Source organism: Haliotis cracherodii, unplaced genomic scaffold (genome assembly GCF_022045235.1).
Source record: "Haliotis cracherodii isolate W230 unplaced genomic scaffold, xgHalCrac1.p SCAF_2, whole genome shotgun sequence".
Classification (NCBI taxonomy): domain Eukaryota; kingdom Metazoa; phylum Mollusca; class Gastropoda; order Lepetellida; family Haliotidae; genus Haliotis; species Haliotis cracherodii.
Window position 1 is genome coordinate 51,157,162 of NW_027266275.1, and position 144,179 is coordinate 51,301,340.

The 144,179-nt window shown below is 40.3% G+C and overlaps 2 protein-coding genes across 3 annotated transcripts in view; both read left to right on the forward strand.

Moving 5' to 3' along the window:
- The first annotated feature begins 12,992 nt into the window (after nt 1–12,992).
- On the forward strand, nt 12,993–115,985 carry LOC139469229 (cGMP-dependent protein kinase 1-like). Of its 2 annotated transcripts, XM_071251367.1 has the most exons (18): nt 12,993–13,742; nt 47,895–48,061; nt 56,507–56,620; nt 59,096–59,201; nt 67,561–67,624; nt 69,094–69,171; nt 69,828–69,922; nt 70,276–70,344; nt 77,360–77,437; nt 79,416–79,490; nt 86,617–86,749; nt 89,468–89,607; nt 106,644–106,733; nt 107,850–107,991; nt 109,489–109,652; nt 110,200–110,385; nt 113,745–113,811; nt 115,051–115,985. In XM_071251367.1, the coding sequence occupies exons 1-18, from the start codon at nt 13,111–13,113 to the stop codon at nt 115,144–115,146; spliced, it is 2,496 nt and encodes an 831-aa protein (XP_071107468.1). In that variant the 5' UTR covers nt 12,993–13,110; the 3' UTR covers nt 115,147–115,985. The 2 variants fall into 2 exon arrangements, with proteins under 2 accessions (XP_071107468.1, XP_071107469.1); XM_071251368.1 differs by lacking the exon at nt 79,416–79,490.
- A 26,486-nt stretch (nt 115,986–142,471) lies between these two features.
- The window catches only part of LOC139468194 (meiosis regulator and mRNA stability factor 1-like), a 21,997-nt gene continuing 20,289 nt past the window's right edge, over nt 142,472–144,179 (forward strand). Inside the window, exons 1-3 of the mRNA XM_071250005.1 lie at nt 142,472–142,554; nt 143,133–143,347; nt 143,890–144,007. Of these exons, the coding sequence (XP_071106106.1) occupies nt 143,150–143,347; nt 143,890–144,007 (316 nt within the window). The 5' untranslated portion in view covers nt 142,472–142,554; nt 143,133–143,149. The remainder of the gene's footprint in view (nt 142,555–143,132; nt 143,348–143,889; nt 144,008–144,179) is intronic.

The window sequence follows — 144,179 nt, forward strand, 5'->3', positions numbered from 1 at the left end:
CAACGTTTGGCTAGTTCCCATAAAGGGGCTCCACTGTTTGACTTGTTCCCATGAAGAGGTTCCACTGTTTGACTTGTTCCCATAAAGGGGCTCCACCGTTTGACTAGTTCCCATGAAGAGGTTCCACTGTTTGACTAGTTCCCATAAAGGGGCTCAACTGTTTGATTTGTTCCCTGGGGCTACACTGTTTGACTAGTTTCCATGAAGAGGGAGCTTTACAACTGATAACTCTCTGTTTCATGGCTGACAGGAATCATCAGTTTACAGAGCGGGGACTTGAGTTCAAACTCTTCTTATGACCCACTGATGCTACAAAGAAGTCGACTGGCACCAACGACGTTCTGCAGTTATGCGATCTGCATATCATTAAGGGGCATCGTGTTATAAGACGGATGTAGCAGCACTGTGGCTCTGGAGTAGTGTGGACAACTGCCCCGCCACATACCAACGTTCTAATCCACAGATGTATATTAGTTCTACGTTATGATATGCCTCTAGTGTGCTTATACAACCCCACTACCCCTACTGATATATATATATGCCAGTGGTATCAGTGTTATAAAACAAAACCTGTTCAGGCAGACTTACAGACGACGTTGTAGGAAGTGAATATCAACCCACGCTAACGCTGCTGCTGCTGGTGTCATTTTGATCTTCACATCATCACATCAATACTGACACAAAGGTTTGAAGATGGTTTGATTTGAATGGTCAGTTCTGTGCACCAGAGAGTCTGACGATGTCCTTTACGCGTAATTAGCCTCATATGTATCCGTGTGTGCGATAACATAATCCTCTCCAGTGAGTATTAGATTACTTCATGTTCAGTTGCCTTTGTATAAACTGATACCGTGTCATGCTGCGACAGTCAGGTATTTTTATGACAGAAAATAGGGCGACTAGTTGGGCTCAGTCAAGGGTAGAGCTACCACATCAACGGGGAACTAAGGCTTTAAATAGGGTGTCTAGTTGGGCTCAGTCAAGGGTAGAGCTACCACATCAACGGGGAACTAGGGCTTTAAATAGGGTGTCTAGTTGGGCTCAGTCAAGGGTAGAGCTACCTCATTCACGGAGAACTAGGGCTTTAAATAGGGCCTCTAGTTGGGCTCAGTCAAGGGTGGAGCTACCACATCAACGGGGAACTAGGGCTTTAAATAGGGTGTCTAGTTGGGCTCAGTCAAGGGTAGAGCTACCTCATTCACGGAGAACTAGGGCTTTAAATAGGGCCTCTAGTTGGGCTCAGTCAAGGGTAGAGCTACCACATCAACGGGGAACTAGGGCTTTAAATAGGGTGTCTAGTTGGGCTCAGTCAAGGGTAGAGCTACGACATCAACGGGGAACTAGGGCTTTAAATGGGGCGACTAGTAGGGCTCAGTCAAGGGTAGAGCTACCACATCAACGAGGAACTAGGGCTTTAAATAGTGCAGAGCTGAGAAACCTCCAAAGTCGACTACTATTAACCAGAAGCTAAAACGACAGTCAAAACATTGGGAACAGCTAACGTCTCCAAAGAAAAAGGCAAAGTATGTACGATCAGCTTACAAGCTAGTGGCTTCGGTTTTGTGGGATTCCAAAGAAGTCCTACTGATGAACTCGGGAGGTCTGACCATTAATGGACAATGTTATGCTTATCTGCTTAGGCAACTGTGTGAGACACGCAAGGCTAGACTCACAAAGGGTGTCTTGTTCCACCAGCACAAGGTACCCGTGCACAAGTCCCTTATCGTCATGGCTGCAATGCATTGTACATTTAGACTGGCACGGTCAGATTTCCACCTCTTCCCAATCTTGAAGAAAGAACTGTCTAGTAAGCGTTATTCAAATGATGATGTCGTCATTTCTTGTGTGAAGGACTGTTTACACGACCAGGAGGAAGCCTTCTACACCAGTCCAATTCATGTACTCCAGCATCTTTGGCAGAAAGGCGTGGACTTCGTAAGGGATTATGTTGAAATATAGTTCCATTAACGTATCATCGTTAGGCTCAGAACTTCTCAGCCATCCCTCGGAGATGAAAAGTAGCGACCCATCTAAATCGGTTCCATACATGCGCAATTCGTTTTTCACAGTAACTCCTATCTCAACACGTGTAGATGTCTTCAGTTCGTTTATCAATATTCGCTATATCCAACCCCCTTATAAATCAAACGGTGACTGCACCATAATATATATATATATATATATTGCGTCTTGCAAAATGATCAGTAGATCAGCAACCTTTTCAGTTTGTGAATTCCAACTTTTGATAATGATTAGTACAACGTGACGTGTGTGATGGTTACGTGATGTGAAAAACGGCAGGGAAGAGAATAATGACGATGGACAATTGCAAAAGAATATTGGTTACATGTCTGTCTCTTTATCTCGAATCTCACACTCGAATCATCTCGAAACTAAAGGGTTGGCCCATTTAGGTGCCTGACGGAGGACTCTACTGTAGTTTGAACATTCCACGTTCCCCATAATCACATCGCCGAGAATATGTGTTCTGTAGGAGTGTAATATATATCAATATTGAGAAATGGTTTATCAACAATTGTTTGGGTGCCATCACTTTCTACAGAACCCCTCCCTTTGTGGGCATACAGCTGCAAGCAACGTCTGTGGCGGCCTCCAAAGCTAATGACTTCGCTTATGGCGATGCCCATATCGTCAATGGCGACCCATGTCGCCTGGTCAACAACTAGGGCCCCCAGAGACGCAATCCTAACCTCTGTGCATTTATGCGAAAATATATGGCCGCATTTACATTATTGAAATATTACTTGACCATTACCATACATTTGTTCATGATGATGCTTTCATCGAAGGTTAGGATAGAGTATTTGAAAAAATAGAACTTATTGACGTACAGAGTGTTAGTCATCATTAATTAGCGGCTGAAAAATAACAATACCAATGTGAGAGAAACATGCCCATCGCCATGGTGATGCTCCTGCTGTTTTGATGTTATAGCGAGTTTCACAGCTTGACTTCAACATGGATTTCACTAGATGATGAATACACCTGGCACTAAAGTTATGTCACATGAGAATATGCCCATGCTATTTGCCAGTCTGAACAATCTTCTCCTTAAAAAAGCATAGCTTGATGAATGCTTGAGAATATTTTGCTCAGAAACCCAATGTCCCAGGCAGTTAATACTGTAGTTGTGTGGGGCCATACCGAAACTGGCATTTGTTCATGGAAGTTTTAGTAAACATTTAAACTTATGCATTTTGGAAATAACGGCATCTTCTCACAAGCATTACGAACAATGGTAGAGAGCCTATCCGTACAATGGACTCAAAATGTGTAAGAATATATTTCACATAGAAGAACACACAAGAAAACATTTTGGTTGAAGTGAATCAAGTAATAGTATGTTCGTATCAAATATATTATATTGATGGTACATCTCAAATGTGACAGGAACGCCGTTAGATCTGTTTAATAACAGTCCGTGCCCCCTCCAATCCGCTGGCATATATCCTTCCCCTAATCCCAACCCAAACAACTCTTAGTCCAGCATCCCCCCTCCCCACAACTCCCAGTCCCAAACCACACACTCACACACCGCAACTCTCAGTCCCACACACCCCTCCCCACAACTCCCAATCCCAAACCACACACACACACACACACCGCAACTCTCAGTCCCACACACCCCTCCCCACAACTCCCAATCCCAAACCACACACTCACACACCGCAACTCTCAGTCCCACACACCCCTCCCCACAACTCCCAATCCCAAACCACACACACACACACACCGCAACTCTCAGTCCCACACACCCCTCCCCACAACTCCCAATCCCAAACCACACACTCACACACCGCAACTCTCAGTCCCACACACCCCTCCCCACAACTCCCAATCCCAAACCACACACTCACACACCGCAACTCTCAGTCCCACACACCCCTCCCCACAACTCCCAATCCCAAACCACACACACTCACACACCGCAACTCTCAGTCCCACACACCCCTCCTCCAGCCCAGCCACAACTCCCATCATGAAAGTAGTGTTGTTATTATGAAGGTAGTGCTGTTATTATGAAGGTAATGTTGATATTATGAAGGTAGTGCTGTTATTATGAAAGTAGTGTTGATATTATGAAGGTAGTGCTGTTATTATGAAGGTAATGTTGATATTATGAAGGTAGTTTTGTTATTATGAAAGTAATTTTGTTATTATGAAGGTAGTGTTGTTATCATGGAGGTAGTGTTGATATTATGAAAGTAGTGTTGTTATTATGAAGGTAGTGTTGTTATTATGGAGGTATTGTTGATATTATGAAGGTAGGGTTTTGTTATTATTAAAGTAGAGTTGTTTTGATGAAAGTAATGTTGATATTATGAAGGTAGTGTTGTTATTATGGAGGTAGTGTTGTTACTATGAAAGTAGTGTTGTTATTATGAAAGTAGTGTTGTTTTGATGAAAGTAATGTTGATATTATGAAGGTAGTGTTGTTATTATGAAGGTAGTTTTGTTATTATGAAAGTAGTGTTGTTATTATGAAGGTAGTGTTGATATTATGAAGGTAGTGTTGTTATTATGAAAGTAGTTTTGTTATTATGAAAGTAGTGTTGTTATTATGAAAGTAGTGTTGATATTATGAAGGTAATGTTGTTATTATGAAGGTAGCGTTGTTATTATGAAAGTAGTGTTGTTATTATAAAGGAAGTGTTGATATTATGAAGGTAGTGTTGTTATTATGAAGGTAGTGTTGTTATTATGAAAGTAGTGTTGTTATTATAAAGGTAGTGTTGATATTATCAAAGTAGTGTTGTTATTATGAAGGTAGTGCTGTTATTATGAAGGTAATGTTGATATTATGAAGGTAGTGCTGTTATTATGAAAGTAGTGTTGTTATTATGAAGGTAGTGCTGTTATTATGAAGGTAATGTTGATATTATGAAGGTAGTTTTGTTATTATGAAAGTAATTTTGTTATTATGAAGGTAGTGTTGTTATCATGGAGGTAGTGTTGATATTATGAAAGTAGTGTTGTTATTATGAAGGTAGTGTTGTTATTATGGAGGTATTGTTGATATTATGAAGGTAGGGTTTTGTTATTATTAAAGTAGAGTTGTTTTGATGAAAGTAATGTTGATATTATGAAGGTAGTGTTGTTATTATGGAGGTAGTGTTGTTACTATGAAAGTAGTGTTGTTATTATGAAAGTAGTGTTGTTTTGATGAAAGTAATGTTGATATTATGAAGGTAGTGTTGTTATTATGAAGGTAGTTTTGTTATTATGAAAGTAGTGTTGTTATTATGAAGGTAGTGTTGATATTATGAAGGTAGTGTTGTTATTATGAAAGTAGTTTTGTTATTATGAAAGTAGTGTTGTTATTATGAAAGTAGTGTTGATATTATGAAGGTAATGTTGTTATTATGAAGGTAGCGTTGTTATTATGAAAGTAGTGTTGTTATTATAAAGGAAGTGTTGATATTATGAAAGTAGTGTTGTTATTATGAAGGTAGTGTTGATATTATGAAGGTAGTGTTGTTATTATGAAGGTAGTTTTGTTATTATGAAAGTAGTGTTGTTATTATGAAAGTAGTGTTGATATTATGAAGGTAGTGTTGTTATTATGAAGGTAGTTTTGTTATTATGAAAGTAGTGTTGTTATTATGAAAGTAGTGTTGTTATTATAAAGGTAGTGTTGATATTATCAAAGTAGTGTTGTTATTATGAAGGTAGTGCTGTTATTATGAAGGTAATGTTGATATTATGAAGGTAGTGCTGTTATTATGAAAGTAGTGTTGTTATTATGAAGGTAGTGCTGTTATTATGAAGGTAATGTTGATATTATGAAGGTAGTTTTGTTATTATGAAAGTAATTTTGTTATTATGAAGGTAGTGTTGTTATCATGGAGGTAGTGTTGATATTATGAAAGTAGTGTTGTTATTGTGAAGGTAGTGTTGTTATTATGGAGGTATTGTTGATATTATGAAGGTAGGGTTTTGTTATTATTAAAGTAGAGTTGTTTTGATGAAAGTAATGTTGATATTATGAAGGTAGTGTTGTTATTATGGAGGTAGTGTTGTTACTATGAAAGTAGTGTTGTTATTATGAAAGTAGTGTTGTTTTGATGAAAGTAATGTTGATATTATGAAGGTAGTGTTGTTATTATGAAGGTAGTTTTGTTATTATGAAAGTAGTGTTGTTATTATGAAGGTAGTGTTGATATTATGAAGGTAGTGTTGTTATTATGAAAGTAGTTTTGTTATTATGAAAGTAGTGTTGTTATTATGAAAGTAGTGTTGATATTATGAAGGTAATGTTGTTATTATGAAGGTAGCGTTGTTATTATGAAAGTAGTGTTGTTATTATAAAGGAAGTGTTGATATTATGAAAGTAGTGTTGTTATTATGAAGGTAGTGTTGATATTATGAAGGTAGTGTTGTTATTATGAAGGTAGTTTTGTTATTATGAAAGTAGTGTTGTTATTATGAAAGTAGTGTTGATATTATGAAGGTAGTGTTGTTATTATGAAGGTAGTTTTGTTATTATGAAAGTAGTTTTGTTATTGTGAAAGTAGTGTTGTTATTATGAAGGTAGTGTTGTTATTATGAAGGTAGTTTTGTTATTATGAAAGTAGTGTTGTTACGATGCAGGTAGTGTTGTTATTATGAAAGTAGTGTTGTTATTATTATGGAGGTTGTGTTGTTATTGTGAAAGTAGTGTTGTTATTATAAAAGTAGTGTTGAAGTGATGAAGGTTTTAGCTGTCCGTTTACGTTGCGTGCTGGCTGAAACTAAAGGTACCCTTAGCCTCGGTCAGAACCATCTTCGATCATACCACAACATCGACATAAGACCAGCAACGTTTATTCATCAAAGTTGCTTGCTAAAGTTAATGTGTCATTCCTTGTGCGTCTAAATATAATTCGTATTGTGTCTGAAACATTGCCATTGCCGGTTGTCTGGGAAAATGAGTGGAGAGGTCATTGCTCGTACCAAAGGTTTCCTGGTCGATCATAGCATTCCAATTATTCGGCAATGGAGAAATATTACGTGGATATGGGACGGTTTGCTATCTCACCCGGTGTCTGCCGAAGTTAATAATGATTTATATCCGTGATAAGCTCGAGATCGTGCAGTACATATACATAGCTACCGCGGAAGGAAGAGCATCCTTTTGTACTTCAGTGAGAGTCATTGGGAGTCTGACGCTGGTTGATGTATAGGGAAGACAGTCTCGAGTGAGAGTCATTGGGAGTCTGACGCTGGTTGATGTATAGGGAAGACAGTCTCGAGTGAGAGTCATTGGGAGTCTGACGCTGGTTGATGTATAGGGAAGACAGTCTCGAGTGAGAGTCATTGGGAGTCTGACGCTGGTTGATGTATAGGGAAGACAGTCTCGAGTGAGAGTCATTGGGAGTCTGACGCTGGTTGATGTATAGGGAAGACAGTCTCGAGTGAGAGTCATTGGGCGTCTGACGCTGGTTGATGTATAGGGAAGACAGTCTCGAGTGAGAGTCATTGGGAGTCTGACGCTGGTTGATGTATAGGGAAGACAGTCTCGAGTGAGAGTCACTGGGCGTCTGACGCTGGTTGATGTATAGGGAAGACAGTCTCGAGTGAGAGTCATTGGGAGTCTGACGCTGGTTGATGTATAGGGAGGACAGTCTCGAGTGAGAGTCATTGAGAGTCTGACGCTGGTTGATGTATAGGGAGGACAGTCTCGAGTGAGAGTCATTGGGAGTCTGACGCTGGTTGATGTATAGGGAGGACAGTCTCGAGTGAGAGACATTGGGAGTCTGACGCTGGTTGATGTATAGGGAGGACAGTCTCGAGTGAGAGACACAGGGAGTCTGACGCTGATTGCTGTATAGGGAGGACAGTCTCGAGTGAGAGTCATTGGGAGTCTGACGCTGGTTGCTGTATAGGGAGGACAGTCTCGACTGAGAGTCATTGGGAGTCTGACGCTGGTTGATGTATAGGGAGGACAGTCTCGAGTGAGAGTCATTGGGAGTCTGACGCTGGTTGATGTATAGGGAGGACAGTCTCGAGTGAGAGACATTGGGAGTCTGACGCTGGTTGATGTATAGGGAGGACAGTCTCGAGTGAGAGACATAGGGAGTCTGACGCTGATTGCTGTATAGGGAGGACAGTCTCGAGTGAGAGTCATTGGGAGTCTGACGCTGGTTCATGTATAGGGAGGACAGTCTCGAGTGAGAGTCATAGGGCGTCTGACGCTGGTTGATGTATAGGGGGGACAGTCTCGAGTGAGAGACATAGGGAGTCTGACGCTGGTTGCTGTATAGGGAGGACAGTTTCGAGTGACAGTCACAGGTAAAATTTTGTTGGTTAACTGAGGGGATCTATAGGCAGACGCCAGCCTTAATGTTCCGGCTTCGTAATGGTCATGTATAAAGCATATTTCCCACTTACAAGTTTAGATGATTTGATACAATTTTGAAAAAAGACGTCAGATAATATCAGTTTGCGCTTGGGCGGTATATGGATATTTGATGTAGTGGCATGCATATAGAAAATACTAAACTCGCTCGAGTGTAATATTATTTAGTACTTGCCATTTTTAACTCTTTTCTAAAATTTCACTGTCGTGTGTGAATAGGCGGGTATCTACGCGATCCACAGCATAATCCAATTGAGTTTTAAAAGAATAATACGTCAAACACGTCAAACGTTGACACGTATTATTTAATACAATACAGCGGCCTACCTTTGTAAACTTTGTGATGCAGGTGTCCGTTCCACAAAGCTATCATAGAGATAAATTAAGTTATCGTAACTCCAATACGTTAACATAGACTTTGACCCGTGAAGATCCGGGGTAGAATAGGTCTTCAGGAACCCATGCTTGCTGTTAAAGACGACCATGCTTGTCGTAAGAGGCGACTAAGGACTCGCTGATTTGGTTGATGCATGTCATCGATCCCAATTGCATGGATCGATGCGAACCAGCACCACCCTTTTTATTTCGAAAACAATCTTTATTTCTGTATAAATTACCACCAAAGACAATAAATAGATCTTAATTGTGCAACCCCCCTTTTTAAAAAAGCTGTATCCGCCCATGATGTCAGTCACTGGATTGTCTGGTCCAGACACCGCGGTCATATAGCTCGAATATTGCTGAGTGCGGCGTTAAACAACAAACAGACAAACAAATAACGATAATTAAATTTTCGTTGTGTTCATGGAAATTCCTCCATTCTGATTAGCTGAATTGGTCACGTGTTATTGCATTCATTTCCCAATGTTTGAATCATGCAGTAAATGACCATGTTATTTGAAACAGCCCCCTTCTCTCGAACATATTTCTTCCGGTTCGTTACAGTCTGACTGTTGCAGTCCTTTTCGCATCTTGCCTTGACAGGTCCAATGAACATTGTTTTAATCCCACTCTCTGTTGATTGGCTACTGACTGTGTAGGCGTGTCAAGTTATGTGCATAAATTAAACGATCACCTGATTCATGTCACGCCACTGTATGTATTCCTACACCTGGAATGTTTATCAATGTCGTCATTTTTGTCTGTTTTGATATATGCAACTGTTTGGGGTTAAATTATTGTAGATAAAACATGTTTTACGTTGTCGAATTTAATTATAAACATTGACTGTATATTTTTTTCGGTTCATAGAGGTATGAATCGAAAAACCGATGTGCAAACCGAAAAAAATACACAGTCAATCCTTAATAATTTTTTAATTTGAAGTTTACACGATAAACGGCTTTCCATTGGACGAGAGAGCGGTCACATGACCGCGAAATTGACGTTCATTTAAGAATTGACCTTCACTTTGTGTGAGTTCATTGGAGTATGAACCTTCATAGAGTGAGGGCCAAACTGTATGAACGTCGGAGCTAAATGATCAGAAAGAACGCTTATGTGTGTTTTCGTGCTAGGGAATTCCTAGGGGTTTCAAATTGTGTCGTTCATACACTTATGAACGTCAATTTCGCGGTCCCGTGACCGACCTCTGGTCCAATGGAAAAGCTGTATATCGTGTAAACTTCAAATTAAAAAATTATAAGTGAATGAACGACACAATTTGACGTTCATACGTTTTTCACGAGACCGTGTTCTTGAAATGACGTAAACACTGACGGACCACATTCCTGGGGAAACCCCTGGGAATTCCCCAGCACGAAAACACACATAAGCGTTCTTTCTGATCATTTAGAACCTTTATTCTTGGTCTCAGCGTTTCAGTATACATTGAGAAATGTCAGAGAGCGTGACTGCATGATTGTTCACGAATATCCTCGCTGCGGCCTATCCTAATGAACAAACGATGAAATGCACATCTAAACTATCGTAGTGTCGACTCGATCCGTGCCTAGGCTGACATTGACCGTCTCCAGCAATCTATGAATTTACCTTAGTGTCTGTTTGACGCATCTTTATTCACCTTTCAATGATCGGCCAGTTGATCAATGATGACTAACACATGTATCCGCCACACGTTCATTAACAACTTCGGAAATCTCTCCCATCACGTTTATCGTGTCGGCCATTTTGACGTCTTGCACTTGATGTAAATGTATTACGACGCGCTGTCATTGTGACTGACTTACTGAGGTAGTTCTTTACAGACGTTTCTCATCTAATGAGGATATGATTTGAACACAAGTGCTGCTTAAGATGTTTCTGAAGAGCAAGTTGTGCATCCATACGCCCATGTCACCTCTCTTTTTGAGGAACTATTTTACTCCGCGATATAGCTGGTTGTTGTATGGCTGTCAGTGTAAACATGAAGTCACACGTACTAAATAAAATTGTGTTTAGATCTAGGCCTACATCTTTTGAGGTAAGAAATTGTGATAAAAAAATTATAAGAATTGACCTTCACTTTGTGTGAGTTCATTGGAGTATGAACCTTCATAGAGTGAGGGCCAAACATTGTATGAACGTCGTCGCAAGCTCCGACGTTCATACAGTTTGAAGGTCAATTCTTAAATAGACTTTATGTTATACTTCGTTTATCCTGCACGCAAAGTTTACAATCACGTCACAATACCCTATGACGTAATTTGTGGAATTGTGTTTAAGATCGCCCGGCAAAACAATGCCATGTGACGTCAGCATCCCTACAGGGTTGCTGGGGTCATCGAGTCTACACTAGCCCCTCTCAGTGATCTATCATCTCTACACGCAATGTCATAGAAAACCCCAGGGATGTTGGGAGTTTTCAATATTTGTTGGTGAAACTTGTTCCCTCAGTACATAAGCACGCGCTTTGGTATTACACAATGTGTAATACTGCTTATGTTTATTAAACGGGTGATCTTTTCACGGGAGAGTAGTAAATATTAGTTATACATATAAATAAAAGTTGTTGTTGTCGATGATGATGTCATAATTGCCTAGTAACACTATTATAACAGTATTCTAAGACAGTGACGATAATAAGCGCCCCGCTCTAATAAGCGCAAAGGCGATATTTGCTAATATATTGGCTAGTGAACAATCACAATTAGCACCCCTTCCAATTGATCAATGTACACAAGACTTATTTATTCGCGTATAATTATGGGGAATTTAATTCTGGAAAAATATATCTATCGTACATAAACATTTCAGGCTGTCAGCATAAACCACGAAATTTATCTTTCAACTCTGTTTTTTTTTTCACCAAAATAATATTCTATTAAGAGCTCCCTATTTCTAATTTTGAGAGCACCCTGGGCTCTTATTACGTCGAATGCGGTAAATTATATTTAATCAGAGAGATTACGAAATGCGTCAAACGGTTGTTATCGACTTCGTTTTGTCGTCACAATGACGTCAGAGGATCATTGTTTATAACGCCTGTCTCTCGACATCGCACGGTGTTACAATGCACTGGTGTCGAACATTACAAGTACCTAACACAATTCCACAACACAAGTCCACCCAACGCTATACACAATGACGTCCTTAGGGTGAGGTATACGGGCACTCGCTAAACACAATAACGTTGTCGGGCATTGTCTGGAGGGTAGGACGCATTGGTTGGTTATCAACCTTATTTCGCTATAAGAGTATCATTATATCGAAAATATACATATTATGAAGTATGTAATGGCGTCTATTATTTTATACGTGTATTCATATTTGTTCCTTTACGGTAATCGGGGATATTGACATAATCCACGGGAATGCATTTCAGTTATATCAGCTTATATAAGCGTGTCAGCTTCTGTATTAATAAATACAAACCGAAGTGATGCAGGTCTCAGACGTTAACCACTTTGGGGAAACCCGCGAGCCCGGGTATGGTGCTGACAGCCAAAACTCAAACTCAGTGCAAATCATACGATTATGCACGCCCGAGGAACACAAACAATGTATCCGCGAAAACAAGTATAACCTGTAATAATTTATATGTGAAGTAAATTGAATAGTCACATTTACAAATATGTGACCTGTCGAAAATATGAGAACTCCTCTTTATCATTCTAAAAGATGATCATTGTACACAGTATCTTCTAAAGTTATATACAGGTATACGTTCTCTATGTAACATGCACTTGATTTCACATGCTTCAGTTATTGCGCGTTTTTGCAAGGCTAACACTCTGTACAGCGTGAATTCGTGTGTCAGTGATGAATTAACAACAATCGATATGTATTATCTCATTTTGTTTAAATCGTTGGTTATCCACTATCATAACTCGCAATATAGTCGATTAAACAACGGTCTGTCATTAAGCGTTTGTATAGCGCACGCAGTTATCGTGACAGCACAGTTGTCGACACCACTTATTAATCACAGGAAATATCGCTGCTGCCATGTTTAACTATGTATATATTCTGTAATAAAAGACATTCACAGACTACGTAGTTCAACCGTAATATTGCTTATAGCAAACAGAATTCACTGGCGCTCGCGTCTGAAGCACGGAAGTTGCTGTTTTAAAATCATTAGATCGGAATCTCACTGAGTATAATCCCTATTTTCATGGTATTTACATCTTGTTATTTCCTCTATTTGCAGAGCCACCGCCCAGTATGGAGTCCTAACGGTTTTACTCAGAGTTAACGCTGAAGAAACGTTGCTATGCAACTGCTCATCAGTACCGTGGCTCTATAAGAATAGACCGTACGTGCGCCAATCGGGTGAGGATTGAGTGTGACGTCACCGACTTGTGTGTACAATGCCACCACCACTCAAAGCGTCCGTGGCCACGACTACTCCAGCCAATGCTGGCAAAGGCACGACATCGTCAGGCCGCGGAATCACCGGCGTTCAGTCGGACCGGACAGCTCACGCGGGAGGAAATACCGCATCTAAAACGCTGAACTCTTCAAGCCTAAAAGGAAGTGGGAGCCGGCCCACGGGGGTGCGAGTAAGTGCCACTACCGGCGGCGGCCCCTCCCCCAAAATTCCAGCCAAAAACATGGGGAACGGTGCCAGCGCCACACAGGTGGTCATCGATGGGGAAACCCTGGACTTGGTCAAAATCAAGTTGCTCATCCCGTCCATGAGATCGGATCTCAAAGACAAGGACGTGAAACTGGCTGTATATGAGAAGGAAATTAAGGAGAAGAATAGGGTGATAAAAGAGAAGAACTCTGAGATTCAGAAATTAAAAGAAGAAGTGCACAAACTGAAATCTGTGTTACAGTTGAAGGTGGTCAATGAGGATGGGCGTCCGGATATATTGGCGACAATTCAGGAGGGACCTGCCGCCTCGGAAACCAGGTCCAAAAAGCAAGGCGTGTCTGGGGAGAGCCCTATGGCATCTCAGGGAATTATTGAACTCAAGCACTTCGAGAAAGACTTTAGGTGAGTGTCTGTATTTTCTGTCGCGAAAACACAGCCTTAATTACAAGTTTCATCACAATCTGTCAACACCCACTTAAGAGTAACAATTTTTGCCTGCAACACCATTTTCCCGCCTCTATCTGAAGGCAGAACGGTGTACATCGAACTATAGCTTCTTACATGAGCACCAAGCATACTAGCTGTCTGTTTCACTTACGTTCAAGAATTTTTGTTTAGAAGTACTTATGCGGTTTGATGTATATATGATGGTTCCATATAACGAGTTTCAAAACATGTTTCCACCGGTAAGAACTTCCAACAGTAAGCTCTTTGGTATATATATATAGGTTATATGATAAAGGATATCTTCATTATGGTTCCATATAGTTATGGAAATGAAAGTTTCGCAGAACAAGTTTTGAAACCTGGTGGTGCCCTTACAGTTTTTGCTCTTTAAATGGCCATGCAACAACCTTCTTACCTCAACAAAAGTGTATAGGACGCTTCAAGTTCATGTCTATGTTAAAAAATGATTCTACCCCAGATTTAAAGGTTCTGTAATTTCTATAATATGTAATTTAAATTGAAAATATATGTATTTCAAACCCTAAGTTGCTTTTAGTTTCCACTCAGTTAGAGCAATGTTTTTAGAAACTGAAATAAGTACCCCTATGGTACAGATGTGAAGTACACTGAAGCTACATTATCCTGCTCTTGAAAATGACCTCCCACATCAGCTATGTTTCATCATCTCCTTCATCTTTGCATTATAGCCTGTAGTTATTCATAAAACAAGATAAAAAATTGGCCCTTCCTAAATAACATCCTGTGTCAGAAATATTGTTTGTGATGATCACTCTTTGTGTGTATCCAACTCAATGAGGGTCTTGTGATGCCCAGCATCTTGACTGAAGAACAGTCAGAATATTAACACAAGGTTGTGTTATCATGATAATAAGGAAATTATTAAAAACAGTCACGTGCACAGGGAACAATCACAGAATCATTTTCCGTATTAAAGGCCATTTTGATCATTCTTCTGGTTTATTCCAGAATCATTGAGCAATGCAGGTCAATTTCAAAGAAAATATTACCTATGAAGGTCAGGATTAGAGGGTTAGGTCTTCAGCAACCCATGCATGCCATAATACGTGACTGTGCGTGTTGTAAGAGTCGACTAACGGGGTCAGATGGTCAGGCTAGCTGACTTGGTTGATGCATGTCATTGTGTCCCAATTCCGTAGATCGCTGCTCATGATGTCAATCACTTGACTACCTGGTCCAGACTTGATTTTTTCCAGACTGCCACCATATAGCTGGAATATTGTGGAGTGTGGCATTAAACAAGAAACAAACAAACAAATCATAGAAAATATAAATTTAAGTAATTGTTTATAAACAATGCATAATTTATTGTGTCTAATGTTCAATGGATCAGTGAGGAAGTCAGAAGATACTTAGCGAGTGCTTGACAGTGATGTAGTTAACTACTTCCATAAGGTGAAGAAACTATGTTTCATCTGTAATATTTCATTTCCTTTGGAATGGAGAAAGCACTCGAGGGTGTTTTCAAAATCATTTTGAAATATTTCCCAAGACTGGATGATTGTGTAGGGTAATCCCAACAGGTCATGGCAATCTCTGGTTACGGATGCCTAGGACTTCAATCCTATTATGCAGATACTGAGGCAGATGAGGAAGAATTACTTTGGACAACCCAGCCATAGGGGAGGCACTATCAAGATGGTTGATGTTGCCCTTGGCAAGAAGGCATTAACCGCAAATACACGCAAAGTTAATTGAAAAATTTACATTTCGCAAATATAACTTGAAATATTTTTGACTGATACAAATTGGTTTCAAGAATATTTTAACTTCATATACACAGGAATTAACTGAAACCTTTGCCTTTCACCACGTTAATACCACTTGAAATATCATTGAAATATCAGCTACACAAACTGGTCATAGAAGGTATCGTTTCCATGTGCACCACCTATTTCAATCTCATTAGAATCATACCATTTACTTTGACTTCATACCTGTCTGTGGCAAGATCTGGCTAAGTCTCCATAGAAGGTCACGTTTGATGAACTTCAGCATCATCATGGATGCTTCCTAATCCTCAAGTACCTACCAGCAAAACAGAAGAAGCATCATGTCTGATTTCTGTATCTTTAAAACAAACATATACAGGCTTTTGAGAATGGAAAATAATGAAGGCTGTGCTCTCTATGCTGTTGATATTTCATGCAATGAGTGTTTCTGAAAGCCATGCCATCTTCAACTAAGAAGGTTTTCTATTGAGGGAATATTAATTATTTGTGTTCTTTGTGGGTTTCCTTTTGTTTTGATCAAATTTCTTTTTTGAGGTGGTAAAGCCAGTTATGTTTTATTTTGGCTCAAGAACCCACCCAGCCTTCATTTTGATTGGGCGACTTCTTATACATTTGGTTGAAACACACACTTCCCACTTTCAATATGTCCAAAATGTTACAAAGCAAGAATGACCAGATTGCACTGCTTTACCTTGCAACATGGCTTTCTATTGGTGATATGGTTTTTGTAACCATAATTAGATTAAGTTTCGAATGTATTACAAAACAACATTGCAGATGCAAGTTGTGTGGTTGTTTACGCAATGGACCTCTCATTTCAATGAAATTGAAAGCAATTGGATCCTGTGGCCTATACACATCAGACATGGAGAAAAGAGCAGTGTAGCACTGAAGGATACTGACTCAGATGTAGCTTCAGTGACAGGTGTGTGCTTGTGTTTGCTGAGTACTGTGTAATTCCATGGAGTTCAATAATCCTCAGTTTTGAGGTGTCTCCAGAGGCAGTGCACTTCTTCTTTCCCCTTTTCTATTCTGCCCGCAACATGTGGGCGTCTGTGGTGTGAGTAGTGCAGTGTGATGCTGCATGACAAGTCCACGGACTGTATGGAGGCTGGACCTCACATTAAATGGGTGATGCCGATCACCCCCCACAACATCTTTAGACAGCTACAGATGTTTTGTCACTTTGACCTTAACCTGCTCTGCCATTTAGTGCTTTTATGTCAGCATATTTATCTGATCATGGTCAGTTAGGTGTTTTGTTCACACACACAACAAAAAGAAAGTATAAAAATATACAAAGTACACTGAGAATGGCCGTCACTGGCCAGTGGAGTTGTCTAATGTATCTAATCATCTAATCATGGCTGTCACTTGTCAGTGATGCTGTCTAACATATCTAATCATGGCCAATACGGGACAGTTATACATTTTGTAGCCAGAGGATTGAAAGTACCAGTCAATTATTGGTTTTATATCTGTGCATCACCAATATTGGTCATTTATGGGTTTAATAGCATAACTGGGGATTGTCTACAATGGACTCTCAGGTTCCTATTGATTATAAGTGGATGCTATCTTCAGCGCCAGGACTATTAGGCCATCTATATTTTTTTTATGTGTTTCTCATCTCCAACCTCCACCAGCTGCAGCAAGAGAGCGGGTAGGTGAAATTTCAATTATAAATAAGAAAACTAGAAACTACTGTTTTTTACTAATTGTGTAACTTATTTTATGAATTTTTAAAGTTTAAAACACTTCATGGTCCTTAAATTAATTTATGAAGTAGATTGAATAAATTCGATTTGGCAGTGAATTTTTAATAAATATACCTGAAGAAAGAACCGGCTGTTTGTACAGTTTCACTCAGATTATGCCCCTTGATACGTCAGCACTGTCTTCATGGGTTTCATTAACGTTGTAAACATATACAATCTGCATCACTTGTCCCTGCCTCCCACATTAAGCTGATGTGTCCTCATGTACCTGAGATACATCTACTGTCAGTGGTCAAGGTTTTTGAGAACACTCATTAACGTTATTTTGTTAGTCGTTCAGTCACTATCTAGACTACGTTTGTATGGGTTCTGGGTTAGGAAAGGTCCCCAGCAACCTATGCTGGTCATAAGAGAAGACCAAATGGATCGGTAATCAGGCTCAGTGACTTGGTTGATTGTGTGTCATCGTCATGATCATACCCTGGTGGTGATGTCCAGAGTCATTTATTTACAGGCTTCCGTCATATAAGCTGCAATAGCTGAGTACTGCATTATGGAGAAAAAACAAATGTAAGTGAGACCCATGGCGATTCCTGCACTGATGACAGACAGACTATCAATGACTTCAAATCAGTTTTATTGTATAAAGCCACACACCGGATGCAATGAACGCAAAAGCTATGATGATGAATTGCTTTTCAGAATTGATCGATACTGAGTGAAATTTGAGAAGATTCGAGAATCTAAGTTGTAAAAGCTTCATGACTTCAAAGTACTATTGTTTGTAACACAGCTATTGCAGGGTATTTAGGTATTGGCAGTGAAGGTTAGGTGTACCTGTTATGTTAGTCACAGCAAACTGTTAACTTGACAGTGTGATATTAATACAGAAAATGTAACATGAGAAATTAGCATACAAGGAGCGTTAGCTATCATCATTCATTCTTTTTATGATCTGAATTATCATTGTATTGATGAGACATTCTGAAGAAATATGATTATTTCCGCATATCAATAACATTTCGTTCTTTGATAACAGATCTGAGTGAAATAACCTCCACCAGTCCTCTTTGCATTTGACAGCTTTAATATAAGCATTCCCATTAAAGCTGAAACATTTTATGCATGTTCTTTACTTGTTTCTAGTGGCTGCAATTTGTTTCAGTTTATTGGAAATAAAACCAGAAGTATATTTTTTCCATAATGAAATGAATAGAAATTCAATCAGAAAGTTTCCACATTTTCAATACTTTTAGAGCCGAGGAGTCCAACAATCCAACCACCATGAACCCCCTGGATGCCACAGGAACATATATGTCCTTCCTCCACAACCCTCACTTTGAAGTCGAATAACATTCAAAATACACCACCCCTACAAATACACTTCACAGTTTTGAATAAGGTGGGAAATTCCCTGTTCTGTGATATCATCCACTGGCATTTTAGGCCACGCAAAAGTACTGAAAATGACCTCTGAAAAATAGGTCCATCATAAATGTCGCCATTTTTCACACATAACTAAATCACCACTACAGCATTATTTACAGCATGTTTTGAAATCTAAATTTCGGATATTTACTCGTTGAAATGAATTTCAAAAATAGCATATTAGTGATCACGGGTATCTGTCTTTTATCAAATCACCAATGATCATTCGAAAACGTCTCCGATAACCCTATAATCATTTCGAATGTTTTGGAAACATGTTACGCAAACACGAACGCCGAAGTGAACTTTCCGCCATATTGGATAGAGTTTACAAAATCACGTTTCAGGTACACCGGTTATGAGATGCCTGTAACATCTCATAAATTTCAATCCTTGAATTCCTCATACATTTTAGAATCAAATGACCAATGGTCTTTGTCACCAAAACAAAGTGGCATGATGAAATAATCAAGCAAAATAAGTTAGGTGTGAAAACAAACGCTCTGCTCAAAAAACTGCACTTGTAAACAAAGCAAAATTCAGATTTTACACAGTGTAGCATTTTCTCCTATTTTGAGCTTACCATTCATCTATTCGTTCAAGATATTGGCTCAGCATTTTCAAAATATGCATGAGAAGAGAGTTGTAGGAAGAATTAGGGAATTTAAAATAGATACATTCCCATGATTTGATATTTTCAACAGAAATTGTCAAAGTTACCTTCCTGTGTGACGCCATGACTGACGCAAAATCATGCACAACAATGGTATTTATCGGAATTTCTGACTAGCTTTGTTAGTTTCAATGAAAATTAGAACAACAAATTACAGTACATAGATTGTCAGAATGTTTCTGATTACTTACATGTCACATTTATGTATATACGATCCCTGAATCAACGAAAGTCCCCTCGTAAAATCCTGCGTGCTAATGACAGTGAACACCCCATTTTGTAAAAGTCGGTCACCGGTTGTGATGTCATACGTCAACATTGTTGTACATATTTGGTAATTTCTTTGAGGTGAAGGTCCTTGAATGAGAGTGCACATGATCATTGTATCATGCTGTTTACAGTTTCAGTTATGATGTAGATTTTTCATATCTTTTATACATTTTTTCACACAATAATTTTCACTTTTGATATTTGTCAATGTTCAAAATGATAACATACGTAAATATGGGCCAGAACATGTATGAACGAACCTTTGATAATCTCCTGTTTGTTTGAACATTGTTTACATAACAATTGATAGGTTTATAGTGACGAATATGATATTTCTTTCCTTCGTCAAGGTGTTACAAGATGAAGCGTAAATGTAACTGCAGCATGTACATATTTCTTGGGATGTGTAATAGTCAATATTATAAGTTCATATAACCAATGTCCATGAATAGCCGTTTCATTTTATTGTATAACTAAAACTGAATATATTACTTAAACAATATGGATAATATTTTTCGTTAAAATACATGCACACATTTCTGAAAGAATTGTCTTGGTCTATGAATTGTTTTTTATGTCGTTTGATACACAGAACAGTGATATCCAACAATTCGCCAGGTTCGCGTTTGTCACAAACAATTTACAAATTTATTCCTCTCGTTTTGCATTATATAATCAATGGGTTCATTATTTTTTCAATATTGTGATCAAAGGATATTAAACTGTTTACTTTTTTTCTCGAGGAATTGTATAAAGTATAAAAACAAAACCCATGCCAGGTACCTCGTTGGTTCAAGCTTATACGAATATCCTGATATTCTATACCAATAGAGCTTTCTTCGCATCTTTTATTGTGTAGTTCTGAGACGAGATGAAGAGAAATAATAACATAATAATGAACAAATATATGTCCAATCTTGAATATAATTTTGGTTGTTTTGAAATATTCTTTTGGGTATTTCATTACGTAAATTGATGCCAAACAGGTGCGTGTCTTGTCCAATTAAGATACACGATAAACTATCTAATTGTTTATATATTCAAGACATTATTTACTTGGTGGAAGCAGTCATTTTATTTTGTGTTGAAAAAACGTCAAATTCCGTTTTGCACGCCAAGATTTTCCATACTATGAACGAAAATTAGGGGAGATATATATTAAACAAAATAGCAGTGTTGTCTTTCTCTGACATTAACAAAGACATAAAGCCATGACGTCAAATAGAATGGTGTTATTTTGGGGGCATTTCATTACATTTGATGATAAGGCTAGTGTTCCATTAATAATTGAGCAACATTAGTCAAATTACACTTACACATTCAGGAGAATGTTGGACTAAGTTATAGGTTAGATAGGGCCATCCATTTCTCTAAAACCGTATATGACCGCAGATAAGCAGACCCCGTAGATAAACCGAGACCATGTAGTAAATAAGCCGAGACCGTGTATTAACTTGACCATTGCAATACGAAAGAAAATTATATGACCCCCAGATAAGCCGAACCAGGAAGTGAAGGCAAAACACACTGAGAAGTCGGACGGCAAGACCTGTGTCGGTACTCGCAGATATTCAATAATATAAGATGAAAAACGTTGTAATTATATTGAAAAAGTCATTATTATTTCTAATAAAGATTTAACAAACCACTCATCCACTTTCATAATGTGGGAAGATGTCTTTTTTAATCTCATAATGATCGTTTAATGTTGCCATCAACAACGAAGCGCCATTTTGTGAATCGGTGTATATTGAATCTTTTTTTATGAAGTATGATTTCATCATTTTTTATGTTGTTGTTTTTTTATAACTAAACGTATACAGTTTTTTCAATAACAATATTTGTGTTGGAATAGTTTGGTTCCTCGTGAACAATACACCACGAGAATATATTGTCCTTAACCACAGCTAATTCTCACTGAGAGACCTGAGTTACAATAAACTAGTGCTTAGCATAGCAGAGTTATAAAAAAATCGTCACTTAGTACTTTTATTGTGTAAGATAAAAGGCGGAAAAATGTACTGTTTTTCAAAGCAGAATAAATTTTCGGACAACATTTAGAAGTGTCTTTTTTAAAACCGGTTTAATATTTGCAAATAAATTTACACCATCAAATAGGAAATTTAATATTCTCCACCTCTGCATAATTTTATAGCTAGAGGTAGATCCAGTGCTGCGTGAGCGCAATTCTCGCACAACCTTCACTTTTCCGATCTGAGGAAAATTTTTGTCAGGAAAAAAAACTCGGCATCCAGAGGGTTAAGTGATTGTTGTTTCTGACAGACAACCCGGGTTCAGGGGTTAGTAGGGAGGGACAGAAGGAGACATTTTAGGAATTAAAGATCCATTTAAAGTTGAGAAAATTTAGAAATAAAAAAACAACTTGAAAGCCAGAGGCACAGGATATTTTGATTCCCAATCGGTGAAGCCAGGCCAGTGTTCCATGAGTAACTCCCATTGGGATTCTGAGGCAGAAAAGGTTCTGAGTTTCATGTGTGTTGTTAAAATCAAATGAAAAGAAGATTGGGTGGTCACCAGATGACTGTGTGTCTTCATACCCAGACAGTGTGGATCGTTGTTCAAGCTGCTTGCTACTCTCTACCACTCCAGGCGATGTGATGGGCATATTGCTCACTGCAATATGAAATGTATTTGCTCACTCAGACAGGAATAATTAAAATGATTCAGAATCTTTTAAGCATGTTTGAGATATGATGGAGGTTTACCAATAGTCTCTCTCCCAGACCCTAGAAAAGGAGCCCAACTCAAGTCTAGAATGATTTGGCAAGTCTTGATTGACTCAGCTCAAGTTCTGAAATTAAGGAGTGTTCTGGGTTCCATTTGGCTTTTGTTATTTTTATTTTATAGATAAATATTTGTAAATACGATAACTTTATTTCTGACTAAGTGTTAGTCTAGGCTACCCCAAACAATTTTTATTTAGTCTTCTTACAGCCATGATTCCCCTCTGAATAGTGTGGAGTCATAACTTGCTGTCTCCTATGGTTGGAAGGCCGTGAACCCAATCTCAAGTAGCCCATGGTCATCTTGTTGCAGAGCCAGAGGTCTTCAATAAACAAATTAATCAGTGATGAGGATGGGTCACATGACCGGAGATGATGAATGTGAAGAGTGTGTAATCACACTTATTTGGTAGTCTTGTGTACCCAGAACGTCATGATGAAGTGTCGGAAGTGAGTCCAAGTGCCGGAATTGAGTCTAAGTGTCGGAAGTGAGTCCAAGTGTTGGAAAACAACTCTAGAATGTATCAGAGGGCAACAACCACATTGTCACCCTGGCTGATTACAAGCTGTCTGAACAATATTTCAGTTATATCACAGTGTGACAGGTTAATGTGGGAGGAATAATATAAACCAAATGATCTCCTGTATTGTGCATAGAAAGATGATGGGAAGAGTTGATCCCTTAGCCATACCAGGATCCACACATGTGTTCACTTCCATTATAATGATCTTTACCCTGTATTTTATTGTGCTTGTGGGTTTAATCAAATTGTAAACGTGTTACTTTACTCCTTGGGTAGGCTGACATGCTGTGACATAATTGAAGTACTGTTTGACCTGGTGTTAACCCTATGTCACTAATACAGGATGACAAAAGACAGGTCAGCCGACTTGCCTGACAGTCAGACCACATCAGTATTAATTACTGGGAATATTTTCCTTCTTAGTGCTCCATGTTTGCGTGATCTGTGATCCCTTGACTCAATAATAAACAAACTGCCAAGCCTCGTGACTAGCAGCAACCAAAGAACGTAGGGTCACCATTTCTGTAGATAGACCTGCTGATACAGATAGTCTTACATAGGAATTACAACATGTCCAGTTCATCTTGTTATAGTTAAGACTAATGTTAATGCTTTCTAGAGGTGACTTTCACTGATGACAGAACCAATAAGTAGGATCCAAGAGGCTTCTGCGCCTCAATTTAACAAAGACTCCAGTTTTGAAAAAAATAATGATTTGTTACCCGTTGGCCTGCCAAGGGCACCCAGTCTGGGTAAATCGTAGATAAATCCCTGGTCAGACAAAATCAAATGAAATATGTATAGATATTTATTATATCTCAGATTGAAGAGAATTTCCTGCTCAGTCGTTGTGTCCATGCATATATGTTCCAAGTGATGTATTGTTGGGTTGTAATGGGGCTACATGTAGGGGTTCAGTAAAGTGTGATGGAACAAGGATGTAACAATACCCTGCCTTCAGTAAGATTGGTCATACTTGCAATGTTTCAATATATTTTGTACTTGCAACAAATATTTAATCAAAATTGACTAAAGGTCTGCTAAGTTTTAAGGTTGTCTGAAACTATTTTGTCTTTTGTCTGGGGATCTGAGGTAACAAGTTGGGCAATTTGCGCATTGATTTTTCACCTCCTTGGTGATCATGATAAATTGTGAAACACTTGGGGAAGATGTTGAATAATGATGTACCTGTTGGAGGATCATTGTTTACAGTACTGATAGATGGAAAGCTGTCATCTCTACCATGGGTAAACAACTAAACATTGGACTAAGTGAGTTTAAATTTAAGTAAATGCGAAAAAAAACTTTCCATATTCATAAGAAATCGATTCCGACTGTTTGTGAATCACTATCAAAAGGTGAGCGTATCCTGCGCCTCTTTTGGCACCCGTCACAAACACATGCGAAGGCAATTCAGTTTTTCACCTGAAAAAAACATGGGAACAGATGGTACAAGTCAAAAGAAAGCCACCTTGGCAGTATTTCAGGTATATCATGATTAATGAAGAATCAGAACAACATTCAGACATGCTCTATAATAAAGCAGTTAAACTCACTCTAAGTATATTTCACTAAAGTGCCGGTTCAATAGATATAATGTTAGATAGTCTGACCCCCCCGTCTGATCCCACCATCTGACCCCTCTGTCTGATCCCACAATCTGACCCCTCTGTCTGATCCCACCATCTGACCCCCTTTTGACCCCTCCATCTGACCCCCCGTCTGATCCCACCATCTGACCCCTCTGTCTGATCCCACCATGTGACCCCATCTGACCCCCCGTCTGATCCCACCATCTGACCCCCCGTCTGATCCCACCATCTGACCCCCCGTCTGATCCCACCATCTGACCCCTCTGTCTGATCCCACCATGTGACCCCCATCTGACCCCCATCTGATCCCACCATCTGACCCCTCCGTCTGATCCCACCATCTGACCCCCCCGTCTGATCCCACCATCTGACCCCCGTCTGATCCCACCATCTGCCCCCTCTGTCTGATCCCACCATCTGCCCCCTCTGTCTGATCCCACCATCTGACCCCTCTGTCTGATCCCACCATCTGCCCCCTCCGTCTGATCCCACCATCTGACCCCCCGTCTGACCCCTCTGATCCCACCATCTGCCCCCTCTGTCTGATCCCACCATCTGCCCCCTCTGATCCCACCATCTGATCCCCCGTTTAACCCTTCCTTCTGATCCCACCATCTGCCCCCTCCGTCTGATCCTACCATCTGACCCCTCTGTCTGATCCCACCATCTGCCCCCTCTGTCTGATCCCACCATCTGACCCCTCTGTCTGATCCCACCATCTGCCCCCTCCGTCTGATCCCACCATCTGACCCCCCGTCTGACCCCTCTGATCCCACCATCTGCCCCCTCTGTCTGATCCCACCATCTGCCCCCTCTGTCTGATCCCACCATCTGACCCCCCGTTTAACCCTTCCGTCTGATCCCACCATCTGCCCCCTCCGTCTGATCCCACCATCTGACCCCTCTGTCTGATCCCACCATCTGACCCCCCGTCTGACCCCTCTGATCCCACCATCTGCCCCCTCCGTCTGATCCCACCATATGCCCCCTCCGTCTGATCCCACCATCTGCCCCCTCCATCTGATCCCACCAACTGACCCCCCGTCTGACCCCTCTGATCCCACCATCTGCCCCCTCTGTCTGATCCCACCATCTGCCCCCTCTGTCTGATCCCACCATCTGCCCCCTCTGTCTGATCCCACCATCTGACCCCCCGTTTAACCCTTCCGTCTGATCCCACCATCTGCCCCCTCCGTCTGATCCCACCATCTGACCCCTCTGTCTGATCCCACCATCTGCCCCCCATCTGACCCCTCTGATCCCACCATCTGACCCCCGCCTGATCCCACCATCTGACCCCTCTCTGATCCCACCATTTGACCCCCCATCTGATCCCACCATCTGCCCCTCCGTCTGATCCCACCATCTGACCCATCTGACCCCCCGTCTGATCCCACCATCTGACCCCCCAATCCCACCATCTGACCCCCCATCTGAACCCACCATTTGACCCCTCTGTCTGATCCCACCATCTGACCCCCCGTCTGATCCACCATCTGACCCCCCATCTGACCCCACCATCTGACCCCTCTGTCTGATCCCACCATCTGCCCCCTCCATCTGATCCCACCATCTGACCCCTCTGTCTGATCCCACCATCTGACCCCCCGTCTGACCCCTCTGTCTGATCCCACCATGTGACCCCCCGACCCCACCATCTGCCCCCTCTGTCTGATCTCACCATCTGACCCCTCTGTCTGATCCCACCATCTGACCCCTCTGTCTGATCCCACATCTGACCCCCCGTCTGACCCCTCTGTCTGATCCCACCATCTGACCCCTCTGTCTGATCCCACCATCTGACCCCTCTCTGATCCCACCATCTGACCCCCCATCTGATCCCACCATCTGCCCCCTCAGTCTGATCCCACCTTCTGACCCTTCTGTCTGATCCCACCATCTGACCCCCCGTCTGATCCCACCATCTGACCCTTCTGTCTGATCCCACCATCTGACCCCCATCTGACCCCACCATCTGACCCCTCTCTCTGATCCCACCATCTCTCCTCCATCTGACCCCACCATCTCCCACAGGACGAGGGGGGCACTACCAAGTTCTGACTAAAGGGGGTACCTTAGCCAGGTAGAACAAAAGACAACTAGTTCAATATACACAGATTTATTCACATGACCCTCATATATATAGGTAGCTAACAAATATATACAATAACAGTGAACAAACAATATACTTTCCAGTGACCAAGCATGTTCCTAGGAAGGCGAGAGCAAAGTCTGTAGACACTTCTTCCCGGACCGATATGTATACTAACCTACATGTATATGTGTTATACATATCACAACAAGCTGAAGTTTTGGGGGGACCACCCATTTTTATGGATTAACATTTATATGAATAAGTAAGGATAGAATTTATGGATGAACAACCTTTTTATTACAATTAAGAGAGACATTTCAGTGTAAGTTCTAACACCATTATCAAGCAAGTGATTTACGGAGTATGGTTGACAAGTATATTTTCAGGTAGGAGGCAATGTTTATACAGGAGAGTAGATATTAGATGTAGTTTTACTGGAGTGGAGAAGCCTGTTATGTACACAAAAGTGTAGTAAAGACAATTATCAGCGAAGTCAGTAACATAAACAAAAGGGTTAAGCCGGTAATATAAACATCATGATTATGGCTGATTGGGGTCTTTGATGAGTTGATAAGCTGTGTATTTGCATAAAATACGCAATAGATAAACTGAAATACTCCAACAAATCAAACCAAGTGTATCAAATACACAAGAAAAACTATAAATATGCTATTGAAATTAAATTAATGTGTATATTACAGCTATTAGATAAAACGATTGCGTATACTACCACTGTTAGATAAAATGATTATGTATCAACCAATCGCGAAATTCACTTATGACAGTAACATTTGGAAAAGCTTGTGTGACAAAAATACTGATAGATGACAATTGAAAAGCACATCGTTCCTAGTCAATGTACATGTAGTTTCTTAAACAGTTGCTGGTTGGAGTTAAAAAAAATAATGCCTTTCTTACAATGCTAGGTTTTGCAAACAAAAACAGCTTCCCAGAGAGGGAGCCGCACGCAGACGCAAACGGAATTATGAATATTCACATAGTTCTAAATGATTTTCAGGGATTGTTATGAAACAGGTTTTCAAGTTAAAAGACCCAAATGTCAAGAAACAGGTGGGTAAAAAAGATGGAATACCCTCTAAAAGATATGCAATCAAAATCAAACCCCTAGGTGAAATACCAAAAAAACCAAAGCTTATCTTTAGCTCTGTAACAGTTAAGTTAGGCAACTAAATCTGTGCATGTTGGATAGTCAGTGTTGGATAGTTAATGTTGGATAGTCAGCGTTCGATAGTCAATGTTGGATAGTCAATATTGGATAGTCAATGCTGGATAGTCAATGCTGGATAGTCAAAGCACCAGTGATGGTATATGTTGGACAGTCAGTATAAGAGTTAAGTTAGACATCAATATCTGTGTACATGTTGGAGAGTCAATTTTAAGGTTAAATTAGGCACAAATATGGGTATATGTTAGAGAGTCAATATGACTGTACATTTTGGCCCCAGTTGTGGTATAATTCCCGTAGACAGTAAAATGGTGCACATGAGTACCAGAGATTCACCTTGGACATGTTGGAAGCATTTTAGTTCAGTGCTGGGACACACTGGTTTTCTACTCGCTTTACAGGAAAATACCTGTCGGTAAGTGGGGAAAAAAGCAGGAAAAAAAGCAGTTCCTTCTTTTGTTTAGTTTTCAGCTCCATTACAGGTCAGCTGGTATAAAAAATAATAAAGAAGGTTTAATGTGGGAGGTGAATCTGCAACACAGGTGTTGCTTTGTAAAAGCAAACCTGGTGAATCACATGGGTGTACTGTTGTGCATCTATGCATCCTTTTTTTCCATTTCAACAAAATTTACAGTTAGCGGATCTCATCTTCCTGAGGCAAAGGAGTTATCTTATTATAAAAGTAAAGTTTTCACCCTTGCCGAACAAGGTTGGAATTATGGAGTTGTATTTTGGCTAAACTAACGAGTCCATACAATACCCCATCAAAATTGCTTAACAAAATCAACATTTGGTTCATAAACAACATGGCAACTGGCATGCAGATACCGTTCAATTGCAGGGTTTGCTGAGCAAGTGTACTGTCAACTGGGCATGGACAGATGTTTTCCAAATCTTTTCATATTTACGAACAAGGTGCTCATGTGATTTGATGGTGCTCATTTTATCACAATAAAGATCTTGATTATCGACCAGATCGTATTTACTTGGCTCTGCCATTTTGTTTGAAGCAAATTCAAGTGATAAGAGAGGTAAAATCTGATTGATCTATAGGAGGGACATGGAAGGGACATAACTTGTAATCGCAACTGGTGGTGCTGCTATCGATTACAGCCTTGTTCGGCAAGGGTGGAAACTGGACCTATATAGTCAGTTAACTACCTTGCCTGAAGGAGTAGAAGATGACAGATCTGTAAAGCAAGTAAAACAAAATGTGGCCTTAATTATTCTTACAAGGGGGAAAATGAATAGTTTGCAGTTTTTCAGTTTGCTAGCAGCACTTCCTTCACATGTTCCCTTGGTTCTGTGCACCGAAGTAACAGAGGGAATTAGGCTTTGAGAAATACAACCATGACTCGCATGACACTGGAGGGGTTAATGTTATTAATCCTGAATTGAATTGTATTTATGTGTGACAGTTGATCAAATTGTTGAGTTACAAGTGACAGTTGGCTGTTGAATCTTAAATAGAACAACTCTCACTTTGACATGTTGGACTGACACACAGACCTTCATATACTACGGGCAGAAGCATCAGCAGGAAATCTCACTTCAGATTCCACAGGAGGCATTATTGACAGAGTATTGGCAGGCTGTTGTAATTGTCCAGATTTGTCCAGAACATCCACACCTAGGTGATAGTGCTAATGCCATTACCAGTTAGCAGGGTAAATCTAGCCAATCCCAAACAGTAAATATTGATGTTGATTTTCTTGTGGTATGATCAATAGTCCAGCAAAAAGGAGGTTTCTGTACTTGCTAACTGTGATATATGAGCTGTTGTAGAACACATGGACACAGTGTGTCACCTGTAGGAGTAGAACACATGGACACAGTGTGTCACCTGTAGGAGTAGAACACATGGACACAGTGTGTCACCTGTAGGAGTAGAACACATGGACACAGAGTGTCACCTGTAGAAGTAGAACACATGGACTCAGTGTGTCACCTGTAGGAGTGGAACACATGGACTCAGTGTGTCACCTGTAGGAGTAGAACACATGGACACAGTGTGTCACCTGTAGAAGTAGAACACATGGACTCAGTGTGTCACCTGTAGGAGTGGAACACATGGACTCAGTGTGTCACCTGTAGAAGTAGAACACATGGACTCAGTGTGTCACCTGTAGGAGTAGAACACATGGACACAGTGTGTCACCTGTAGAAGTAGAACACATGGACACAGTGTGTCACCTGTAGAAGTAGAACACATGGACTCAGTGTGTCACCTGTAGAAGTAGAACACATGGACACAGTGTGTCACCTGTAGGAGTAGAACACATGGACACAGTGTGTCACCTGTAGAAGTAGAACACATGGACACAGTGTGTCACCTGTAGGAGTAGAACACATGGACTCAGTGTGTCACCTGTAGGAGTAGAACACATGGACACAGAGTGTCACCTGTAGAAGTAGAACACATGGACACAGTGTGTCACCTGTAGAAGTAGAACACATGGACTCAGTGTGTTACCTGTAGGAGTGGAACACATGGACTCAGTGTGTCACCTGTAGAAGTAGAACACATGGACTCAGTGTGTCACCTGTAGGAGTAGAACACATGGACACAGTGTGTCACCTGTAGAAGTAGAACACATGGACACAGTGTGTCACCTGTAGGAGTAGAACACATGGACACAGTGTGTCACCTGTAGAAGTAGAACACATGGACACAGTGTGTCACCTGTAGAAGTAGAACACATGGACACAGTGTGTCACCTGTAGGAGTGGAACACATGGACTCAGTGTGTCACCTGTAGGAGTAGAACACATGGACACAGTGTGTCACCTGTAGAAGTAGAACACATGGACACAGTGTGTCACCTGTAGAAGTAGAACACATGGACTCAGTGTGTCACCTGTAGGAGTAGAACACATGGACACAGTGTGTCACCTGTAGGAGTGGAACACATGGACACAGTGTGTCACCTGTAGGAGTAGAACACATGGACACAGTGTGTCACCTGTAGAAGTAGAACACATGGACTCAGTGTGTCACCTGTAGAAGTAGAACACATGGACACAGTGTGTCACCTGTAGGAGTAGAACACATGGACACAGTGTGTCACCTGTAGGAGTAGAACACATGGACACAGTGTGTCACCTGTAGGAGTAGAACACATGGACTCAGTGTGTCACCTGTAGGAGTGGAACACATGGACTCAGTGTGTCACCTGTAGAAGTAGAACACATGGACACAGTGTGTCACCTGTAGAAGTAGAACACATGGACACAGTGTGTCACCTGTAGAAGTAGAACACATGGACACAGTGTGTCACCTGTAGGAGTAGAACACATGGACTCAGTGTGTCACCTGTAGGAGTGGAACACATGGACTCAGTGTGTCACCTGTAGGAGTAGAACACATGGACACAGTGTGTCACCTGTAGAAGTAGAACACATGGACACAGTGTGTCACCTGTAGGAGTGTGCCTTAATGCCGAGTGCCAGACAGGGTAACAACAAGTACCATCTTCTCACATCTTTTGGTATGATGAGACCGGGGATCGAACCTGGACCTTCCGCTCTCCGGGTGGACACTCTACCACTAGACCATGGAGGTGGTCTATGGTGCTCAGGATTGGAGGATTGTTTGGGTTTATTTCAGCAAATGAGCAAAACCAATGTGTATTCATGTCTGCTTATTTTCATGGATCTGTAATGAATAATTATTTCCAGGATTTCTAAACGATCTACCAAAGGTCCATTAATGTGAGCATGATGGTGTCTTGTGGCCATCAGCGGTTTCCGCAGCCCATCTTCCGAAATTATTGTATAATTATTTTCCAAACAAAATAGGTTTGACAGTTTGTCCTGAAAGTAAGGTTGTTAGGTATTACTGGTATATCGGTAGATTGAGGTTCATTCTTTCCGCAACATGTATCACAATTTCAGTTTTCCATGCTCCATATTTCGGGTGATTTCAAATAGGGATTTTTAACATGTTTTTAAAATCATTATACTTGCCAAATGCCTTCACTTCCCAGGAGCGAGCATCCAGGGCCCCAAGATGGCTGCGTATTTATTGAATGAGTAAACATTATGTTGTACCAGCATCTTCTTTTGTTCCATTTATGAACTTCAATACTTCAATGTATCAGATGGCTTCTGAATTAAATATTTAGAATTATACAATATATCATGATATGTATCGCAATACGATCTTGTGCATTGCAAAATATTGTGATACATTTTAAACTTTCAATACCCATCCCTATCATTAAGAGAATTCAGGTTACTTCAAAGATTTAAAATTGAAACTTGATACGTTGGTGTGTTTTACTGCCTTAAGAATTGATTAAAAAAGGACATGTAGAAATGTTAGTTCTTTGGAACATAAATGTCCAAAGAGATCATAAGAAGTTCTCCAAATAATGTCAAACTGCCCTTGACCTTTTTGTGTCTCCGTCAAGAAATAATTTGTGACAAAGCATTCCCCTATTGCTCCATTATGCTACAGGCAGGATGTACTATGTTATAGTTTATATACGAGAGGTAAATGGGCTCCTGCTAGAGCGTTCTGCATGTTCAGGAACAGATGGATCAGCAGTATAAAGTGGGAGCTGAAGGAGTTTAAAGCCACACTCATGGATTATAACCGTGACAGTGGCTGATTTGTGCACTGGCACATTGTCTTGGGGGGGAAGCACACCTTTTCTCAGCTTTCCATGTCTCTGCGTCTTAATTCATCATGTAATTGCTTAAAAAGTGCTAGATTATTACGAGATATGTCGTGCCTGGTGGGTTTTTGATCAGATGTCAGAAGCTTTGAAACCCAAAGAGCTGATACTTTCTTCATTGCCAAATTTTCTGTGATGATGGAATGTAATCTCTCCTGGGAAATGCCTACTGAACTAACAATGTGATGCTCAGTCATTCAATGGTCGGTCATCGCCATATTCTGGATTGTCTGGATCATTTCTGGTGTTGTTGAAATGACAGGCTCTTCAAGACGGGATCCTCTCCAAGGCTCTCCCTTCATTGTTTAAACTCTGCTTTCTCCCCATTTTACAGTGGCATAAGAAGGGACATTCTTCCTTAGTATCGTACTCATATCTTCATGAATAGCTTTTGGTCTTAAGCCCTTTTTCTGCAAGTGCATGATCACTGCAGGTTCCTCAAGTTCATCCATTTTCCAAAAGTTTCCGACCTATGCTTATTTTACTGACTTGTCACAGTGAACCAGTTTGCTCCTTTGACTCCAGTTCTCTTGTGTATAAGATGCACTGTCCACAACAAACGATTTCACTATTGTAATTCCTTCTATATGAAGCACAGAACTTATCAATGAACCCTCATATCTACACTTGTATGTATTGATTGCTTTACTCTCTGGAGTCAATTCGCTGTGATACGGGGGTATGTGATGTGTATACCTCAGGAATGTGTAATAGTTGTATGAGAGGAAATACACACTATATCATGAGGACTTGTGGATATCTGTAATATTGGATGAAAATACTCTAAATACACACTATATCATGAGGACTTGTGGCTTTCTGTAATATTGGATGAAAATACTCTAAATACACACTATATCATGAGGACTTGTTGCTATCTGTAATATTGGATGAAAATACTCTAAATACACACTATATCATGAGGACTTGTTGCTATTTGTATCAAGCTTCAGTCGCAGGAAAATACACAGTACAAAAAATACCCTGAGGATTGGTTCTTTTTGTGACAGGCGACTACTTGGAGAGATGAGACACCAGTGAGCAGAGATCAGTAGAAAGTGCTTCATGAATAGTTCATGATGTGTCTGGTATCTTTAGATCTTTCGGGGATCTGTCACACAAAGAAAGGGGCAACTTAAAAAGTTTTAATTTGCCATGTTTAGTTTTATCTTGATGAATTCCAAATTGTTTGTTGAGAATATATGTTGATGAAAAAAATATAAGTTAATATTTCTGTAGTTTTCACTCATTTCAAAAGACAGACTGAGACATCTGCACTAGAGAGACATGCTCAGTAGGTCCCTGAAAATGTCCACTGCTGGCCAGAGCTCGGAACACCCTCTGTGTGATAGTGTCGGTTATATTTACTTGGGAAGTGCTTCTTCCATCCCTGTGTTATGTTAAAACCCGCCATGAAGACTGCTATGATCAACCAACTGTTTATTTTCTGGCTAGAAGAATAGTTTCGCCATTGCTCTTGCCCCAAAGTATGTTTAAGTAACTGTGGGATGTGGGTAAAGATGGAATTTAGACTACACATACAGCAACTTCATGCAGTGTCTAAAGATCAGTACAACACAAAACCTCTAAATTGTATGTATGAGGTTAATGAATGGTTTCATTAGCTCATGAGTACACATTGTATGCAGTGAAACCATGATTTCAGAGAGACGTAATCTGTGTGAAGTCGACGCACAAAATCCAGATTAACAAGATGCACTGTGTTTGTTCTGTAGAAATAAGAACATTTTAGATCTTTTTGTTTTCTACTTTATAATTCTTGTGAGTTGATGTACCAACTACCATACTGACAAGTTTTTATCATGACAACCCCATTAGTTTGTTTAACGCCACACTCAGCAATATTACATCTTTATGACGGCGGTCTGTAAATAATCAAGTCTGGACCAGGCAATCCAGTGATTGACATCATGAGCATCGATCCACGCAATTGGGATACGATGACATGCATCAACCAAGTCAGCGAGCCTGACCATCCAATCCTGTTAGTCGCCTCTTATGACAAGCCTAGTCACCTTTCACAGTTTTCTGGCTCTTGACATTTAGACCCAGAACAATAATGGTGTTTTATTGTTTTGTCAACCAAGAATTTATTTAGTTATGCTATTGTATGGTAGGTCAGGCAATTCCTGGATTGTAGAGCCTTATGTTGCTGGTTCCCTAAGAGCTCCTGGTGCAATGCAAGCCCTTAACAGTGATCTAGGACCTCATTTCGTTAACAACCTGATACTTCTGTTGAGTCAGCAGATTTATGTTAACGCTCTACCAGAAACTGAGGCAATTTGCATGGCCAAACTATTTTTTCAATTCTGACAGTTTGCATGGAGGGTTACCAATCTGGCTAGACTAACAACTACTATTTGACAGTCGTGGTATGGAGTTGTGGTTGGCAATTCCATTGCCAAACTTTTCCTGTGCGCTGCTGAATGGCTGGTGATTCACACAGGCTTATAATGCCATTGCTGATGCCGATTGCCTGCACTTTCAGCTGGTAACAACATTACATTAAGTCTTGGTCACAATACTTCACTTGATAAGCTGGTAAAGTGGCAAGAAAAGAAGGTAGGTTTGCAAATGTAACTAGGGAAGTCAGGATATCGGGGAGAAACAGCTGAATGGGCCCACCAACATCATCTGCCTCAACTTCACCGCAATTGCTAGGTGAAATTCACTTACATTTTGGGGTGGTAATAACCTGAATGTAAAATTTGACATTGGCTTTTCTTAGATGTTTGACTGTCTGGAATGGTCAGGTGAACTGTTAAAAATCATTGGAAGGTCACGACCCTAGCTGTCCAATCTTCAGAACAGTATGGAGCTTGTTATCTTTCCCAGAAGGCCACACATGTTTACAAACACGATTTGATTACAGTGGATGAATTGATTTTTCCAAGATATTATCCATAACTCTGCCTGTTAAAACAAAGAGGATAGCTTCCGTGGGGGTTATCAGGGAAATAGGTTCTGCTGGTGGCATGAAGCAGACACTCTCAATGCAAGATTTCCATTGATGACATTGAGAAACCTCGGTGGTTCCTGATAGTGGTAAATTTGTGGCTTCTGGTGAATGGTGGTTTGGAAATCCTTCAGTTTTGTCAATTCTTTCAAATGTATTACATTTCAAGCTGCCTGTTGACATTTTCTGCGATAGTTTTTAACATTTAATGATGCCCTCAATTTTGAGGTTGTAGCATTAAGTTAACGATGTGGATCCCTTAACTGTCATGCTTGTTTTGAAACACTGGAATATAATTTCAATATCTAATATTATTAAGAAAGCCACAGGGTCACAAGTGGCCTTGTTATCCAAGGAGCTGCAATTCACTATGAAGTGTTTATTTGCCCTTGGGCATGCCAGAAACCTAAGATCTTGAGTTCGAATCCTTGATTCACCCTATATATGTGTCGGCACCTCACCCGTGCTCCTAAGTTTCACCAAAGTGGTAAACGTTTAACACCTCACATCATGCTCACAAGCTGTGATATGACTACAATAACTCTATAAAAGACAACTCATTCAATTAAAAAAAGAAACTTTTATTTGAAACTGATTTAATGAAGGCCATTGTGGACGAAAACAAGTAGTGGCCCTTCCTATCTTTTTTTAATTTTTTTTTTTTATGAGCAGCATTTTGTTTGATGAAACAATATTCTCCATCAGCTGAGTGAGTATGTATCAAAGCATTGAACAGCATTTCAACAGGAATGTACACACTTACGCAGACCGTATACGTTTGATAGCATGAGGCATGTTTGCCTTATATCACACTGAGTCATACTTGTATCTTGTTCTCACTTTAAGGGTAGCTTAGGCAGGTAGGACAAGAGCTGATTGGTACAATATGCACAGATTGTTTTACATGAACATCATATATATAGGAAGTTAACAAATACATATACAACAAGACTTGCTCGGTCCCTGGGAAGTCTATGTATGGTTACCATGCATTGTTGCATATATTTGTTAGCTACCTATATATATGATAACAAATAACTCAACCCAAAATAGCACGAGAATCTGTTTTTTACTGAGAAAGTGTTAACCCAATATTAACATTTGTTACATTGACCACTTTCTAAATGGCATTGTGTGTTCATATATATATGATGTTCATTAAAATATATCTGTGGTTTGGGGAACAAGGAGTGGAGTTAATTGAAGAATGAATCTACACACATATAACACTGTGATGAGTGGCATGGAAGAGATGATGGCCTCCATTGAGCAGGGTGGTGAGTGGCATGGAAGGGATGATGGCCTCCATTGAGCAGGGTGGTGAGTGGCATGGAAGGGATGATGGCCTCCATTGAGCAGGGTGGTGAGTGGCATGGAATAGATGATGGCCTCCATTGAGCAGGATGGTGAGTGGCATGGAAGGGATGATGGCCTCCATTGAGCAGGGTGGTGAGCGGCATGGAAGGGATGATGGCCTCCATTGAGCAGGGTGGTGAGTGGCATGGAAGAGTACAGGGAGCAACAGAGAATTCCTGTATGGACTCAGGGGGCAACAGAGAATTCCTGTATGGACTCAGGGAGCAACAGGGAATCCCTGTATGGGCTCAGGGGACAACAGGGAATCCCTGTATGGATTGAGGGGCAACAAGGAATCCCTGTATGGGCGCAGGGGGCAACAGGGAATCCCTGTATGGACTCAGGGGCAACAGGGAATCCCTGTATGGGCTCAGGGGGCAACAGGGAATCCCTGTATGGACTCAGGGGGCAACAGGGAATCCCTGTATGGACTCAGGGGGCAACAGGGAATCCCTGTATGGAATCAGGGGGCAACAGGGAATCCCTGTATGGACTCAGGGAGCAACGGGGGATCCCTGTATTTGCAAATACTAAATAGTGAACTGTTATTTAGTGGATGCATCGGTAGATGAGGATGTACCTTATATTTTACCATTTTCTGCATCAATAAAACAAACAAAACAGTCAGAAAAACCTAAAACCTAACACATTCCTGCTGCTCATGTATACAGTGGTTAATCATACGGAAGCGGTACTTTCTTGTCAGGTCCCATTTTAATCTAAAAATAGCTATATATCATTCTGATATACGTCTAACTCAGATTTTGAGGTAACAGTGTTATTTTTGTATAAAATACTATGTCATTCAATACACCTTCTGTGGAACACATTCCCATGATGTGTTACTATTTAGTGAATTGTGATGCCCATATTGCCGACCCGGGCAGGATTTGAACGGGACGTAGAGGTCGTGGGCAGTGAATAGATCATGGTGGGAAATGTACAACTACAGGCTGTGATTACAGTCAGATGAGAGAGATTTCCAGCTACAGCAGTATGCCATGATCTGATTGGCAGACCCACATCAACTCAGAACACTCCCCACGATTGACAAAGTATCGGCAACCTAGGCTGCATTGCTATTGACTGGACACAAAGCAATTCCACAATCTGTGTTTGAAGTAGAGCTATTGCTCGTGTGTAAGCCCTAATCTAATTACGGAAAGTTCGAGAAGGGACACAAATGGTGAAGTCAACATCATGATCAGTGTGACTGGAATCAAAGATTGGTAAGAATAGGTGCTCCGGACAGTCGTTGGCATAGGAATGAAATACAGGATGTCCGATAAAGAGTGGGCCTTATGTTTGTTTGATTGTAAGAATCTGCTGCTGTACATTAGTAGCCTGGTGTAATGGCGTCTCACATTGACCATTGGTAGCCTGGTGCAACAGTGTCTCTTATTGACCATTGGTAGCCAGGTGTAACAGTGTCTCATATTGACCATTGGTAGCCTGGTGCAACAGTGTCTTCCATTGACCATTGGGAGTCTGGTGTAACAGTGTCTCTTATTGACCATTGGGAGCCTGGTGCAACAGTGTCTCCCATTGGCCATTGGGAGCCTGGTGCAACAGTGTCTCCCATTGACCATTGATAGCCTGGTGTAACAGTGTCTCTTATTGACCATTGGTAGCCTGGTGTAACAGTGTCTCACATTGACCATTGGTAGCCTGGTGTAACAGTGTCTCTTATTGACCATTGGTAGCCTGGTGTAAAAGTGTCTCACATTGACCATTGGGAGCCTGGTGTAACAGTGTCTCACATTGACCATTGGTAGCCTGGTGTAACAGTGTCTCACATTGACCATTGGTAGCCTGGTGTAACAGTGTCTCTTATTGACCATTGGTAGCCTGGTGTAAAAGTGTCTCACATTGACCATTGGGAGCCTGGTGTAAAAGTGTCTCACATTGACCATTGGTAGCCTGGTGTAACAGTGTCTCACATTGACCATTGGTAGCCTGGTGTAACAGTGTCTCTTATTGACCATTGGGAGCCTGGTGCAACAGTGTCTCTTATTGACCATGTGTAGCCTGGTGTAACAGTGTCTCACATTGACCATTGGTAGCCTGGTGCAACAGTGTCTCATATTGACCATTGGTAGCCTGGTGTAAAAGTGTCTCATATTGACCATTGGGAGCCTGGTGTAACAGTGTCTCACATTGACCATTGGGAGCCTGGTGTAACAGTGTCTCACATTGACCATTGGGAGCCTGGTGCAACAGTGTCTCATATTGACCATGTGTAGCCTGGTGAAACAATGTCTCTTATTGATCATTGGTAGCCTGGTGTAACAGTGTCTCACATTGACCATGTGTAGCCTGGTGAAACAGTGTCTCTTATTGACCATTGGGAGCCTGGTGTAACAGTGTCTCATATTGACCATTGGTAGCTTGGTGTAACAGTGTCTCACATTGACCATTGGTAGCCTGGTACAACAGTGTCTCACATTGACCATTGGTAGCCTGGTACAACAGTGTCACACATTGACCATTGGTAGCCTGGTGTGACAGTGTCTCACATTGACCCTTCTCTCTGAGGCTTCAGAGACTAGTCTGTCATTTGATCAGGGCTGCTGAGATGTAGTAGCTCCTCTGTCCTTGAATTAGGGCTACTAAGAAAGTAGAGAATTCACCGTCATTTAATAGTGGCTACTGAGAATTAGACATTCTGTCATTTGTATAACCTCTGTCAGTGGTCCAACATAGCCACCCTCATTCAGTGGTCCATCACAGCAACCCTCAGTCAGTGGTCCAACATAGCCAACCTCTGTCTGTGGTCCACAGCCACCCTCAGTCAGTGGTCCGTCTCAGTCACCGTCCGTCAGTGGTCCATCACAGCCACCTTCCATCAGTGGTCCAACACAGCCACCCTCTGTCACTGGTCCATTACAGTCACCCTTCATCAGTGGTCCACAACCACCCTCAGTCAGTGGTCCATCTCAGTCACTCTTCATCAGTGGTCCATCACAGCCACCCTAAGTAAGTGGTCCATTTCAGTCACCCAGTCAGTGGTCCATCACAGTCACCCTCAGTCAGTGGTCCATCTCAGTCACCCAGTCAGTGGTCCATCACAGTCACCTTCAGTCAGTGGTCCATCTCAGTCACCCAGTCAGTGGTCCATCACAGCCACCCTCTAACAGTGATCAGCTGATCAGCCTTGATCGTTTCTATTGGTCAATCAGTTAGTATCTTATCTTGACTCAAGGATTTCAAATGTTTAAACAACATAGAATAATTGATTTATTGGATAATGGCTTTCTTTTCTGGTAATCCTGAATCCTTTAAATTTACCATTCCCCATTTTTCAGAGCCATGTTTACTTAATGAGGAAAAGGTGTTCCATTTGGCCAATGTTAAATTGAGTCTTTCCCCACAGCAAAGAAAGTCATGTTTTGCCATTAGAAAAAGGGGATTCTGGTTGTTTTGAAGGGTCTTGAATCAAATTAATAGTAAACAATGTTAAGAGAAACTAATTTTTTAAATAAAACAAGTCAAATATGAGGGATATTGGCTTGACAATATCTGTCAGCTGGTCACAATGACCAATTCAGTTAAAGAGCAATGTGTCCGATTGACAGCTGTGACGAGCAACAGTGTTGGGCACCACTTATTTGCTCCATACATGGGGGTGAGTGAAGGACTGTGTCCTTAGTGCAGCAGGGGGCACGCTCAATGATGTGGACCTTACTTGGCCGGGATGAATTTCTTTCACCTAACTCCTGATTTGTGCAGGCAAAATGAATGGGTGTTGAGTTGGATGAATGACTCTTGAAACTTGACTGAATGGTTGGAAAGAGATTTTTGCTCTCCCTGTCTGACCTTCATAATAGACAGTAAAGAGTGGTATGGAATCATCGCTGAATTAAGCCCACACTTGATCAATCTTGCCTAATAGAGTCCATCTATCTTGTGAAAGCTGTAATAATAATGTCATTCAGCGAGGATGGCAAAATAACGTTTCCCATCATACTTTCTATCAAGGTCAATGATTTCCTCATTGTGGGCCTGGTGATGTGGCTGGTGACAGCATTATTGCCAGCAGTGTGTTCAGTAGTGACTGGTGCTAGACTGTAAGCAACATGCCAGACGGTGGGAAGCCCGCTGCTGTCGGAGTCATCACTTTAACAAACGTGGCGGAAAATAACTGGCAAAAACCTATTGAAGCTTGTTAGCCATTTATGGCGGAAAAGAAAGCTGAAAGCATGCACTTGGTCAGTCTAGAAGCTGTCAGAAAGACGTCTTGAGAGGTTCCTCTGTATTATGCATGTTATCAGAAATTTTCATTAATGCAACTAATTGTCATTTTCCTATTTATAAAACTGAAATTTGAAGTCTGCTGTCTGATGAAGACTTCCACTTGTGCTTTAGGGAGGCTATGCAATGATGACGCAAGACATGAGATGACCTATAGCAAGTCTACCTTCTTATATGGGAGAGAAACATCAAGCAAACACCTCTGAAGGGAAATGTTGGAATTTTTGAAATCCGTAGTGCATAGAACATCTATGATTTTTCTAAATCTGTTCCCTCTCTGTATTTATGGAAGAAAAGTAACTTAAAACAATAAAATGTGAAATTTCTTCTTCAGTGCAGCATGGTTTAAACACTGCATGGCTATTGATTCCAGGAACATTACATGCATTGTTGTGTTTGAAGTAGGTATTCCCCTTGCACCTGATAGAGCGGTCATTACTGATGGCTTCCCTCATCAGGGAGAACCCAGGGGACATGTTTGCTGGAGTGGTGCTCTCTACACTCACAGCGGCTGTAGAGCAGGGAGAATGGAAACGTTGAGAAAAGGAATGAAACAATCCTTTTATAATGAACACATTCCATTTTGTGGTTCCGTGTACCCATTTCTGGATTGTTCCCAAAGGCTTCTCCAGTCTGTGTCATAGTGGGTCAGAGTACTGGCTAGACTGTGGATACTGTAAATCAGGAAACTAATGCGTCACCAAATTAATGCAAGCATCGACCCTTGGCCTAAGATGCGTCATGAAATTAATGAGAGTATCTTGACTTTGAACTTTTAAGACTAATCAGCAAATGATAACACTAAGACTGTACACCTAGAATTCAGTGATATTGTATGGAGTGATAGCTTCAACTCCTTGACATAAGAATCTTGCATCCATGAAATCAAAAGCAGAAAATTCCAAATTAGGCATATTCAAATGAGATAGGTCTGGTGACTGACAAATAGTGTACAAATTCCAAGATTCCAAGAGTTGTCACGTGAGTTAGCACAATGCTGTGAAGATATAGGAGCTGTGTTTGGTATTCATCATGACGCTCTTAGTGTAGTGGACTGGTTCACTATGTGGGTGAGCAGTGTTTTGGCTTCTTATTATGTGATGATTGGACAGGGTTACCAAGAACACAGACTCCAACATAGATGGTTGGCAACTGATGAACTTGAGTAAACAAACTGACGGCACTTGACACAGATCTTGGTGATAAGCACTGTCTAAATCAGTGCTCAATTACATTCTTTATTGTGAATGTTCTTTTGTGTGTCCGAACCTGACATGACAATAATATAATAAAAGTGTCTCTTAAGAATGCAAGCAACCCACATTTTTCAATTTAATTTCTTGCTCGCATTACTTTCATCATTTACAGTACTCCAGACCAGTACCATTATCATTTGAAGACACTGCACACTCTTAGTGTCCCTGCACACTCTTAGTGGCCCTGCACACTCTTAGTGGCCCTGCACAGTGATGAAACGGGTGTATGACCCAATGGTGCAGGGTCCAGGGTTCAATCCCGGCCACATCATACCAAAAGATGTTAAAAGATAGTACTTGTTGTTGCCCTGCCTGGCTCTCGGCATTAAGGGGCTAAAACAAGGACTGTGGGCTCGGATTCAGTATTCTGTGTCTGAGTAGGGTATTCATGTTAAACTGTGGCATGGTACCTCAGTGAGCTAGCACAATACAATCAGCAGTAGTCTGGACTAGCACAAGCAGCCACATGCATGAGAATAGACACGATGGTTTGTTGCTTGTGGGTGCCTGTGTCCAGCAACTCGTTTCAATATATCAAATCTTTTCATTCCATGTAAGATGTCACTATATTGTAACCATGCACTTCAAAATTCCCTGTATTTTAGTGCTGAGGATATTGTAAGTGTCTTAATTAAATCATATCATTTATAAATCATATTTTTTTAAACAACAATACCTTGTGGCAATGTGTTCTTATAGCTAGCTTCATGGACACACCTTAACATGATCGAGTGCCCTGTGGCCCACTTGGAAATAAACCTAGTTCTATCCTGCTAAGGATCACAAGACTGGATATTGCAGTACACCAAATTCAAATATTTGACATTTGATGTTAATGTGATGTCGTACTCTTACACTTTGTTACAGTCATTTTCACTACAAATTAAGAATGTTTCTGGTATAATTTTCATCATCTTAAAAGAGTTTTAAAACATGGGATGGAAGTGCTTCACCTTTTGAATGTTCTTGTGTATCTAGTAATATATGTTTTTCAGAGTAAAGGGGCTGTGGGGTAGTCTTATGGTTAAAGCATTCATTCGTCATAACAAAGACCCAGGTTTGAGTCCCCACTTGGGTACAATGTGTGAAGCCCATTTCTGGTGCACCCCGCTGTGATATTGCTGGAATATTGCTAAAAGTGGTGTAAAACCATACTCACTCACGCACCTGCCCAAAATTCTTTTGGCAGTCACAGGTTTCAGTTTGGAGCATGGATTCCCTATTCGATTATGACAAATGTAGTTTGAAAACTTGCTTCATTTACCATTTATCCCCTAACCTAATAGCATGCAGCCCATACTAACTCTCATTCATCACACTCACTGAGCAGCAAAACAAGCAATCAAATCAAATCAGTGAGTGGCAGAAATTTCCAACCATATATATTTCAGGTGGCAAATCAGATTACAAGGTGGCCTGTTTGCCATTTGCTGCCAGTAATATCAATCTCTGTATATTATGTCAATGATCCCGCACTAATTGAAATCCCCCGAACAGCCTGCTCCCTCCGTCTCCATCAGTCATAGCTCATAACACCACCATCCCTGTACCAGCCAGGTTATAAGACAGATTCTCACACACAGATATGATTCTAGGAGACAGTGCAGGTAGGTGTTGACACACTCACTCCACTGGGTCCTGGGACACTCACAGTGGTGACCTAACCATATTCTGCAAATATATGTCAAATGGTAATCAATTCTGCAAATATTAGGAAGTGTAACAATTTCCAGAAGCAAATTGACTCCCAGTCCCCTGCCTTATTGATACTGAGTATGATGTCCAGGCTTAGAGGGAACTGCAGGAATATGTCCGGGGATTCAGAGGTTGCTCCTAGCTCATCTCAGCTTTTCATTTTTGTGTGGCACACAGATTGCTGGATATTTACATAATTGCCAGTTCATGGTTATAGTTCATGGTTGGCTGTGGTTAGCCTTGTTGGTAAAGAAAGTCAATAAGGAAAGCCCAAAGGCGTGGAAAAATAAAGTGGTAACGTTAGTCTCGTTGTGGGATAAGTAGTGCTTGGAATGAGCTTACCTCATTGCTTACCTTTAGACGAAAGTCTCTGGACCAATTTGTCATATTTGTGTGATGCCATTTCTTCATGTCCTGAGTCATGATCTGGCTAGAATATGGCCAAAACAATAATACATTTATGCACACTCGCTCAGTCAGGCATCTTGAAATGGTTTATTTTTGGACTTGGCTACAGCATAAGTTAAAACAGGTTGTCTGTACCTTTTTACAATACTTGAAAATGTTAGTAATAAAAATATAAATAGTAAATAATCATTAACTCAAAAAGCCATGTCTTCTTAAATTTTGAGATCGCTGAAAAAAATTAGTTTAACATTATATTTGTATGTATGCATTTTGAGTTTTGTAAAAGCACCCCATAAACAAAGTTATCGAGAAAAGAAGCTAAAGATGAAACTGTGTGAGTGTCATGACCCTCCCAACAGTGTGTATCCTGTGTGTGATGACACTCCCAACAGTGTGTATCCTGTGTGTCATGACACTCCCAACAGTGTGTATACTGTGTGTGATGACACTCCCAACAGTGTGTATCCTGTGTCTTGACACTCCCAACAGTGTGTATACTGTGTGTGATGACACTCCCAACAGTGTGTATCCTGTGTCTTGACACTCCCAACAGTGTGTATCTTGTGTGTGATGACACTCCCAACAGTGTGTATCCTGTGTCTTGACACTCCCAACAGTGTGTATCCTGTGTGTGATGACACTCCCAACAGTGTGTATCCTGTGTGTGATGACACTCCCAACAGTGTGTATCCTGTGTGTGATGACACTCCCAACAGTGTGTATCCTGTGTGTGATGACACTCCCAACAGTGTGTATCCTGTGTCTTGACACTCCCAACAGTGTGTATCTTGTGTGTGATGACTCTCCCAACAGTGTGTATCCTGTGTCTTGACACTCCCAACAGTGTGTATCCTGTGTGTGATGACACTCACAACAGTGTGTATCCTGTGTGTGATGACACTCCCAACAGTGTGTATCCTGTGTGTGATGACACTCCCAACAGTGTGTATCCTGTGTGTGATGACACTCCCGACAGTGTGTATCCTGTGTGTCATGACACTCCCAACAGTGTGTATCCTGTGTGTGATGACACTCCCAACAGTGTGTATCCTGTGTGTCGTGACACTCCCGACAGTGTGTATCCTGTGTGTCATGACACTCCCGACAGTGTGTATCCTGTGTGTCATGACACTCCCAACAGTGTGTATCCTGTGTGTCATGACACTCCCAACAGTGTGTATCCTGTGTGTCATGACACTCCCAACAGTGTGTATGCTGTGTATGATGTCAAAATGTCTTCATGCTACATGATTCAGCTGGGATAGTGCGGAAGTCAGGGTACCACTCACCATGCTCACTTTTGTAAATTGTAATGTTCGTCGTAGTGATAGGAATCTGTGTTAGACTTCTGAGACTTATTTATAAAGTCACTTGTATAATGAATTGGACAGACTCTGGTCTTTGACCCGGGAATGGAGATCCTCAGTGGCCCAGAAATACCTCCCTCCAGCTGTCCAGGACTGGAACCAACCAGATGTGAGCAGGAACTGTGAGAATATTTGTACAGAATTGATTCAATGTCCGACTTTCCCTTCTAAATCCAAGTAGACATCAATTAGGTTGTGTTATGCTCCTGAGGTCTTCTCCACCTCACCCACTCTCCCCTTCCCCTGGCCCCCATTCAGTCCATCACAGAGTCCACAGGTGCCGCTACCTAGTTGGGGAGCATTGATCTGTGGCACTCAGTTACACATTGGCAACACGAGCAAGACTTGGTCGCTGATAATCACCTTAATGATGTGAGGAAACACTGCTCTGGCTAACCATTAGAAGAAAAAGTACATTTTTTAATCACTGTTGGTGTGACTTTAGTTAAACCAGTGTATAAAATTCTCCATAATTTCAGTCTAACAACTGAACTGGCAAAGTTACCAGAACAGATATAATGTTGCCAGTCCAGAATTCTCTAGGCTAACAAACAAAACTAACAAAAGGGTTAGTATAAGAATAGTACTGTTTAATGTTAGTTCTCAGAAAATAACAATGAATTGGTGGATTGTCAAGTTAGCAACTTTAACCCCCACCCATTGGACATGCAACTTTTCAAAACTGATGGTCCGTCAGCAAACTAGACCGGCTCAGACTGTCATGCAGACGAATATCATAAACACTGGTTAAACGCGGAAGAAATATTATTTACTGCATCCATCTCGTTGATACCTAAACATTTCAAGTTAAAATGGAAGAACTTTTTGAGATTGATGTGTATTCAAGAGGTCTAAACATGTGGTTGTCAAGGTCACATGTCAGCAGTGGCTGTACGTCTGACCACTGTTCCGGGTCATAGTTAGGCTTCATGGACAGTCAAGTTATAGATAGGATCCTGACTCCCACATCACTTGTGCCATTGCCACCACTTGAACCACCATACTACATACCCGACCATTTCTGTTTACCTTGCCACCATCCTCGTCCAATGATGCCCTAATCACTCCTTCCTTCCTGCCCTCTTGCAATCCCATCTTGGGAAGGTAGTTTATCTCAGACAGGGGGCTCTCCACAAAGGATTCAAACAGAATACAAGTCTTTGATCATCCACAGCTAATTTCTCCCTTCATTAGCTGCCACCGCACGACACACAGGTCTCACCACTCTAACCTTCACCAACTTCATATGCACATATTTGGAATGAATAAACGGATAAATCAGAAGTCATCTCAACCTTCACAAGTGTTGTATCCTTCTCATTCCTAGCCGCATCAACATCCAACCCGGCACTAATACAACTGGATCTAAGTTTGGAAACATTTATGACTTTATGATCAAAATGTGGCAGGTCTATGATAGGGTTTAATTACAATTAGCCTGTTGTTGAATGACATTGAAGATGATAGCTGGCTGCCCTAATGGGCAATGTTTATCAGCATCACTTGTGACAAGAACATCAATTCTGGGGTGGAAGAAGCAGCAAAGTTGAAGCTTTCATCCCAGCTTGGTTAAGATGCACATCTCAAAATAGTTGTCAAAAGTCAATATCACATGAAACAAGGGTGTGTTGTGTCTCTGGCCTGGAGGACAACCCTCTCTGCCATCAATTGCTTCTCAATGGCATCTAGATTGAGGAAGCTGTGATCAGTCGTCTACAGGTCAGACTCGGAGATTACTGTCACAACACAGTTAATGATTACATAGCCAGCCAAACTATAAAGGGAGTTATAAAAAAACATGTATTTATCTGCCATTGGATTTCAAAAGAAGTCATTTTAAAAGGAAGCATGAAGTAGTTTGTATGTTTCAGGTGAACTATGAATAGCAGAGCAGGTCAGGAATGCATTAATGACTTTGTTGATTGGGCACCCCCAAGTCAATCATGGCAAAATTGTTTGATTTTCCTTGTTTTTTATCTACCAGCAAGTGACACATTCAAAAGAAATCAGAGCTACATTGGACTACGGTAATTGGTCTGATGTTGTCAATAAGAACCTTTTTGTAGTTTATCATTGTGAAAAATAGAACTAATGTCACTGTTTCTCTTGCTTGCAGATCAAAGCAGCTTATCAAAGATGCTATTCTTGACAACGATTTTCTCAAGAATCTGGATGCAACGCAAGTTCGAGAAATCGTTGATTGTATGTACGAGAAGAAAATATGTCGGGGTCAGCACATCATACAAGAAGGGGAATCAGGGCAGCATGTGTATGTCTCTGCAGGTCAGTCCAACAGTTGAATGGGGAGGAGACAAGAGCTAGTTGACCCAGGGGTCGCTATATCATTGGCAATGTCATGCATGAATAGAGGTTTTACAACTGATCCAACCATCGCATCCAACCAAGGATCCTTCTCTTTTCATTAATACCTACTGTGGTCATTTTAGTCAAAGCAAAATTACAGTAAAGCACCCCGAAAATTAGGTATATTGTTAATATCAATATTTTGTACATTTTACCAAATCACCATTCATGTTGTTTTTTGTATTTTTAAAATTTAAAACATGATATATTTCCTCAAAGAATGCAATTAAAAAATATAAGTGATCACATAAGTACAGATTTTCGGTGAACGATTTTTATGACCAGATATGACAGCATTAACAGGATTGAATTGTACTGTTTTGTGAACATGGTAATTCCAGTGTTTAACCACTCATAGTAAAGTCTTTGCATGAGCAAAACAAAATATTCAAAACTCCTTGTAGCATGTGTTATGTGGAACCCCTGTACATAGCTGTATACCTTGGAAAAAAGGTGTGCACTTTACTGAAGGAAATACAGTACATGGAGAAGGGGGGTAACTTTGACTAGCCAGACAGGCCATCTACATGACATTTCAGCAAGCCCTTCATAATTTTAATTACCGGGTACGCATGGGCCAGCAGTTAAATCGACCTTTGTCAACTTCTTTATAATTAAATATCCCTGGCACTTAGCTTGTGCACAAATAGCAATACAACAACATTCATGTCATGGGTGGAAATGCTATTTTGGCAGCATGGGTCTTTGCTACTACATGTTTGGCCATACACTATTTGAAAGGTCTAACTAATCCTATTGTTTATAAATATGAAAGTTTTATGTATTACATTATTTAAATAATTCATTAACATCTTAATAAAGTTTGTTTTAAATAAAAAATAATGTAAGCTAAAACATTCATAACGTCCAGATTAAGGACCAATGAAGCGAAAATTTAATGATTTTCGGCAAATATAAGATATCATAAAATCAACTTACCTATTTCTCATTTATTTTCATTTGTTAGCGTAGTCGGAACATTATTTTATAAAGAATTACAAATAATGTCTGTCATCACCAATTTTCTTATGATATTGGCTGTCCACTCACTAACATGAGGAAATACCTCCGTTTTCAAAGCTTCGCATGAGTAGCACATATGTCGAAGGCTGCCATGTCAGTAGACATTAAAAAAACTTATATTGTTTCACCAACATTGTCTGCTACAAGGTTCGTGACTGGTCAAATTTAAGCAAGTGACCTAAGGCAGCCAATCAAATTACAGCAAAGGTAATTTTCAGACTTTGGCGAAAGGTTTGGGTTAATTCATGTTATTCTGAACGTTTTAAGTATGAAATCGCGATCTATATTAAAAAATATGGAACTTTATGGATGCATAGTGCTAGGTTACGAGCTGTGACAAAGATTTCTTATGCATATATTTTGGCATTAAAGACATCGTGTCTGAGCCGAGAAATCAAGGCGACGAAAGCTGAGATGTCATATGATTTACGATTACACGCGATCGCACGGAAAGATGGAAATGATAACTTAGATGTCAGTTTTGAAACTTTTAGATATATTTTGGTTGATTTTATTACTTTGTATAATATATTCAAAGATTTGCTTGAAACGTCTTTATTTTGCTGTTTGATATGTTCGATGAGGACCCTTTGTCGAAGCGTGTCCGAGAAATTTATTTTCAATAACATTGCGGGAAATAGTGTCCAATGAATAAAGTTTTAATCTGTAGATAAAAAATGGTATAATCAAATGGAATACGTATTTCAGACATTGTGATATGATAGATTTAATAAATGAATGATATGACAAGTAGGTTAATAAAATTATAAACTATTTTGATGTGACTTGGTCGGTCTAGCCTGCGGTGTGGCTCGTGGCTTCTTGACCGGCCAACAGTGTTGAAAGAGTTAAACTGGTCACCACTGCTGTTTTTAGTTCACAAGCTTTGATGGTATTATAGAAGCATCCCAGCGAGAAATCTCAGAGTGACTTCCCTTTGCTTTACGCTCGACGAGGAAATAAAATCTTTTTTTGTTTGAACTTTTTGACCAAAAGATCGTCAGTAATAAAAAAAAGTGTAATTTTCTTTTTTTTTTTTTTTTTAACATTTGGACTTTGAAAGAGCGGCGCATCTGTAAACCAAAAAATTAAAAAAGTGTCCCCTTTTTTTGTTTGATGGTCCATAAACCTCATTTCATGACAATCAGAAATTGCGAATTGGAAACTTAATTGTCAATGAAAGTTGGCAAGAAGGCAAGGTTTGCGGCCATCTGAAGTGAGGGGAACTGCCTTGTGTCAGTAGGTGCCTCCAGGCCTACGGTAGAACAACTACATATTCTAACTTGACAGCCAAAAATAGGTGTTTTCAAATGTTACGCACAAAACTTACTGATAGTGAAGGTGCAGTTTGTTACATCCCTTGGTCAGGTTGAACATAATGCATGATTGACAGAACACAGATACGACAGCCATATTTAAAAAGTGATTTATAGCTATTACTTGGACATTTATTCACTAAACGTAATGAAAGTTGGTAAATGTGTAGTTAGTAGTGGGGATGAACATATATGTTCCGGGTAGTTTTGCAATATTTTATGTTTTGGCTTTGTTTGACCATGGTCTTAAATTCTCCCAAAATGTCCATTTGCCTCTGGAAACTTTTTCTCCTCTGTAATTGGCTGATTGAGAGAGCAGATCTTTGAATATATGTGTGTATGTGTTAGAAATTATTTGGATGTCAGTGCTGACAGCAAGTTTTGTTTGATATCTGTCCTTTGTGTTTTAAACTGTTGACTTCATATCCAGGTGAGCTACAGTGCATAGTTTACAGACAGGACATTTTATGTTTTCTAACATTTCTGTCCAAGTTGAATTTGATTTTATGAACTCTTGTAAAATGAGGTCTGATGGAGTGTCAGCAGACATAAGCTGTAAAAATTATCTGTGGTACCTACTCCCCTTTAGCTTACAAAAATAACTGCTTGTGTTGTGAGTTGAATCTTCGCTTCCCCTGAAAGCAACCACTTGATGCATAAATGGTGGTGAGGATGAGAGTGTTATGTGATGCCTGTAACCGAGCACCAGCTAAGAGTGTAAGTGATGCCTTGTGTGTGACGGTATCTCACGGCCACTGCTGCAGACCCATCACACCACCTTGTTCACAGACACCACATCAGTGTGACAGGAATTGATTGTACGGTAACTGAACCTATTTCCTGTTGTGTCCACAAGTGCTTCCTCTAAACATTGGTGTCCATGTATTCTTGTCAAGTGTTTCGTTGTGAGGACTGTCATCACTCTCCATCATTCATACCTCCAGCCACTGGATTGTCCAAGCAATAACCATTCGATACGCTATGATTAGTTTCAACAATTTGTGCAGGCCTTTCAGGTTTTATGTGAGAAGGTGTCACTGCCTGTTTGCTGCTTCATTAACAAGGCTATTCCCATCAGATATTGTCTGGCAGTCTACGTCCAGTCATAAAGTCACAGTGCTTTGTGATTGGTGCTGTCTTCTGTGCTACTGATTAATGAGCAAGCTGGCAGTGATGATTAAACTGTTGTATTGATCAAAGGGGAATAGAAGGGTTGGATAATTAGTATGAATCGTGATAAATACTTCAGATACAATAGCTTCACCTTTCAGTGGCACAGGACACAATATCGGTCTGTTTATTACAGGAGGAATCCCATAGCAACCTCAGTGATTCAACAGTGTGCAACAGCCAGTTCTACCCACTTGAACAGGCTTGTAGGGATCATTAGATTTATTTCAGTCCACTACAGAAATTGCTATTACTTTCAGTGCTTTTTTGGTTTAGGAGAAAATTAGCTATCCTCACAAAATATATCCCAACAACCTTTGTGCAACAACCAGCTACAGGTAGCCTCTCTCTGATGGTCACAAGGATTGGTGTACATGGAGAGTTGTCTGAAACCTCAGATGATAATCTCCTTCACTTTGTGGATCCTCCTACCCAGCAGTGCTGGTCAGTACTCACGGCTGTTCCCATTGAAGGCTGTATGATAACTTTTCAGTCTTATCTATAATCAATATCTTTCTTTAATGGTACCAACAGTCTTAACCATGGGCAGTACATTCCACTGAAAGTGCCAGTGGTTTTAACCTTGCCCAATACCATCTCTCACTCCCCAAGACAGTTTCCACAGGGACTTCTCTATGTTATTCCTGAATCAATATCCTGTTAATTGAGTGTCACAGAGCGTATATGCTTGGGCATTTTATTGCCTAACTATAGGCAGAAGTGAGCATCTATTGGTTGTTCGTCCACACAACTCAAGCTCAGTTTCATCAAGATTCCTGCCAAACACTTTTTTGTGGTCATATAAGCCTGTTTATTTCGCCCCAATAACAACAGTTCATCATTAAACCTGGACTTCTGTGATGTGAAGAGGTAAATGCTACAAGAGCGAACCCTGTAGCAGGCTTTACGATCTGTTCAAACAATAAATGACAATGACTGAAACCGAGCTGATTGTCAGGTTTGAAGAGCAATCAGTTTTATAGAACAAACATGAACGTGTGGGTTCAGCAGAGCTCGCTTTAAGATGGTGTCCACCAAGGCAGCTGAGGCCGTCACAGGAAGTGAAAATACATTCATTGTGGTGAACGAGTGCCAGCCTGTCTTGTGTTGGACCCACTTGTATTATTTCCATGAATGGATGAGATGTGTTAAGGGCTGTTTTGACCACTGATGTTGACAGATTTCATAGTTTGGGAAAAAATTGGTATGCAACTTTTCAAAAATGTGCCAATGGCGGAAAAGTAGCTTTTTATCTTTAACTTGTAAAGTTTAGACCATCTAAAGAATCAGCTTGAGTCAAGGATTTGCTCTTGTTTGAAAATGCTCTTCAGGTCTTTTCCACACATTATGGTCATACCATTGTACTTGAAGGTCCATGCTTGTCATAAGAGGCGACTAACAGGATCAGAGGGTCAGGCTCCCTGACTTAGTCATCATGTCCAAATTACGTGGATCCATGCTGGTGATGTCAATCTCTGGATTGTCTGGTCCAGACTTGATTATTTACAGACTACCATCATATAGCTGAATATTGCTGCGTGTGGCTATAACAACAAACCACCACCAGCAACTATATGTTCATATAAGTGTAAGATACAAAAATGGCAACTCGTTTTTTACATTTCTCCAGATATAGAATTTGACTGTTTTGTGGGTCAAAAATTGTGCCTTTTCATTTGGGCATCCTAGGTGTATATACTGAAGGAGTAGCACATAGAGTAAGCATTTTTTACACAAACTGTGTGAAATCTGACATGCAGTTTCACTTGTCAAAGCCAACTAAGTGGGACATCATGTGGTCACAATGGCTCACTGTGTGTCTAAGTAGTAGTAGTAGTAATAATAATAATAATAATAATAATTACAAGAGTTTGCCACTAACATGGCTATATCCCCCGCCCCTTTTGCAGAATTTATGACATAATTAAATCTAAACAAACCCTAACCTTTTTTACCCGAGGTGGAACTTGTCATGGAAATTGTAAAAAAAAGAAGAGTTTAGAACCTAAGTCCATCTTGTTGCCATGGAAATGTAAAAAATAAATATTTCTAAAATCTCTAAATAGCGAAAGGTTCAGCATGTACTTAATGGACCTGCAAAGTTTAATGAAAATATTTTGAACGGTTTCTGAGTTAAGCTCCGGAAACGAAACGTGACGTATGGACGTACGGACAGAGCCCATTTCTATATTGTATATTATTATTATAATAATAATAATAACGCTTGTATTTATATAGCTCATAAAGGGCACACAAATTTGTCTTCAGTGCACTTAGCATTGATAGTGTTTGTTAAAAAGGTGGGTTTTGAGTGGGCTTTAGAGCAGGGATTAAAGGAGATCATATTACATTATCTGAAAGAGAGTTCTTTCACCAAACGTGGTGTTCTGATTTTCGGAATAGAAAATAGTTTCCGTTGTTGAGATCGGAGAGTTCTTTGTAGAGGGGTAAGAGTAGAGTGATACGAGTTCAGTGAGATATTTTTATCTATCGGGCAATGTTGTTGCCTTCCTACCTTAATGGCTTTAATTTTCACTCCAATCACTGGATATACCTGTATGATTCGTGATTAGCAATGAAATAACAGGTACTGAGTGGCTCTAATTTCAACATTGTGTTCTGTAAAGGGACAGATATGAAATAACCTGAAGCCTGTTGTGCATGAAAGGCATCCATCACTCTCAGTGTGTTGAACCTGACGTAGTACACAGGGTGAAGAGAGTCAGTCATGATGTGCCAGGATCTTTGGCCTTACGTGATGGAACCAAACAAACCCAATACTGTTTGTGTTGTGAAGGTAGCATGGAAGCAGACGCCCCAAGCATTGTCGATCCCAAGATGACCTTGGAGTATATGGGGCTTTAAACCCTTCATTAGAACCTGTGTTGGGAGGGAATGTTTCATTGGGATGCCCGAGGGCCAGAGTTGTGTACCAGCTGATTCAGCAGCTGATCCAGAACCTCTAGTTACCCTGAGGATGTATACGTCTGCTCACACCGTCCATTAGCACAGTGTATACAACCACAGCTTCAGGAAGACACCACTGAAAAGGACAGGAGAGCATAGCATGTGTGTTCCTCACAACAGAACATTTGATACATTTCAGTGTACAAAATATACCAATCCATCCAAATTGAAAACAATATCATGAGCTGTAGATTTATGGTGATTTTGATTTGAATTTTAAAGGGTATATGGTGGTTTTATAAGAGCACATTTCTACTGAGATGTTCTTGTTCTGGAGAAGAAAGAAACTTGTTGTTAACATGTCCAATGTATGTTATAGCCTTAACCTGCCATGCCTGGGGACCATCTCTTAACAGAGAATAGGGTACCGTTGTACAAAGCGATCTTAGTGCTAAGGTGATCGTAACTCCCATACCTTAACATAGACTTACGTCAGTCGTAGCGCTAAGGTTCTTTTTTATTTCTGCACAAAGTTTGTTATTCATTCGTATCTGTCTGAAGGAATGTTTATTTTCTCCAACACTGCACCTGCTACAGCTACAGGAGTGGCCAGTCTCTACTGTGAGTTGTGCCCACACATAACTAGCCAATATTTCTTTACAAGTCCTAAGAATAAGACTTGTGTTGCTTCAAGAAAAAAGGCTGATAACTCCAATAGAGCTAGCAGTGCTTTGTGTTTCATGCCGAAGGGAAGTGATTACTGACTGGCTGTGGCATTGACTTCTGAGGGGAAGGGCCATCTCAGTCATTCACAGTCACCGTCAAATGGAGTTTTTATGTCAATAATCAATTCTCAGATTATGGCAAAAATGGTTTTATTACTTGAGCCAAGAGGGAATTGATTCTGGGCGTTTTGTTTAATGGACTAAGGCCCACTGTCGACAGCTCCTAAGTTGGAGAAATAAACAGGCTGATTTCATATGTAATCAGTCAGGGGAGTTGGTAGAAACATTTTGTCTTTAGAACTACCTGTTAAATTGTCAGTGCTCAATAAAAAAAATATTGAAATGTTTATTGATACTGCCAATTGATGAGGATTTCAAACAAATAAATGGAGGTTAACATGGAGGCATGACTTGATTGTTACATATTCTAGCATGGCTATGTCTCCACACAATTTATTTTGTTAAATTGAAAGTATCACAAATAATATCTCATGCTGTCAGGCTTGCTGACTTGGTTGTCATTGTATCCCAACTGCGTGGATCGATGCTCATGTTATCAATCACTAGATTGTCTGATCCAGACTTGATCTACAGACCACCGTCATATAGTGCGGCGTTAAACAACAAACAATACAAAATGTTTTAGTTATGATCCCAAATTGTAGTGTGTACCTGAAATATGATAAGAAAGATTTTAAGTTTGGTGTCTAGAACAGGAAAATCTGATCTCAATTAAACACTAAAGATAACTTTAATAAATGTTGATAATGATAGTAATGTCTGCAGACATGAAGACTCGTGCAAAATGTATTGTTACTTAGGCCTGAGATTTCTTTTTCAGGTCAGTAAGGTAAAAACAGAAGTGGTTGTTCGGGTAGACTGGTTATTTAAAGCATTCGCTGTCACGCTGAAGACCCTGGTTCGATTCCCTGCATGCATACATTGTGTGAAGCCCTTTTCTGGGGTCCCCACTGTGATGTTGCTGGAATGTTGCTAAGAGCGGCATAAAACGTTAACCATGCTTACTGAAATAGAACTTACTAAAGGAGGTTAGGATTAATATGCTTTTCATCCAATACAATATTTGTTATGTTCTTGCGATTCATCTGTTCATTAAGGGTAGCCAAGTGGTAAAAGTGAAGAGCAAGGTTTGATTCTTATGTCCCCTCTGTGATATTGCTGGAATAAAGACATGCTCACCCACTCACTCACTTGTTGTCCAGAGGGAGAGCTGGAGGTTCAGAAGGAGGGGCAGACGCTGGGCAGGATGACGCCGGGACGGGCATTCGGAGAGCTTGCCATCCTCTACAACTGTACCAGGACCGCTTCTGTCAAGGGTAAGTCAGCACAACTGTACCTGGACCGCTTCTGTCAAAGGTAAGTCAGCACAACTGTACCTGGACCGCTTCTGTCATGGGTAAGTCAGCACAACTGTACCTGGACCGCTTCTGTCAAGGTTAAGTCAGCACAACTGTGCCAGGACCGCTTCTGTCAAGGGTAAGTCAGCACAACTGTACCTGGACCGCTTCTGTCATGGGTAAGTCAGCACAACTGTACCTGGACCGCTTCTGTCAAGGTTAAGTCAGCACAACTGTGCCAGGACCGCTGCTGTCAAGGGTAAGTCAGCACAACTGTACCTGGACCGCTTCTGTCAAGGGTAAGTCAGCACAACTGTACCAGGACCGCTTCTGTCATGGGTAAGTCAGCACAACTGTGCCAGGACCGCTTACGTCAAGGGTAAGTCAGCACAACTGTACCAGGACAGCTTCTGTCAAGGGTAAGTCAGCACAACTGTACCAGGACCGCTTCTGTCAAGGGTAAGTCAGCACAACTGTACCTGGACCGCTTCTGTCAAGGGTAAGTCAGCACAACTGTACCTGGACCGCTTCTGTCATGGGTAAGTCAGCACAACTGTACCTGGACCGCTTCTGTCAAGGTTAAGTCAGCACAACTGTGCCAGGACCGCTTCTGTCAAGGGTAAGTCAGCACAACTGTACCTGGACCGCTTCTGTCAAGGGTAAGTCAGCACCCCTACTGGGTGGGAATGGCATCAACCTGTGCTCAAGTGGAGTCCTTGAGAAGACTCCCTGTGGAAGCAGGGCCTTGCTTTAGCTAGATGCTGGTTGAGGTTGATATAAAAAACAACATTTATCAATTATGATTTCTCATGAGAATTTTAAAACATCTACTGCATTCCCAAACAACATATCTCCCCGACCATGCCAGCCATTACTGAACAACATATCTTACCCACCATGCCTGCCATTACTGAACAACATATCTCACCCACCATGCCTGCCATTACTGAACAACATATCTCACCCACCATGCCTGCCATTACTGAACAACATATCTCACCCACCATGCCTGCCATTACTGAACAACATCTCACCCACCATGCCTGCCATTACTGAACAACATGGTCATGACAAACCCAGTGTAGTTATTTAAGAAATGACTTCAATACTTTTTGTTTATGGAGGTATAAACATATAAGCCAGTGTGCAAACTGTATAAATCGACTTAGCGGATTTACACAAAGTATGCACACTAGATTGTTACATTTATATATCTAAAAAACGCTAAAATATTGAAGTCAATTCTTATAAATAAATATAATCAACAATAATTACTTTACACACAGCTGCTTATTTAAAGATAAGTACACACAAAGCTGTAGACAACAGTAAGAAATCAGTGACATTATGCAGCACAATAAGTCAACACAAGACCCTCCCATTATATTATCAACCAATTAGGAGACAGTATTTTCTAAGTGGACGTGGCCTCTTTTTATATGGAAACATAAATGCATAAAATATTGCTTGGTTAGTCAATCAAATGCCACGGAATTGCTTGCAATTTATTTGTAGTGAACTGTTCCCAACTAGTCCCAACTGCTAATGTGGAAATATCATGTAGGATGTGAGTACTGTGAGCCAAACCCATGTAACTGGGAATAGTGCCAACCACCATCATTCAGGAATCCAAAACATTGTTTTTCACTACAAACACTTCTTTAGCTCTAATCTGTCCCCAATGTGACCAATCAATATTCATACCAGTCAGGAGTCAGCTTTGTTAATATCCACCTGATTGACACTTGAACATCGACCTGATCGACGCTCTGAACACCCAACTGATTAATACTCTGAACACACCTGATTGACGCTCTGAACACACACCTGATTGACGCTCTGAACACTCACCTGATTGACACTTTGAACACAGCTGAAGGACTCTCTGAACACCCACCTGATTGACACTCTGAACATTCACCTGATTGACTCTCTGAACACACACCTGATTGACTGTCTGAACACTCACCTGATTGACGCTCTGAACACACACCTGATGACGCTCTGAACACACACCTGATTGACGCTCTGAACACACACCTGATTGACACTCTGAACACACACCTGATTGACTCTCTGAACACACACCTGATAGACTCTCTGAACACACACCTGATTGACACTCTGAACACTCACCTGATTGACTCTCTGAACACACACCTGAATCACACTCTGAACACACACCTGATTGACTCTCTGAACACACACCTGATTGAGCTGAACACACCAGATTGACGCTCTGAACACACCCCTGATTGACTCTCTGAACACACACCTGATTGACGCTTTGAACACTCACCTGATTGACACTTTGAACACAGCTGAAGGACTCTCTGAACACCCACCTGATAGACACTCTGAACACACACCTGATTGACTCTCTGAACACACACCTGATTGACGCTCTGAACACACACCTGATAAACTCTCTGAACTCTGATGTATATGTTACAGCGGTGGTTGATGTGAAGGTGTGGGTGCTGGATCGCCGGATCTTCCAGGCTATCATGATGAAGACTGGACTTCAGCGACGAGAAGAGAGCACCAGGTTCCTCAGAAGGTTGGTGCCCTTACTGAACCCTACAGCGGCATGTGTCTGCCCAGTTTGCATATTGTATCACATCATTTACTGCCATTAACCGGGACAACAGGAGTTCTTATGCTCCATCATACTTTTCCATTGGATTCCAACAGAAACCAAACGAGAAACCAATGGATGGTATTTGTCTCTTGTCCAACTAGCTATTCTCAATAAAGGAAACACTTCTGTAAGCTACTGGGCATTAAAACACATGCAACAGCATGCAATACAACATTTATACCTCTGCTCCTGCATATTTCTCTTGTTATGTTGGGGATGACATCACGTCCTTGTGTGGTTGGTTCTGTTGTTCTGAAATTCAGTCCATATTGAAGTGACTTTGGGTTCTTGTGTGATGTCATAGGGAGGGTTTCAGGTGGGCACAGTTGCCATTGAGTAAAGATAGTGATTGATTTTTGTGACCACCACCATGAAGCAAACTCGGATCTGGGATCATCACACCCTTTTATACTTCAATCATCAGTCACGCTATCAAACACTGATTGTCAACTAGAGGCAAAATTACATCACCAGTCACCATGATGGTATAAATCCTTCACTCAATTAGTCATTTACTGAATGTTGTATCAGTACTGACTTGGATTGAAAATAGCAAAGAGGTAGGAGGAATCGTATTGATACAGTAATCAGACAAATTGTTTTGCATCAATATTTACCCTTCTACTTCCCAGTGACTAGACTATATGTGGTGTTGATATTTGCATCACAAGGCAGTGTGACCATGTGTATGCTGTGAGATGACGTGTGTGCTGGAGCTCATGAAGCCAGTATTGTGGTGTGCTGATTGCAGTGACCATCTTCTTGGCTGCAACCATGGCAGTAATGAGAGCCATCTCCACCAGCCATCTCACAACAATGAAGAAGCAGAACAAAGTGTGCATTGTGGTGTCCGAGGACGACTAATTGCCATGTTTCATGTTCGGGGTGGACTGTCCCTGTGGACAAATGCCAGAAGGCAGTCAGCTCGCACACTTGCTGCAACACCAATTAGTGGACTCTACATCAGACACAGATATTTTATAGCAACCATGTAGGAACTAGATATTGAATCTGGTATCATGTAGAGAGGGGCTTGGTGTCTTGTAGAGAGAGGTGCTTGGTGTCATGTAGAGAGAGGTGCTTGGTGTCATGTAGAGAGAGGTGCTTGGTGTCATGTAGAGAGAGGTGCTTGGTGTCATGTAGAGAGATGCTTGGTGTCATGTAGAGAGAGGTGCTTGGTGTCATGTAGAGAGAGGTGCTTGGTGTCATGTAGAGAGAGGTGCTTGGTGTCATGTTGAGAGAGGTGCTTGGTGTCATGTAGAGAGAGGTGCTTGGTGTCATGTAGAGAGAGGTGCTTGGTGTCATGTAGAGAGGTGCTTGGTGTCATGTAGAGAGAGGTGCTTGGTGTCATGTAGAGAGAGGTGCTTGGTGTCATGTTGAGAGAGGTGCTTGGTGTCATGTAGAGAGAGGTGCTTGGTGTCATGTTGAGAGAGGTGCTTGGTGTCATGTAGAGAGAGGTGCTTGGTGTCATGTAGAGAGAGGTGTTTGGTGTCATGTAGAAAGGTGTTTGGTGTCATGTAGAGAGAGGTGCTTGGTGTCATGTAGAGACAGGTGCTAGGTGTCATGTAGAAAGAAGGGCTTGGTGTCTTGTAGACAGAGGTGCTTGGTGTCATGTAGAGAGGTGCTTGGTGTCTTGTAGAGAGAGGTGCTTGGTGTCATGTAGAGAGGTGCTTGGTGTCATGTAGAGAGAGGTGCTTGGTGTCATGTAGAGAGAGGTGCTTGGTGTCATGTAGAGAGGTGTTTGGTGTCATGTAGAGAGAGGTGCTTGGTGTCATGTAGGCAGAGGTGCTAGGTGTCATGTAGAAAGAAGGGCTTGGTGTCTTGTAGACAGAGGTGCTTGGTGTCATGTAGAGAGGTGCTTGGTGTCTTGTAGAGAGAGGTGCTTGGTGTCATGTAGAGAGGGGCTTGGTGTCATGTAGAGAGAGGTGCTTGGTGTCATGTAGAGAGAGGTGCTTGGTGTCATGTAGAGAGGTGTTTGGTGTCATGTAGAGAGAGGTGCTTGGTGTCATGTAGAGAGAGGTGCTAGGTGTCATGTAGAAAGAAGGGCTTGGTGTCTTGTAGACAGAGGTGCTTGGTGTCATGTAAAGAGGTGCTTGGTGTCTTGTAGAGAGAGGTGCTTGGTGTCATGTAGAGAGGGGCTTGGTGTCATGTAGAGAGAGGTGCTTGGTGTCATGTAGAGAGGGGCTTGGTGTCATGTAGAGATAGGTGCTTGGTGTCATGTAGAGAGAGGGGCTTGGTGTCATGTAGAGAGAGGGGCTTGGTGTCATGTAGAGAGGGGCTTGGTGTCATGTAGAGAGGGGCTTGGTGTCTTGTAGAGAGAGATGCTTGGTGTCATGTAGAGAGAGGTGCTTGGTGTCATGTAGAGAGGGGCCACATGTCATATGAAGAGGGGGCAGCTTGTTGTCATGGAGAGAGGGGCTTGTTGTCATGGAGAGAGTGGCTTGGTGTCATGTAGAGAGGGGCCACATGTCATATAAAGAGGGGGCAGTTTGTTCTCATGGAGAGAGGGGCTTGTTGTCATGGAGAGAGTGGCTTGGTGTAGTGTAGAGAGGTTTTTGTTGTCATGGAGAGAGGGGCTTGGTGTCATGTAGAGAGGTGTTTGTTGTCATGGAGAGAGGGGCTTGTTGTCATGTAGAGAGGGGCCACATGTCATATAAAGAGGGGCAGCTTGTTATGGAGAGAGGTGCTTGTTGTCATGTAGAGAGGTGCTTGGTGTCATGTAGAGAGAGGTGCTTGGTGTCATGTAGAGAGAGGTGCTTGGTGTCATGTTGAGAGAGGTGCTTGGTGTCATGTAGAGAGAGGTGCTTGGTGTCATGTAGAGAGAGGTGCTTGGTGTCATGTAGAGAGGTGCTTGGTGTCATTAAGAGAGAGGTGCTTGGTGTCATGTAGAGAGAGGTGCTTGGTGTCATGTAGAGAGGTGCTTGGTGTCATGTAGAGAGAGGTGCTTGGTGTCATGTAGAGAGAGGTGCTTGGTGTCATGTAGAGAGAGGTGCTTGGTGTCATGTAGAGAGATGTTTGGTGTCATGTAGAGAGAGGTGCTTGGTGTCATGTAGAGAGAGGTGCTAGGTGTCATGTAGAAAGAAGGGCTTGGTGTCTTGTAGACAGAGGTGCTTGGTGTCATGTAGAGAGGTGCTTGGTGTCTTGTAGAGAGAGGTGCTTGGTGTCATGTAGAGAGGTGCTTGGTGTCATGTAGAGAGAGGTGCTTGGTGTCATGTAGAGAGAGGTGCTTGGTGTCATGTAGAGAGAGGTGCTTGGTGTCATGTAGAGAGGTGTTTGGTGTCATGTAGAGAGAGGTGCTTGGTGTCATGTAGAGAGAGGTGCTTGGTGTCATGTAGAAAGAAGGGCTTGGTGTCTTGTAGACAGAGGTGCTTGGTGTCATGTAGAGAGGTGCTTGGTGTCTTGTAGAGAGAGGTGCTTGGTGTCATGTAGAGAGGTGCTTGGTGTCATGTAGAGAGAGGTGCTTGGTGTCATGTAGAGAGGGGCTTGGTGTCATGTAGAGGGAGGTGCTTGGTGTCATGTAGAGAGAGGGGCTTGGTGTCATGTAGAGATAGGTGCTTGGTGTCATGTAGAGAGAGGGGCTTGGTGTCATGTAGAGAGAGGGGCTTGGTGTCATGTAGAGAGGGGCTTGGTGTCATGTAGAGAGGGGCTTGGTGTCTTGTAGAGAGAGATGCTTGGTGTCATGTAGAGAGAGGTGCTTGGTGTCATGTAGAGAGGGGCCACATGTCATATGAAGAGGGGGCAGCTTGTTGTCATGGAGAGAGGGGCTTGGTGTCATGTAGAGAGGGGCCACATGTCATATATAGAGGGGGCAGCTTGTTCTCATGGAGAGAGGGGCTTGTTGTCATGGAGAGAGTGGCTTGGTGTCGTGTAGAGAGGTTTTTCTTGTCATGGAGAGAGGGGCTTGGTGTCATGTAGAGAGGTGTTTGTTGTCATGGAGAGAGGGGCTTGTTGTCATGTAGAGAGGGGCCACATGTCATATAAAGAGGGGCAGCTTGTTATGGAGAGAGGGGCTTGTTGTCATGGAGAGAGTGGCTTGGTGTCGTGTAGAGAGGTTTTTGTTGTCATGGAGAGAGGGGCTTGTTGTCATGTAGAGAGGGGACACATGTCATATAAAGAGGGGCAGCTTGTTATGGAGAGAGGGGCTTGTTGTCATGGAGAGAGTAGCTTGATGTCATGTAGAGAGGTGTTTGTTGTCATGGAGAGTGGGGATTGGTGTCATGGAGAGAGTGGCTTGATGTCATGTAGAGAGGTGTTTGTTGTCATGGAGAGAGGGGCTTGGTGTCATGTAGAGAGGGGCCACATGTCAAGTGTCATGTAAAGAAGGGGCTTGGTGTCTTGTAGAGGGGCTTGGTGTCATGTAGAGGGGCTTGGTGTCTTGTAGAGGGGCTTGGTGTCATGTAGCGAGGCGCTTGGTGTCATGTAGAGAGAGGGGCTTAGTGTCATGTAGAGAAAGGGGCTTGGTGTCATGTAGAGAGAGGGGCTTGGTGTCTTGTAGAGAAGGGCTTGGTGTCATGTAGAGAGAGGGGCTTGGTGTCTTGTAGAGAAGGGCATGGTGTCATGTAGAGAGAGGCTTGGTGTGGTGTAGAGGGGGGCTTGGTGTCACGTAGAGAGAGGCTTGGTGTCATGTAGAGAGAGAGAGGCTTGGTGTCATGTAGAGGGAGGCTTGGTGTCATGTAGAGAGAGGCTTGGTGTGGTGTAGAGGGGGGCTTGGTATCATGTAGAGAGAGAGAGAGATGCTTAGTGTCATGTAGAGAGAGGCGTGGTGTCATGTAGAGAGAGGGGCCTGGTGTCTTGTAGAGAGGGGCTTGGTGTCATGTAGAGAGAGGCTTGGTGTCGTGTAGAGGGGGGCTTGGTGTCATGTAGAGAAGGTCTAGAGGTACTGAACCTGGCGTTGTGTGGAGAGAGGCTGTTGAGGTCAGACCAGTTGTGTAGTGGGGAGGTGGCCCAGCTCTTGATGCCTTGTAGCAGATGCCTATGTCAGACTAAGGAGTGGTAGTCTAGTGAGCAGCTCCAGCACACAGATAATCACCACACAACTTTCCGAGCTCTCCATCCTTTTGCTCTACTCTCTACACAGATAGTTCACATGAATAAGCATCAACAAGTGAATATTGATTTGTCTATAATCAGTTTTATAGAGGATCCCTTTCATAGAAATACAGTGCATGAATACGTGAAATTGTTTTATGGATTACAACTTCATTTATTCTTTATAACAATGTTTCGAGCAGCTTCTTGCAGCTTCATCAGGTGAATATTGAGAAAGCGCATGGAGTTAATATACATACGTGAGGGTATGTTTGTACAAGGTAGGATTAATGTACAGAGGCAACAATATAGTGACAAAGTCAATGAGATTAACAGGAAAGAAGCCAATCAAGTACAGTGAATGTTTCCTGATGGGGCTGGGTGAATAACAAGGTGTGGACTATGGTAACACCATTTGTGGTTTAAGATATTAAAGCACAGTAGAGTACACGCTGGGTAGGCAGATGCCTCTGTTAATGGTCGGCTTGTATGTCTGGATTTCAATAAATTCTTGAAGTTTCCTCTTTTTCCAGTGACCAATCTTGGTTTGTTGCCAGGAAATATGTTAGTCAGGATTTTTGTTGAGATGTTCTGAAATGTCAGATTTCATGTCAGATTTTTCAACACAGGTCTATTATTCTGGTGCTATTGGGAGTCACTACACAGTCACTGTACTTAATTGGTTCTCTCCTGTTAATCTCCTTGGCATCGAGATTATTGTTATCTTTGTGCATTAATCCTGCCTTGTGAAAGCATATCATCATGTATATATATTAGCTCAATGCGCTTTTCCAGTATTCACCTGATGAAGGGGCTAAAAATGTCTCTGAAATATCGTTACAAGAAGAAAAGAAGATGCTTCCATAAAAAACATGTCATTTATTCATGTTCTAAATGGCTGTCAAAGGCTTAATTCAGTGCATATTCAAATCCAACGTCACAAGGCAGCAGTTGACAGTGTGTAAACCTGTGGCATGTGAGGTGTCTATGAGGCACATGAGGCTGAGGCTTGAAGTGCTGTGCCTCCTGGCATGCACTGTGGTGACTGACACCCTTGCCTGACCGTTTGTCAGCAGCCATCACAGATATTAATGTGATTCCATAGCCTGGCCTCACACTGTGTGGCCTGGAATCAGAAAATGGAAGTCTTTAATGAAATGTAGTATTTCATTACATTGTGAAGCACTTGCCGTGTGCTGTAATTATAGCTTGACATTCGGAGCGGGATCGGCTCAGGCATCACTGAATTGACTCTACTTGGACGTGAAGAGTGAATCAAACAATTGACGCTGCCACTAGTGCCTGACCACATAACTTTGTTAGCCCACGGTGGCTGGCCAGGGAGGATTACCAACTTTCTGACATTAATACTGCAGCACTTGGAGTCACAAAGACACTAATTCAACAAATCAACCATATCGCATCCCGTTCTATTGGTGGGAGAGGAGATAAGTCTACATGTGTCTCCCTGACATGATAACTGATGTGTGCCTTATGTTAAACCTCTCAGTAATAGAATGCATTTGAGTGTCAGGTTATAGTTTCAGTAATACAATGCATGTGTGTCAGGTCCTGGTCTGTATGTGGTGCTTCGGTACTGCTGAGATTCCTATCTATTTTAGAAATAAAGGATGAGTGGGAGTTATTTATCATACACATAAAACACTGCAAGGAGAATAAACCATGAGGGACGCAGCCTTTTTATGGATGTTGATAAAATGTACAATGGCTCTCCCTTGGGTACACTGTGGCTCTCCCTTTATGACATTGGGGCTCTCCCTTGATGACATTGGGGCTCTCCCTTGATGACATTGTGGCTGTCCCTTGGGGATGCTGTGGATCTCCCTTGATGACATTGTGGCTCTTCCTTGATGACATTGTGGCTCTTCCTTGATGACATTGGGGCTCTTCCTTGATGACATTGTGGCTCTCCCTTGTTGACATTTTGGCTCTTCCTTGATGACATTGTGGCTCTCCCTTGGGGACACTGTGGCTCTCCCTTGATGACATTGGGGCTCTCCCTTGTTGACATTGTGGCTCTTCCTTGATGACATTGTGGCTCTTCCTTGATGACATTGTGGATCTCCCTTGATGACAATGGGGCTCTTCCTTGTTGACATTGTGGCTCTTCCTTGTTGACATTGGGGCTCTCCCTTGATCCCATTGTGGCTCTCCTTTGATGACACTGTGGCTCTCCCTTGTTGACATTGGGGCTCTCCCTTGATGACACTGTGGCTCTCCCTTGTTGACATTGTGGCTCTTCCTTGATGACACTGTGGCTCTCCCTTGTTGACATTGGGGCTCTCCCTTGATCCCATTGTGGCTCTCCCTTGTTGACATTGAGGCACTCCCTTTGGGACAGTGTGGCTCTCCCTTTGGGATACTGTGGCTCTCCCTATGGGACACTGTGGCTTTCCCTTTGGGAGACAGTGTGGCACTCTTTTTGGGAGACAGTGACTCTCCCTTTGGGACATTGAGGATATAACCGTTGGTGACAATATGTAGCACAAGTGATCACACTGTTCAGTACAAACATTCAGTGACAAAGTGTTCCTGTAGTCTTAAGGAACTGACCGTTCATCTAGCTGATGCATTTTTGTTGCCAATTGTCATTCCATTGCCCAATGAAAAAGACATATTTTCTGGTTGGGATGATATGATGGCCTTTAAAGGTTACTTTTTGCCCTCAAGGTTGGACATGTCAGCATGCGTTAGTTCCACACTCAACAGTTCTTTGTCTGCTATATAGTTTTTTTCAGCTATCCTCTCAATTGCTCATCGCAGTACTCTTGAGCTGTTAGAAAAAACTGCAACAATTTTGAGGGACAGCTCCCTTGGCCTGCAGGTCTCAAGAATCAATACAGAGCTTTTCTCCATAGCAATTGCATGTGTTATTTTCCTTCACTGTCGTGGACCCATCATAGCTCGTTTTGTGCCACAGAGTGTATGTTACTTGGGGCAGAATCGGCTGCAATTGGACTAATATGCAGCCCAAATAAAGAAAGATGGAGTATATGGTAATATAAAGAAATGCAGAGTTAGAAAAAAATAATAAAGTAAAACAATTTAATAAAGAAAGATAGAATGTCTGAAATGATGAATTATCCCATCATAAATGTTGTATTTCCGGAAACATGTTTATCTCAATTGTTGAAAGCATGATTTAAAGTAGAGCTTATCTGATCATGATCTATGTACAGTGACAATTGATATGGTGAGATACTATGTTAATGTTTTTGATTGTTTCCAGTGTGCCTTTACTGAAGAATCTGCAGGTCGACAAGCTTGCCAAAATTGCTGATGTCTTGGAGATTGTAAGTAGTTCCAGTCAATCTGGGTCAATATCAGCTTTATATCAATGCATAAGGCAAAAGCAATGTTATTTCATGTTTTACAGATCTGTCTGGCAAATTTTAGCCATTCCCACCCCTCCCTCTTTACTCAAATATTGAACAAACTATGAACACCAGAAAGATGGGTGTGTATTACACAGAAGAAAATATTGTATAGGCCCCTTTTGGGGACAAAATGTAAATTTGGTATTTGTTTTTTTTATTGTGGTACTCAACTCATATATTCCATTTTTCATAATGTTTACAATTTCTCTTTGTTGTGACCCTTGTATTCTCTCAAATAATTTTTTTATTATTATTATTATGATATTATATAATCATATGACACATGTATCCAGGTACTAGTATCTGCTCAATTGAGGTTTTATTTGTTCCCTGACCAGTGGATCCGTTTGCATTCCATTTATCATTCTCAACTCCCTGGGGTGTATACAACCTGCCTATATCGGGTACCCATTACCTGCTAGGTGAACAGAGGCACATTTGAACTAAGTCACTTGTGCAGGGTGATATCACACGTTTTCACACGTTTCGGGTGTATGTACCTTTTTGTGTTTCCACCATCTGGTCCTCTACAATCGGATGAGTGGGTTCCTTTGAGTGCACAGGGTGTATGTACTGTACACTAGGGGTAGTCACAACACTGAAAACACCTGCAAACATTGTTGGTCCCAAGGCTGATTAACAACCTGGTCACTAGCGGGATACGATCTCAGCACTTGGCGCTTGCTAGCCTGACTTTTGACCACTTACCCACTCTGGCCCATGTGCCCCAAATCCATATTTGGCTCTGTAAACCGAGGAGCTGAACTTTGGCATTTAACAGTTTCTTTCTACTAACATCCTATTTTGTTCAAACCATTAGATTTTGGTGTTTAGTCCTTAATATTGATGCAGAAAATATTTCAGTAGCAATGCTGATATCAACCTTTTTTAAGCGAATATCTCTGTTGAGCTTTAAATTTGTTGACTATATATCCAGGTGAGCTACAACATATTTTCCCTCCCGCCTTTAGGTGTTTTTAGGGTATGAAATGTGGAACACAAGTAATTAAGTTTGTCTTGACTAATATAGCTCAGATAACAGTTTAAGGATGCACAAAAGACATAATATTTGATGCAGTAAAATTGCTTTTGCCTTTTGGGTGTAATAATGGCAGATGTTTATTTTCATAACAACTGACACAGACTCTGGAAGACATCCATTTTATTGAGGGTAAAATTAGGAACTAGAAGAAACCAGATGCATCTACAATTCTTATTGGCAGTAAATAATCGACTGGACAGTGGTATATATGTTTATTCCAGGTCTGTAAGTCGATTTGGAACTGACACCGAAAAGTTGACCTAATCATCTGTTATGTTCCTATTGCCAATACATGTGTGCATTTGGCCACCTACTCAGTTTGATGTGTCTGTTGTGTGTCCAGGACTTCTTCCACGAGGGAGAGTACATCATCCGGGAGGGGGCCAACGGGGACACATTCTTCATCATCAACAAGGGGGAGGTAAGTTTGCAAGTCCAGAGTTTCTACCAATGGAGTATGGTGGCTAGTTTAGAAAGCTGCCTACACATCAGAAGCCATGATTGAGTGAGTGAGTAGGGTTTTACACAGCTTTAAGCCCTATTCCAGCCATATCACAGGGTGCAGGAACAGCCAAAATGGGTTTCATACATGGTAATCATATCAGTCAGCAAAGCCAGGTTTCGGCATGACGTGCCAACACTTTAAAGATATCTGCTGGTGTTGTAAGCATCAGTATGAAACAGTAAAGCCGAGATCAGTCTAAGGTAAATCAAAGATATGATGCTGTATATAAAATTCTAGTCTGGACTAGAAAATCCAGTGATTGATATCATGAGCATTGATCCATGCATTTGAGATATGATGACATGCATCAACCAAGTCAGCAAGCCTGACCATCCAGTACCATTAGTCGCCTCTTGTGACAAGTATGGGTTGCTGAACACCAATTCTAACCTGGATCTTCACAGGTCGGTTCAAATATTGAAAAGTTAAATATCATTAATTATATATCTATGGGACACTGTTAACATGGTGGATTTTCATTAACAACCCTAATTTTGTTTCTTACCATGTAGTTTTGAATTTACAGATTAAATGTAGCCAGGCTTCAACTCAAAACCAAATGTCACTTGCAGGTGAAGGTCACGCAGAAAATACAAGGTTATAATGACCCTCGAGAAATCCGTCGATTGAAACGTGGTGACTACTTCGGTGAAAAAGCATTATTAAGGTAAAGAGGTATAACATACCAGTATATAATGCAAGTTCTTTTGCCGCCTCACAGGCTTCCATAAGCAGCACTCAATATTATCCCATTGTCATATGATATATTCTTCAAATCATGCTGCTTTATACAATATGTATAATGATCGTATCTTTGTTATCGTCCTGTAAACTCTTGAAGAGTCATTTTGCTAGAGCCAGTAAGCAGAGATTGGAGCAGCCGTAAATCTAAGTCCAGCATGTCATTTTTTGATGTTCCATATATCTGAAAAAGTGTCAGGTGCGTAATTATCGCTCATGTGTATATTTGAGTATTCCCTGTAAACATGAGCTGTAAATGATTCATGATATTCATTGTAGCGAGGACTGCCGGACAGCTAGTGTGATAGCCCAGGCCCCTGGAGTTGAGTGTCTTACTGTAGATCGAGAGTAAGTATACACTGTCCTGTCTTATAGTAGATTGAGAGTAAGTATACACTGTCCTGTCTTATAGTAGATTGAGAGTAAGTATACACTGTCCTGTCTTATAGTAGATCGAGAGTAAGTATACACTGTCCTGTGTTATAGTAGATCGAGAGTACGTATACACTGTCCTGTGTTATAGTAGATCGAGAGTAAGTATACACTGTCCTGTGTTATAGTAGATGGAGAGTACGTATACACTGTCCTGTGTTATAGTAGATCGAGAGTAAGTATACACTGTCCTGTGTTATAGTAGATGGAGAGTAAGTATACACTGTCCTGTCTTATAGTAGATGGAGAGTAAGTATACACTGTCCTGTGTTATAGTAGATCGAGAGTAAGTATACACTGTCCTGTGTTATAGTAGATAGAGAGTAAGTATACACTGTCCTGTGTTATAGTAGATCGAGAGTAAGTATACACTGTCCTGTGTTATAGTAGATCGAGAGTACGTATACACTGTCCTGTGTTATAGTAGATCGAGAGTAAGTATACACTGTCCTGTGTTATAGTAGATCGAGAGTACGTATACACTGTCCTGTGTTATAGTAGATCGAGAGTAAGTATACACTGTCCTGTGTTATAGTAGATCGAGAGTACGTATACACTGTCCTGTGTTATAGTAGATCGAGAGTACGTATACACTGTCCTGTGTTATAGTAGATCGAGAGTACGTATACACTGTCCTGTGTTATAGTAGATCGAGAGTACGTATACACTGTCCTGTGTTATAGTAGATGGAGAGTACGTATACACTGTCCTGTGTTATAGTAGATTGAGAGTACGTATACACTGTCCTGTGTTATAGTAGATTGAGAGTAAGTCATGGTCATTATACACCGCATACAAGAAGAAGTCATCTTCATGAGAAAGTGAGCTGGTTGTACAATACTTACAGCAACACTCCAGTCATGTCATGGACAGGACCCCTAGAATTGACTCCACCTATACTGTGTCCTGTGTGGGGAATCAAACCTGTTTTATTGTTGTGAAGAATGAACATGTAAAAGCTCAAGGCTACTGTCAAACCCATCCAACAGAGTGTGTCACCTCTGTATGTTTGAAAATAGCAGGATGCTTTTAAATGACAATGTGTATTTTTTTATCGTGTAATAATGTGAAAAATATTGGTTCAAATGGCCCTTGTTTAATGAAGCACCGACTGTTTGAAATCACCCACCCTCTTCACAGTGCCTTATGTTAAAATTAATCCAGCAGACAACGCTAAGCAGCTTAAAAACAATTCAGCAGGCTAAAGGTTAACAACTCAAATGGTTCAAATTTCACAATATTTCGGATTGATTAACTCTCAGTGATTAACTCAATTCTCGGCATGTGTCGTGGCTGTGTCAAATGTGAAGGTCATTTGGGAAGGCGTTTACTCATAAACTAGTTTCTTTCAAAAAGTATTGGCAGTTTGACATGGAGACTTCATAGTGGGTACCCCACCTAAGTTCACAAAACATATGTGATTGGATGACCATGAAGGTTGGACCAATGTCACTCACTGTCAGCTGGGTTTGAAGCCAGCTTGTTTACAAGATATCTAGAGAATTAATGATTGGAGTTTGATGAAACTTAATATACACAACCTCTAAGGTGGGTTCTTGATAATATCAAATTTGGGGTGATCTCCAGGTTCATGAAAATTCAATTTAATTCATGAAAAATCAGAATATTTTTCCGTCAGTTAAAAATGAACTCCAAGTATCTGACTCACCACCTGTCATATGTATTTGTGTCGGATGTCAAGTATGCTTTGAGGGTCATTCACTCATGAAATGACTGGTAAAATGTTTCATTTGGAAAGTGTTTTTTGTAAGGTTTGAAGACTGTTTATATGTAATATGGCCAGTTTTCAACAAGTGATGGTCTCACATGTGATTGCAGATGTTGAAGGTCAAGGTCAGTCAGTGAGCAGTAGACGTCTCGAAAAGCTTGTGTATAACACAATATAGTGAGCATTTATGATTAAAATTTCAGAAATCTTGTATACATGATCTCCAAGTGGTTCATTACTGAGATTGAAGGTCAAGGTCATTAAACAGGAAGTGATGTTGTTGAACCAGAAGTGCTTATGACTTGGTGATTATGGTAGCTGGAGGAATAGGCTTTACTGTTTCAGATATGTACTGCATTGGCCATTTGTTTTCACAAAAGGGTAGAGGTACTGAAGTGAAAGTGCTCATATCATAGCATAACATAGATGGGGGCATGAGAACTTTTAACTGAGAACTTCTGTTTCAAAGTTCATTGGACATGTGTTTTCTGAAGTTTGAAGTGATGTTATTAAACTGTAAGTGCATATACCTTTGTAATTATGTAGTTCGAGGCATAAGCTTTTCTGTTTCAAAGTTTTCAAAGTTTTTCTGCAGAAATATTTCTTAAACCAAACCTTGTCCTGCAGGGCAGGTAGATATTAGTTGTTACTTGTCCTGCAACTTTCGCTATTAAATTTGGTACACTTTTATGTTCTCAGTTATTTTGACCATTTTTTGGAATTAATTTTTGAGTTGAGGGTATGTACCAGAGACAGTTGTACACTGTCACTGTTAACTCCATTCATCTCATTCAAAGTCAATGTTTTTGTTTTTTTACAGTCATATAGGTTTTTTTAAAATAAATTCATTTTTTGGCCTGTTTGGTATTCAAAACATGTTTTTTCATGTCAACCCCACCCTTCCAGATTAAAAACAGCCATTCACTTTTACTTTGACATGTGAGAATCAGTAACATATACCAAATTCATTCCATTTTGAATAGAAATGGCCTAGTAATGACCATAAGATGTTTTAGCTTTCAGTGCGGTCTAAGTGCAAGGGTCAAATTAAGGTCAAAATTCAAAATATCGTGGGGGAAAAAATCCAAAACCTATATGTTGAGCCCCATTAGTAACAACACATATGCCAAATTTCATACCATCTTGAAAATGGCTGAGTAATTGCTCTAAATGGGATTTTCCATATTGTTACCACAGTAGCCATATTGAAAATCAGATCTGAATCACCATGACATAGAGAATATTTTATTGAAACCTTCGAAGATGAGGTACTGACATAAAGAATATGAAAACCTTAGACAAAGACATATTCACACCTCAATATGGATAAATATGTTCAATACTGCTCATTATTCTGAGCTGGAAGCTACTGAAATGGACACCTAGTGGTCTTCATTTCTGAAATTCCATGACATTGTTCTTGTCCTGTGCTGTACAGAATCCTCCCAACTGTCAGTCTGTTTTGAAGCCATTCTTCATCTGTGATTGGTCTGTCATTGCTCTTGAAAGGGAAGCATCCCTTCCTCCCAACAAGTATCACATTAATCAAGTGCCGGAGAAATTGGTTTTATTGCATGCCTAGGAGACATTCTCCCAGATCCTTCAGAGATGTGAATGTGAGACTGCTCCCTAATGGTGGGGGCTGTGTGCATTGTTGGCGTAATCACAACAATGCATGCACTGAGTAAACCGACATCACAATAACATAATCAAGCACTTCCTACGGAAGCTGAATTTCATTCAAGCTTTTAACTCTTATTGAAATGGGTGTTTCCAACCTGAACATTCTGGAACTCACAGCTCATAGCAGGAAATGGTTTATCAAAGTCTAATTTCATGTTGGCACTGCAACTTTTTCTCCCAAAGGAAATCAATATAAATTTCATCTCCAATCGGGCCATAAATGGCATTCATCGATCAGGCCATGAAAGAAGGCTTCAAAACATTCACTCATATTCAGATATACACTCTGTAAAACGTAATGCAGTTAGCCTTTATAAACATGGCCGCTAAAAGAGTGTCATTGAGATGCTGTGTGGCCTGCTGATGAACAAGTGCAAATCTATATAATACAATCCCAATTTCATGGCTGACGTGAGCAGTATTTGATATGCATGTTTATATAGCAGCCATAACATTTCCAAGTCAAATGATGAGATTTGACCGTGTACTTTCTGATCCGACGTCCACATGACCAAAGGGTTATCCCCGACAGCAAGCTGACAAAGTGAGGATGTCATCTATGCGATGACTCCACGCCCTGCTACATACTCCCACGACAACAGAAGGTATGTCCCAGGCTGCATAGTAGGGTACTGCTCAAACTTAATTTGAACGTGCTAAGCCCCACATTGGGACGTGAAATGTCTGGAACCCAATCAGGTAAGGATGTCATCTGAGGGATGACTCCGCACCCTGCTACACAGGGGTGACGCTTGGGTAGGCTGCATGCTGGTTTAGTGACAGCTAGTGTATAACTATCCAATCAGAAAGATGTATCATAAACTATTTTCACTTGCCACAGGAGATGACAGTGACCTCATACATGGTCAATGCAGTACAATTTAGCAACAGAAAAAAGCCTACACCACAAAGTACCACATTAAGTTATATACACTTCTGGTTTCATGTCATCCCTTACTGTTTTGGCCAATCAGGGCTAGAAAAATCCACTTTTCAGATTGTAATGATGAATGGTAGCATATGCAGGGCCAGCAAGACGTGAAGAAACACTCGTCCTACCAGGCGATCACATTTACTTCATTTTTATTGTATCAATTCATCTGTAATCTAATCTCTAATCGTTTTAACTAAAATATGCAGGATAATTTCAAACCTACAATATGTTTTCATTTCATGAGTCTTCAGAGTGATAATAACGAAATACATGTTGCTTATATGGGCCTCAAAATAAGTCTTCTGTTTATTGCAATATGAAAAATTTTGGCTTTCTTTAGACATGAAGCTTGTAAATTCTCAAAAAATGGCATATTTGCTCTGTAAACCTTTCCTCTGAAATTGATAGCCTGAGTTATCTGAACTTTGTGTCATTTTTATTCTTCAGTAATTGTTTAGAAAATATGTAATTCTGACATTAAATATCAATGTTGACGTCACTGTTTTGTAAGTATCTCTCTTTGTTGACATTTTAACCTGTTGACTACATATTCAGGTGAGCTACAGTGCCATGGCACTATTTTAGGGGGGCTTTTCCAGTTTCCACTTTTGGAAATCTGACTACTCATTTTTTGATACTACGGTTGCTGAGATATTTCATTTTACAGTAAGTACAGTAACATTATCCAACAATCACTGGCAACAAGCATGGTGAAGTCTGATCAAGCTTGTCAGATTTCTCTTGTTAGTAATTTGAAGAAGTGTCCTGGTTAAATTGGCATCAAGAATGATATTACTAGCCAGGGAATACAAGCAGGCAGATATTACTGTATATTGTAAGACATCATGTGAGGATTCCTGTTCTGGGACTGAACCTGTCCTCTGTCATCAGACACCTGCTGACATTGAATTAGCATGGCTTGTGCCGGCCACTGCTGTGTATGCCCATGTGAATGCAGCCTGTAATCACAGCAACCAGTGGGGCAGAGATGCAATCATCTCCTTGCAGTCATCCAGCAGAGATGGTTATTACAGTCAGCGTGGAATCAAAACATAAAATTATCTTCTGTCTGATTGGGGAAACCTTACTACATTCGACATGCACACATCTACGCTGCGGGTCTAAAGCAGTGCACATCAATATGTCTGATGGTAACGTTCTTGCACAATGACTAATTATCCGACCCTGTCTCGGTGGAGGATTATGACAACACTGATTCTACGTGTTGTTACTCAAATTGATCATTCGATAACACTGCATAATGGACAATTGATCACAGAGACAAGGCCACAGCCTCAATATGCTCAGATCCTGATCAATACCCAGTGTTCAGTCAATACATGGCCATAGTGGCAGACAAATGTTTCCTGTGATAGATCAGTTATGATTAGCAGGATTTACACCAGATGAAAATGTGTATTTATTATTTTGGCATTATGATCAAAATCAAATAAATGATTGTGCAGGGTGTGATGGTCAGGTTACTGTACCACTCTGTGGCCGTTCTTGTGACATACAGAGCATCACGCACACCAGTGAGATAAGGCCAATATCTTTGTAGTTTGGAACAAATTCTAAGAGCCAGACTAATGTGTTTGTGGGACAAAAAATTGAATGTATTTTGCCAAAAGGCTTTGTACAAAAGGAAACAAAGCTATTAACAAATGAGTATAGTCTATATTTTGGGGTTGTGACCCCAATACCTTACTGTATTGTGGTCCGGAGTTAAAACAAAAAATATAATTTTTATTTCATACTTTTTAATATATAACATTTAAAAGTACACTTACATATTGATCAAGAACATCAGTTATTCTCATTATTCTTTTAGAAATGAACCACTGAATGCAATTTTCCAGATTATTGAGGTAAAAATATATGTTTATTTTGTGTTGACAAGTACATTTCAATCAATTAACGTTTACTGCAAAAAGAGTCCAATTTGAGAAAAAACAGTGTAGGAGAAGTTTGGAGAATTTTCATGATATGTTATCTCTTCAACAACAATTAACAAGCTTGGGGACCCCACTGTTTTTATTCCATTGAGAATTCTAATTATCATTTCTCGTATCGTTATCATTTTATGCATAGGACCTACCTAAATGATCATTTTATTAATTGTTCTATTTTGAATGATTTGTCAAATATATATGTTTTAGTAATCCATACTTTCATCATTTTGTACAAAACAGACAAAAAAAGTTGTATGTAATGCATCTAGCGGACACTGAATGGTGACCATTTTGATCAGCATACATTTGACATCATTTTATACAGGAGTTTCTTTTTCAAATGGTCAGGAGATAGCCCAGTGGGTGGAGCATTTTCTTGTCACGCTCTGGACCCAGGTTCAATTTCCCACCTGGCAACTGTGTTCATCTGAGCGTTCTAGTTCCCCACCATGACATGGCTGGAATATTGCATAAAACCATCATCACTGATTTGATCAAATAAGTATGTGACAAGCAGCAACAACTCAGTTTACAATGATATAGAAGTTGCTATTTGTTAACATATAAAAATTGTCCATGTTTGTTTACCATGTAGAAGTGACTGTGTTTGAAGGTGCTCATCCTGTTCTGCAGGTCTTTCACCCAACTTATAGGTGACGTGAATGAACTGAAGAATCGGGACTATGGAGATGAAGCCCGCGGTGCTCAAAGGTGAGTCCCTCAACTCTTTCCTGTCTTCGCTTTTCTCGTGCAGTTAAATGTTCCACCCCTTCACAATGCTTTCATTTTGTCTCCCAGTGTTGTTGTGTCATTAAAAGGTGTGCAAGCATTTCACTTGAATATATGTGTTTGATGTTATATGACTACTTTTCTGCACAGTTTACAGTTAATATCAACTCACCCAATGATTCTGGCCCCTCCACCACATACACCACTCCTTCCTTTCCCAATCATACTGGCCCCTCCACCACATACACCACTCCTTCCTCACCCATTCATACCAGCCCCTCCCACCACATACACCCTCCTTCCCCACCCAATCATACCAGCCCCTCCCACCACATACACTCCTCCTTCCTCACCCAATCATACCAGCCCCTCCCACCACATACACCCTCCTTCCTCACCCAATCATACCAGCCCCTCCACCACATACACCACTCCTTCCTCACCCAATCATACCAGCCCCTCCACCACATACACCCTCCTTCCTCACCCAATCATACTTGCCCCTCCACCACATACACCCTCCTTCCTCACCCAATCATACCAGCCCCTCCACCACATACACCCTCCTTCCTCACCCAATCATACCAGCCCCTCCCACCACATACACTCCTCCTTCCTCACCCAATCATACCAGCCCCTCCACCACATACACCCTCCTTCCTCACCCAATCATACCAGCCCCTCCACCACATACACCACTCCTTCCTCACCCAATCATACCAGCCCCTCCACCACATACACCACTCCTTCCTCACCCAATCATACTTGCCCCTCCACCACATACACCCTCCTTCCTCACCCAATCATACCAGCCCCTCCACCACATACACCACTCCTTCCCCACCCAATCATACCAGCCCCTCCACCACATACACCCTCCTTCCCCACCCAATCATACTAGCCCCTCCACCACATACACCACTCCTTCCTCACCCAATCATACTTGCGCCTCCCCCACATACACCCTCCTTCCTCACCCAATCATACTAGCCCCTCCAACCACATGCACCCTCCTTCCTCACCCAATCATACCAGCCCCTCCCACCACATACACCCTCCTTCCTCACCCAATCATACTAGCCCCTCCCACTACATACACCCACCCCTCCTTCCTCACCCATTCATACCAGCCCCTCCCACCACATACACTCCTCCTTCCTCACCCAATCATACCAGCCCCTCCCACCACATACACCCTCCTTCCTCACCCAATCATACTAGCCCATCCCACCACATACACCCTCCTTCCTCACCCAATCATACTAGCCCCTCCCACCACATACACCCTCCTTCCTCACCCAATCATACTAGCCCATCCCACCACATACACCCTCCTTCCTCACCAAATCATACTAGCCCCTCCCACTACATACACCCTCCTTCCTCACCCAATCATACCAGCCCCTCCCACCACATACACCCTCCTTCCTCACCCAATCATACTAGACCCTCCCTCCACACACACCTCCTTCCTCACCCAATCATACCAGCCCCTCCCACCACATACACCCTCCTTCCTCACCCAGTCATACCAGCCCCTCCCACCACATACACCCTCCTTCCTCACCAAATCATATCAGCCTCTCCCACCACATACACCCCTCCTTCATCATACAAGATCATACAAGATGTTGCAATTAACTCCAAGGCCCAGACTTCACAACATTGCCTTCAGTTTGAAGACAATATTGGCTAACAGTCTATCCATTCTTGATTATTCCAATCCCGCTTGTCTCCCTGTGACATTATCAGGAGGTCCAGGGATGGCCATCGTACTGCTCCATACACCAATCTTCCTTGATCACCTTCTGTCCTGTCTTGGCACAGCATCAGGAGATACAGACACACATGCCAGTCAAATCCAGGACATTTGTCTTATTTCCAATTCCGTATACCATTGGTGAGTGTCCATCCACTCATGATCACTCCCAGTCTTATCTAATACTTTCCTGATCCTCAGGATTTCAAGCATCGCCAAGCCAATAAAAGAACATCAACGATCAGGTGTAGTTCGTATGGAGAAAGTTAATACAAAGTAATTCCTTGACATCTGTAGCTTGATTCTTGATCAGTAGAATGTCTTGGATGCCCTGCCTGTGGCTTGGGCTGCTCTCTCGCATGCTGCCTGACAGAGCTACATGTAGTCATGACCTACACTGTTCCTGCAAACATTACAGATATTAGTCATCTCTTTATTTTGTGAAATCCTGTGGTTATTGCTTACTTGTAAAAAGACTGCCTTTTGTAGGACACAATGAAATGGGATTGAACTGTGCATGTAGTGTTCCCCTCAAAGGCTGCTCTCACGGCTGGTGAGCATGTGACAGGCAGGTTAAGACTCTTTGACCCGGCTAATGCTGCCCTTGATCTGCCTCCAACAAGGCGGCCCCTCTACATGCATGTGGTGTGGATTGACCTGACCTCCTGTAATCCTAGGTCTTAAATACATTAGTAGATGGTTCTGGATTCAGTGGACCTGACAGGTGTTCTACCTCTTCACCAGACTCCCCATTATTTATCTCTCCTGATCAAAGAACCTTACATGTAATGGCTTGATCTTCATGCACACTTGTATGTTTGGATTTACTCAGTATGACAGTTAATAACCACCATCTGTCTTGTCAGCTATAACAAGATCTGTTAGATTCTGACTTGTTACTGGAAGATGGCCTGGGATGTCTCTTATGCAATTAGCAAAGTCAGCCAATTAACAGTCACTCAATCAATTGTAGGCAGTGAGAAACAAATAAATGATAGTTAAATTTGGTAAATCCCAAATTGGACATGGTAGAACAAGGCAGCATTGCAGTTTAGAAAGTAAATTTTGACAAGTTAATTTATCTAGAGATGACAATGAAAGTGATGGATGGGATATGCCTAGCTAGATTTCTCTGTCATTTGTATTTTCAAAAGATGAAATCGAATAGGGCAATTATTTGACATGGCTATCACTCAGGTGGTTTGAAAGAGCATGGAAACTGAAAAGCTTGTTGATAAAAACTTTAACCAGTTAACATTATTTTGTCTCAGAAATTGAAGTTCCCTGAAACTGTCACAGAAGCCATTTGTTTCATGAAGAATCCGTTGGCAGCTATACATCAAGCGAGTTATTCAAACTTTTCTTATTTCTTAATAGAACACTGCATAACTGTCCAGCACAGAGGCCTCTGTTACTTCCTCATGGAAGAAGCAGGTGGTCCCAGACTTCTGACTTATCAATGGTCTGCTGTGCTACTGTAGGTGATGTTTTTCCCTGTGTCTTGCAGCGAGAGGGCAGCGCCCACAGGGTCTAGTCAGGCCACGCCACCAAAGGCAACTGGTGTACTTATAAAGACTCTGAAGTAAACATGAACTTTGATAGCTCGTAGAAATATAGATCAACACATCTCAGTATGGACTGTAAGGTTCTTTTAGACAATATTGTAGAGTTGTTTACTTACTTTAGATAGTATTCTTCTATAGTTCTACTAAAACTAGTTTTGTTTCCTAATATTCAGGAGCCCTATGTCAATAGGGGTGCCTATGTCAATAGGGATGCCTATGGTTTAGTCTGAATTTGACAAACTGCGTTGCACTTTCACGCATTGTGAGGACATCTCAGGGATATCACATCAAGTATAGCTCCACCTTGAGGAAGTGGAACTGATGAGGTTTTGAGTGACCTTCATGGAGGTCATGTCACTGAATGGTCCTTTCTAAGGAAGTTCAACTTTGCATACAGAACCAACCCTTGGTATTTTGGGACATTTCATTCACACTAGATTTTAATCATATTTGCATCTTTGTAATCAGTTTAATTAAGCAGAGAACATTTATTGTGTAAACGTTTGTGGTCATGACACAATCTATTATTGATGCATATGATTGTTTTTCATGTAACAGGCTGCAAAATTAGTGTATGTGGAACAATGTCAGTTGTCCCTGATGCAGATATGTCATGTTGCATGGATACAAAACCTCACAATATGCTACTGGTACAAAAATTGCAGTGTGGGATTCTCCAGTAAATGATCAAACCTAGTGTATTCTTGAGAAGTTTAAAACACATCTCAGCTGTGTGCACTCTTTAAAATGTCAAAGCATTATGCTGTTGCATAAAAGTCATGTATAAATTTTCCCCTAATATTAAAAAATTGATGAGCTTTGCCTTGCTGCAATGTGAGATGCACATTGTAAGGTAAGCTTGCTTGTTCTGTTGATGGATACCTGTATGGCAGTTACAACACACTCCTGTGATAGGCCAGGGCTTCAGTTACAACACACTCCTGTGATAGGTCAGGGCGTCAGTTACAACACACTCCTGTGATAGGCCAGGGCTTCAGTTACAACACACTCCTGTGATAGGTCAGGGCGTCAGTTACAGCATGCTCCTGTGATAGGCCAGGGCGTCAGTTACAGCATGCTCCTGTGATAGGCCAGGGCGTCAGTTACAGCATGCTCCTGTGATAGGCCAGGGCTTCAGTTACAACACACTCCTGTGATAGGTCAGGGCATCAGTTACAACACACTCCTGTGATAGGTCAGGGCGTCAGTTACAGCATGCTCCTGTGATAGGCCAGGGCCTCAGTTACAGCATGCTCCTGTGATAGGTCAGGGCCTGAGTTACAACACACTCCTGTGATAGGTCAGGGCCTCAGTTACAACACACTCCTGTGATAGGTCAGGGCCTCAGTTACAACACACTCCTGTGATAGGTCAGGGCCTCAGTTACAACACACTCCTGTGATAGGTCAGGGCGTCAGTTACAACACACTCCTGTGATAGGTCAGGGCGTCAGTTACAACACACTCCTGTGATAGGCCAGGGCCTCAGTTACAATACACTCCTGTGATAGGTCAGAGCCTCAGTTACAGCATGCTCCTGTGATAGGTCAGGGCGTCAGTTACAACACACTCCTGTGATAGGTCAGGGCGTCAGTTACAACACACTCCTGTGATAGGTCAGAGCCTCAGTTACAGCATGCTCCTGTCATAGGTCAGGGCGTCAGTTACAACACACTCCTGTGATAGGTCAGGGCGTCAGTTACAACACACTCCTGTGATAGGTCAGAGCCTCAGTTACAGCATGCTCCTGTGATAGGTCAGGGCGTCAGTTACAACACACTCCTGTGATAGGCCAGGGCCTCAGTTACAACACACTCCTGTGATAGGTCAGGGCGTCAGTTACAACACACTCCTGTGATAGGCCAGGGCCTCAGTTACAGCATGCTCCTGTAATAGGCCAGGGCGTCAGTTACAACACACTCCTGTGATAGGCCAGGGCCTCAGTTACAGCATGCTCCTGTGATAGGCCAGGGCCTCAGTTACAATACACTCCTGTGATAGGCCAGGGCTTCAGTTACAACACACTCCTGTGATAGGTCAGGGCAACAGTTACAACTCACTCCTGTGATAGGTCAGGGCCTCAGTTACAGCATGCTCCTGTGATAGGTCAGGGCGTCAGTTACAGCATGCTCCTGTGATAGGCCAGGGCCTCAGTTACAGCATGCTCCTGTGATAGACCAGGGCCTCAGTTACAATACACTCCTGTGATAGGCCAGGGCTTCAGTTACAACACACTCCTGTGATAGGTCAGGGCAACAGTTACAACTCACTCCTGTGATAGGTCAGGGCCTCAGTTACAGCATGCTCCTGTGATAGGCCAGGGCGTCAGTTACAGCATGCTCCTGTGATAGGTCAGGGCCTCAGTTACAACACACTCCTGTGATAGGTCAGGGCCTCAGTTACAGCATGCTCCTGTGATAGGTCAGGGCCTGAGTTACAACACACTCCTGTGATAGGTCAGGGCCTCAGTTACAGCATGTTCCTGTGATAGGTCAGGGCCTCAGTTACAGCATGCTCCTGTGATAGGTCAGGGCCTCAGTTACAGCATGCTCCTGTGATAGGCCAGGGCCTGAGTTACAACACACTCCTGTGATAGGTCAGGGCTGCTGTTACAGCATGCTCCTGTCATAGGTCAGGGCTGCTGTTACAACACACTCCTGTGATAGGTCAGGGCCTCAGTTACAACACACTCCTGTCATAGGCCAGGGCTGCTGTTACAGCATGCTCCTGTCATAGGTCAGGGCTGCTGTTACAGCAAGCTCCTGTCATGGGTCAAGGCTGCAGTTACAGCCAGCTCCTGTGATAGGCCTGGACCTCAGTTACAGCATGCTCCTGTCATAGGTCAGAGCCTCAGTGACAGCAAGCTCCTGTCATAGGTCAGGGCTGCAGTTACAGCAAGCTCCTGTCATAGGTCAAGGCTGCAGTTATGGCACACTCCTGTCATAGGTCAGGGCCTTAGTTACAGCACACTCCTGTCATAGGCCAGGGCCTTAGTTACAGCACACTCCTGTGATAGGCCAAGGCCTTAGTTACAGCATGCTCCTGTCATGGGTCACGTCCTCAGTTACAGCACATTCTTATGATGGGTCAGGGCCACTGTTACAGCAAGCTCCTGTCATAGGTCAAGGCTGCAGTTACAGCACACTCCTGTGATAGGCCAGGACCTCAGTTACAGCATGCTCCTGTAATAGGTCAGAGCCTCAGTGACAGCAAGCTCCTGTCATAGGTCACGTCCTCAGTTACAGCACACTCTTGTGATGGGTCAGGGCCACTGTTACAGCAAGCTCCTGTCATAGGTCAAGGCTGCAGTTACAGCACACTCCTGTCATAGGTCAGGGCTGCTGTTACAGCATGCTACTCTGATGGGTCAGGGCCTCAGTTACAGCACACTCTTGCGATGGGTCAGGGCCTCAGTTACAGCAAGCTCCTGTGATGGGTCAACAAAATGGATCAACAGCTTGGGTCAGCTTGGTCACCGTGTGCTGTAATGTCAGACTTTTGAAAGGTTGATCACATTTGATATGATGACTATTGACTAGGGTAAGGCTAGGTTTTGTGTGGATCATGCAAGTTGAAGCTTTTCACACTGTTGACTTGAGTCATACTTAAGAATTTGAATTATATGGCGCTTTAAAAGGTTTTAGCTGGCTTTTGTGTTATGTCAAGAAAATTCAAGTCAATTTGTGAATGATCGTTTATGATGCAGACAGTAATCTGATTTGCCATCTTATATAATCAATGAAATGGCATCCATCAAATACTATCTCTGTAAGTAGATGGCAATGTCACAACCATTTCTTAATTTAGGAAGGAATCTTATGTGTTAGGATGTAAACAGTCAAGCTTGTGTATCTAATGAGCAGAGGTGAGTCAGGTTAAAGTACACAGACCATGTGTACCACTGTACCAGCGGACAGCCGGGACAGGCTTAATTGCAGGCAGCTTATTGATTGATGTTTACAGACAGCCATGAACATACACTGATTGACTATTTCACAGTGAGGGCCATCATTTAGCGACCATCAGTGACAGATCAATAGTTACCCTCAAGGGACTCGTTTTCGTTATAGTATAGTCATGGACCATGACATTCATGAAGTATATCATGGTCACAGACCATGACATTCATATTGTATATCATCACAGACCATGACATTCATATTGTATATCATCACAGACCATGACATTCATATTGTATATCATCACAGACCATAACATTCATATTGTATATCATCATGGACCATGACATTTATGCAGTATATCATCACTGACCATGACATTCATATTGTATATCATCATGGACCATGACATTCATATTGTATATCATCACAGACCATGACATTCATATTGAATATCATCACAGACCATAACATTCATGTTGTATATCATCACAGACCATGACATTTATGCAGTATATCATCACAGACCATGACATTCATATTGTATATCATCATGGACCATGACATTTATGCAGTATATCATCACAGACCATGACATTCATATTGTATATCATCACAGACCATGACATTAATGCAGTATATCATCACAGACCAGGACATTCATGTTGTATTTCATCATGGACCATGACATTTATGCAGTATATCATCACAGACCATGACATTCATATTGTATATCATCATGGACAATGACATTTATGCAGTATATCATCATGGACCATGACATTCATATTGTATATCATCATGGACCATGACATTTATGCAGTATATCATCACAGACCATGACATTCATATTGTATATCATCACAGACCATGACATTCATATTGTATATCATCACAGACCATGACATTCATATTGTATATCATCACAGACCATGACATTTATGCAGTATATCATCACAGACCATGACATTCATATTGTATATCATCACAGACCATGACATTTATGCAGTATATCATCACAGACCATGACATTCATATTGTATATCATCACAGACCATGACATTCATATTGTATATCATCACAGACCATAACATTCATATTGTATATCATCATGGACCATGACATTCATATTGTATATCATCACTGACCATGACATTTATGCAGTATATCATCATGGACCATGACATTCATATTGTATATCATCACAGACCATGACATTCATATTGTATATCATCATGGACCATGACATTCATATTGTATATCATCATGGACCATGACATTTATGCAGTATATCATCATGGACCATGACATTCATATTGTATATCATCACAGACCATGACATTCATATTGTATATCATCATGGACCATGACATTTAAGTAGTATGTTAGAACATAAAATCTGTGGAGTGAAGTAGAGTAGTGGCTACTACACAATTCCTAGCGGAGAGATTCACTACCTTGCCCTCTGTAGCCTTCTGGTCCTCTGCTAACACAGATGATGGTGACTGTAGTCAGTGATTTCCATGGTGGTTCTATTGTTTTATTTCAATTGTTCAAAATGTACATCTGTGCACTCTGTTTTACTTCTATGCACTATTTTGAACCATTATATATTGAAAGGGCATGAGCCTCTTGAACACATCTATTTGTTGTGTGTTGTAAATCAATGGTGGTGCAATTTCCGGTGTTTCTGCTTTATGTGTAGTTTACACAGCAGGAAAAGCACCTGCTAACTGTCACTGTCCCTGCTGTACATTATATGTCTGTCTGTGTGTGTGTGTGTGTGTGTGTGTGTTTGTGTGTGTGTGTGTGTGTGTGTGTTGTAATACTGTACCCCTGTGATGGAGCAAGCACCTGCTAACTGTCCCTGCTGTAGATTACGTATGTGTGTGTTGTAATACTCCATCTGCTAACCCTATGTACTTGCTATACATTACAGACAGAGCGGGACTGAGGCCTCACTGCAGACGCTGCAGCAAGAGAAGGTGGATGCAGAATTCCGCCACGTCAAATTAGAAGATATTGACATCATAGCCACACTTGGCATGGGTGGATTTGGGCGTGTGGAATTGGTAAAGCTCTACTGTTAGCTTTTGGGGAGTAAATCTGGGGCTGGCTGTTTATGTGTGTGTAAAAGGATAATCAGGAGACTGGCACCTTGCACAACGGTTGTACCACTGACCTACACAGGTCACATCTGTAGACATTGCACTCACCAGCCTCCGTACCACAAGGGAACCATAGCAGCAGTTGCCTTTGGAGTGCAATCTATTGAACAAGTTCCCAGTTTGTCAAAGAAAGGTTCCCTGCGATATAGAATCAGCAGCCATCTTGTCTCACCTTTCGAGACGCCCACCTACAGTTTGTATCAGCAACTCAGTGTATTAATGTCCTAATCTGTGAGCCTTTAATCTGTTAGTGTATGGACTAAATAGCTGACCACTCGCTGACCCTTTCATTCCCACCATCATACAAGCTGCTGCATCCTGCCTTGAAGAAAATCAATTACTCAGCAGAAATTTAAACCGAAATGCACTTAAGAAATTCTTTAAAGCTTTTTAGTGGATTGATGGAAGTAAATCCACTGCACAGTTTTATGCTTAAGTGTAGTAATCATCCAACTCTTCTGGTGGTAATCTGATCAGCTTCACTTGAGTTGGGTACACCATGAGAACTGTTGTATTTCTCTCGAGATATCAGTCAGGGGAACACGGTGGGCGACTCTTTGAATGAATGGAGCAGATTCACTGGCTAGTGTTTTGTCACAAGATTATTTATAGCTGTAGACTTGCTAGACAATAGCCTAGAGACTCAGACCGGGTTCTTCATTGTTACAGTAATTGATTCAGGGACAAAACCAAGCTCGGGAATTGCTTACACATTATCAGTAAGTGATCTCTGTAATCAGGTCAATATACACTGTAATGGCATCATGGTTGGGAATCATGGACAAACGTGTAAACCGAATCTTCCATCATTGTGTTCAGTGGCCAATGTCATCATCACCAGCTTCACATCTTGGTTCCTTCTTAGCCTCTTAAGTGCCAGCTGTGTTTTTCAATATGATTTTTATGCATCCATGCTTACATCCTTGTGTGATATTTATATATATAAGTAGTAGGTGGCAAAGTAGTATTTGTTTTATACAAGGATGAGCACATGTTCAGATCCCTAATCTTACAGACATAAAAAAGCATGTGGGGATTTTTTAAAAGCCAACACGGTTTACCAGCATTCTAAATAACCATAGTCTTTGAAGACATGAATTTTCTAGTAACCAACATTTTAATAGTAGCCAGTGTCTTTGTAGTAACATTATGTAACAGAATATAATAGTGACTAAATCCTTTCCATAATCATAAGAAATCTCTGCTGAAAGCTGTCTTTTGTTCAATTTTAACTATACCATAAGCATGCGTTTATAAATTAATATCAAACAGTGATGATACCAGGTGTTTGCAAAAAGGTGAGTGCCTCCTGCCTTAAGTCAGTTGGCTGAATCAGTGGAAGGAATTGGCTATTTTGCCATTAATTGAAACATACCATATCATGGATATATTTGAAACAATAGTTAAATTTGTTGGCCAAATTCCTGTGTTTTGATTTTTCAAATCTGAGCAGAAATAAGGCGATGTTTCAGTATCTACCATCCAATGCCAAGTTGCTGTAGTATCTAGCAACCAATGCCATGTTTCAGTATCTAGCAACCAAAGCTGTTTCAGTATCTAGCAACCAATGCCATTTTTCAGTACCCAGCAACCAAAGCTATGTTTCAGATCTAGCAACCAATGCCATGTTTCAGTATCTAGCAACCAATGCCATGTTTCAGTATCTAGCAACCAAAGCTATGTTTCAGTATCTAGCAACCAATGCCATGTTTCAGTATCTAGCAACCAATGCCATGTTTCAGTATCTAGCACCCAATGCCTTGTTTCTGGATCTAGCAACCAAAGCTATGTTTCAGCAGTATCCAGCAACCAATGCCATGTTTTTAACTATCTAAGAAAGGAGGTCATGTTCATGTAGTAGCTAACAGTCAACACAATTGTACAATGGTATCTAGCAGCCATTCCTCACCACCATTTTAGCAACATGTTACGAGGTGTTTCTTCTGTTGTGTTGATTTGAGAACATTTCCCCCACAGTATTGACTCATCTTAGCCATTAACATCCGCCTTGTGAAACGCCATCAGATAATGCTGGGGGTGATGCAGTTAGAGGAGATGAATTGATTCAGCTACTGCACATGAACTAGATGTGACAAGAACTTAAAAATAATCTACTTCTTATACTGTTTCTATCCTTTTGAGAAAACACCAATACATTTATATTTCCACTTCTCCCTGTTCTTTACTGAAATTCATGGCTGCTTCAGAACAACCATATCAGCATTCCTGACACATTCTGTAAGAAGCTAATGGAATGTAGCAAGGCCAACAATATTTTCTTCTTTTACTGACTAGTTGCCCTAAATCAGAAAATAATAAACATAGATATTGATGATCATTTGCCTTAAGGAAATTTAGGAAATTAACTTTCAGTCAACCCTGGACCAAGAGAAAAGTTACGATATCGTTCAGTTTTTTTTTTTCGTTATTACTTAAATTTGGGGATTTTTTTAACCCTGAGTGTCTGAAAGTATGATAGCTCAGTTACATCTTTGGCTCAGCATTCTCCACATCTTGGATCCATTCAGCTTATGGGTACAAGGTGCAAAGGCCATTCTTGGTGTTCTTGACTACAATGAGAACAGAAACCACACTGAGTTACTCGTGCTTCCACCCATACAGGTTCAGCTGGCCGGAGACAGAAGCAAGACGTTTGCGTTGAAGTGCCTTAAGAAACAGCATATCATGGACACTCGGCAACAGGAGCATGTGTTCTCCGAGAAGAAGATCATGATGGAGGCCACCACGCCATTCATAACAAGGTACAGCCTTTATACAATTGTGTGGCAAGCATCTGACTGCGTAGTATTGAACCAAGGAGACAAATCTCCTTGAGGTATCATGTAGACAAAAACTGAAGAATAGGGCACAAAGTCTTCACATTTTCTGTGGTATATTCATTAAGTTTCTATTCTAATAAGTACCTGCTGGATCCTTGGCTTTAGTGATTTGAAACTGAAGTGAGTTGTATTTTTGATTGTCACACCTAATCCTTAATCCCAGGTTAACTTATGTCCCAGTTTACTATTTAGTTAAAATTGCAGAAAACAGTTTATGATAGCCATGATGGCTGGCCCTGTTAAAAAATGACGTGCAAATAGCTGTCAAGTTGAATCTAAAATGTGACATCATCTCTATGTGAATGTGGATCGTGAGTCTATATGTAGGGAAACATGGGGACATCTGATTCTGCTTTTATTTAATTATTGTAATTTGTGTTTTGTAAATACCAAACACTGACTGGTTTTGTTGTGTTGTTAGATTTAGTGATGTACAACATTTTCAAGATTTTAGCACGATCACGATAAACAGTAAAACTTTAATTGACGCAGTTTTTTATGGAAATCTTACGGTAACCTTTTATGATAAAAATTTGACTCATTTTATGTTTACCATAGCATTTTTCAGTTGTTTTATGCAAAACAGTACAACCCCATCAGGACCATCGTAGCAGTGGAATAATCTTGAGTGCAATGTTAAACCCAATTTCACCTCACCACATTCACACATGGTAAAGGGCTTCAGCTGCTGAGAAATACTTCTGAACAAGGATCAGTAAGCAAGCAGGGGTTTGTGATTAATCAGTTTGGATATTGGCTTAGTTTCTGACTTAATTTTGTGAAACTGCTTTTGGCCGGAATCTGGGGAGGGCCATATTCAGTTGATTACCTGGACGTGAGGGTCACTACTGCCCAACAGAACCCCCTCCACTTAATGAGTTAGTCGCAAGATTAAGTTTTGCCTGAAGTCATGAATCAGTAATGACCCATGGTTGAATAAGGGCCAGTAGCAAAGTGTTCACTTTGATTTAGCAGTGAAGTCAATAAACACGTACAACACTTTGAACGAGATCTCCAGTGATGCCTGAACATCTAATTTTATATCAACAGTATTTCATTTAACTCGGTTCTCTACAAGTGAGTTGTCATCTGTCTGTGACAACATGTTGTCCATCACAACCTGCACATAACTCTGTGCACCCTGCTAGTGATGAAAGATATTACTCTGGCATCCTGCTAGTGATGAAAGCTATAACTCTGGCATCCTGCTAGTGATGCAAGATGTTACTCTGGCATCCTGCTTGTGATGCAAGATGTTACTCTGGCATCCTGCTTGTGATGCAAGATGTTACTCTGGCATACTGCTAGTGATGAAAGCTATAACTCTGGCATGCTGCTTGTGATGCAAGATGTTACTCTGGCATACTGCTAGTGATGAAAGATATTACTCTGGCATCCTGCTTGTGATGAAAGATATTACTCTGGCATCCTGCTTGTGATGCAAGATGTTACTCTGGCATCCTGCTTGTGATGCAAGATGTTACTCTGGCATACTGCTAGTGATGAAAGATATTACTCTGGCATCCTGCTTGTGATGAAAGATATTACTCTGGCATCCTGCTTGTGATGCAAGATGTTACTCTGGCATCCTGCTTGTGATGCAAGATGTTACTCTGGCACCCTGCTTGTGATGCAAGATATTACTCTGGCACCCTGCTTGTGATGCAAGATGTTACTCTGGCATCCTGCTTGTGATGCAAGATGTTACTCTGGCACCCTGCTTGTGATGCAAGATGTTACTCTGGCACCCTGCTTGTGATGCAAGATGTTACTCTGGCATCCTGCTTGTGATGCAAGATGTTACTCTGGCACCCTGCTTGTGATGCAAGATATTACTCTGGCATCCTGCTTGTAATGCAAGATGTTACTCTGGCATCCTGCTTGTAATGCAAGATATTACTCTGGCACCCTGCTTGTGATGCAAGATGTTACTCTGGCATCCTATTAGTGATGCAAGATGTTATGGAACACTGTTGCAAATGAGTCTATGCATAGTCCAATCAAAATGGTGTAAGTAAAATTGACATGGGGTGTGTAAACTGTTGTGCAGATTTCACTCGATTGCAGGGTTTGCAAAGCATGTGTACTGCCAAATCAGCATCAATAGATATTTTCCAAATCTTTTTATGTTTTTAATCAAAGTGTTCACGTGATTTGATGCACTTTGTGAAGTAAGATCTGTTTTATCACAATATAGATTTTATTATCGATCAGATCCATTGTTAGAAGAAAATGCAAGTGATATGAGAGATGGAATCTGATAGGTCAATAGGACGGACATAGAAGAGACATAACCACTGGTGATGCTACGATTGAGCCCAGAAATTCCATTCAGTTCAACAAGGGTGGAGTGAGTGAGTGAGTTGGGTTTAACGCCACTTTTAACAGCATTCCAGTTATATCACAGCGTTTCCGCTTAATGTATGAGGGAAGCCTGAAGTGATGCAGGTTTCAGATATTTACCACTTTGGTGAAACCCACGAACACTGTATGGTGAACCAACAATCATAGGTTTCTGTGTGCCCAAGGGACACAACTCTACACAGCAAATCGCAGACAGCACCTTAGACGACTGGGCCACCCATGCCCCCCTCGACAAGGGTGGAAACTGGACTTTTACAGTCAGACTTTTAATCTTTTGCCTTGGGAAGATGTGTTGCAACTTATCAAGTATGGTGTGGTTCCCCTCCTTCTCTTCATATTTGTTTCCTATGCTTTTTTAGCAAAATTCATGTACCAGCATGGATGCAATGTGGGACAAGCAAATACTTTAACCTCTAGGCTACCTCTATTCTGTTTAGAACTTTGAGAGAATACAAATTTGATAGAATTTATGAATGACATATTATGAAGAAGTTATCATGCGTGTGTTTTGGAATGGTAAATATCCTTTATTGGGAATAAACACTACGTACTTAGCATGCCAAGAGTCGCTAAATACAGTGTTTATTCCTAATAAAGGATACTAACCATCACTAAACACACTTGTGTGATAATCCCTGTGTTTATGCATATGAATATCTGTTAGAATAGGTCTTCAGCAACCCATGATTGCCGTAACAGGTGACTATGCTTGTCGTAAGAGGCGACAAAGGGGTGGTCAGGCTCGCTCACTTGGTTGATGCATGTCATTGTATCCCAATTGCGTATCCCAATCACTGAATTGTCTTGTCAAGACTTGATAATTTACAGACCGCCGTCATATAGCTGGAATATTTCCAGCTTAACCTTTAGCCTGCTGAATTATTTTCACACTTCTTACCCCTGCCTGCTGGATTAATTTTAGCATAAGGCGCTCTAAAGAGGGTGGGTGATTTCAAACAGTCGGTGCCTCATTAAACAAGGGCCAATTGAAGAAATATTTTGCACATTTATTCCTGATAGAAAACTACACAATTCTATATAAAAATATCCTGGTGTTTTCAATCATACCAAGGTTAAGACCAAAGCGAACACAAAATTTGTTAATTTTCTTGAACTTACCTGAATTGCGTTATTGAAGGTGGTTTGCATTTCATGCTAGGAACCCTCTAATATCGTAACATTTTTGCAAATTGATTTCAATAATCATATCTCCGATATCATAATTTTAATTGAGTAAAAATTCGGGATTTATAATCGGCATATATCAGCGCGATGATAAATTATGAACCATTTCAGTGAATTTATTATCTAAACGTTAGACAGAAAAATAACTTAATTTTCGAGGTCATCATGTCGGTTGCAGAAATACGAATATTCGGGTTAATCTGACGTGTCATGTTATAAAATTTGCAGGAAACAATTAATGACTTATAAATATTCACTAATCCTAATTTCAAGCGTTTTGGTTGAATATTTACGATATACAAAAATAAACAACCCGTGTCATGATGCTAGCAGACGTCCTAAAATCAAACATGGCGCGCTTCGCCCGACCTCCGCATAACTTATTGCTATTTTAATATCAACAAAGTTTACATTGCCTTTATAAATATAACTTGGCGAAAGTTGACGATCTTCTCAATCGAAGAATGTTTTATTCGTCATATTCCAATAAATATGACGAGAGAAAAATGAAAATAAAGATCGTGAATTCTGACAGCACTATTTCAATTAGTGCAAAGGTCACCGGATGTGATGTCACAGACAGGGGTAGTCAGCTGATAAGCTTTCGAAACAAAACAATTACAGTAAATTTTGAAATAGTTCGCCTATCACATACAGCAAAAATATAAGTCGATACACAGTATCAGTAATCACCACTAACATGAAATAAAAATGTGACTTTGACGATATAATTCTCGTATTAGTTAATCCGTTTGACCTTGCATGCTCCCGTGACCCGGAAACGGTACACGATAAATCAACATGCCACATGCAAGTTTCTCGGTATGTTTTATTTGAACTTCTGTTGATATTTAAGAATCACCATTCAATGTTGTGAATATAAATGGGACATGATTCATATTTCTGCGATGTACATGCTGATAAGTTTCACTACAACAAGTGTATCCCACGTAATACGTCTATGGATATCGTCGATCAGCAAGATCACCCTCAACAACAGGTGCGCGAAAATGAGCTTGACAAAACGTGTTTCAAAATAACATCCCCGCGTTGCTGAAAATGATAGGGTATATATAAGCAATAAAATTCTACGTACATATTTTCGGTGTTAGTTCCACATTACATTTAGGATAGTTTTCCTTTCGGGAATACATTCATAGATTCTAGCATGATTTTAGAAGAGTTTCACGAAGGATTTCTAAATTTATTCCAAAAATATGAAGACCACCATGATTGCGCATTGATGATAGATTTGTAATTGTTTAATTATTTACAGCTTTTTACAGGTTTTAAAATTTTAAGTTATATTTAAGAGTTATTTTTCCCACAATGATGGTGTGTGGGGACAGTAAATATTAGTCTTTGCATCAGCACAGTGTAACTGATCAAACTTCAATTATTATCTTTAGTTTAAACATGTTTATTCAACAATTATTATCTTGCACTCTGAAAATCAACTATGTGAATAAGTAACTCTCTGATGTCATCATTTTAATTTTAGTATTCCATGAATAATGATTAAATCAGATCCTTAACATGTATATATACATACTAAACTCATATGGACCTTAATTTTGTGCATTATGTGGTTTGTTTCCAAATAAAACAATTCTGAAATATGATTTAATAGGAATTAATTTAATTTAATTACAGTAACAGTACTTGTAACAGTACATGACATTTTTGTTTGTTTAATCACAAGAACCATGGTGGCACATAAGCTGGTAAGTTTGCCATAGGTTTCTTAGAAAATGCTATCTCAGTCTTCTGGTTGGAATGAAAAGAAACATGCCTGTGTACATGTTTACCCTTGCCAGATGTATTTTTTCCAGTCAGCCAATCCATTACTTTTGTTCACCTTATGTGGTCTATTTTATACATACAGGTACTGCTTCCAAACTGTTTTCTTTGTATGCAATCACAGTATCACAACTTCCTCAGCTGGTGTGTATAAAAGTTCCCCTGTCATCATGAAAAAAGAATTATAAAGGAAAGTCATATTTTCATTCAAAAACATATCTGTCTTTCCTTGAATACTCTTTGTCTAAGTGCCAGAAATGTAAGTGTCATAAAAAAATTAAAAAAAGATTTTCATAAGGACTTTTCTTAGATAGACCTAGATCTAAGTCAAACCATGTGACTAGTTAGGTAGAATTATAACCTTATAAGCCCTCATTTCTGAGGTGTCCATATTTTTCACATTTTTAGGACTAAACGTGATCCGTGTAGATCTGCCTGTTTTGTTATGTAAAACAAATTCTTGTCTTAAAAAATGAGAAAAGGAATCATTCAGACGAATTTTTTTTATCCCATTGATTCACGAAAATCAGTTGAAATGTACAGTGGTGACTTTTGTACCCCAAATTTCTAGTAATTTGTTACCCAAATGGGTATGTGATTTTGTAGATCTACCTAGAATTATTTCAAAGATATACATTAATTTGGTGTCTTAAACTTAACATAATATCACTTTCCTATCAAAACAATTCATTCTAACTTAGGTTTAACCAACTTAACTGGCCTCTTCTTCAGTGACAAGACGTCAATTTTCTCTCAAAACTAAACAATCAATTTCAAGGATCACAGTCATAATCATATTTGGAACTTGATGAAATATTTTATTATGTGTTCTGTTCATCTACATTAAAACATAAATATAATTATAGATCTATTGTCTTATTTTCTTAGGTACAAATTCACAAAGTATTTTGGGTACAATTTAATTTGTTTTGGGTACAAAATCACACATATATAAATAGGAGCCTAGAATCTATATATATTTACACTACCTCGTTGTGTACCAAAATGTTATCGGTTCAGAGGATGGGAGGTTCTCAGAAAGTTTTCAACAACATCTTTAATATTTAAATTGTTCTTTTTGTAATGTTAGACCATTAACAATATTATGTTATTATTATGGCATATCAATACGTTGTATCGCTCTCCGTTGCGATCGTTTTTAGAAAATATTTTGAAATTAAAATCATCGAGCGTGAAATCCATTACGGTTTCGGATTTAGACTTACACATTTGATGGCGACAATCACGAAGAAATATGAAACAAATATGAGTGAAGACTGCTCTCCAGATCAATAAAGAGTAAATAGTTGACGAAAATTAGTAAATTATGTATTTCTTTTGAATTTGAATCTATTTCGGAATTTCTTTATGATAGCTTACCAACTTTTGCATATTTTGCTTCCATGTGTCACATGCGGTACGTGCTTCCGGTTTCAGAAATGATAGCTAAAATTTCAAGTATTTTGATTATTTCACGTAAAATGCATTATTTTGCTATTGAATGGTTTACCTAGAATGTATATCAGTTCAGATTTTGCGTATCATCCAATATCTGTAATTTTTCGCAGTGTTAGTTGACTTTGTTCAACTCAACAAATCGCGAGTTAGGCCACGCCCAAACGTATCACTGACGTTTGTCGGCTTGTCAATGTGTCGGAAAGTTTATCCGACGAAATCATTTGCAAACTCTTTAAAAATGAAATTCTTTTTACAAAGATTTATACATACGTGTCAATAATTCTAGAAAATTAAGTTAGATGTAACAAAATGATTGTAATAGTCTAACGGGATAACTATGCATGTGGAGTTGATTGTTTACCGCCGTTGCCATGATCGTTCAACTTCCATCCAATCGATGATGTTACGATTCAGATTGTTTTTGTTTACAATTAGTTACACCGAAAGTTGCTAATTTTTAGAAATAAAGGAACATGAGTGTTTTCCTTTCGTCAGCAAAAAAAAAATATGATCGAATAGCAAAAATGATGAAATTATAAAGAAAATATCGGACTGCATGCCGCTCAACGTGAAGTGCCAAAAGTCAACAATGGCCGTTTCTGGTAGTTGTGTGCCGAGAAGTTTGGCCGAAACTTTTTTAACTCGCAATATTTTCTTTTTGAGGTAAATAAATGACTGAACATTTTGATATTGAACAAGCTGAGCATTTATGCATGTCATACGTAATTTAAATGTTACGCAAAGCCTTCTTGGTAAATAGATATGGCGAGTTTTATTTTGGGGTGTTGTTATGCTATTCGCCTGTCGAATGGGTTCGACATCAGATGCACGGGGATGGACACCTCTGTCGAATGGGTTCGACGTTAGCGTGCAGAGCTTTAAACAGCAAGCAAACAGCATATGAGATATAGCTTGTTGGTACACAGATAAAGTGAAAATTGGCCCTGTGGTGGTTTTTAGAATTATTTTTGGCTTGGATTGGGAAGAAAGCATGGAAGGAACCTCCTGCTCGGGCTAAATGGATGGTCATGATGTCGGGGATGTTTCATCATTTGTGTAACACAATGCTGATATTTGTGATGATGTGTAGCATTTCTGTGTGATATGTAAGTCGCAATGCTACTTCATCTGATTGTACAAGAACCCAGAAGAGTGGTGTACAGCTTTCAATGTATTTTTTTGTATTATGATGTCATAACTGTACTTTACAAACATGTATCCCAGTCAAAACTATCATACTGTCTCCTTAAGCCATTGTCAATATGCCAAGTTTTAGAAAACTAATTATTAGTTGTGACAGTGGGTAATTTCACAGAAAGTAATAGCTATGTAAATAGAGATAATAACACAAGATTTAAAAAATTTATTCTGAAAATGCTCATTGATTTTCAATCTTTTTTATCTTTAAAAAGCATCTTGAAATAAGACTTAAAAATTTAAGTAGGAGTTAAATGAGCATGTGCTTTGAACAGAATACTGTTCAATTTTGTTTAAAGGAAAACAACACTCCAAGTTTGAAAGTATTGAAGTATGGATCGACTTTTTCTTCACGGATTCAAATTTTGCTTATTATGGACTATAATTTTGACTGGTTTGACTTGTGTTCGGGGCTTTTCTTGCTGTGCTGCGTGAAATGACGCCTATCGGAGAATGAGAAGCTGTAATATCATAACAAAGGTACAGTGGCCCCTCGCTACAACGCTACCAATGGGGTCCAAATAATTAGTGGGCGTTATAGACGATGAGCCGTTTAACAGAGGCCGAGGCGGGGGAGCACGCTCGGCAAATCTCAAATCATCAATATGTGTTTATCTCAAGTCACGTCAAAATAGTATATATTTTTATGGACCTAGATCTACCTGTAATATCATTCATTTATTAAATCTGTCACATTTCACAATGTCTGAAATACGTATTCCATTTCAATTTATCATTTTTTATCGATAAATTAAAAAATTATTCACTATTTCCTGCGATGTATAAATTTTCGGACACACATTTCAACAATGGGTCCGCATCGAACATGTCAAAGAGCAAAATAAAGACGTTTTAAGCAAATCTTTAAATATATTATACAAAGTAATAAATAAAATCAACAAAAATATATCTAAAAGTAATCAAACTTACATCTAAGTTATTATTTCCATCGTTTCGTGCGATCGCGTGTAATGTAAGTCAAATAACATCTCGGCTTTCGTCGCCTTGAATTCTCGGCTCGGACACAACGTTTAATGCAAAAATATATGCATGAAAAATCTGTGTCACAGCTCGTAACCTAGCACGATACATTCACGAAGTTCCATATTTTTAATATATATCGTGATTTCCTGCTTAAAAAGTTCAGAATAACACGATTTAACAAAAATCTTTCGCCAACTTCTGAAATTTATCAAACACGAGCATGGTATCACAGCTATAATTTGATTGGCTGCCTGAGGTCACGTGCTCAAAATTGACCAATCACGAAACTTGTAGCAGATTTTGGCAAGAAAGCGTCATTAGAAACAAATTGATTGGCATTGGCATTGATTGGTCATGTTGCTTAAAATACGGAAAACGAGAGTTTTGACCAGCACTATGCGCATTCATACAAATATAGATACACATTTAAGCCAGATTAATTGGTTTGATACGGTTACTTGATCCGAATCAAAAGGAATGACCGCCGTGTTGTGACAGCAACTACATGTGAGTTGACAGTGTCGCCTCCAATTGGATTGCCCACTAATTAAGAAAATAAACTTCGCTTGTGGTTCTCTTTTATTGCATGCATGCGCTAAGATCAAAGGATGTATAGTGTGAAAAGTTAACTAGTTGAACAATCGTATTTCCGGGACTTGCCGCGGATGTTTTCAAACAGATTATTAGAACTCCATTCAGCGATAAACGGTTGATTATGCAATGAGAAGCGTTATGTGCAAATGAACAACGAACAACAATACAATTATGTCTGTGTAAAACTCTCAGTATTAAAAGTGTACATAAATTTTGGGAGCCATGCGTTACCGCTCGTAGTAACCGAGGTAGCGCTTTATCGAAGAGCACAATAGCGAGGGATCACTGTATACACAAAAGAGCGACAGCCAGACTGACTTGTGTTTTTGTTGTTGATTATTGCATACACAACTTGAAAGAATGATGCTATCCGTCATTATGTTATGTTATGTTATGTAGGTCATAGTTCGCGAAAGGTTGTTCTGACGTGACCTGTAATGGGATGTCCTCGCCGATTTTATCTATGAAATTGAGGTAATCTAAGCATGTGATTAATCCTGTTTTCTATTTTTCTTTAAAGCATTAAGTGTTTATTGTTAAGCAAGTTTATCTCTGCAGCCATTGTAATATGCAGCTACCAGCCGATTCGTCTCACATCAAAACACAGGCTGTGTACTCGCAGGCAGATGACCACGGAGCATGCTGATCACTGTATCGGATTAACAAGATTTATTAATGAGCTGTTTCCCTCAGAGTCAGAGTGCGAGACTGTCGGATTAATAGGTCTGAATAGCACTGATTTAATCGGATAAAGCCCATTGTCGGATTAACGAGACTTGACTGTATTTGACAAAATCTGACAGAACAGGTATTATTATCTAAATAAATGTGATCTTAACTTGATTTTGTATGGCAACCACATAAATCTGATGAAACTAACACACAAATTCTTCAATCTGAGCATGATTTTATCTTGTTTTCAGACAGATTAAAACTACCATAATTTGATTTGTTACTATTTCCTTCCAACACACACAGACTCTATCATTGTATTCCTTGACTTTTGTTATCAAGAGAGGCATTCAAATAAGCCCATAAGGATGGTTTGCCGATATTCTCATGGAATAAATTCCTTTAAACCAAAAAGTACATGGTATCCCTTCAGAGAATTCAGGTAAATGAACAGGTGATAACAGACTTGGTTCATGAAAATGGGAAATTTGAGATAAATTATGAATAGACATAACATTTAAATTGTATTTTCTGTTCTGCTGGGCATTGTTTTATTTGCAGAAATAATGAATACTGGGTGTATTTTCTCGTAAGCTAAGCGAGAAATTGCAAACAGCTGTACACACTTTTTCTACCAGTGATTTGGTTAAAAAATACCAAATAAATATAACTTTGATGTAATTATTGGATGAATTGTGTCTGAAACTAATATTTTAGCAGAAATAATATATTCTAATATTGAGTTGGAACTTTTACAATGTATATTTTTAATAATAACAACCAAAAGTGTAGCACTTTGAAACAACTGATATTACTTGCTGGATATGTTTTCAGATGGAACAATTTGATTAGTTACCACTGTGTCCTCTCACGTTCTTGCTAGAGAAAATACATGAAAACACAATGCAAATATCATAAGTAATAATTATATTAAAATATTAATCAGATACAATGTTCGATGGAATGTTTCCATTAATATCCCATACAGCTGAAGCTGTACAAAGAAATGGTCTTTGTAGCAATGTAATATTTTAAAATATATATAATCGTCTCTCAACTGATCACGAAAGTATTTTTCAGGTGTTTCACATAGGTGTTATAGTGAATAAAGTATGTTGTTTATACATGGGCACTTCACTCCCAGATGAAGGTGTATTCCATCTGCTTTTTTAACCCGTGAAGATCCGGGGTAGAACAGTTCTTCAGCAGTACATGCTTGTCGTAAGAGGCGACTAACGGGATTGGGTGGTCAGGCTTGCTGACTTGGTTGATGCATATCATCGATCCTAATTGCGTGGATCGATGCTCATGATATCAATCACTGGATTGTCTTCTCCAGACTCTAATATTTACAGACCACCATCATATAGCTGGAATATTGGTGAGTGCGGCGTTAAACAACAAACCGACCAGTAAACCTACATATATAAACACTTACCTTTGACACATCCACTGTGCAAGTTAACAGTGATTAATCAATCAACATATTATCGGTTAATCCTTTGATCAATTTTATTTTTAGCAACTCAACTGATCATTCCTCTCTTGCTGTGCTGCCACGTGTATATTACATAACATGTAATACATTGACTACATCAGACCTGGATAATAAACCCAATCTCAGTTTGAATAATTACCACAGACAGTTCTACACCCTCAGAAGCAAGGGTGAACGTTATTGAGTTGTTTTGCATAGTCTTTGTCAGGTAATCTGGGTGGTTCTACCACTAAATATTTGTATTAAAGTCATTAACCGAGCATCAAGTGAATGACAACAAATTCACAGGTGTAGGGTTATACCATGAAACATGGAAGACAAGAAAGGAAAAATAATTGTATTATATGAAATTTGCCTGGAAAATAAGGGTCATGGCTGTTTTGAGTATATGAACTTGACTTTATTGTTGCAAAAATAATAAGTACACATATCTGCTGTATACTAAACTACATAATTGCACACACATGCGGACAGATTTTGAAAGATGAAAGGTTATAGTAAGCATCACCCAATCAAATTCGAAGATTCAAGGGGATTTCCCCCTCACTGTCAAGGAGGTGGTCCAAATCCAGTTTGTTGGTTCACTGACTCAAATTAGCTTCTGGTGACTACATGGGCTAATTAAAACAGCGCCTACTCGACGACTGTGAGTTGGAATGTTGTTTCCCTTTAATCATTTATTATTTTTTAATCTTAGGTTATTTTTGTTGCTGTGAGGGATTCTGTGTGAGCTACTTTGTGTCGCCAATGTTACACAGGATATTAACAGATGTTCACCACAGGTATTGATTCTACATCAGTATCAAGCTAATTGTGTTTATATTAAAATTGTAATTAGTCATTGCTGTCCAAGATTGACATTTGAAATCCAAGGAGCTCTGGCTTATGTTTTCATGTAGACAGATGAGTGATAGCAACAAATCAGCTCAAGCATTATCCAGTAAATTAAGAGTGATCCCAAAATAACTGCACTATGATAAAAATAAGTGCATTCTTCTGATGGTAAAAAAAATTAATTGATGTTATGTTGTTGGTTTCCATGGAAACCACATTGGTTTAAATTACTGTGCCTGATTTAGTAAAGAAAATAATAGCAACAGACCAAGAACTTGATAATGATTGTCATGCAATTTGTTTTGTCTACAATTATTGTAACAAGTGAAGGGCCATGCAATGTGGATGATGAACAGCCTGCTCTTGTTTAAGACAAAACTGTCATCATTTATCAGTTTTATTAAAAAATAATGTCAATGTTTGACATTTATTGTGATAACGTTACTTGATGGAATATGACACAGTGGTATAGGGCATGATTCTAGAGGTGGGCTTGAGTTCTGTGTACATCGACAGCAACGACCATCCACTTCACATAGTGAGACAGATAGATCAATATATAGAGTTGATGTCTGCTGTTGGACATGTGATAGTATCCCCATAATGCTGCTGTCCCTGCATGGTGGCACGGCGGCCATGATGATGCAGCCACACGGAGCAGTACTCCGGTAATATGGAGGTATTTGATGACAGGATGGAAATATACCAGTAGTCATTGAGAGCCGTGTTGATACCTTGTATGACACTCACTGAGAATGATGACGAAATACAACACCCAAAGACGCAGATGATGACTGACATTTATCTTGTTTAATGCAACTAATTTGTGATGGAACGGAGCCAACTTTTCCTATCATTGACATGAGTGGGATAATTTAAATTCCAGACTAATCAGATGAGGAACCATTGATATCAGCATTGAGAGCCACAGTTTCTCCTGGTTAGGTCAGAGTCTAGGAGAGAAGTCGGCAGATCCATAATAATAAGATTTAGTTTAGATTTTCAAAAGCTATTTTTGTAACATATTGCTGGTTTTGCCATGACAGGGATACACAGGTACATACATAGTAAAAATTATTCCAAATTTCATCATGGTCTATCCAAATTGTAGCTCACCAGAAAGGTAGGTTCAAACTAGCTTATTGAATGGCTGTACTTCCTTATGTCTAAAGATGAAATGGGTTTTAATCCGTCCCTGCTGTATTCTGCAGCCAAAACCTTTTACAAATTCAATACTTAATTGAGTAACTTCTGCAACAAATTCTGATAATTCTGCACACAATTCTGCGCAACTTAGGCAATAGTTGTCATGAATTTTGTATTTTGTATGTAGCATTCTGTCTGTCCATCCGTCCGAGCATTTGTATGGCCCATAACTTTTTAACCATGCACCCTAGCTACGCCAAACTTTCTACACACATTAACCACAATGAGTGCTTGTGCCTTTTGCTAGTTTGAAGATTCTGATTTTTTTCATTTTTGCGGTTTCCATGGATACATTTAGAAACATCAAGAATGTATGTTGTGCTAAGCATTTATTATCATACACTAGATTGAAATATATTTGCAAAAACATGTGTTCATTTCAAACATAATGCATCCTCATGGCGTTACAAAGGAAAGGGCAGTTCGTCTGACTTAAAGCAACATGTATATTTCATTAATTAACAAACTATTTACTATTTGTTGTTGACCAGCGGGGATAACGGGGGTATGTGAGCTTTGCTCACTTCTTTCTTGTTCCACCTGTTTGATATGTGGCAGTCATGTTTGAGATAAACTGATCCATGGCTCGAATAGCTTTTTGAAGTGAATCTGGAGATCACTAGTGTTAACATACAGACATGCACTTTCAGTAAGCTATAATACAATTGTCAACTTCACTTAAAATAGCATAAATATTTGTTTACATGTTTAAAAAAGCATACGACTCACATGTTAAAATTCTGCAGTGTATTTGACGATTTCTGCAGCAGATAAATGCAAAATTCTGTATACGTTCTACACAAAATGTGATTTTCTGCAATATGGGTACATTTCTGCACTGAGTGGGCATTTCTGCAAAATGTTCTGTGACCACGTAATACAGCGGGGACTGTTTATTTAGGAGATAAACCTAATATGTTTCAAATTTTGAGGTTGTTCATCGTTGATTAAACACCGCTAAATATCATTTAACACTGTTTGCATTAGCATGAGATTTTAAGTGGAACATTTAGCAGTGTTTAATCAACGATGAACTGCCTCAAACTTTGAAACAGGATAGGTTTATTCTACCATAAATAAAATATGTTTTTTAAAACTAACTCTTCTTCTTGCACACCCCATGTCATTGATTTCTGTGTACTCTTGCTTTTGGCATCAAGAATTAGGTGTTCCAATCCCTTCTCATTGATGGGTTTGAATCGCCTGAATTGTGGTTTTCCAATCAAAATTTGTATAAATAGTTACGCAAATTAAAATAATTTGAAATTACTTTAATGTTTTTTGTTGAAGAAATTAGCAACTTTTCAGTCATCTGTAAGAATGTATGGGCACGAATGCATTCGCCTTTTATTCGATAAACTTAAAAGTAGACATGACGAAAATCATTGTACCTGCAACATTTTCTTGTTCACCTTGTTTCTGGAAATTCCATCTCCTCATCAAACCATGTCAGCTCTAATTCAAGATTTCCATGCATGTCAAAATTGTCATTTATGTTGCTGATTGAAATCTATCAACCATCCCAGCAAACTGGATGACATGTTTGTTTACATTGACGCTGGTGCCTCTTGTGCAAATAATTCCTACACAATGTGAAGCGGCCCTAAACTCAGAAGTGGTTAGCACTCATTAATCACTTTAAACTTAGTATAGTTAACCAACCAAATTAGATCATCCTACAATGACATGGTAGAATCAAGATTATTGCACTTAAATGATGACGTGTTTTGATTGCTGTGTTGAACATGAGGTGGAGTATAATTAGTGGGATATCAACACAAACCACACCAATGTTATGTTGTGGTTCAGACAGATACTAGTAGTTTATGTGCTGGTCGTCCCATGTGTTGTACAATCAATTTGGTAAGGGTTGTTAAATTGTATAACTGTAATAAGTTTTTCTTAGGGTTTTCTTGTGTATGGGAAGTAAAAGAATATCATGATTTGTATTATTTTTCGTTGTGGATGATTGTTGTAGCAAGCATGGACTACAGTGATCCCTCGCTACAACGCCACCTTCGGGGTCCAAATAATTGATGAGCGTTATAGACGATCAGTGGTTTAACGAAGGTCGAGTCGTAGGTGGTAGATGACCAACAAAACAGTATACATGCTCTGCCTACCTATCACAATCTACGTTGCATGTTTCTGAGTTTCAAAAAAGATTAGAATAGAAGTTACTTATGATTCATAGTGTAAAAAAAGATTTATTTGAGTGTGTATTTTCTTGTAAACTAAGCTGGAAATAGCAATCAGCTGTGCACGCGTTTCCTCCCAATCTACCGGTGATTCAGTTAAAACATACCCAGTGATACCACTTTAAAGAAATTTGATGCAATGGTCGGAAGAAATTGTATCTGATATTATTATTTTATCGGGAATAATATATTCCAATATCGTGTTATTTTAGTTGCAGCTTCCACCATATATACTTAAAATTATAAGAACCACAAGCATAGCACTTTGGTACAGATTGTATGCAGGATATTTTTTTACGTATGAAGCGATTTTGACCAGTCACCGTAGGGACTTCCCGCGCTATATGTATTTTGATAGCGAAAACGTTACGTTGACATTTAATAGTCAAACTGCCTCAAATAAGACTTTTAGCGAGTCATGGTACAGCATTTATGATATGTGTATCCATTCTCTTGCAACTAAAGCTCGTTTCAAGGCGTCAATAGCGGTAATCTGACTGTGGTTGCTGTTAATAACGGTGAGTTGTGCGATCTACCGATCACTTCGCATACGATTTTGCCGAAATTATTGTAAACATTATTATAGAATCTAATAATTGAATGAAATTTTAAATATAATTAAGATATATATATTGCAACATTAGTCCAGATAAACAATGAACATTTTTTTTTATTAGTCTACCAGATATTATAAAAATAGGATTAAATTGCGTACTTTGGTTCGGATTTGTTGACTGGTATTTCCGGTGTTACGTGATCGCCGTGATCAGCTGATAATGTTTTCTGAGATGGGGGAAAACATCGTGTCATTGGAAAACTTGAGTTTATTGAAAATGTTGGGAGCCATGCTTTACCACTCGCTATAACCGAGTTAGCGCTATATTGAAGGGCGAAATAACGAGGGAACACTGTAGTAGACGAGGGTCGGTGTCTACATCTCTAAGTGAGTACATTGTATGTTGTTGCAGATTGTTCAAGACGTTCAAGGACAGGAAGTATGTGTACATGCTGATGGAGGTGTGTCTGGGAGGAGAGCTGTGGACGATCCTCAGAGACAGGTGAGACAGGAAGTATTTATACCTGTTGATGGAGGTGTGTGTGGGAGGAGAGCTGTGGACGATCCTCGGAGACAGGTGAGACAGGAAGTATGTATACCTGTTGATGGAGGTGTGTGTGGGAGGACAGCTGTGGACGATCCTCAGAGACAGGTGAGACAGGAAGTATGTATACCTGTTGATGGAGGTGTGTGTGGGAGGAGAGCTGTGGACGATCCTCAGAGACAGGTGAGACAGGAAGTATTTATACCTGTTGATGGAGGTGTGTGTGGGAGGACAGCTGTGGACGATCCTCAGAGACAGGTGAGACAGGAAGTATTTATACCTGTTGATGGAGGTGTGTGTGGGAGGGGAGCTGTGGACGATCCTCAGAGACAGGTGAGACAGGAAGTATGTATACCTGTTGATGGAGGTGTGTGTGGGAGGAGAGCTGTGGACGATCCTCAGAGACAGGTGAGACAGGAAGTATGTGTACCTGTTGATGGAGGTGTGTGTGGGAGGAGAGCTGTGGACGATCCTCAGAGACAGGTGAGACAGGAAGTATGTGTACCTGTTGATGGAGGTGTGTGTGGGAGGAGAGCTGTGGACAATCCTCAGAGACAGGTGAGACAGGAAGTATTTATACCTGTTGATGGAGGTGTCGCACTGTAAAACTTCATTTCCGCAGAAACCGCTTGACCAAAAAATCTGAAAGTTCACATGCTTATGTAACAAATGTTATATTTGGGATAACACTTTCTTAGTAAAGTACAGATTCTCGTACTTTTTTGGGTTGAGTCCCGTCCGGGATTTCATTTGTTACATTTGACCACTTTCTACAGCGATGTGGCACTACTGTATCATTATCATACGGAAACATGTTGTGTCTCATTTGTACTTGAAGTGTAAAAAGGTCCCCCAGAATGATTTGTTTTCCTCAAGCAAATTAAAGCATGTGGTCTGTGTGGTGTTCGGCATAACAATTCGCTTGATCTACTGGTCATGTAATCTTAGGTCCACTATCTATATACAGAACTAAAATGGTGCTCACTCTGAAACCCTGTGCATGACTTCACTCAAACACATTTATTAATTCTGTAATATTTAGAAGAATTATGTATTGCCATGTTTTGCCACTAGGGGGAGTTTTGATGACAACATGGCAAGGTTCTGTGTGGCGTGTGTCTTGGAGGCATTCCAGTACCTACATTACAAGGGCATCATCTACCGAGATCTGAAACCTGAGAACTTACTACTTGACTCAAAAGGCTACATTAAACTGGTAGGCACAACAAAGTCAAGCTGATATACCTCTTTGATGCTAACAACACAAGAAATTGTTTAACAATACTCCTGGGGCAGAAAAATTCCCACATACCCCTTGCTTGTCCCCAGTACCCCTTGCTTGTCCCCAGTACCACTTGCTTGTCCCCAGTACCCCTTGCTTGTCCCCAGTACCCCATGCTTGTCCCACGTACCCCTTGCTTGTCCCCAGTACCCCTTGCTTGTCCCCAGTACCACTTGCTTGTCCCCAGTACCCCTTGCTTGTCCCCAGTACCCCATGCTTGTCCCACATACCCCTTGCTTGTCCCCAGTACCCCTTGCTTGTCCCCAGTACCACTTGCTTGTCCCCAGTACCCCTTGCTTGTCCCCAGTACCCCTTGCTTGTCCCCAGTACCCCTTGCTTGTCCCCAGTACCCCTTGCTTGTCCCACGTATCCCTTGCTTGTCCCCAGTACCCCTTGCTTGTCCCCAGTACCTCATGCTTGTCCACAGTACCCCTTGCTTGTCCCCAGTACCCCTTGCTTGTCCCACGTATCCCTTGCTTGTCCACAGTACCCCTTGCTTGTCCCACGTACCCCTTGCTTGTCCCCAGTACCCCTTGCTTGTCCCACGTACCCCTTGCTTGTCCCCAGTACCCCTTGCTTGTCCCACGTACCCCTTGCTTGTCCCCAGTACCTCCTGCTTGTCCCACGTATCCCTTGCTTGTCCCCAGTACCCCTTGCTTGTCCCATGTACCCCTTGCTTGTCCCCAGTACCCCTTGCTTGTCCACAGTACCCCTTGCTTGTCCCACGTACCCCTTGCTTGTCCCCAGTACCCCTTGCTTGTCCCACGTATCCCTTGCTTGTCCACAGTACCCCTTGCTTGTCTCCAGTACCGCTTGCTTGTCTCCAGTACCCCTTGCTTGTCCCCAGTACCTCCTGCTTGTCCCCAGTACCCCTTGCTTGTCCCCAGTACCTCCTGCTTGTCTCCAGTACCCCTTGCTTGTCTCCAGTACCCCTTGCTTGTCCCCAGTACCTCCTGCTTGTCCCCAGTACCCTTTGCTTGTCTCTAGTACCTCCTGCTTGTCCCCAGTGCCCTTTGCTTGTCTCTAGTACCCCTTGCTTGCTTGGGCATTACGACCACTCCAGCTTCGTTTTGGTGCTTGTCACAGGTAACATCTGTGTGTTAAATCTAAAAAGAAGATGCCACTCAATCTTCATTAATACGGACACAGAAATACAGAGTTGCAGTATGGTTTATACAAAACCGTTTGTCAACAAATTCTCGGTTAAGCCACAATATATTTGCTGCAACAAGCCCCAGGTACCTGTGACCTGGCTGACTGCAGTTGTGTACAGGTCATCATGACACAGCTGTAATATTGCTGACTGCAGCACTATGCACCATTCACTACACACACTATCAACTTCTCACATCGTCCCATGTGAACACTTATGCCTCCGGACTCTCTACATGTGGTTTTTCATGCCTTGTAATCAGAGTATGTGTGTTCTAGGTTGACTTTGGGTTTGCCAAGAAAGTTGGCTCGGGTAAGAAGACCTGGACGTTCTGCGGTACACCTGAATATGTGGCCCCGGAAATCATCCTGAACAAGGGCCATGACCACGCTGTGGATTACTGGTCCCTAGGGATCCTCATGTTTGAGCTGCTGACAGGAAGGTGAGTGGCACCCTCAAAGGAGACAATGGAGGAGGATGCTTGTTACAGGATTCAGCTGTTAACGGAGGACCAAAGCTGGGAAAGATGCTAGTTTCCTGAAACATGTTGTAGTCAAACCTGCTCTTCTTTTAAGTTATTGACACTTATAGTATGAAAGTCATTTTGATAATACAGTGAACTACTTTTATAACGAACACGCTTATAACGAACTATCTTTTTGGTCCCGCCCATTTGCTGTGTATGTTCCGTACATTTGCTTATATCGAACTACGGTTATAACGAATTAAAATTAGTGGTCCCTTTGAGTTCATTATGACCGTAGTTTACTGTAGTTAAATTAAGCTTCTGACTGCTTTTAGTTTTAGAAAATTATAAGAAATGTTGCTGACCAGATTACCTATCCTAATTTAGCCTTGTTTTAGAATTGGTAATAGGAATGAGTCATCAACAGGTTCATTTCTTTCTGCTCACATTCTGCGAGTAATTTCTTTCATTCCAGCCATTGTGTGTAAATACATGTATGTTTATTCCTAGCTTTTTCTTCCAGCCCGCCTTTCTCTGGCTCAGACCCAATGAAGACTTACAATGTGATATTAAAGGGCATTGATGTGATTGAATTTCCACGAAAGATTGGACGAAATGCCCATACACTCATCAAGAAGTTGTGTCGGGAAAACCCAGCGGAAAGACTAGGCTATGGCAAAAACGGAATAATGGAGATTAAGAAACACAAGTGAGTTGCTAAGCACCATCAGTGGCCATGCACATCCTTTCCTAATTGGATGTAATTTGGCTTCAGAGAATTCAAATCAGATGTTTGTCAGCTAATAACTTAAATCTGGATCTGAGCATACTTGCTGTGAAGCTGTGTGATATGGTTGGGTATGGTGTGATCTGGTGATCAATCGTTACATAGAGAGTCATGTGGACAGGGGGAATAATATACTCAGAATATCTAAGCAAATGATGAATTATGACACAGTGAGTTTATGTAGATACAGTGATCCCTCGCTACAACGCTACCTTCGGGGTCCAAATAATTGATGAGCGTTATAGATGATCAGTGGTTTAACGAAGGTCGAGTCGTAGGTGGTAGATGACCAACAAAACAGTATACGTGCTCTTCCTACCTAACACGATCTACGTTGCATGTTTCTGAGTTTAAAAAAAGATGAGAATAGAAGTTACTTATGATTCATAGTGAAAAAAAAGATTTATTGAGTGGTAATATGCGCTTTAATAAAAAAAACACATTGTATCCCTTCAGGTAAATAAACAGGTAGATCTATAACAAACTTGGTCAATAAAAGTATGAAATTTGATATAAAACATCACCAGACATGATGATTTACTATTTAAATGTATTTCCTGCTCTCAAAGGCATCATTTTATATGCAGAGATTAAGATTACCTTGTGTATTTTCTCGTAAACTAAGCCGGAAATAGCAATCAGCTGTGCACACGTTTCCTCCCAATCTACCGGTGATTCAGTTAAAACGTACCCAGTGATACCACTTTAAAGAAATTTGATGCAATGGTCGGAAGAAATTGTATCTGAAATTATTATTTTATCCGGAATAACATATTCCAATATCGTGTTATTTTAGTTGCAGCTTCCACTATATATACTTAAAATTATAAGAACCACAAGCATAGCACTTTGGTACAGATTGTATGCAGGATATTTTTTTATGTATGAAACGATTTGACCAGTCATCGTAGGGACTTCCCGCGCAACATATGTTTTTTTTACGAAAACGTTATGTTGACATTTAATAGTCAAACTGCCTCAAATATGACTTTAAGCGAGTCATGGTACAGCATTTTTGATATGTGTATCCATTCTCTTGCAACCAAAGTTCGTTTCAAGACGTCAATAGCGGTAATCTGACTGTGGTTATTGAATGAAATTTTGAATATAATTAAAATAATATATTGCAAACATTAGTCCAGATAAACAATGAACATTTTCTTTTATTACCAGTTATTATAATAATAGGATTAAATTGTGTACTTCAGTTTCGGATTTGTTGACTGGTATTGCCGGTGTTACGTGATTGTGGTGATCAGCTGATAATGTTTTCTGTGATGGGGGAAAACATCGTGTCATTGGAAAACTTGAGTTTATTGAAAATGTTAGTAAGTTTTGGGGGCCATGTGCGCTATAACCGAGTCAGCGCTATATTGAAGGGCGCAATAACGAGGGAACACTGTATGATGTGGTCTATGTAGATATGATAAATTAGGACTCATCGAGTTTATGTAGATAAAATGAATTATGATACAGTGACTCCATATAGATATGATGCATATAGACAGAGTGAGTCTATGTAAATATGATGAACTATGACACAGTGACTCCATATAGATATGATGAATTATGACACAGTGAGTCTACATGGATGTGAATTAATAGTGAATCTATATAGACATGAAGAATTGTGACTGAAAACATGATGAATTATAACACTTAGTATACATATGATGAATCATGAAACAGAGTTATTTATGTCTATGTAATTAGTTATGACACAGTATGTATAGATAGATAGATGGATAGATAGATAGATAGATAGATAGATAGATAGATAGATTAATTGTGACACAGTAAATGTTAATAAGATGCATTATGACACACCAGTATGTATAGATATGATCAATTAAGATACAGTCTATATACATATATTAATTTGAGAGAGTATATATATGATGAGTACTCTATATGACTGGGAACCCAGTGCGAGGTAGTCTTTCATGAACTTAGTGCAAGATAGTCTTTCATGAACTAAGTGCAAGGTAGTCTTTCATGAATGCAGTGCAAGATAGTCTTTCATGAACACAGTGCAAGATAGTCTTTCATGAATGCAGTGCAAGATCGTCTTTCATGAACGCAGTGCAAGGTAGTCTTTCATGAACTTAGTGCAAGATAGTCTTTCATGAACTTAGTGCAAGATAGTCTTTCATGAACTTAGTGCAAGGTAGTCTTTCATGAATGCAGTGCAGGGTAGTCTTTCATGTACTTAGTGCAAGATAGTCTTTCATGAACGCAGTGCAAGGTAGTCTTTCATGAACTTAGTGCAAGATAGTCTTTCATGAACGCAGTGCAAGATAGTCTTTCATGAACTTAGTGCAAGATAGTCTTTCATGAACTTAGTGCAAGGTAGTCTTTCATGTACTTAGTGCAAGATAGTCTTTCATGAATGCAGTGCAGGGTAGTCTTTCATGTACTTAGTGCAAGATAGTCTTTCATGAACACAGTGCAAGATAGTCTTTTATGTACGCAGTGCAAGATAGTCTTTCATGAACTTAGTGCAAGGTAGTCTTTCATGAATGCAGTGCAGGGTAGTCTTTCATGTACTTAGTGCAAGATAGTCTTTCATGAACACAGTGCAAGATAGTCTTTTATGAACTCAGTGCAAGATAGTCTTTCATGAACTTAGTGCAAGGTAGTCTTTCATGAATGCAGTGCAGGGTAGTCTTTCATGTACTTAGTGCAAGATAGTCTTTCATGAACACAGTGCAAGATAGTCTTTTATGAACGCAGTGCAAGATAGTCTTTCATGAACTTAGTGCAAGGTAGTCTTTCATGAATGCAGTGCAGGGTAGTCTTTCATGTACTTAGTGCAAGATAGTCTTTCATGAACACAGTGCAAGATAGTCTTTTATGAACGCAGTGCAAGATAGTCTTTCATGAACTTAGTGCAAGGTAGTCTTTCATGAACGCAGTGCAAGATGGTCTTTCATGAACTTAGTTCAAGTTAGTCTTTCATGAATGCTGTTGAAGGTTGTCTTTCATTAATGCAGTGCAAGATAGTCTTTCATGAACTTAGTGCAAGGTAGTCTTTCATGAACTTAGTGCAAGATAGTCTTTCATGAACGCAGTGCAAGGTAGGGTTTCATGAACGCAGTGCAAGATAGTCTTTCATGAACGCAGTGCAAGGTAGTCTTTCATGAACGCAGTGCAAAGTAGTCTTTCATGAACGCAGTGCAAGGTAGTCTTTCATGAACGCAGTCCAAGGTAGTCTTTCATTTTCATGAGATTCAATCTTGTACCTTGCCAGTGTACTCAAGTGATGATCTCATTCCTTGCAGGTGGTTCCAAGGCTTCGACTGGGATGGTTTGAGCAAATACTCCATGGTACCTCCAATTGTTCCCAAGGTGAGGTGGTATTTTAGCAGATCTGGATAATGATTTAACATTCCAGCTTTGAATGTGTTTTTTTCTTACACCCTATTATTACAGTTATGTCCCTTATGTATACAGTTATATCTTGTATGTATAGTTATATTTTTTATGTATACAGTTATATCTTGTATGCATACAGTTATATTTTGTATGTTTAGTTATATGTTTTATGTATACAGTTATATCCTGTATGTATAGTTATATCCTGTATGTAGAGTCATATCAAGTATGTATAGTTATATCCTGTATGTATAGTTATATCCTGTATGTATAGTTATATCTTGTATGTATATTTATATCCTGTATGTATAGTTATATCAAGTATGTATAGTTATATCCTGTGTGTATAGTTATATCCTGTATGTATAGTTATATCTTGTATGTATAGTTATATCCTGTATGTATAGTTATATCAAGTATGTATAGTTATATTTTGTATGTAGAGTTATATCCTGTATGTATAGTTATATTTTGTGTGTATAGTTATATCCTGTATGTAGTTATATCCTGTATGTAGAGTTATATCAAGTATGTATAGTTATATTTTGTATGTAGAGTTATATCCTGTATGTATAGTTATATGAAGTATGTAGAGTTATATCCTGTATGTATAGTTATATTTTGTATGTAGAGTTATATCCTGTATGTATAGTTAAATCAAGTATGTAGAGTTATATTTTGTATGTGGAGTTATATCCTGTATGTATAGTTATATGAAGTATGTAGAGTTATATTTTGTATGTATAGTTATATTTTGTATGTAGAGTTATATTTTGTATGTAGAGTTATATCCTGTATGTATAGTTATATCAAGTATGTAGAGTTATATCCTGTATGTATAGTTATATCCTGTATGTATAGTTATATTTTGCATGTATAGTTATATTTTGTATGTATAGTTATATCCTGTATGTAGAGTTATATCCTGTATGTAGAGTTATATCAAGTATGTAGATTTATATTTTGCATGTATAGTTATATTTTGTATGTATAGTTATATCCTGTATGTAGAGTTATATCCTGTATGTAGAGTTATATCCTGTATGTATAGTTATATCCTGTATGTAGATTTATATTTTGCATGTATAGTTATATTTTGCATGTATAGTTATATTTTGTATGTATAGTTATATCCTGTATGTAGAGTTATATCCTGTATGTAGAGTTATATTTTGTATTGGTTCTTCTAACTTCCTGCCTGTCATGTTGCAGATCAAAAGTCCGTGTGACTTCAGCAACTTCGACAATTACCCCGCCGACATGGACATTCCACCAGATGAAAACTCAGGCTGGGACGCCAGCTTCTAGATCACCTGCCACCATCATGTCCATCGCCATCATCGACATCTTCATCGTCAGAGCGTCATGTACAGACTTCACCTCTCGCCATCACCTCATGCCTTCTCACGCCATCAGCAGCACTACATTATGCAGTCACATGACAGTGCGCACGTCACATTACCTGCCATGTCACATGAGAGGGGTCAGTTGCATCACATGATCTGCCTTGTTTGTTGTCACATGGTAGGAAAGCCATCATTGCTGTGTGCCTGGATACAATCAAGTATTAGTGAGGACTTCTTCACCATCATATTGTTATGAAAGTTGTGTACATCTGAATCTGTAGCTTGGCCAATTCTTGATCTGTAGATGTATTGGCTGTATGACAGAACCTGGGCTACATTCTATAGGAGTAGGTGCTGGTTATGTTGGTACATGTACTGGTGGGTGCAACATCACTAGATATAGATTGATTGATGTAGGTGGTAAATTCCCTGCACTGATGTAGGTGTATGCTGGATAAATCCCCTGGACTGTGAGAGTTGCTGGGTAAATCCCCTGCACTGTGAGAGTTGCTGGGTAAATTCCCTGCACTGATGTGGGTGTATGCTGGATAAATCCCCTGGACTGTGAGAGTTGCTGGGTAAATCCCCTGGACTGTGAGAGTTGCTGGGTAAATTCCCTGCACTGATGTGGGTGTATGCTGGATAAATCCCCTGCACTGTGACAGTTGCTTGGTAAATTCCCTGCACTGTGAGAGTTGCTGGGTAAATTCCCTGCACTGATGTAGATATATGCTGGGTAAATTCCTTGCACTGTGAGAGTTGCTGGATAAATCCCCTGCACTGTGAGAGTTGCTGGATAAATCCCCTGCACTGTGAGAGTTGCTGGATAAATTCCCTGCACTGATGAAGGTGTATGCAGAATAAATCCCCTGCACTATGAGAGTTGCTGGATAAATCCCCTGCACTGTGAGAGTTGCTGGATAAATCCCCTGCACTGTGAGAGTTGCTGGATAAATTCCCTGCACTGATGTAGGTGTATGCTGGATAAATCCCCTGCACTGTGAGAGTTGCTGGGTAAATTCCCTGCACTGTGAGAGTTGCTGGGTAAATTCCCTGCACTGTGAGAGTTGCTGGGTAAATTCCCTGCACTGATGAAGGTGTATGCAGAATAAATCCCCTGCACTGATGTAGGTGTATGCTGGGTAAATACCCTGCACTGTGAGAGTTGCTGGGTAAATTCCCTGCACTGATGATGGTGTATGCAGAATAAATCCCCTGCACTGATGTAGGTGTATGCTGGATAAATCCCCTGCACTATGAGAGTTGCTGGATAAATTCCCTGCACTGATGTAGGTGTATGCTGGATAAATCCACTGCACTGTGAGAGTTGCTGGGTAAATTCCCTGCACTGTGAGAGTTCCTGGGTAAATTCCCTGCACTGTGAGAGTTGCTGGGTAAATTCCCTGCACTGATGAAGGTGTATGCAGAATAAATTCCCTGCACTGATGTAGGTGTATGCTGGATAAATTCCCTGCACTGTGAGAGTTGCTGGGTAAATCCCCTGCACTGATGTAGATATATGCTGGGTAAATACCCTGCACTGTGAGAGTTGCTGGGTAAATTCCCTGCACTGATGTAGATATATGCTGGGTAAATACCCTGCACTGTGAGAGTTGCTGGGTAAATTCCCTGCACTGATGTGGGTGTATGCTGGGTAAATACCCTGCACTGTGAGAGTTGCTGGGTTAATTCCCTGCACTGTGAGAGTTGCTGGGTAAATTCCCTGCACTGATGTAGATATATGCTGGGTAAATTCCCTGCACTGTGAGAGTTGCTGGATAAATCCCCTGCACTGATGTAGTGTATGCAGAATTAACTCCCTGCACTGTGAGAGTTGCTGGATGTATTCCCTGCGCTGTGAAAGTTGCTGATCTCATAGCATAATCATAAACTCCTTGATATGATCTCAGCTCATTCCTTTCTTCACACAACAGACAACCTGGATAGTAGGGGAGGTAACTGAAGGGGACAGTTATGTAAAGTTGTAGAAGGGCTGTTGCCATACATTGGGAGGATAAGGGCCGTAGTGGGTGCTAGCACATTCCACAACATTCACATGTCAATGTTGAATTTAGAAAGTGCTGATATTTTCGTAGTATTTTTCATTTTGGAATATTCAATACTGATTTTCTCTTTTAAGAAAGATATATCCACAACTGTCCAAATAACAGCATTCATCTTTTTTTTGCTGATGTGATTGCAGAAATTCTGTGTGCTCATCCTTTTCAAATGTCTGTTAAACATGCCAAAACTGCCAACAATCCTCCATTCCTAACCAGAGTATCACTAGAGATTCAATCATCAGCAGGGACAAATGTAATGGTTTATGAGACTCAACAATTACACTGACAGCTGCATATTTCATTGAAAAATAATGATGATGTTACCATTCACCTGACATGCAGAGTTATGTCCCATGCTCAATCGCATTTAGAGTAGTCTGCCCATATATCCAGTGATCCTAGATCCTGGATGATTCTCAAGTAAAACAGTGTATGCAAGTAATGACAGCCTGAGGATGGCATTCCTTCAGGAGCTACTGATATTATGGAATTTTTGGAATATTTAGATATTTCTAGTAAAGATTACACTTTAGAAATATAACATTAGCCATATATTAGCAAATGTACCCATGTATGGTTCTTTCCTACAAATCAAGTTCTCCCATGGATGTCATGATCAGCATTAGCAGAATGACAAACTCAGGTTTAGATATAGCTGTTACCAGTTACCTTGTCATGTCACTTTTTTGTACCTGTTAAAGGTGGGACCTGCTTCTCTGTTGGCTGAGAAAGCAGGATACCATGATCAATGTGGGACCACCATGTTGTTCAGTGTCACATAAAGTGATGGACATTTATTAGAATTTGAATAAAAAATATGAAAATACCAGACCACACCTCGCCACACCACACCACACTACACACACACAAACACATCTAAAGAAATCTACATGGTATGGCTTGGATTAGAATGAATATGACATAGAAGCTTCAGTATTGACAATACTCTCAAGTCTGCCATGCTTGCTTGGATACGACATGTTGGTTATATATCACTCTAGTGTTTGTTATGAATGATATACTGTTTATCATATCTGATATTATTTTTCCTGTGATATTGTTGTTAATGGTGTTTATTGTGATACAGATTTGATGACAGGGGTCATGTATTACTACATGTCACAGCCTCTCCACGTTGTACACACACAGTTCCTTGTTTGTCTAGACATCATGGACACAGTGAGATATACAGACCATGTCCATCACAACCTGTAATTGTTGCTGGGTTGTGGGGAGGGGTAGGAATGTATGTCTGTATCAGCAATTATTCTCAGGAATGATCAATCAACCTAAACTTATAATATACTATTTAAAGAAGTTAAAGAACACCCATGACAGATTAACTATAGTCATGTGAAAACTTAAACTCTCTTATCTGTCTGTGACTGACTTCAGTGTTGATATGATAGAATTTTCATGCCAGTACTTTCAGATTGTTATTATTGCTATACTGATAGATATATATGGATACAACTAACTCATGATGGAGCATGTATGAAGGTGATCTTTTGTAATGCTGTAAATATGATGTCTTGCATTTTTTCTGATAATTAAAAGATAAGTCTAAATTTTTTAAACCTTGTTTTTTAGTTTGAATAGCTGGAACCTTACAGATTTTTGTTCTGTTTGTTATTACAGTCATGTTAACATGGTGTACCGTATTCTGTATGCTGATATATGAATACCAGCATACTGATGTGTGTATATGTGTTTGTTCATATAAGAGTACACATATGCTGATTTTTTATATACTCACTGCCAAAAGAAACATGAATACCATACATGTTGGTTGATATATGAAGAATTACTCCTATTCAAGAGTTATTAGATTGGTTTCCATACATAAACAAAACATCTCTCCTTAATGTACGTACTTCTCTATGTGTGTCTATGGGTCGTGTTTCTGTCGGCAGTGAGTATATATGCTAATACGTGTATGTGTGTATGTTAATATCAGAGTACACATTGGCTGATATGTAATACTGATATATGCGTCCACAATTACTGTGTGCGCAGATTGTGACATGGCCTAGTTGTGTATTGTTGCATGGTGATAGGCCATCTGTTTACATATATATACACATATAGTTAACATAATTTTAGGTATATTTTGTTTCAGTGTCTTTACTTCCGATTCCAGATGCAATTACTTATGGGTATGATTTAATGAGTTTTGTAAACACATTTAGATATTGGGTTATCTGTTGTGTTGCTGTAGAACTTGTGGATCGTCATAGACTAGGTGCTGGTGTATCTCATTGTTGTAACATTTACCTCACATATTCAGTTCATGAAAGATATTGTGAGTCTCAAGGGTGAAGACTATTTGTTTATGTTTGTGTGGAAGTACAGACATGTCAGGAACACTAAGTTGCATATCTTATAATGTTGAGATCTTTCTTTTTGCCTAGAACCCACTAACAGTATAGATACTAACAAGCAACTAGCTCCGATCCCATGCATGAGAATAAGGGATATCCCAACCGACTACCTGAGTCATGGTACCATATGCATCACAAGACACAGCTTTGAGATACCTCCCTTGGTGGTAGTTCAGTATTGAAGCATATTAACAACTAGAAGAAATTTATATGAAACAAACTGATCAAAAAATTCAATGTTATATATTTGTTTGAATCTGTGTTGTTTTGCCCTAGTACTTCTTCTACTGGATATGACTTTTTCTGCTCTGTCTGAAGAATATATAAGTTTTCAAGCCTTTCTGCGCCAATAAGTTATCAGTTTGGTGTATCAGTGAATAAAAGAAATATCCCACTCATTAAGATTGAATAATATACTATATCTGAACCCAGAGGAAGTACCTGTTCAGATTATAAGGACATAGTACATACAGTGTTTGACACTGACCTAAATATGTGAGCATGCGTTCTTGGAATGAAGAACCAGTGAAGAAGGTAACCACTGTACCACACAGGCTTGTTTAGGTGTTGGTGTTGATCTATCATACAAACTAAGATTGCTTTACTCATGCTCAAAATAACACTAGACAACCGGACCAGCATTTATTTAATTTTACTGGTCCTTAAGGAAATGTACTAGACTCAGACCAGCAGACCAGTGATAGTGTCGAACACTGCTGTCATAGTATACATATTGTGTGATCTTGGACTTTGGACCATTTCTGTATCTTTGTCGACCTCGAAATAATCTCAAACATATAAAGATCACTTGCTAGTACAATCCATACTTAGATGACAATGTTGGCATCATTCTCTAACAATACATACCCAGGTGACTCTCTGCATCATTCTCAAAATCCATACAACAGTGACCATCTCAGTGACCATCTTGACATCAAGCCCTAACAATCCACACCTAGCTGACCATCTTGGCATCATTCCCTCACAATCCAAACCTAGCTGACCATCTTGGCATCATTCCCTCACAATCCAAACCTAGCTGACCATCTTGGTATCATTCCCAAACAATCCAAACCTAGCTGACCATCTTGGTATCATTCCCAAACAATCCAAACCTAGCTGACCATCTTGGCATCATTCTCCTACGTGGCCATCTTGGCATCATTCCCTAACAATCCAAACCTAGCTGACCATCTTGGCATCATTCTCCTACATGGCCATCTTGGCATCATTCTCCTACGTGGCCATCTTGGTATCATTCCCAAACAATCCAAACCTAGCTGACCATCTTGGTATCATTCCCAAACAATCCAAACCTAGCTGACCATCTTGGTATCATTCCCAAACAATCCAAACCTAGCTGACCATCTTGGCATCATTCTCCTACGTGGCCATCTTGGCATCATTCCCTAACAATCCAAACCTAGCTGACCATCTTGGCATCATTCTCCTACATGGCCATCTTGGCATCATTCTCCTACGTGGCCATCTTGGTATCATTCCCAAACAATCCAAACCTAGCTGACCATCTTGGTATCATTCTCCTACTTGGCCATCTTGGCATCATTCTCCTACGTGGCCATCTTGGCATCATTCCCTAACAATCCAAACCTAGCTGACCATCCGGCATCATTCTCCTACGTGGCCATCTTGGTATTATTCCCAAACAATCCAAACCTAGCTGACCATCTTGGTATCATTCCCTAACACTCCAAAGCTAGGTGACCATCTTGGCATCATTCTCCTAGCTGACCATCTTGGTATCATTCTCCTAGGTCGCCATCTTGGTATCATATTGCTAGGTGGCAATCTTGGTATCATTCTCCTACGTGGACATTTTGGTATCATTCTCCTAGCTGACCATCTTGGTATCATTCTCCTAGGTTGCCATCTTGGTATCATATTGCTAGGTGGCCATCTTGGTATCATTCTCCTACGTGGACATTTTGGTATCATTCTCCGAGGTGGCCACCTTGGTATCTCTCCTGGAAGTCCATTTTGGCATCAGTATCTGGCACAGTCCATACCTTGTTGACCATCTTTGCATCATTTATTCTACATGGCAAATTTGATATCTGTGTCTGCATTACCTTATTACATGGACGCATAAATGACTGTGTATCTTACCCTCAGTAATATCTTCTCTTAAACATAGGTAGGTTATATAGTATAGACCTTATTACTGGGTATTTGTAGATCAAACAAGAAGTTCATTTGTAAGACAATCTTCTCTTCCATTTTCTCTTCCTCCCCCTCACCTAGACTAGAGTATGCATCACATGTAGAAGTGTTTCACATCCCTCAGCAGTGTTATATTGGACTGTATTGATTATCTACATGTAGAATTATTCAGACAGTGTTATGGTGTTATGTAGCTGTTGAATAATGCCAGTGGTGCAAAAGTGGAGCATGGGAAAGTAGCTCAATTTCATATTTTGGTAGCATGATATCAGTTTCATATCTTGATATTTACCTAAGTATTCATATCTTGATATGTACCTAAGTATTTATATCTGGATATGTACTTAACTATTCATATCTTGATATGTACGTAACTATTCATATCTGGCAATTACATAACACATATCAAAATAACCACACGCTTATGTGGTATTTTCTGAAATATACATTCCATATCACATTGTATTACGCTACCAGTTTTTTTAAAAGCGCTTTGTTTAAGGATTGGGGTAAGAAACTTCCATATGTTCATGTAAGAAAAACTATGATTACTGAAACAAATTTACAAAAAACAAGTAACATTGGTGAACTCTTGATCACACCTATCAGTTCATGGCTGTATTATCACACACCTCTAGTGTTGTGTTGAATGGAGCCAGCTGAGCACTGTACCACTTTGTTGTAGGAACCTATGCAATGTAGTTAGTCAATGGATACAGGTGTACAGGGATTATCAGCATTATGTGTTGGGTATTGTCCGCTGTGTGTGCTTCTTTATAGTTGGAAACATTTAGATTCCTTCACAGACAGCATTTCCCTCTCTGGTTTGGTGATACGTTCTTCCCACTAAGAGGTATGGCTTGAGGACTGCTTTCCTTTCATGAGGGGAGAAACACATGCAACTGTGGCTAGGTAGGCCACATGGAGGCTTTGAAACACTTCTAATGACAACATTGTAATTGTAGTCAGACTGGATCACATGATCAAGTCATGTGACCTGTGACCTGAAAGCTGAACTGTGACCTAGCCACATCCAGATTATATTTTTATATTACAAGGCTACTGCTAGTCTTTGATTGCATCATGTTAGATTGAATAAATCTGTTGACATATTCATATTAAACTTGTTTGAATGTTGTCTTTTCCATCAGCTTTGTAGAAGACATCAGTGACAGGATCAGGACCTCAGATTCTTTCATTTTTTTTTTTCTTTTTGGGTGATGCTGATGCATCTTTTTGCCTGAATAAGGACAGTGGGATTGATTGCTATATCTTGCATGCTTTGCTACAGTATCTCATGTAAAAGTGAGGCTTCACCAAATACACCCCATACAATGTTGGGTTATGTTTTTATTTATTTTTTGTCCACTTTCATTTTCCAACAGCTTCGTAGAAGATATTGATGGATTGTGACCAGATCAGGTCCTCAGTAGAGATTGTCGTTGACCTTCACACAAAACAAGGATATACTTGACATGTGATAGTTGGCATGACAACCTAAATGTTGTTTTGCACCACAGTCCAGGATGGGACAGGATATCTGTGTGACTTGAGAGTAACCAGTCACACCAGTGGTTGAATCTATGAGCAATTATCCCACTCAGTGATGACTTGGCATTACATCACTGCCACATGCTAATTTGCATATCACATGACCTGACTTCATCTACACAGTAAACAAACGCTTCATGTATAAACTGAAATCAGAGCAGTGGTAAACAAATACACGAAGTAGCTAAATTATTTTTTTTTAACTTTTGACATGAATATTCACTTACGTCCCTTTCATGCATTGTGCACTTATGTCCCATTCATGCAGTATTCACTTACGTCAAGCTCATGCAATATGCATTTACGTGCCATTCATAAAATATTCACTAACGTCCCACTCATACAATATTTCATTAACGTCCCACTAATACAATATTCAATTACGTCCCACTCACGTATTATTCACTTACGTCCCAATCATACAATAATCACTTACGTCCCACTCATACAATATTCAATTACGTCCCACTCATGTATTATTCACTTACGTCCCAATCATACAATATTCACTAACGTCCCACTCATGCATTATTCACTTATGTCAAGCTCATGCAAGATACATTTACGTCCCACTTACGTCCCATGCATACAATATCCACTGATATCGCACTCATAGAAATATTCAGTTACGTCCCAGTCATACAATATTCACTTACGTCCCAGTCATACAATATTCACTTACGTCCCATTCATACAATATTCACTTATATCACACTCGTACAATATTCACTGATGTCCCACTCATACCATATTCCGTTACGTCCCATTCATACATTATTTACTTACGTCCCATTCATACAATATTCAGTTAACTCACACTCATACAATATTCACTTACGTCGCACCCATACAATTTTCACTTATACCCCCCTCATACAATATTCATTTACGTCACACTCATACAATATTCATTTACCTCACACTCATACAATATTCACTTACATCAAACTCCTACAATATTCACTTACGTCACACTCATACTATATTCACTTACATCACACTTATACAATATTCACTTACGTCACACTTATACAATATTCACTTACCTTACATCACACTCATACAATATTCACTTACATCCCACTCATACAATATTCAGGGATGTCCCACTCATATGATGCTCAGAATTATTTACTGACGTTCCATTCATACGCTATGTACTTTCATCTCATTCGTATAAAATATTCCATGCACGTCAATACAATATATTCCATGCACGTTCCACTCATACATTATTCACTTACTTTCCGGTCATCCAATATACTCTATGCACTAAGGTCCAACTCATGCACTATGCACTTACGGTCCCATCCATACACTATTCACTTTCGTCTCCTTCATACAATATTCACTTACGTCCTACTCATTCAATATTCACTTACGACACACTCCTACAGTATGCACTTACGTCCCATTCATACAATATTCACTTACGTCCGATTCATACAATATTCACTTACATCACACTCATACAATATTCACTTACATCACACTCATACAATATTCACTTACGTCCGATTCATACCATATTCCGTTACGTCCCACTCATGTATTATTCACTTACGTCCCACTAATACAATATTCACTAACGTCCCACTCATACAATAATAACTTACATCACACTCACACAATATTCAATTACGTCCCACTCATGTATTATTCACTTATGTCAAGCTCATGCAAGATACATTTACGCCCCACTGACGTCCCATTCATACAATATTCACTGTTATCCCACTCATACCATATTCAGTTACGTCCCAGTCATACAATATTCACTTACATCCCATTCATATAATATTCACTTAACTCACACTCATACAATATTCACTTACGTCCCAACCATACAATTTTCACTTATATCCCCCTCATACAATATTCACTTACGTCACACTCATACAATATTCACTAACATCACACTCATACAATATTAACTTACGCCCCACTCATTCAGTTTTCACTTACGTCCCACTCATTCAGTCTTCTCTTACGTCCCACTCATTCAGTTTTCACTTACGTCCCACTCATTCAGTTTTCACTTACGTCCCACTCATTCAGTTTTCACTTACGTCCCACTCATTCAGTCTTCTCTTACGTCCCACTCATTCAGTTTTCTCTTACGTCCCACTCATTCAGTTTTCTCTTACGTCCCACACATTCAGTTTTCACTTACGGCCCCCGCGTTTAAACTAAAAGGTGTCGTCAAAGTGCAATGATCAAGCTTGAAGGCTGATATTTATATAATGGAGCAGGATAAACATGCTCCAAAACTGTCATTCACCATATACTTCACAAGATTTAGAATTCTCACATAAAAACACCGGTATTACCTCAGACGTTTGTAATTTGATAACACATTATACAGAATCGCCCAGTTAAGAGATGCATGCACGCCTGGGGTCTTACCTTCTGGTGCTTCCTCCTTTTGTCCTTTAGGTGAGACGAAGAGTGAGGCTCGCCAATAAGGGTGTCTTTACTGGGTATATATCTATTCCTTATTAAAAAAACATGATCACAAAAGTTCTGAGAATCGTGATGGGTTTTACTGACAAGCGTAAAAAAACTCAAAAACATAATTCTAAAACGTAAGATCAGTCTTCTTGTACCGTAAAAGTATTACGTAAAACAACGAACAAAACACTGAAAAGTAACGCTAGAATTTGCTTCTTATCCTTAAGTTTGAGATGGTGGTCGATCCAAGTTGTTGTGGTAAATGCAAGCGACAAACCCCTTTCCTTAACCATAATTCTAAAAGCATTGTACGACTCCGATACACCATAACCATGTAGTTATGTATCACTATCAAATAGTGATTATACCAGGTGTTCGCGAAAAGGTGAGCGTATCCTACCCCATCGGTGGCACGCGTCATAAACACACGCAGATACAAGTCAAGTGTTCATCTAAACAAAACATGGATACATGTGGTAAGGTCTAAATAGGGAATTTCGTCGGACATCATTTGGGTCACTGCTCAATGCGTCAAATTTGGAAATGTCCTCCACATGTCTCCCATTCAACTTTTTGAAAGCTTTACTGAGGCCTTGGATGCTATAACCCTGATCAAACAATATTTTAGCAAGCGTCGTAAAACACTTAGAAATCTTTGAAGAAAGAGCAATGTTCCGCTTGATTTAGTCTGCCGTACAGACCCTGAAGCAAATATACAGCCTATAATGTTTGGCAAGTCCAGATTACTGCAGTAGCTTCTGAAAATGAAGAAAGGCTCCTTTTTATTATGTTTTATAACTATAATTTAACAACTGTTTTTTCTGTAAAATATGTTCATTTCAGAGAATAGATGTTAGACTGCGCTTGATTGTACCTTAAAGGTTGAGGGACGTATGGACACGAAAGGATGGAGATGCATGAATAGTGCAGATACTATAGGTTTTACAGCCGCTTCCTTCACTAGAGGGGCCGTTTCATGGCACAAGCTGATTTGTTTGTTTGTTGTCAGCAATATTCCAGCTATATGTCGGTGGTCTGTAAATAATCGAGTCTGGGCCAGATAATCCAGTGATTGACATCATGAGCATCGACCCACACAATTGGGATACGATGACATGCATCAACCAAGTCAGCGAGCCTGACCATCCCATCCCGTTAGTCGCCTCTTACGACAAGCATAGTCGCCTTTTATGGCAAGCAAGGGTTGCTGAAGACCTATTCCATCCCTGATTTTCACGGGTCTGGCACAAGCAGTACATGCAAGTTATCTCTGCATATATGTTGTACCCGAATTCAATTTTACGATCTTAAATATCTACATGTAGTCCAGCAACAGTCCAGCTATACCCCGGGGGCCCGTAAATAACATAGTCTGAGTCACACAAGTAGTAGGCTGAGAGCATGAGCTACGATGACACATTTAAACCACCGTATCCCCTTTTCATGTTATTATTCAGCAATGAACTCCCACTTCACAGCATATAATAAAGTTATTTATTGTCGAACCCAAATTATACATAAGGCCAAGTATCGTAGAGGTATAATTTGATTCATGTACATGCGTTGCCGGTATAGATTAATATCGAAGCCTCTCCCATGTAACACCGTTCGAACCAGAAAATATGATATCTTCATAATTGAACCCAGCTGTGCTTCCTTGTTTACCAAGCAGAACCAAACACGTACTCGGCTACTTCACCAAGACGTAACATACAACAACAACAACAACAACAATAATAATAATAATAATAATAATAATAATAATACTGATAACAACAATAATAATACATTCAATCAATAATGTTATTCTTACTGTATACATCTGGCTTCACAACCTGTGTACTTCATTACCTGTGTTCTATGTGTTATTCTTACTGTACATCTGGCTTCACTACCTGTGTACTTCACTACCTGTGTACTTCATTACCTGTCTGCTATGTGTTGTTCTTACTGTACATCTGGCTTCACTACCTGTGTACTTCATTACCTGTCTGCTATGTGTTATTCTTACTGTACATCTGGCTTCACTACCAGTGTACTTCATTACCTGTCTGCTATGTGTTGTTCTTACTGTATACATCTGGCTTCACTACCTGTGTACTTCATTACCTGTCTGCTATGTGTTATTCTTACTGTACATCTGGCTTCACTACCAGTGTACTTCATTACCTGTCTGCTATGTGTTGTTCTTACTGTACATCTGGCTTCACTACCTGTGTACTTCACTACCTGTGTACTTCATTACCTGTCTGCTATGTGTTATTCTTACTGTACATCTGGCTTCACTACCTGTGTACTTCATTACCTGTCTGCTATGTGTTATTCTTACTGTACATCTGGCTTCACTACCTGTGTACTTCATTACCTGTCTGCTATGTGTTGTTCCTACTGTACATCTGGCTTCATTACCCGTATGCTTCATTACCTGTGTTCTATGTGTTATTCTTACTGTACATCTGGCTTCACTACCTCTGTACTTCATTACCTGTCTGCTATGTGTTGTTCCTACTGTACATCTGGCTTCATTACCCGTATGCTTCATTACCTGTCTGCTATGTGTTGTTCTTACTGTACATCTGGCTTCACTACCTGTGTACTTCATTACCTGTCTGCTATGTGTTATTCTTACTGTACATCTGGCTTCTCTACCTGTGTACTTCATTACCTGTGTTCTATGTGTTATTCTTACTGTACATCTGGCTTCACTACCTGTGTACTTCATTACCTGTGTTCTGTGTGTTATTCTTACTGTACATCTGGCTTCACTACCTGTGTACTTCATTACCTGTGTTCTATGTGTTATTCTTACTGTACATCTGGCTTCACTACCTGTGTACTTCATTACCTGTCTGCTATGTGTTATTCTTACTGTACATCTGGCTTCACTACCTGTGTACTTCATTACCTGTGTTCTATGTGTTATTCTTACTGTACATCTGGCTTCACAACCTGTGTACTTCATTACCTGTCTGCTATGTGTTATTCTTACTGTACATCTGGCTTCATTACCCGTATGCTTCATTACCTGTCTGCTATGTGTTATTCTTACTGTACATCTGGCTTCACTACCTGTGTACTTCATTACCTGTCTGCTATGTGTTGTTCTTACTGTACATCTGGCTTCACTACCTGTGTACTTCATTACCTGTCTGCTATGTGTTATTCTTACTGTACATCTGGCTTCACTACCTGTGTACTTCATTACCTGTCTGCTATGTGTTATTCTTACTGTACATCTGGCGTCACTACCTGTGTACTTCATTACCTGTCTGCTATGTGTTATTCTTACTGTACATCTGGCTTCACTACCTGTGTACTTCATTACTTGTGTTCTATGTGTTGTTCTTACTGTATACATCTGGCTTCACAACCTGTGTACTTCATTACCTGTCTGCTATGTGTTATTCTTACTGTACATCTGGCTTCACTACCTGTGTACTTCATTACCTGTGTACTTCACTACCTGTGTACTTCATTACTTGTGTTCTATGTGTTGTTCTTACTGTATACATCTGGCTTCACTACCTGTGTACTTCATTACCTGTGTTCTATGTGTTATTCTTACTGTACATCTGGCTTCACTACCTGTGTACTTCATTACCTGTCTGCTATGTGTTATTCTTACTGTACATCTGGCGTCACTACCTGTGTACTTCATTACCTGTCTGCTATGTGTTATTCTTACTGTACATCTGGCTTCACTACCTGTGTACTTCATTACCTGTGTTCTATGTGTTGTTCTTACTGTACATCTGGCTTCACTACCTGTGTACTTCATTACCTGTGTTCTATGTGTTATTCTTACTGTACATCTGGCTTCACTACCTGTGTACTTCACTACCTGTGTACTTCACTACCTGTGTACTTCATTACCTGTGTTCTATGTGTTATTCTTACTGTACATCTGGCTTCACTACCTGTGTACTTCATTACCTGTGTTCTATGTGTTGTTCTTACTGTACATCTGGCTTCACTACCTGTGTACTTCATTACCTGTCTGCTATGTGTTGTTCTTACTGTACATCTGGCTTCACTACCTGTGTACTTCATTACCTGAGTTCTATGTGTTGTTCTTACTGTACATCTGGCTTCACTACCTGTGTACTTCATTACCTGTCTGCTATGTGTTGTTCTTACTGTATACATCTGGCTTCACAACCTGTGTACTTCATTACCTGTCTTCTATGTGTTATTCTTACTGTACATCTGGCTTCACTACCTGTGTACTTCATTACCTGTGTTCTATGTGTTATTCTTACTGTACATCTGGCTTCACTACCTGTGTACTTCATTACCTGTGTTCTATGTGTTATTCTTACTGTACATCTGGCTTCACTACCTGTGTACTTCATTACCTGTCTTCTATGTGTTATTCTTACTGTACATCTGGCTTCACTACCTGTGTACTTCATTACCTGTGTTCTATGTGTTATTCTTACTGTACATCTGGCTTCACTACCTGTGTACTTCATTACCTGTGTTCTATGTGTTGTTCTTACTGTACATCTGGCTTCACTACCTGTGTACTTCATTACCTGTCTGCTATGTGTTATTCTTACTGTACATCTGGCTTCACTACCTGTGTACTTCATTACCTGTCTGCTATGTGTTATTCTTACTGTACATCTGGCTTCACTACCTGTGTACTTCATTACCTGTGTTCTATGTGTTATTCTTACTGTACATATGGCGTCACTACCTGTGTACTTCATTACCTGTCTGCTATGTGTTGTTCTTACTGTACATCTGGCTTCACTACCTGTGTACTTCATTACCTGTCTGCTATGTGTTGTTCTTACTGTACATCTGGCTTCACTACCTGTGTACTTCATTACTTGTGTTCTATGTGTTGTTCTTACTGTACATCTGGCTTCACTACCTGTGTACTTCATTACCTGTCTGCTATGTGTTGTTCTTACTGTACATCTGGCTTCACTACCTGTGTACTTCATTACTTGTGTTCTATGTGTTATTCTTACTGTACATCTGGCTTCACTACCTGTGTACTTCATTACCCGTATGCTTCATTACCTGTCTGCTATGTGTTATTCTTACTGTACATCTGGCTTCATTACCCGTATGCTTCATTACCTGTGTTCTTTGTGTTATTCTTACTGTACATCTGGCTTCATTACCCGTATGCTTCATTACCTGTCTGCTATGTGTTATTCTTACTGTACATCTGGCTTCATTACCCGTATGCTTCATTACCTGTGTTCTTTGTGTTATTCTTACTGTACATCTGGCTTCATTACCCGTATGCTTCATTACCTGTCTGCTATGTGTTGTTCCTACTGTACATCTGGCTTCATTACCCGTATGCTTCATTACCTGTGTTCTTTGTGTTATTCTTACTGTACATCTGGCTTCATTACACGTATGCTTCATTACCTGTCTGCTATGTGTTGTTCCTACTGTACATCTGGCTTCATTACCCGTATGCTTCATTACCTGTCTGCTATGTACATCTGGCTTCACTACCTGTGTACTTCATTACCTGTCTGCTATGTGTTGTTCTTACTGTACATCTGGCTTCATTACCTGTGTACTTCATTACCTGTCTGCTATGTGTTATTCTTACTGCACATCTGGCGTCACTACCTGTGTACTTCATTACCTGTGTTCTATGTGTTATTCTTACTGTACATCTGGCTTCACTACCTGTGTACTTCATTACTTGTGTTCTATGTGTTGTTCTTACTGTACATCTGGCTTCACTACCTGTGTACTTCATTACCTGTCTGCTATGTGTTGTTCTTACTATACATCTGGCTTCACTACCTGTGTACTTCACTACCTGTGTACTTCATTACCTGTGTTCTATGTGTTATTCTTACTGTACATCTGGCGTCACTACCTGTGTACTTCATTACCTGTCTTCTATGTGTTATTCTTACTGTACATCTGGCTTCACTACCTGTGTACTTCATTACTTGTGTTCTATGTGTTATTCTTACTGTACATCTGGCTTCACTACCTGTGTACTTCATTACCTGTGTTCTATGTGTTATTCTTACTGTACATCTGGCTTCACTACCTGTGTACTTCATTACTTGTGTTCTATGTGTTGTTCTTACTGTACATCTGGCTTCACTACCTGTGTACTTCATTACCTGTCTGCTATGTGTTGTTCTTACTGTACATCTGGCTTCACTACCTGTGTACTTCATTACTTGTGTTCTATGTGTTATTCTTACTGTACATCTGGCGTCACTACCTGTGTACTTCATTACCTGTCTGCTATGTGTTATTCTTACTGTACATCTGGCTTCATTATCCGTATGCTTCATTACCTGTCTGCTATGTGTTATTCTTACTATACATCTGGCGTCACTACCTGTGTACTTCATTACCTGTCTGCTATGTGTTATTCTTACTGTACATCTGGCTTCATTACCCGTATGCTTCATTACCTGTCTGCTATGTGTTATTCTTACTGTACATCTGGCTTCACTGCCTGTGTACTTCATTACCTGTCTGCTATGTGTTGTTCCTACTGTACATCTGGCTTCATTACCCGTATGCTTCATTACCTGTGTTCTATGTGTTATTCTTACTATACATCTGGCTTCACTACCTGTGTACTTCATTACCTGTCAGCTATGTGTTATTCTTACTGTACATCTGGCTTCACTACCTGTGTACTTCATTACCTGTCTGCTATGTGTTGTTCTTACTGTACATCTGGCCTCACTACCTGTGTACTTCATTACCTGTGTTCTATGTGTTATTCTTACTGCACATCTGGCTTCACTACCTGTGTACTTCACTACCTGTGTACTTCATTACCTGTGTTCTATGTGTTATTCTTACTGCACATCTGGCTTCACTACCTGTGTACTTCACTACCTGTGTACTTCATTACCTGTCTGCTATGTGTTGTTCTTACTGTACATCTGGTTTCATTACCCGTATGCTTCATTACCTGTCTGCTATGTGTTATTCTTACTGTACATCTGGCTTCACGACCTGTGTACTTCATTACCTGTCTGCTATGTGTTGTTCTTACTGTACATCTGGCTTCACTACCTGTGTACTTCACTACCTGTGTACTTCACTACCTGTGTACTTCATTACCTGTGTTCTATGTGTTGTTCTTACTGTACATATGGCGTCACTACCTGTGTACTTCATTACCTGTCTGCTATGTGTTGTTCTTACTGTACATCTGGCGTCACTACCTGTGTACTTCACTACCTGTGTACTTCACTACCAGTGTACTTCATTACCTGTGTTCTATGTGTTGTTCTTACTGTACATATGGCGTCACTACCTGTGTACTTCATTACCTGTCTGCTATGTGTTATTCTTACTGTACATCTGGCTTCACTACCTGTGTACTTCATTACCTGTGTTCTATGTGTTATTCTTACTGTACATATGGCTTCACTACCTGTGTACTTCACTACCTGTCTGCTATGTGTTATTCTTACTGTACATATGGCGTCACTACCTGTGTACTTCACTACCTGTCTGCTATGTGTTATTCTTACTGTACATATGGCTTCACTACCTGTGTACTTCATTACCTGTCTGCTATGTGTTATTCTTACTGTACATATGGCTTCACTACCTGTGTACTTCATTACCTGTCTGCTATGTGTTGTTCTTACTGTACATATGGCGTCACTACCTGTGTACTTCATTACCTGTCTGCTATGTGTTATTCTTACTGTACATATGGCTTCACTACCTGTGTACTTCACTACCTGTGTACTTCATTACCTGTGTTCTATGTGTTGTTCTTACTATACATCTGGCGTCACTACCTGTGTACTTCATTACCTGTCTGCTATGTGTTATTCTTACTGTACATCTGGCGTCACTACCTGTGTACTTCATTACCTGTGTTCTATGTGTTATTCTTACTGTACATCTGGCTTCACTACCTGTGTACTTCATTACCTGTGTTCTATGTGTTATTCTTACTGTACATATGGCGTCACTACCTGTGTACTTCATTACCTGTCTGCTATGTGTTATTCTTACTGTACATCTGGCTTCACTACCTGTGTACTTCATTACCTGTGTACTTCATTACCTGTCTGCTATGTGTTGTTCTTACTGTATACATCTGGTTTCATTACCCGTATGCTTCATTACCTGTCTGCTATGTACATCTGGCTTCACTACCTGTGTACTTCATTACCTGTCTGCTATGTGTTATTCTTACTATACATCTGGCTTCATTACCCGTATTCTTCATTACCTGTGTTCTATGTGTTGTTCTTACTGTACATATGGCTTCACTACCTGTGTACTTCATTACCTGTCTGCTATGTGTTGTTCTTACTGTACATCTGGCTTCACTACCTGTGTACTTCATTACCTGTGTTCTATGTGTTGTTCTTACTGTACATCTGGCTTCACTACCTGTGTACTTCATTACTTGTGTTCTATGTGTTATTCTTACTGTACATCTGGCTTCACTACCTGTGTACTTCATTACCTGTCTGCTATGTGTTATTCTTACTGTACATCTGGCTTCACTACCTGTGTACTTCATTACCTGTCTGCTATGTGTTATTCTTACTGTACATCTGGCTTCATTACCCGTATGCTTCATTACCTGTGTTCTATGTGTTATTCTTACTGTACATCTGGCTTCACTACCTGTGTACTTCATTACCTGTCTGCTATGTGTTGTTCTTACTGTACATCTGGCGTCACTACCTGTGTACTTCATTACCTGTCTGCTATGTGTTATTCTTACTGTACATCTGGCTTCACTACCTGTGTACTTCATTACCTGTCTGCTATGTGTTGTTCTTACTGTACATCTGGCGTCACTACCTGTGTACTTCATTACCTGTCTGCTATGTACATCTGGCGTCACTACCTGTGTACTTCATTACCTGTGTTCTATGTGTTATTCTTACTGTACATCTGGCTTCTCTACCTGTGTACTTCATTACTTGTGTTCTATGTGTTGTTCTTACTGTACATCTGGCTTCACTACCTGTGTACTTCATTACCTGTCTGCTATGTGTTGTTCTTACTGTACATCTGGCTTCACAACCTGTGTACTTCATTACTTGTGTTCTATGTGTTATTCTTACTGTACATCTGGCTTCACTACCTGTGTACTTCATTACTTGTGTTCTATGTGTTGTTCTTACTGTACATCTGGCGTCACTACCTGTGTACTTCATTACCTGTCTGCTATGTGTTATTCTTACTGTACATCTGGCTTCACTACCTGTGTACTTCATTACCTGTGTTCTATGTGTTGTTCATACTGTACATCTGGCGTCACTACCTGTGTACTTCATTACCTGTCTGCTATGTGTTATTCTTACTGTACATCTGGCTTCACTACCTGTGTACTTCATTACTTGTGTTCTATGTGTTGTTCTTACTGTACATCTGGCGTCACTACCTGTGTACTTCATTACCTGTCTGCTATGTGTTATTCTTACTGTACATCTGGCTTCACTACCTGTGTACTTCATTACTTGTGTTCTATGTGTTGTTCTTACTGTACATCTGGCGTCACTACCTGTGTACTTCATTACCTGTCTGCTATGTGTTATTCTTACTGTACATCTGGCTTCACTACCTGTGTACTTCATTACCTGTCTGCTATGTGTTGTTCTTACTGTACATCTGGCTTCATTACCCGTATTCTTCATTACCTGTGTTCTATGTGTTATTCTTACTGTACATCTGGCTTCACTACCTGTGTACTTCATTACCTGTCTGCTATGTGTTATTCTTACTGTACATCTGGCTTCACTACCTGTGTACTTCATTACCTGTGTTCTATGTGTTATTCGTACTGCACATCTGGCTTCACTACCTGTGTACTTCATTACCTGTCTGCTATGTGTTATTCTTACTGCACATCTGGCTTCACTACCAGTGTACTTCATTACCTGTCTGCTATGTGTTATTCTTACTGTACATCTGGCTTCACTACCGTCCGCTTCATTACTTGTGTGCTATGTGTTATTCTTACTGTACATCTGGCTTCACTACCTGTGTACTTCATTACCTGTCTGCTATGTGTTATTCTTACTGTACATCTGGCTTCTCTACCTGTGTACTTCATTACTATATGCAATAAACAAGAAGCTGTTACCCATAAAGCTGTACGTTTTCTTACTATATATCTCTTAACAAGGGAGACAGTTCTGTGGATAAACAACTCCTTTATCACAACAAATGCGACGTTTCGGTGTAGATGCTTACCCCGTTATCAAGAAAGTGATGTGAACCATCTCCTTGTTCACCATACCAACTTATAAATGCCACTTAAAGCGCGTCCACACACACACACACACACCATCGAGCCGCATCGTCGTTGACGTTGATCTTAAATTCAAATGTGTGTTCAATAATCGTAGCAACATTTTTTGTTGTATACAAACTAGGGATCTCGGAGTGGACTGCATGATCACACTAACTGTTTGATCAACATTCTGGAAGTTGGTGGGTAAGTAAGAAAACGAACAACGTCATGGATAACGACTTCTGGTTTATTGCATATAGCGATATGACAATATTGTGACACAACCATTATGTTCTTCAGAGCTCTGCAGTATTTGTGACATGTGAGTAGTGCGTCCAGCAAACAAACACTCGTAAGCATCACAGTGGTTACGACGGAAGATATACATAGACAATGAAGATTGCCAGGTCGCTTATGGACAGAGCTGTCGTGTTTATCTAAAGCCATTTACATAACGGGTGCGCCTTGTACACCGGATTAACAAGTTTGTCAGCGACCAACAACAGTTGGTAGAATAACACTATAGTTATGTCTATTTTCTCCATTGGGAATGCTAATAAACCTGTAGGCTATTACTTATGTAGGCCCACACAATTATAGTCAAAGACCGTAACACTTCGGTGACGTCACTTCCTAAGCTACACGTAACCGAGATATATTTAGGATACAACGCACACCGGTCTATGTGTCATTTAAACTGTTATGTCACTGCTACTGATACTGTCATTATCAGTGGCATAACAGTTATAATGGCACATAGACCGGTGTATGTATATATATTTATTTATTGCTTGCCCGTGAAGAGATCACCCGTTTAATAAACATACAGCTGTATTACACATTGTGAAATACCAAAACGCGTGCTTATGTACTCTCGGAACACGTTTCTAGAACAAATATTGGAAGCTCTTAACATCCCTTGGCTTATTCAACGACTCAAGCTCCTTCCCAGCGCGTGACACCTTCGTTACACTCTCGGTAACATCGCTGCCACCAGTGTGGGTGCGGCCATTTCAAGAATCTTGAAATTTGCCCTCCAACCCCATATGTAGTAACGTTTATACTTTTGTTTATGTCTTTGGGAATGCCATCAAATTTCAATTTGAAAAGGTTTACGACTGACCATGTTTTCCAGACGAATTTACTTTGTTGTTTTGATAATCAGATTGGTTCGAGATTGCAGACTAACGGAAAATCAACCAACTTCTTCCTTACATTCTTATTATATCAATAACACGATAGTTTTAATGAAACAGAAATTCAAACTGACAAACGAAGAAAGTAATTTAGCAGCGATAAGTGTATTCGGCGCACGACAGTCGACACTTGTTTGTAAACACAACGGTCATTCGGTTGCGAGTTCAACTCCAAGCATGGTTGTGGCCACCTATTCACAGTGGGGAGTTTTGACTGGTGGCAGCGATAGTATAGAGAGCTCCGGGAACGTACTATCGCTGTGAGGAGCTTGTCAACGACTTTGCGAGGGGAGATAATAGATCACTGAGAGGAGCTTCTGCACACACGATGACCCCAGCAACCTTGTTGCTAGGCTGACGTCACATGGCATTGTTTCGCCCGAAGGATCTTGCAACAAATTTCCACAAATTACGTCATTGGGTATTGTGACGTAATTGTAGACTTTGAGGTGCAAGGTCCCGTTCCACTAGGCGATCGTACGGTAGCGCATCGACAGTCGTTGGTCTAAGTTAAAGTATGTGAGTTGCGATAACCTTAACGCTACGATAATTTTGTGGAACGGACGCCTGAATTCTAAAGGTGGGCCGTTGTGCGGTATTAAAACCATACGTTTCAACTTTTGACGTGTTTGAAGTATTATAATTGTGTTAAACTCAATTGGATTATGCCGTGGCTCGTGTAGGTGTCAGCCTATTCACACTCAACAGTAAAACTCTAAAAACGTTATAAATGGCAAGTAATAAACAAAATACTAAACTCGCTCCCGTGTAAAACCAATTTTATGAAACTCGTGAATAGCTGTGGTATCTGACTCGCTTTCGCTCGTCAGATACCAAACTATTCACGAGTTTCATAAAATTCGTATTACACGGGAGCTCGTTTGATATTATATATATATATATTATATACCTGTTGGGTTCATGTGCGGATAGATATGCAAATATCAGAGGTCAAGTAGGGACTACTTTCACTGTTTACAAACAAACATGGCGTCACCCTTGTCATTCGGCGATCGAGTCAGATTAACCATCGGGAATCTGGAGAAACTACAGGGATAATTGCGTTCATTATCACAAGAACAGTCTAATGTACTGAAAATACGTGTCTAACTGTGACGTAGGTAAGGCATTTTACAACTTTGGAGACATAAATTGCGAAACAGTTTTGCGAGGGCTCTAGCAGGGGATTTAGCGGGATGAGTAGCCATATCAGTGCTCGTTGACCTCTGTGGCTTGGAACCTTTTCCACAAATTAAAAAAGGGGATTTGGCCGACTGTGGGCCGAAATATGTTTGAATTGTTACCATGTTTCGTTTTGTCGCTGTGTGTACATCTGACTGCACTTCGTAACGTTATGACAGGACAGACTGTCAACAACGTCTAACAGTGGCCGTGACGTCTCATAGACTAAGGTCAGAGTAGCTTCCCTTTGACAAAGGGCAATTACTCTAGCGGACATATCTATGGATTGCCGTGAAAGGCAAGTAAAAACAATTCGTGTAGGCAATTGTTGTTTTGCGTATATGTTGTTTCGCCACTGCATAAGAAACATGTTTCAGTTGGAACTATATTGGCTACTGTCACTGTCCGACCTACACATCACTTACCCTGTGATGTAATATATATTAATGCGCACATTCCAGGAAAACTTGCAATGTTTCCGTAATGTTTGAGAGAGAAGGAAAGCGATTTTCAAGCACAGAATTGAAGAATGACATTATGAGATAAAGAGGTTATCGCGCTTGTGTGTTTGGAGATGGTAAATATCCTGTATTAGGAATAAACAATATGCTTTTAAATCGCCAAATCTCGCTAAATACAATGTTTATTCCTAATACAGGATATTTACCACCCCCAAACACTCGCGTGACACCTCTAGCCTATATATATAAAGTGTACGCCGGTCTATTTTTAGATCTCACAATAAGCCAAATATTTGGAATTGCGAGTGAGAAAGATGGGACTTTCTTGCAGGTATTGTGAGAAATGGTATGTCAGAAACCATATACCGATATGTATACAATATAAGTTGTTATTAATTAGATCTAGATATTAATATATAAATGTGTATTTATTTCATTTTCCGAACCCGATACTTTGATACGTAACAAAACAAACGGCCAGATATAGATCTGCGGTGACTTACTATTTACTTTCTAGAACACCTTCTTACGTTTTCACAATTACTCATCTTTAGTTCATTTTTTTAAAATGTGGACTTGTTTCATTATCTCCCCTTGACGAACCGGAAGTTGTAATTCATTTCAAAATGGCTTCCATGTAGAAACAAGTTGTGTTATTGGAATGATGGATTTTGGTTAGCTGTTCGGGATGTAGTGTACCCACAGGTTTGTTTCTTTGCTTCTTGAAACTTCGATGTATTTGTCCTTGGTTTACAACTTTTGCTTGCTTAACAAAGTTTAGAACTCCCCAGCCGCGCCTGTGTTTACAGCAAGTCTTCACAGCGTGTGGTTGAACTTAGTAGGCCTCGAATGCACTGTGACCATGAGTAGGCCAAATTGCCCAACAAGAAGAAACAAGAAATGTTAGAATGATGAAATTGATCGACATCATTGCTAACATATAAAGTAGACTGTCATCTACCAGCCATTAAAAGTGTATGCAATGTATCTATTTGTATTTTAAGCGTGTGATTTATGCCTAGATCCAAGTACACAAGGTACAAATGTAGACTTACAACAGAAATGTCAAAAATCAATATGGACATTATAAGGCCATCTGTGACATCAGTGTTTCACAGTAAGTAAACACATTCTCTTGTTTTTTCTTTGAAGTTCTATTTGCTTATCTTACTTCATGTACTTAGAATCAATCTTTTAATAATTAATACAATGTGTAAAGCCCATTTTGTGCTCCCCTGCCCTTGTATGACTGGAATGGGCTGAGTTGAATAATTTGTTGATGCAAGTATCAATCACAGTCGCACACCATGACACTAAGTAAACAAAAATCAATTCGTAAATTAAATGTTTACTTTTATAACTGTTACACAAAACACGAATAAGTAGCGTAAATATTGTCATTCTTTGTGCCATACTTGACACTGCCAACTGTAATTTTCAGTGTGTCTGGTTTTTGGTCATCTTGTCTATGAAATGATACATTTTTTTTATTGTGAGCAAGGTTGCGCGATAGGTATCAGTTAGCACAGTTGGTGCATCTTCCCAGCCCTAGTGTTAACCATGTTGACTGTGTTGCCCAATTGCAATTAAACATGTTAAACTATTTAAAGGTTACCAGATGATTACAGATGATAGTTTTGCGTAGTGTATCATAAGATTTCAACCATTTTGGTGTTCATATTTCTAAATGGGGTAAAGTTTAAGGTGGAAATGCTAAAAAGAATTCAGCACTCATGAGTCATGTTTTGTAGCCTTGTCCTGTTAAACGATATCAACTAAGGCACTGTTGATATTTCCCATATTAAAACACTTGTAATGAAACCTCTATTTATCATGTTTAGGAAACTGTCATAACGGATAGAATGATATATATATACCATGTGTACTCAATACAACTACTGAAGGGTGGCCTATGTAATATGGGACTGAAAACTAAATCTATATAAATATTGAAGACATATTGAAAATTCATTTAAAAAATTTATCACAACAGAGAAGAGATACAGGCAATAGGTCACTGGTACTTGATACAGTTCAACATATTCAATTGTTACCCTGCAACATCATGTTCACATAAACTACTGTAACACACAGGACATTTTTATCTGTCAGTATCTGATGTAACCTCCCCTGCTTCCAATTCCCTCTTTGCATCTTGCCCTCATGTTCCATACCAGGTTCCTAATCACAGCCTGGGGCATTGCGTTCCTCTCCCAGAGCAGAGCTGCTTGCGTCCCAAGATCATATGGAGCAAGGTGACTCCTATGAACACTGCACCCTAGCTCACCCCCATTCATGTTCCATAGAGCTAAAGTCAGGAGAGCAAGCAAGACACTCATGCTCCATCCTGCGTGTTCCTTGTTGATGAATAAGGCGTTGACAACGTTACCATGGTGAGGACACGCACTATCATCCTGCAGGATCGAGGCACCCCTGCAGTGACGCATGGTCCTCATGAATGGTACCACAATTGGGGCCAGTATCTAATCCCTGTAGCATTGTGAAGAGAGATTTCCAACAACAATGTGTAATTGTGTCCTTGCAGTAGCTGTAGTGCAACTCCAGACCATTATGGAACCACCTCAAAATCAACAACAGCAGCATCAGCGAAACGTTCATGGTGCCATCTGTATACCCGTCTACGGCCATCATGAAATGACAGATTGAATCTGCTTTCATCAGTAAACAGAACTGATATTGGCGTTAAAGTGTTCAGCACTTATCTGACATGACGTCAGAAATCGGCCAGTTAGGGCAAGGTTCACTTGGTACCTGTCTGGCTTCTATGTTGTAACCCTATGACAACCTGGTTTTCAAGCATAGGCAACTGTTTCAGTCACCTGATACTACTGCCACAGCCTCCCCAAAACTCTGTGTGAGTAATGTTAAAATGTGCAGCCACCTGATGTTGACTTTTTACCTGTTTGGAGCATCCCAATTTCTCTGCCTCGATTCTCAACACTCAAAAATGGACGCACTGTTTTACATTTTTCCTGTCATTTACTACTGTTAATGTGGTTTAAAGCCATGCGTCCTTACTCTGATTTGCACGTGCAGCAACTGGCAACCATGGCAACTGGTTGTGTGCGGGCAATACAGCATTGTTACCATGAACACAATGCTTATATTTGTGAAAAGCTGGTCAGTGTTTACCTGCCGTTGCATTATTTACCATGGTTCAAACATTGCTTTCATTAATAGAGCCAAAACATTAATGTGGACTTTCAAAACTGGGGATTTTCTTATTATAAGTTCTAGATTTGACTGTGAGACCCTCTTCCATACCCATGATACCTACATGGGTGAGCCTTCACTAGTCATGATAGTTGTGTATTGAGTATATGATGCTGTAAATGTTTTAGGGGGGGGGGGGGGGGGGGGGGGGCATTTGTCTTTGTTGCCATGGTTGCCATTCCCAATAGTCAACCGGGTCAGATTTTCATCTGGTTATGTGGTTTAATCATTTTAAAAAATAAATATATTTACACTGAAACTGAACGCTTTTATGTTGCAGGCAAGCATTGGAGTGAGGTGGGAAGGGAAGTAGTTTGGCATGAAGATACCCAACTGTTATCAAACTCAAAGCATCCATCTTATATCAGTCCGACCTGGTCAGCATTGGCTCACCAGGACATTTTCACATCTCTTGCTTCACAAACAACACATTCAAGTGGTAAGGGTATTAAGTCACTTGTTGGTTGTCTCAAGGGCACTTATGATCTTGTGGGTAGTCATTGTCAATGTGTAGGACTCATGCTCACAGAGGTAGGAGTCATTATCATGATTCTGGTGGTGGGAACTGAATCATTAGGATTGTTTTACATTTTTTTGTGCATTTATCGAAGGATAACAGTCACAAATTGTATAAAATCGTGTATCTGTCTGTCAGCAGCATGATTTTCAGGGTGCCCATTGAAGGGAGATCCCTCAATGATCTCCGGCATTTTTACTAATCAATTATGAATGAAGTTATGTGTAATTCCACTTGAAAACATTCTAGAAACTATCATTAAAACATGTATTCGTATCAGTAGTCATGACATACCATGAGTCCTGTATTCGATCAAGCAGTGAAATATTGTGCTTAGATATGCATAATTCAACAGTTGACAGAGGGTGTGGATTACAAGATTTACTGATACTGCGATAATATTGAGCCTGCGATAATATAAGAGTCATTCTATACCTTTATAAAGGTGGCAGATGTATCTTTGACTGTGAATTACAGACATGTACACTGATTTCTTGTAGCCACTGCCTGCTGTAAGATGGGAGAAGATTCCCCTGCTATAGGTGTGTTCTGGGACATCGAGAACTGCCCAGTCCCAAAATGGAAATCAGCCTTGAGTGTAGTTCAGCGAATACGGGACCGCTTCTTCCATGGTCACCGAGAGGCAGAGTTCATGTGTGTTTGTGATATCTTAAAGGAACGCAAGGACATCATAGAGGAATTGAACTCAGCACAGGTAACCACAGACAATTTGCTTAAGTTGTGGTCATAGATGGTGGAACACAAGTTTGCACTCAACAGTATGATTGAAAAACATTGTTACATGGATTCGAAGCCAGGCCTTTTCACCATGTTCACTGTGTACGAATACTTTTCTTGACTGAAGGTCTGAAAACAAAGAATTTGGCATGGCAACATGATTGTGACATCCATAATGTTGGGTTTAATAAACATGTATTACAAAAAACTGGTGGTTTAGTCACTTTGCCCACCCACAAAAAATAACAGGTCCTGTAGTAGGAATTGAAAATCAACATCCCAAAGAGGCTACCCTGACTGTTAGATGGCATGGAAACATTTGTCACCATTTATGAAGTCAAAGTTTCTGTTTCACAGCTGTTTTATCATGGTTACCATGGTTACAGGTAGAACCAACATAAGGTACCGGTAATGCTGTTTATGTGCAGATAGATATCTATGTAACTTTTCAAAACTGATGTTGTTGAAGTACAGGTAGATATCTATGTATTTTTGAAAACTGATGCTGTTGTGTTACAGGTAGATATTATACACATCAGTGCCAGCAGTAAGAATGCAGCCGACGACAAGATTAAACAGAGTCTACGACGTTTTGCAGACACTCACCCACCACACACCAAGGTTATTCTCATCTCAGGTAGGCCACAGCAACCATATTACAGCTGAAAACAAGGAAACAGCACAGCACCCCACAATGCAATGGGTAGCCTATTTGTTAAGGCATTACCATGTAAATGTGTAATGCATAAGTCCAGAGTCCGATTCCCCAAATGGATGCAATGAGAGAGGCCTATTTCTGGTGTCGTCTG

Coding starts and splice junctions, on each gene's coding strand:
- LOC139469229 (XM_071251367.1), top strand. CDS start 13,111: ATGCCACCACCACTCAAAGCGTCCGTGGCCACGACTACTCCAGCCAAT. Junction 67,625..69,093: donor TTGCTGATGTCTTGGAGATT/GTAAGTAGTTCC, acceptor TTGTGTGTCCAG/GACTTCTTCCACGAGGGAGA. Junction 69,923..70,275: donor GGTGAAAAAGCATTATTAAG/GTAAAGAGGTAT, acceptor TATTCATTGTAG/CGAGGACTGCCGGACAGCTA.